Below are 144,179 nucleotides of genomic sequence, written 5' to 3' on the forward strand. Positions count from 1 at the left end.
TATCTGATTTCCCGCCTCTGTTTCCCCGCCTCTGATTCCCCGCCTCTGTTTCCACATATCTGATTCCTGCCTCTGATTCCCAACTATGAATCCCCGCCTCTGATTCCCCAGCTCTGATTCCCTGCCTCTGATTCCCCGCGTTCTATTCCCTGCCTCTGATTCCCCGCCTGTGATTCCCCATCACTGATTCACCACCTCTGATTCCCTACCTCTGATTCCCCATATCTAATTCCCCGCCTCTGTTTGCCCGCCTCTGATTCCCCGCCTCTGTTTCCCCATATCTGATTCCCCGCCTCTGAATCCCCAACTCTGATTCCCTGCCTCAGATTACCCAGCTCTGATTCCCCGCCTTTGATTCCCCCCGTCTGATTCCCAGCCTCTGAATCCCCGTGTCTGAATTCCTGCCTCTGATTCCCCGCCTCTGGTTCCCCATCTCTGATTCACCGCCTCTGATTCCCCACCTCTGATTCCCCATCTCTGATTCCGCACATCCAATTCCCTGCCTCTGATTCCCCAACGCTGATTCCCCACCTCTGATTCCCCAGCTCTGATTCCCCGCCTCAGATTCCCCGCGTCTGATTCCCTGCCTCTGATTCCCGGCCTCTGATTCCCGGCCTCTGATTCCCCGCTTCTGATTCTGATTCCCTGCCTCTGATTCCCCATCTCTGATTCCGCACATCTGATTCCCTGCCTCTGATTCCCCACCTCTGATTCCCCATATCTGATTCCCCGCCTCTGTTTCCCCGCCTCTGATTCCCCGCCTCTGTTTCCCTATATCTAATTCCCCACCTCTGATGCCCCAACTCTGATTCCCCGCCTCTGATTCCCCAGCTCTGATTCCCCGCCTCTGATTCCCTGCATCCGATTCCCCATATCTGATTCCCCGCCTCTGTTTCCCCGCCTCTGATTCCCCGCCTCTGTTTCCCCATATCTGATTCCTGCCTCTGATTCCCAACTATGATTCCCCGCCTCTGATTCCCCAGCTCTGATTCCCTGCCTCTGATTCCCCGCGTTCTATTCCCTGCCTCTGATTCCCCGCCTGTGATTCCCCATCACTGATTCACCACCTCTGATTCCCTACCTCTGATTCCCCATATCTAATTCCCCACCTCTGTTTGCCCGCCTCTGATTCCCCGCCTCTGTTTCCCCATATCTGATTCCCCGCCTCTGAATCCCCAACTCTGATTCCCTGCCTCAGATTACCCAGCTCTGATTCCCCGCCTTTGATTCCCCCCGTCTGATTCCCAGCCTCTGAATCCCCGTGTCTGATTTCCTGCCTCTGATTCCCCGCCTCTGATTCCCCATCTCTGATTCACCGCCTCTGATTCCCCACCTCTGATTCCCCATCTCTGATTCCGCACATCCAATTCCCTGCCTCTGATTCCCCAACGCTGATTCCCCACCTCTGATTCCCCAGCTCTGATTCCCCGCCTCAGATTCCCCGCGTCTGATTCCCTGCCTCTGATTCCCCGCCTCTGATTCCCTGCCTCTGATTCCCCATATCTGATTCCCCGCCTCTGATTCCCCAACTCTGATTCCCCGCTTCTGATTCCCCAGCTCTGAATCCCCGCCTCTGATTCCCCGCATCTGATTCCCTGCCTCTGATTCCCCGCCTCTGATTCCCCATCTGTGATTCACAACCTCTGATGCCCCACCTCTGATTCCCCATATCTGATTCCCCGCCTCTGTTTCCCCGCCTCTGATTCCCCGCCTCTGATTCCCCATATCTGATTCCCCGCCTCTGATTGCCCACCTCTGATTCCCCGCGTCTGATACCCTGCCTCTGATTCCCCGCCTCTGATTCCCCATCTCTGATTCACCACCTCTGATTCCCGGCCTCTGATTCCCCATCTCTGATTCCGCACATCCGATTCCCTGCCTATGATTCCCCACCTCTGATTCCCCGCCTCTGATTCCCCATATCTGATTCCCTGCCTCTGTTTCCCCGCCTCTGATTCCCCGCCTCTGTTTCCCAATATCTAAGTCCCCACCTCTGATTCCCCAAATCTGATTCCCCACCTCTGATTCCCCAGCTCTGATTCCCCGCCTCTGATTCCCCGCATCTGATTCCCTGCATCTGATTCCAAGCCTCTGATTCCCTGCCTCTGATTTCGAACCTCTGATTCCCCACCTCTGATTCCCCATATCTGATTCCCCGACTCTGTTTCCCCGCCTCGGATTCCCCGCCTCAGTTTCCCCATATCTGATTCCCGGCCTCTGATTCCCCGCCTCTGATTCCCCGCCTCTGATTCCCTGCCTCTGATTCCCCATCTCCGATTCCGCACATCTGATTCCCTTCCTCTGATTCCCCGCCTCTGATTCCCCGCCTCTGATTCCCTGCCTCTGATTCCCAACCTCTGATTCCCCACCTCTGATTCCCCATATCTGATTCCCCGCCTCTGTTTCCCCGCCTCTGATTCCCCGCCTCTGATTCCCAACTCTGATTCCCCGCCTCTGATTCCCCAGCTCTGATTCCCCGTGTTTGATTCCCTGCCTCTGATTCCCTGCCCTGATTCCCCATCTCTGTTTCACCGCCTTTGATTCGCCACCTCTGATTCCACATATCTGATTCCCCGCCTCTGTTTCCCCGACTCTGATTCCCTTCCTCTGATTCCCAACCTCTGATTCCACACCTCTGATTCCCCATATCTGATTCCCCGCCTCTATTTCCCCATATCTGATTCCCCGCCTCTGATTCCCCAACTCTGATTCCCCTCCTCTGATTCCCCAGCTCTGATTCCCCGACTCTGATTCCCGGCGCCCGATTCCCTGCCTCTGATTCCCCGCCTCTGATTCCCCATCTCTGATTCCCCGCCTCTGATTCCCCGTGTCTGATTCCCTGCCTCTGATTCCCCGCCTCTGATTCCCCGCCTCTGATTCCCTGCCACTGATTCCCTGCCCCTGATTCCCCACCTCTGATTCCCCATATCTGATTCCCCGCCTCTGTTTCCCCTCCTCTGATTCCCCGCCTCTGATTCCCCATATCTGATTCCCTGCCTCTGATTCCCCAACTCTGATTCCCCGCCTCTGCTTCCCCAGCTCTGAATCCCCGCCTCTGATTCCCCGTGTCTGATTCCCTGCCTCTGATTCCCCGCCTTGATTCCCCATCTCTGATTCACAACCTCTGATTCCCCACCTCTGATTCCCTATATTTGATTCCCCGCCTCTGTTTCCCCGCCTCTGATTCCCCGCCTCTGATTCCCCATATCTGATTCCCCATCTCTGATTCCGCACATCCGATTCCCTGCCTATGTTTCCCCACCTCTGATTCCCCGCCTCTGATTCCCCATATCTGATTCCCTGCCTCTGTTTCCCCGCCTCTGATTCCCTACCTCTGTTTCCCCATATCTGATTCCCCGCCTCTGATTCCCAACTCTAATACCCCGCCTCTGATTCCCCAGCTCTGATTCCCCGCCTCTGATTCCCAGCATCTGATTCCCTGCCTCTGATTCCCCGCCTCTGATTCCAGGCCTCTGATTCCCATCATCTGATTCCGGCCTCTGATTCCCGGCCTCTGATTCCCTGCTTCTGATTCTGATTCCCTGCCTCTGATTCCCCATCTCTGATTCCGCACATCTGATTCCCTGCCTCTGATTCCCCATCTCTGATTCCGCACATCTGATTCCCTGCCTCTGATTCCCCACCTCTGATTCCCCATATCTGATTCCCCGCCTCTGTTTCCCCGCCTCTGATTCCCCGCCTCTGTTTCCCAATATCTAAGTCCCCACCTCTGATTCCCCAAATCTGATTCTCCACCTCTGATTCCCCAGCTCTGATTCCCCGCCTCTGATGCCCCGCATCTGATTCCCTGCATCTGATTCCAAGCCTCTGATTCCCTGCCTCTGATTCCCAACCTCTGATTCCCCACCTCTGATTCCCCATATCTGATTCCCCGCCTCTGTTTCCCCGCCTCGGATTCCCCGCCTCTGTTTCCCCATATCTGATTCCCGGCCTCTGATTCCCCGCCTCTGATTCCCCGCCTCTGATTCCCTGCCTCTGATTCCCCTTCTCCGATTCCGCACATCTGATTCCCTTCCTCTGATTCCCCGCCTCTGATTCCCCGCCTCTGTTACCCTGCCTCTGATTCCCGGCCTCTGTTTCCCCATATCTGATTCCCCTCCTCTGATTCCCCAACTCTGATTCCCCGCCTCTGATTCCCCAGCTCTGATTCCCCGCCTTTTATTCCCGGCCTCCGATTCCCTGCCACTGATTCCCCGCCCCTGATTCTCCACCTCTGATTCCCCATATCTGATTCCCCGCCTCTGTTTCCCCAGCTCTGATTCCCCACCTCTGATTCCCCAGCTCTGATTCCCTGCCACTGATTCCCCGCCCCTGATTCCCCACCTCTGATTTCCCATATCTGATTCCCCGCCTCTGTTTCCCCAGCTCTGATTCCCTGCCTCTGATTCCCTGCCCTGATTCCCCATCTCTGTTTCACCGCCTTTGATTCGCCACCTCTGATTCCCCATATCTGATTCCCCGCCTCTGTTTCCCCGCCTCTGATTCCCTGCCTCTGATTCCCAACCTCTGATTCCACACCTCTGATTCCCCATATCTGATTCCCCGCCTCTATTTCCCCATATCTGATTCCCCGCCTCTGATTCCCCAACTCTGATTCCCCGCCTCTGATTCCCCAGCTCTGATTCCCCGCCTCTGATTCCCGGCGTCCGATTCCCTGCCTCTGATTCCCCGCCTCTGATTCCCCATCTCTGATTCTCCATATCTGATTCCCCGCCTCTGAATCCCCATCTCTGATTCCCGGACTCTGATTCCCCTCCTCTGATTCCCGGCCTCTTATTCCCAGCATCTGATTCCCGGCCTCTGATTCCCGGCCTCTGATTCCCCGCTTCTGATTCTGATTCCCTGCCTCTGATTCCCCATCTCTGATTCCGCACATCTGATTCCCTGCCTCTGATTCCCCACCTCTGATTCCCCATATCTGATTCCCCGCCTCTGTTTCCCCGCCTCTGATTCCCCGCCTCTGTTTCCCTATATCTAATTCCCCACCTCTGATGCCCCAACTCTGATTCCCCGCCTCTGATTCCCCAGCTCTGATTCCCCGCCTCTGATTCCATGCATCCGATTCCCCATATCTGATTCCCCGCCTCTGTTTCCCCGCCTCTGATTCCCCGCCTCTGTTTCCCCATATCTGATTCCTGCCTCTGATTCCCAACTATGATTCCCCGCCTCTGATTCCCCAGCTCTGATTCCCTGCCTCTGATTCCCCGCGTTCTATTCCCTGCCTCTGATTCCCCGCCTGTGATTCCCCATCACTGATTCACCACCTCTGATTCCCTACCTCTGATTCCCCATATCTAATTCCCCGCCTCTGTTTGCCCGCCTCTGATTCCCCGCCTCTGTTTCCCCATATCTGATTCCCCGCCTCTGAATCCCCAACTCTGATTCCCTGCCTCAGATTCCCCAGCTCTGATTCCCCGCCTTTGATTCCCCCCGTCTGATTCCCAGCCTCTGAATCCCCGTGTCTGATTTCCTGCCTCTGATTCCCCGCCTCTGATTCCCCATCTCTGATTCACCGCCTCTGATTCCCCACCTCTGATTCCCCCTCTCTGATTCCGCACATCCAATTCCCTGCCTCTGATTCCCCAACTCTGATTCCCCACCTCTGATTCCCCAGCTCTGATTCCCCGCCTCAGATTCCCCGCGTCTGATTCCCTGCCTCTGATTCCCCGCCTCTGATTCCCTGCCTCTGATTCCCCATATCTGATTCCCCGCCTCTGATTCCCCAACTCTGATTCCCCGCTTCTGATTCCCCAGCTCTGAATCCCCGCCTCTGATTCCCCGCGTCTGATTCCCTGCCTCTGATTCCCCGCCTCTGATTCCCCATCTGTGATTCACAACCTCTGATGCCCCACCTCTGATTCCCCATATCTGATTCCCTGCCTCTGTTTCCCCGCCTCTGATTCCCCACCTCTGTTTCCCCATATCTGATTCCCCGCCTCTGATTCCCCAACTCTAATACCCCGCCTCTGATTCCCCAGCTCTGATTCCCCACCTCTGATTCCCCGCATCTGATTCCCTGCCTCTGATTCCCCGCCTCTGATTCCAGGCCTCTGATTCCCAGCATCTGATTCCGGCCTCTGATTCCCGGCCTCTGATTCCCTTCTTCTGATTCTGATTCCCTGCCTCTGATTCCCCATCTCTGATTCCGCACATCTGATTCCCTGCCTCTGATTCCCCACCTCTGATTCCCCATATCTGATTCCCCGCCTCGGTTTCCCCGCCTCTGATTCCCCGCCTCTGTTTCCCAATATCTAAGTCCCCACCTCTGATTCCCCAAATCTGATTCCCCACCTCTGATTCCCCAGTTCTGATTCCCCGCCTCTGATTCCCCGCATCTGATACCCTGCATCTGATTCCAAGCCTCTGATTCCCTGCCTCTGATTCCCAACCTCTGATTCCCCACCTCTGATTCCCCATATCTGATTCCCCGCCTCTGTTTCCCCGCCTCGGATTCCCCGCCTCTGTTTCCCCATATCTGATTCCCGGCCTCTGATTCCCCGCCTCTGATTCCCCATATCTGATTCCCTGCCTCTGATTCCCCAACTCTGATTCCCCGCCTCTGATTCCCTAGCTCTGAATCCCCGCCTCTGTTTCCCCGCGTCTGATTCCCTGCCTCTGATTCCCCGCCTTGATTCCCCATCTCTGATTCACAACCTCTGATTCCCCACCTCTGATTCCCTATATTTGATTCCCCGCCTCTGTTTCCCCGCCTCTGATTCCCCGCCTCTGATTCCCCATATCTGATTCCCCGCCTCTGATTGCCCACCTCTGATTCCCAGCCTCTGATTCGCCAGCTCTGATTCCCCGCCTCTGATTCCCAGCATCTGATTCCCTGCCTCTGATTCACCGCCTCTGATTCCCCATCTCTGATTCACCGCCTTTGATTCGCCACCTCTGATTCCCCATATCTGATTCCCAACCTCTGTTTCCCCGCCTCTGATTCCCCGCCTCTGATTCTCCATATCTCATTCCCCGCCTCTGAATCCCCATCTCTGATTCCCGGACTCTGATTCCCCTCCTCTGATTCCCGACCTCTTATTCCCAGCATCTGATTCCCGGCCTCTGATTCCCGGCCTCTGATTCCCCGCTTCTGATTCCCTGCCTCTGATTCCCCATCTCTGATTCCGCACATCTGATTCCCTGCCTCTGATTCCCCACCTCTGATTCCCCATATCTGATTCCCCGCCTCTGATTCCCCGCCTCTGATTCCCCGCCTCTGTTTCCCTATATCTAATTCCCCACCTCTGATGCCCCAACTCTGATTCCCCGCCTCTGATTCCCCAGCTCTGATTCCCTGCCTCTGATTCCCTGCATCCGATTCCCCATATCTGATTCCCCGCCTCTGTTTCCCCGCCTCTGATTCCCCGCCTCTGTTTCCCCATATCTGATTCCCGCCTCTGATTCCCAACTATGATTCCCCGCCTCTGATTCCCCAGCTCTGATTCCCTGCCTCTGATTCCCCGCGTTCTATTCCCTGCCTCTGTTTCCCCGCCTGTGATTCCCCATCACTGATTCACCACCTCTGATTCCCTACCTCTGATTCCCCATATCTAATTCCCCGCCTCTGTTTGCCCGCCTCTGATTCCCCGCCTCTGTTTCCCCATATCTGATTCCCCGCCTCTGAATCCCCAACTCTGATTCCCTGCCTCAGATTCCCCAGCTCTGATTCCCCGCCTCAGATTCCCCGCGTCTGATTCCCTGCCTCTGATTCCCAGCCTCTGAATCCCCGTGTCTGATTTCCTGCCTCTGATTCCCCGCCTCTGATTCCCCATCTCTGATTCACCGCCTCTGATTCCCCACCTCTGATTCCCCATCTCTGATTCCGCACATCCAATTCCCTGCCTCTGATTCACCAACTCTGATTCCCCACCTCTGATTCCCCAGCTCTGATTCCCCGCCTCAGATTCCCCGCGTCTGATTCCCTGCCTCTGATTCCCCGCCTCTGATTCCCTGCCTCTGATTCCCCATATCTGATTCCCCGCCTCTGATTCCCCAACTCTGATTCCCCGCTTCTGATTCCCCAGCTCTGAATCCCCGCCTCTGATTCCCCGCGTCTGATTCCCTGCCTCTGATTCCCCGCCTCTGATTCCCCATCTGTGATTCACAACCTCTGATGCCCCACCTCTGATTCCCCATATCTGATTCCCCGCCTCTGTTTCCCCGCCTCTGATTCCCCGCCTCTGATTCCCCATATCTGATTCCCCGCCTCTGATTGCCCACCTCTGATTCCCCGCGTCTGATACCCTGCCTCTGATTCCCCGCCTCTGATTCCCCATCTCTGATTCACCACCTCTGATTCCCGGCCTCTGATTCCCCATCTCTGATTCCGCACATCCGATTCCCTGCCTATGTTTCCCCACCTCTGATTCCCCGCCTCTGATTCCCCATATCTGATTCCCTGCCTCTGTTTCCCCGCCTCTGATTCCCTACCTCTGTTTCCCCATATCTGATTCCCCGCCTCTGATTCCCCAACTCTAATACCCCGCCTCTGATTCCCCAGCTCTGATTCCCCGCCTCTGATTCCCCGCATCTGATTCCCTGCCTCTGATTCCCCGCCTCTGATTCCAGGCCTCTGATTCCCATCATCTGATTCCGGCCTCTGATTCCCGGCCTCTGATTCCCTGCTTCTGATTCTGATTCCCTGCCTCTGATTCCCCATCTCTGATTCCGCACATCTGATTCCCTGCCTCTGATTCCCCACCTCTGATTCCCCATATCTGATTCCCCGCCTCCGTTTCCCCGCCTCTGATTCCCCGCCTCTGTTTCCCAATATCTAAGTCCCCACCTCTGATTCCCCAAATCTGATTCCCCACCTCTGATTCCCCAGCTCTGATTCCCCGCCTCTGATGCCCCGCATCTGATTCCCTGCATCTGATTCCAAGCCTCTGATTCCCTGCCTCTGATTCCCAACCTCTGATTCCCCACCTCTGATTCCCCATATCTGATTCCCCGCCTCTGTTTCCCCGCCTCGGATTCCCCGCCTCAGTTTCCCCATATCTGATTCCCGGCCTCTGATTCCCCGCCTCTGATTCCCCACCTCTGATTCCCTGCCTCTGATTCCCCTTCTCCGATTCCGCACATCTGATTCCCTTCCTCTGATTCCCCGCCTCTGATTCCCCACCTCTGATTCCCTGCCTCTGATTCCCAACCTCTGATTCCCCACCTCTGATTCCCCATATCTGATTCCCCGCCTCTGTTTCCCCGCCTCTGATTCCCCGCCTCTGATTCCCAACTCTGATTCCCCGCCTCTGATTCCCCAGCTCTGATTCTCCGTGTTTGATTCCCTGCCTCTGATTCCCTGCCCTGATTCCCCATCTCTGTTTCACCACCTTTGATTCGCCACCTCTGATTCCACATATCTGATTCCCCGCCTCTGTTTCCCCGACTCTGATTCCCTTCCTCTGATTCCCAACCTCTGATTCCACACCTCTGATTCCCCATATCTGATTCCCCGCCTCTATTTCCCCATATCTGAATCCCCGCCTCTGATTCCCCAACTCTGATTCCCCGCCTCTGATTCCCCAGCTCCGATTCCCCGACTCTGATTCCCGGCGTCCGATTCCCTGCCTCTGATTCCCCGCCTCTGATTCCCCATCTCTGATTCCCCGCCTCTGATTCCCCGTGTCTGATTCCCTGCCTCTGATTCCCCGCCTCTGATTCCCCGCCTCTGATTCCCTGCCACTGATTCCCTGCCCCTGATTCCCCACCTCTGATTCCCCATATCTGATTCCCCGCCTCTGTTTCCCCGCCTCTGATTCCCCGCCTCTGATTCCCCATATCTGATTCCCTGCCTCTGACTCCCCAACTCTGATTCCCCGCCTCTGATTCCCCAGCTCTGAATCCCCGCCTCTGATTCCCCGTGTCTGATTCCCTGCCTCTGATTCCCCGCCTTGATTCCCCATCTCTGATTCACAACCTCTGATTCCCCACCTCTGATTCCCTATATTTGATTCCCCGCCTCTGTTTCCCCGCCTCTGATTCCCCGCCTCTGATTCCCCATATCTGATTCCCCGCCTCTGATTGCCCACCTCTGATTCCCCGCCTCTGATTCGCCAGCTCTGATTCCCCGCCTCTGATTCCCCGCATCTGATTCCCTGCCTCTGATTCCCCTCCTCTGATTCCCCATCTCTGATTCACCGCCTTTGATTCGCCACCTCTGATTCCCCATATCTGATTCCCCACCTCTGTTTCCCGGCTTCTGATTCCCCGCCTCTGATTCTCCATATCTCATTCCCCGCCTCTGAATCCCCATCTCTGATTCCCGGACTCTGATTCCCCACCTCTGATTCCCCACCTCTGTTTCCCCATATCTGATTCCCCGCCTCTGATTCCCCAACTCTAATACCCCACCTCTGATTCCCCATATCTGATTCCCTGCCTCTGTTTCCCCGCCTCTGATTCCCCACCTCTGTTTCCCCATATCTGATTCCCCGCCTCTGATTCCCCAACTCTAATACCCCACCTCTGATTCCCCAGCTCTGATTCCCCGCCTCTGATTCCCCGCATCTGATTCCCTGCCTCTGATTCCCCGCCTCTGATTCCAGGCCTCTGATTCCCAGCATCTGATTCCGGCCTCTGATTCCCGGCCTCTGATTCCCTGCTTCTGATTCTGATTCCCTGCCTCTGATTCCCCATCTCTGATTCCGCACATCTGATTCCTTGCCTCTGATTCCCCACCTCTGATTCCCCATATCTGATTCCCCGCCTCTGTTTCCCAATATCTAAGTCCCCGCCTCTGATTCCCCAAATCTGATTCCCCACCTCTGATTCCCCAGCTCTGATTCCCCGCCTCTGATTCCCCGCATCTGATTCCCTGCATCTGATTCCAAGCCTCTGATTCCCTGCCTCTGATTCCCAACCTCTGATTCCCCACCTCTGATTCCCCATATCTGATTCCCCGCCTCTGTTTCCCCGCCTCGGATTCCCCGCCTCTGTTTCCCCATATCTGATTCCCGGCCTCTGATTCCCCGCCTCTGATTCCCCGCCTCTGATTCCCTGCCTCTGATTCCCCATCTCCGATTCCGCACATCTGATTCCCTTCCCCTGATTCCCCGCCTCTGATTCCCCGCCTCTGATTCCCTGCCTCTGATTCCCAACCTCGGATTCCCCACCTCTGATTCCCCATATCTGATTCCCCGCCTCTGTTTCCCCGACTCTGATTCCCCGCCTCTGATTCCCAACTCTGATTCCCCGCCTCTGATTCCCCAGCTCTGATTCCCCGTGTTTGATTCCCTGCCTCTGATTCCCTGCCCTGATTCCCCATCTCTGTTTCACCGCCTTTGATTCGCCACCTCTGATTCCCCATATCTGATTCCCCGCCTCTGTTTCCCCGACTCTGATTCCCTGCCTCTGATTCCCAACCTCTGATTCCACACCTCTGATTCCCCATATCTGATTCCCCGCCTCTATTTCCCCATATCTGATTCCCCACCTCTGATTCCCCAACTCTGATTCCCCGCCTCTGATTCCCCAGCTCTGATTCCCCGACTCTGATTCCCGGAGTACGATTACCAGCCTCTGATTCCCCGCCTCTGATTCCCCATCTCTGATTCCCCGCCTCCGATTCCCCGTGTCTGATTCCCTGCCTCTGATTCCCCGCCTCTGATTCCCCGCCTCTGATTCCCTGCCACTGATTCCCTGCCCCTGATTCCCCAATTCTGATTCCCCATATCTGATTCCCCGCCTCTGTTTCCCCGCCTCTGATTCCCCCCGTCTGATTCCCAGCCTCTGAATCCCCGTGTCTGATTTCCTGCCTCTGATTCCCCGCCTCTGATTCCCCATCTCTGATTCACCGCCTCTGATTCCCCACCTCTGATTCCCCCTCTCTGATTCCGCACATCCAATTCCCTGCCTCTGATTCCCCAACTCTGATTCCCCACCTCTGATTCCCCAGCTCTGATTCCCCGCCTCTGATTCCCTGCCTCTGATTCCCCATATCTGATTCCCCGCCTCTGATTCCCCAACTCTGATTCCCCGCTTCTGATTCCCCAGCTCTGAATCCCCGCCTCTGATTCCCCGCGTCTGATTCCCTGCCTCTGATTCCACGCCTCTGATTCCCCATCTGTGATTCACAACCTCTGATGCCCCACCTCTGATTCCCCATATGTGATTCCCTGCCTCTGTTTCCCCGCCTCTGATTCCCCACCTCTGTTTCCCCATATCTGATTCCCCGCCTCTGATTCCCCAACTCTAATACCCCGCCTCTGATTCCCCAGCTCTGATTCCCCGCCTCTGATTCCCCGCATCTGATTCCCTGCCTCTGATTCCCCGCCTCTGATTCCAGGCCTCTGATTCCCAGCATCTGATTCCGGCCTCTGATTCCCGGCCTCTGATTCCCTTCTTCTGATTCTGATTCCCTGCCTCTGATTCCCCATCTCTGATTCCGCACATCTGATTCCCTGCCTCTGATTCCCCACCTCTGATTCCCCATATCTGATTCCCCGCCTCTGTTTCCCCGCCTCTGATTCCCCGCCTCTGTTTCCCAATATCTAAGTCCCCACCTCTGATTCCCCAAATCTGATTCCCCACCTCTGATTCCCCAGCTCTGATTCCCCGCCTCTGATTCCCCGCATCTGATACCCTGCATCTGATTCCAAGCCTCTGATTCCCTGCCTCTGATTCCCAACCTCTGATTCCCCACCTCTGATTCCCCATATCTGATTCCCCGCCTCTGTTTCCCCGCCTCGGATTCCCCGCCTCTGTTTCCCCATATCTGATTCCCGGCCTCTGATTCCCCGCCTCTGATTCCCCATATCTGATTCCCTGCCTCTGATTCCCCAACTCTGATTCCCCGCCTCTGATTCCCTAGCTCTGAATCCCCGCCTCTGTTTCCCCGCGTCTGATTCCCTGCCTCTGATTCCCCGCCTTGATTCCCCATCTCTGATTCACAACCTCTGATTCCCCACCTCTGATTCCCTATATTTGATTCCCCGCCTCTGTTTCCCCGCCTCTGATTCCCCGCCTCTGATTCCCCATATCTGATTCCCCGCCTCTGATTGCCCACCTCTGATTCCCAGCCTCTGATTCGCCAGCTCTGATTCCCCGCCTCTGATTCCCCGCATCTGATTCCCTGCCTCTGATTCACCGCCTCTGATTCCCCATCTCTGATTCACCGCCTTTGATTCGCCACCTCTGATTCCCCATATCTGATTCCCAACCTCTGTTTCCCCGCCTCTGATTCCCCGCCTCTGATTCTCCATATCTCATTCCCCGCCTCTGAATCCCCATCTCTGATTCCCGGACTCTGATTCCCCTCCTCTGATTCCCGACCTCTTATTCCCAGCATCTGATTCCCGGCCTCTGATTCCCGGCCTCTGATTCCCCGCTTCTGATTCCCTGCCTCTGATTCCCCATCTCTGATTCCGCACATCTGATTCCCTGCCTCTGATTCCCCACCTCTGATTCCCCATATCTGATTCCCCGCCTCTGATTCCCCGCCTCTGATTCCACGCCTCTGTTTCCCTATATCTAATTCCCCACCTCTGATGCCCCAACTCTGATTCCCCGCCTCTGATTCCCCAGCTCTGATTCCCCGCCTCTGATTCCCTGCATCCGATTCCCCATATCTGATTCCCCGCCTCTGTTTCCCCGCCTCTGATTCCCCGCCTCTGTTTCCCCATATCTGATTCCCGCCTCTGATTCCCAACTATGATTCCCCGCCTCTGATTCCCCAGCTCTGATTCCCTGCCTCTGATTCCCCGCGTTCTATTCCCTGCCTCTGTTTCCCCGCCTGTGATTCCCCATCACTGATTCACCACCTCTGATTCCCTACCTCTGATTCCCCATATCTAATTCCCCGCCTCTGTTTGCCCGCCTCTGATTCCCCGCCTCTGTTTCCCCATATCTGATTCCCCGCCTCTGAATCCCCAACTCTGATTCCCTGCCTCAGATTCCCCAGCTCTGATTCCCCGCCTCAGATTCCCCGCGTCTGATTCCCTGCCTCTGATTCCCAGCCTCTGAATCCCCGTGTCTGATTTCCTGCCTCTGATTCCCCGCCTCTGATTCCCCATCTCTGATTTACCGCCTCTGATTCCCCACCTCTGATTCCCCATCTCTGATTCCGCACATCCAATTCCCTGCCTCTGATTCACCAACTCTGATTCCCCACCTCTGATTCCCCAGCTCTGATTCCCCGCCTCAGATTCCCCGCGTCTGATTCCCTGCCTCTGATTCCCCGCCTCTGATTCCCTGCCTCTGATTCCCCATATCTGATTCCCCGCCTCTGATTCCCCAACTCTGATTCCCCGCTTCTGATTCCCCAGCTCTGAATCCCCGCCTCTGATTCCCCGCGTCTGATTCCCTGCCTCTGATTCCCCGCCTCTGATTCCCCATCTGTGATTCACAACCTCTGATGCCCCACCTCTGATTCCCCATATCTGATTCCCCGCCTCTGTTTCCCGGCCTCTGATTCCCCGCCTCTGATTCCCCATATCTGATTCCCCGCCTCTGATTGCCCACCTCTGATTCCCCGCGTCTGATACCCTGCCTCTGATTCCCCGCCTCTGATTCCCCATCTCTGATTCACCACCTCTGATTCCCGGCCTCTGATTCCCCATCTCTGATTCCGCACATCCGATTCCCTGCCTATGTTTCCCCACCTCTGATTCCCCGCCTCTGATTCCCCATATCTGATTCCCTGCCTCTGTTTCCCCGCCTCTGATTCCCTACCTCTGTTTCCCCATATCTGATTCCCCACCTCTGATTCCCCAACTCTAATACCCCGCCTCTGATTCCCCAGCTCTGATTCCCCGCCTCTGATTCCCCGCATCTGATTCCCTGCCTCTGATTCCCCGCCTCTGATTCCAGGCCTCTGATTCCCATCATCTGATTCCGGCCTCTGATTCCCGGCCTCTGATTCCCTGCTTCTGATTCTGATTCCCTGCCTCTGATTCCCCATCTCTGATTCCGCACATCTGATTCCCTGCCTCTGATTCCCCACCTCTGATTCCCCATATCTGATTCCCCGCCTCCGTTTCCCCGCCTCTGATTCCCCGCCTCTGTTTCCCAATATCTAAGTCCCCACCTCTGATTCCCCAAATCTGATTCCCCACCTCTGATTCCCCAGCTCTGATTCCCCGCCTCTGATGCCCCGCATCTGATTCCCTGCATCTGATTCCAAGCCTCTGATTCCCTGCCTCTGATTCCCAACCTCTGATTCCCCACCTCTGATTCCCCATATCTGATTCCCCGCCTCTGTTTCCCCGCCTCGGATTCCCCGCCTCAGTTTCCCCATATCTGATTCCCGGCCTCTGATTCCCCGCCTCTGATTCCCCGCCTCTGATTCCCTGCCTCTGATTCCCCTTCTCCGATTCCGCACATCTGATTCCCTTCCTCTGATTCCCCGCCTCTGATTCCCCACCTCTGATTCCCTGCCTCTGATTCCCAACCTCTGATTCCCCACCTCTGATTCCCCATATCTGATTCCCCGCCTCTGTTTCCCCGCCTCTGATTCCCCGCCTCTGATTCCCAACTCTGATTCCCCGCCTCTGATTCCCCAGCTCTGATTCTCCGTGTTTGATTCCCTGCCTCTGATTCCCTGCCCTGATTCCCCATCTCTGTTTCACCACCTTTGATTCGCCACCTCTGATTCCACATATCTGATTCCCCGCCTCTGTTTCCCCGACTCTGATTCCCTTCCTCTGATTCCCAACCTCTGATTCCACACCTCTGATTCCCCATATCTGATTCCCCGCCTCTATTTCCCCATATCTGAATCCCCGCCTCTGATTCCCCAACTCTGATTCCCCGCCTCTGATTCCCCAGCTCTGATTCCCCGACTCTGATTCCCGGCGTCCGATTCCCTGCCTCTGATTCCCCGCCTCTGATTCCCCATCTCTGATTCCCCGCCTCTGATTCCCCGTGTCTGATTCCCTGCCTCTGATTCCCCGCCTCTGATTCCCCGCCTCTGATTCCCTGCCACTGATTCCCTGCCCCTGATTCCCCACCTCTGATTCCCCATATCTGATTCCCCGCCTCTGTTTCCCCGCCTCTGATTCCCCGCCTCTGATTCCCCATATCTGATTCCCTGCCTCTGACTCCCCAACTCTGATTCCCCGCCTCTGATTCCCCAGCTCTGAATCCCCTCCTCTGATTCCCCGTGTCTGATTCCCTGCCTCTGATTCCCCGCCTTGATTCCCCATCTCTGATTCACAACCTCTGATTCCCCACCTCTGATTCCCTATATTTGATTCCCCGCCTCTGTTTCCCCGCCTCTGATTCCCCGCCTCTGATTCCCCATATCTGATTCCCCGCCTCTGATTGCCCACCTCTGATTCCCCGCCTCTGGTTCGCCAGCTCTGATTCCCCGCCTCTGATTCCCCGCATCTGATTCCCTGCCTCTGATTCCCCGCCTCTGATTCCCCATCTCTGATTCACCGCCTTTGATTCGCCACCTCTGATTCCCCATATCTGATTCCCCACCTCTGTTTCCCGGCTTCTGATTCCCCGCCTCTGATTCTCCATATCTCATTCCCCGCCTCTGAATCCCCATCTCTGATTCCCGGACTCTGATTCCCCACCTCTGATTCCCCACCTCTGTTTCCCCATATCTGATTCCCCGCCTCTGATTCCCCAACTCTAATACCCCACCTCTGATTCCCCATATCTGATTCCCTGCCTCTGTTTCCCCGCCTCTGATTCCCCACCTCTGTTTCCCCATATCTGATTCCCCGCCTCTGATTCCCCAACTCTAATACCCCACCTCTGATTCCCCAGCTCTGATTCCCCGCCTCTGATTCCCCGCATCTGATTCCCTGCCTCTGATTCCCCGCCTCTGATTCCAGGCCTCTGATTCCCAGCATCTGATTCCGGCCTCTGATTCCCGGCCTCTGATTCCCTGCTTCTGATTCTGATTCCCTGCCTCTGATTCCCCATCTCTGATTCCGCACATCTGATTCCTTGCCTCTGATTCCCCACCTCTGATTCCCCATATCTGATTCCCCGCCTGGGTTTCCCCGCCTCTGATTCCCCGCCTCTGTTTCCCAATATCTAAGTCCCCGCCTCTGATTCCCCAAATCTGATTCCCCACCTCTGATTCCCCAGCTCTGATTCCCCGCCTCTGATTCCCCGCATCTGATTCCCTGCATCTGATTCCAAGCCTCTGATTCCCTGCCTCTGATTCCCAACCTCTGATTCCCCACCTCTGATTCCCCATATCTGATTCCCCGCCTCTGTTTCCCCGCCTCGGATTCCCCGCCTCTGTTTCCCCATATCTGATTCCCCGTGTTTGATTCCCTGCCTCTGATTCCCTGCCCTGATTCCCCATCTCTGTTTCACCGCCTTTGATTCGCCACCTCTGATTCCCCATATCTGATTCCCCGCCTCTGTTTGCCCGACTCTGATTCCCTGCCTCTGATTCCCAACCTCTGATTCCACACCTCTGATTCCCCATATCTGATTCCCCGCCTCTATTTCCCCATATCTGATTCCCCACCTCTGATTCCCCAACTCTGATTCCCCGCCTCTGATTCCCCAGCTCTGATTCCCCGACTCTGATTCCCGGAGTACGATTACCTGCCTCTGATTCCCCGCCTCTGATTCCCCATCTCTGATTCCCCGCCTCCGATTCCCCGTGTCTGATTCCCTGCCTCTGATTCCCCGCCTCTGATTCCCCGCCTCTGATTCCCTGCCACTGATTCCCTGCCCCTGATTCCCCAATTCTGATTCCCCATATCTGATTCCCCGCCTCTGTTTCCCCGCCTCTGATTCCCCGCCTCTGATTCCCCATATCTGATTCCCTGCCTCTGATTCCCCAACTCTGATTCACCGCCTCCGATTCCCCAGCTCTGAATCCCCGCCTCTGATTCCCCGCGTCTGATTCCCTGCCTCTGATTCCCCGCCTTGATTCCCCATCTCTGATTCACAACCTCTGATTCCCCACCTCTGATTCCCTATATTTGATTCCCCGCCTCTGTTTCCCCGCCTCTGATTCGCAACCTCTAATTCCCCACCTCTGATTCCCCATATCTGATTCCCCGCCTCTGTTACCCTGCCTCTGATTCCCGGCCTCTGTTTCCCCATATCTGATTCCCCTCCTCTGATTCCCCAACTCTGATTCCCCGCCTCTGATTCCCCAGCTCTGATTCCCCGCCTTTTATTCCCGGCCTCTGATTCCCTGCCACTGATTCCCCGCCCCTGATTCTCCACCTCTGATTCCCCATATCTGATTCCCCGCCTCTGTTTCCCCAGCTCTGATTCCCCACCTCTGATTCCCCAGCTCTGATTCCCTGCCACTGATTCCCCGCCCCTGATTCCCCACCTTTGATTTCCCATATCTGATTCCCCGCCTCTGTTTCCCCAGCTCTGATTCCCTGCCTCTGATTCCCTGCCCTGATTCCCCATCTCTGTTTCACCGCCTTTGATTCGCCACCTCTGATTCCCCATATCTGATTCCCCGCCTCTGTTTCCCCGCCTCTGATTCCCTGCCTCTGATTCCCAACCTCTGATTCCACACCTCTGATTCCCCATATCTGATTCCCCGCCTCTATTTCCCCATATCTGATTCCCCGCCTCTGATTCCCCAACTCTGATTCCCCGCCTCTGATTCCCCAGCTCTGATTCCCTGCCTCTGATTCCCGGCGTCCGATTCCCTGCCTCTGATTCCCCGCCTCTGATTCCCCATCTCTGATTCTCCATATCTGATTCCCCGCCTCTGAATCCCCATCTCTGATTCCCGGACTCTGATTCCCCTCCTCTGATTCCCGGCCTCTGATTCCCGGCCTCTGATTCCCCGCTTCTGATTCTGATTCCCTGCCTCTGATTCCCCATCTCTGATTCCGCACATCTGATTCCCTGCCTCTGATTCCCCACCTCTGATTCCCCATATCTGATTCCCCGCCTCTGTTTCCCCGCCTCTGATTCCCCGCCTCTGTTTCCCTATATCTAATTCCCCACCTCTGATGCCCCAACTCTGATTCCCCGCCTCTGATTCCCCAGCTCTGATTCCCCGCCTCTGATTCCCTGCATCCGATTCCCCATATCTGATTCCCCGCCTCTGTTTCCCCGCCTCTGATTCCCCGCCTCTGTTTCCCCATATCTGATTCCTGCCTCTGATTCCCAACTATGATTCCCCGCCTCTGATTCCCCAGCTCTGATTCCCTGCCTCTGATTCCCCGCGTTCTATTCCCTGCCTCTGATTCCCCGCCTGTGATTCCCCATCACTGATTCACCACCTCTGATTCCCTACCTCTGATTCCCCATATCTAATTCCCCGCCTCTGTTTGCCCGCCTCTGATTCCCCGCCTCTGTTTCCCCATATCTGATTCCCCGCCTCTGAATCCCCAACTCTGATTCCCTGCCTCAGATTACCCAGCTCTGATTCCCCGCCTTTGATTCCCCCCGTCTGATTCCCAGCCTCTGAATCCCCGTGTCTGATTTCCTGCCTCTGATTCCCCGCCTCTGATTCCCCATCTCTGATTCACCGCCTCTGATTCCCCACCTCTGATTCCCCATCTCTGATTCCGCACATCCAATTCCCTGCCTCTGATTCCCCAATGCTGATTCCCCACCTCTGATTCCCCAGCTCTGATTCCCCGCCTCAGATTCCCCGCGTCTGATTCCCTGCCTCTGATTCCCGGCCTCTGATTCCCGGCCTCTGATTCCCCGCTTCTGATTCTGATTCCCTGCCTCTGATTCCCCATCTCTGATTCCGCACATCTGATTCCCTGCCTCTGATTCCCCACCTCTGATTCCCCATATCTGATTCCCCGCCTCTGTTTCCCCGCCTCTGATTCCCCGCCTCTGTTTCCCTATATCTAATTCCCCACCTCTGATGCCCCAACTCTGATTCCCCGCCTCTGATTCCCCAGCTCTGATTCCCCGCCTCTGATTCCCTGCATCCGATTCCCCATATCTGATTCCCCGCCTCTGTTTCCCCGCCTCTGATTCCCCGCCTCTGTTTCCCCATATCTGATTCCTGCCTCTGATTCCCAACTATGATTCCCCGCCTCTGATTCCCCAGCTCTGATTCCCTGCCACTGATTCCCCGCGTTCTATTCCCTGCCTCTGATTCCCCGCCTGTGATTCCCCATCACTGATTCACGACCTCTGATTCCCTACCTCTGATTCCCCATATCTAATTCCCCGCCTCTGTTTGCCCGCCTCTGATTCCCCGCCTCTGTTTCCCCATATCTGATTCCCCGCCTCTGAATCCCCAACTCTGATTCCCTGCCTCAGATTACCCAGCTCTGATTCCCCGCCTTTGATTCCCCCCGTCTGATTCCCAGCCTCTGAATCCCCGTGTCTGATTTCCTGCCTCTGATTCCCCGCCTCTGATTCCCCATCTCTGATTCACCGCCTCTGATTCCCCACCTCTGATTCCCCATCTCTGATTCCGCACATCCAATTCCCTGCCTCTGATTCCCCAACGCTGATTCCCCACCTCTGATTCCCCAGCTCTGATTCCCCGCCTCAGATTCCCCGCGTCTGATTCCCTGCCTCTGATTCCCCGCCTCTGATTCCCTGCCTCTGATTCCCCATATCTGATTCCCCGCCTCTGATTCCCCAACTCTGATTCCCCGCTTCTGATTCCCCAGCTCTGAATCCCCGCCTCTGATTCCCCGCATCTGATTCCCTGCCTCTGATTCCCCGCCTCTGATTCCCCATCTGTGATTCACAACCTCTGATGCCCCACCTCTGATTCCCCATATCTGATTCCCCGCCTCTGTTTCCCCGCCTCTGATTCCCCGCCTCTGATTCCCCATATCTGATTCCCCGCCTCTGATTGCCCACCTCTGATTCCCCGCGTCTGATACCCTGCCTCTGATTCCCCGCCTCTGATTCCCCATCTCTGATTCACCACCTCTGATTCCCGGCCTCTGATTCCCCATCTCTGATTCCGCACATCCGATTCCCTGCCTATGATTCCCCACCTCTGATTCCCCGCCTCTGATTCCCCATATCTGATTACCTGCCTCTGTTTCCCCGCCTCTGATTCCCCGCCTCTGTTTCCCAATATCTAAGTCCCCACCTCTGATTCCCCAAATCTGATTCCCCACCTCTGATTCCCCAGCTCTGATTCCCCGCCTCTGATTCCCCGCATCTGATTCCCTGCATCTGATTCCAAGCCTCTGATTCCCTGCCTCTGATTCCGAACCTCTGATTCCCCACCTCTGATTCCCCATATCTGATTCCCCGACTCTGTTTCCCCGCCTCGGATTCCCCGCCTCAGTTTCCCCATATCTGATTCCCGGCCTCTGATTCCCCGCCTCTGATTCCCCGCCTCTGATTCCCTGCCTCTGATTCCCCATCTCCGATTCCGCACATCTGATTCCCTTCCTCTGATTCCCCGCCTCTGATTCCCCGCCTCTGATTCCCTGCCTCTGATTCCCAACCTCTGATTCCCCACCTTTGATTCCCCATATCTGATTCCCCGCCTCTGTTTCCCCGCCTCTGATTCCCCGCCTCTGATTCCCAACTCTGATTCCCCGCCTCTGATTCCCCAGCTCTGATTCCCCGTGTTTGATTCCCTGCCTCTGATTCCCTGCCCTGATTCCCCATCTCTGTTTCACCGCCTTTGATTCGCCACCTCTGATTCCACATATCTGATTCCCCGCCTCTGTTTCCCCGACTCTGATTCCCTTCCTCTGATTCCCAACCTCTGATTCCACACCTCTGATTCCCCATATCTGATTCCCCGCCTCTATTTCCCCATATCTGATTCCCCGCCTCTGATTCCCCAACTCTGATTCCCCGCCTCTGATTCCCCAGCTCTGATTCCCCGACTCTGATTCCCGGCGTCCGATTCCCTGCCTCTGATTCCCCGCCTCTGATTCCCCATCTCTGATTCACCACCTCTGATTCCCTGCCCCTGATTCCCCACCTCTGATTCCCCGCCTCTGATTCCCCGTGTCTGATTCCCTGCCTCTGATTCCCCGCCTCTGATTCCCCGCCTCTGATTCCCTGCCACTGATTCCCTGCCCCTGATTCCCCACCTCTGATTCCCCATATCTGATTCCCCGCCTCTGTTTCCCCTCCTCTGATTCCCCGCCTCTGATTCCCCATATCTGATTCCCTGCCTCTGATTCCCCAACTCTGATTCCCCGCATCTGCTTCCCCAGCTCTGAATCCCCGCCTCTGATTCCCCGTGTCTGATTCCCTGCCTCTGATTCCCCATCTCTGATTCCCCGCCTCTGATTCCCCGTGTCTGATTCCCTGCCTCTGATTCCCCGCCTCTGATTCCCCGCCTCTGATTCCCTGCCACTGATTCCCTGCCCCTGATTCCCCACCTCTGATTCCCCATATCTGATTCCCCGCCTCTGTTTCCCCTCCTCTGATTCCCCGCCTCTGATTCCCCATATCTGATTCCCTGCCTCTGATTCCCCAACTCTGATTCCCCGCCTCTGCTTCCCCAGCTCTGAATCCCCGCCTCTGATTCCCCGTGTCTGATTCCCTGCCTCTGATTCCCCGCCTTGATTCCCCATCTCTGATTCACAACCTCTGATTCCCCACCTCTGATTCCCTATATTTGATTCCCCGCCTCTGTTTCCCCGCCTCTGATTCCCCGCCTCTGATTCCCCATATCTGATTCCCCATCTCTGATTCCGCACATCCGATTCCCTGCCTATGTTTCCCCACCTCTGATTCCCCGCCTCTGATTCCCCATATCTGATTCCCTGCCTCTGTTTCCCCGCCTCTGATTCCCTACCTCTGTTTCCCCATATCTGATTCCCCGCCTCTGATTCCCCAACTCTAATACCCCGCCTCTGATTCCCCAGCTCTGATTCCCCGCCTCTGATTCCCCGCATCTGATTCCCTGCCTCTGATTCCCCGCCTCTGATTCCAGGCCTCTGATTCCCATCATCTGATTCCGGCCTCTGATTCCCGGCCTCTGATTCCCTGCTTCTGATTCTGATTCCCTGCCTCTGATTCCCCATCTCTGATTCCGCACATCTGATTCCCTGCCTCTGATTCCCCATCTCTGATTCCCCATATCTGATTCCCCGCCTCTGTTTCCCCGCCTCTGATTCCCCGCCTCTGTTTCCCAATATCTAAGTCCCCACCTCTGATTCCCCAAATCTGATTCCCCACCTCTGATTCCCCAGCTCTGATTCCCCGCCTCTGATGCCCCGCATCTGATTCCCTGCATCTGATTCCAAGCCTCTGATTCCCTGCCTCTGATTCCCCATATCTGATTCCCCGCCTCTGTTTCCCCGCCTCGGATTCCCCGCCTCTGTTTCCCCATATCTGATTCCCGGCCTCTGATTCCCCGCCTCTGATTCCCCGCCTCTGATTCCCTGCCTCTGATTCCCCGCCTCTGATTCCAGGCCTCTGATTCCCATCATCTGATTCCGGCCTCTGATTCCCGGCCTCTGATTCCCTGCTTCTGATTCTGATTCCCTGCCTCTGATTCCCCATCTCTGATTCCGCACATCTGATTCCCTGCCTCTGATTCCCCACCTCTGATTCCCCATATCTGATTCCCCGCCTCCGTTTCCCCGCCTCTGATTCCCCGCCTCTGTTTCCCAATATCTAAGTCCCCACCTCTGATTCCCCAAATCTGATTCCCCACCTCTGATTCCCCAGCTCTGATTCCCCGCCTCTGATGCCCCGCATCTGATTCCCTGCATCTGATTCCAAGCCTCTGATTCCCTGCCTCTGATTCCCAACCTCTGATTCCCCACATCTGATTCCCCATATCTGATTCCCCGCCTCTGTTTCCCCGCCTCGGATTCCCCGCCTCAGTTTCCCCATATCTGATTCCCGGCCTCTGATTCCCCGCCTCTGATTCCCCGCCTCTGATTCCCTGCCTCTGATTCCCCTTCTCCGATTCCGCACATCTGATTCCCTTCCTCTGATTCCCCGCCTCTGATTCCCCACCTCTGATTCCCTGCCTCTGATTCCCAACCTCTGATTCCCCACCTCTGATTCCCCATATCTGATTCCCCGCCTCTGTTTCCCCGCCTCTGATTCCCCGCCTCTGATTCCCAACTCTGATTCCCCGCCTCTGATTCCCCAGCTCTGATTCTCCGTGTTTGATTCCCTGCCTCTGATTCCCTGCCCTGATTCCCCATCTCTGTTTCACCACCTTTGATTCGCCACCTCTGATTCCACATATCTGATTCCCCGCCTCTGTTTCCCCGACTCTGATTCCCTTCCTCTGATTCCCAACCTCTGATTCCACACCTCTGATTCCCCATATCTGATTCCCCGCCTCTATTTCCCCATATCTGAATCCCCGCCTCTGATTCCCCAACTCTGATTCCCCGCCTCTGATTCCCCAGCTCTGATTCCCCGACTCTGATTCCCGGCGTCCGATTCCCTGCCTCTGATTCCCCGCCTCTGATTCCCCATCTCTGATTCCCCGCCTCTGATTCCCCGTGTCTGATTCCCTGCCTCTGATTCCCCGCCTCTGATTCCCCGCCTCTGATTCCCTGCCACTGATTCCCTGCCCCTGATTCCCCACCTCTGATTCCCCATATCTGATTCCCCGCCTCTGTTTCCCCGCCTCTGATTCCCCGCCTCTGATTCCCCATATCTGATTCCCTGCCTCTGACTCCCCAACTCTGATTCCCCGCCTCTGATTCCCCAGCTCTGAATCCCCTCCTCTGATTCCCCGTGTCTGATTCCCTGCCTCTGATTCCCCGCCTTGATTCCCCATCTCTGATTCACAACCTCTGATTCCCCACCTCTGATTCCCTATATTTGATTCCCCGCCTCTGTTTCCCCGCCTCTGATTCCCCGCCTCTGATTCCCCATATCTGATTCCCCGCCTCTGATTGCCCACCTCTGATTCCCCGCCTCTGGTTCGCCAGCTCTGATTCCCCGCCTCTGATTCCCCGCATCTGATTCCCTGCCTCTGATTCCCCGCCTCTGATTCCCCATCTCTGATTCACCGCCTTTGATTCGCCACCTCTGATTCCCCATATCTGATTCCCCACCTCTGTTTCCCGGCTTCTGATTCCCCGCCTCTGATTCTCCATATCTCATTCCCCGCCTCTGAATCCCCATCTCTGATTCCCGGACTCTGATTCCCCACCTCTGATTCCCCACCTCTGTTTCCCCATATCTGATTCCCCGCCTCTGATTCCCCAACTCTAATACCCCACCTCTGATTCCCCATATCTGATTCCCTGCCTCTGTTTCCCCGCCTCTGATTCCCCACCTCTGTTTCCCCATATCTGATTCCCCGCCTCTGATTCCCCAACTCTAATACCCCACCTCTGATTCCCCAGCTCTGATTCCCCGCCTCTGATTCCCCGCATCTGATTCCCTGCCTCTGATTCCCCGCCTCTGATTCCAGGCCTCTGATTCCCAGCATCTGATTCCGGCCTCTGATTCCCGGCCTCTGATTCCCTGCTTCTGATTCTGATTCCCTGCCTCTGATTCCCCATCTCTGATTCCGCACATCTGATTCCTTGCCTCTGATTCCCCACCTCTGATTCCCCATATCTGATTCCCCGCCTGGGTTTCCCCGCCTCTGATTCCCCGCCTCTGTTTCCCAATATCTAAGTCCCCGCCTCTGATTCCCCAAATCTGATTCCCCACCTCTGATTCCCCAGCTCTGATTCCCCGCCTCTGATTCCCCGCATCTGATTCCCTGCATCTGATTCCAAGCCTCTGATTCCCTGCCTCTGATTCCCAACCTCTGATTCCCCACCTCTGATTCCCCATATCTGATTCCCCGCCTCTGTTTCCCCGCCTCGGATTCCCCGCCTCTGTTTCCCCATATCTGATTCCCCGTGTTTGATTCCCTGCCTCTGATTCCCTGCCCTGATTCCCCATCTCTGTTTCACCGCCTTTGATTCGCCACCTCTGATTCCCCATATCTGATTCCCCGCCTCTGTTTGCCCGACTCTGATTCCCTGCCTCTGATTCCCAACCTCTGATTCCACACCTCTGATTCCCCATATCTGATTCCCCGCCTCTATTTCCCCATATCTGATTCCCCACCTCTGATTCCCCAACTCTGATTCCCCGCCTCTGATTCCCCAGCTCTGATTCCCCGACTCTGATTCCCGGAGTACGATTACCTGCCTCTGATTCCCCGCCTCTGATTCCCCATCTCTGATTCCCCGCCTCCGATTCCCCGTGTCTGATTCCCTGCCTCTGATTCCCCGCCTCTGATTCCCCGCCTCTGATTCCCTGCCACTGATTCCCTGCCCCTGATTCCCCAATTCTGATTCCCCATATCTGATTCCCCGCCTCTGTTTCCCCGCCTCTGATTCCCCGCCTCTGATTCCCCATATCTGATTCCCTGCCTCTGATTCCCCAACTCTGATTCACCGCCTCCGATTCCCCAGCTCTGAATCCCCGCCTCTGATTCCCCGCGTCTGATTCCCTGCCTCTGATTCCCCGCCTTGATTCCCCATCTCTGATTCACAACCTCTGATTCCCCACCTCTGATTCCCTATATTTGATTCCCCGCCTCTGTTTCCCCGCCTCTGATTCGCAACCTCTAATTCCCCACCTCTGATTCCCCATATCTGATTCCCCGCCTCTGTTACCCTGCCTCTGATTCCCGGCCTCTGTTTCCCCATATCTGATTCCCCTCCTCTGATTCCCCAACTCTGATTCCCCGCCTCTGATTCCCCAGCTCTGATTCCCCGCCTTTTATTCCCGGCCTCTGATTCCCTGCCACTGATTCCCCGCCCCTGATTCTCCACCTCTGATTCCCCATATCTGATTCCCCGCCTCTGTTTCCCCAGCTCTGATTCCCCACCTCTGATTCCCCAGCTCTGATTCCCTGCCACTGATTCCCCGCCCCTGATTCCCCACCTTTGATTTCCCATATCTGATTCCCCGCCTCTGTTTCCCCAGCTCTGATTCCCTGCCTCTGATTCCCTGCCCTGATTCCCCATCTCTGTTTCACCGCCTTTGATTCGCCACCTCTGATTCCCCATATCTGATTCCCCGCCTCTGTTTCCCCGCCTCTGATTCCCTGCCTCTGATTCCCAACCTCTGATTCCACACCTCTGATTCCCCATATCTGATTCCCCGCCTCTATTTCCCCATATCTGATTCCCCGCCTCTGATTCCCCAACTCTGATTCCCCGCCTCTGATTCCCCAGCTCTGATTCCCTGCCTCTGATTCCCGGCGTCCGATTCCCTGCCTCTGATTCCCCGCCTCTGATTCCCCATCTCTGATTCTCCATATCTGATTCCCCGCCTCTGAATCCCCATCTCTGATTCCCGGACTCTGATTCCCCTCCTCTGATTCCCGGCCTCTGATTCCCGGCCTCTGATTCCCCGCTTCTGATTCTGATTCCCTGCCTCTGATTCCCCATCTCTGATTCCGCACATCTGATTCCCTGCCTCTGATTCCCCACCTCTGATTCCCCATATCTGATTCCCCGCCTCTGTTTCCCCGCCTCTGATTCCCCGCCTCTGTTTCCCTATATCTAATTCCCCACCTCTGATGCCCCAACTCTGATTCCCCGCCTCTGATTCCCCAGCTCTGATTCCCCGCCTCTGATTCCCTGCATCCGATTCCCCATATCTGATTCCCCGCCTCTGTTTCCCCGCCTCTGATTCCCCGCCTCTGTTTCCCCATATCTGATTCCTGCCTCTGATTCCCAACTATGATTCCCCGCCTCTGATTCCCCAGCTCTGATTCCCTGCCTCTGATTCCCCGCGTTCTATTCCCTGCCTCTGATTCCCCGCCTGTGATTCCCCATCACTGATTCACCACCTCTGATTCCCTACCTCTGATTCCCCATATCTAATTCCCCGCCTCTGTTTGCCCGCCTCTGATTCCCCGCCTCTGTTTCCCCATATCTGATTCCCCGCCTCTGAATCCCCAACTCTGATTCCCTGCCTCAGATTACCCAGCTCTGATTCCCCGCCTTTGATTCCCCCCGTCTGATTCCCAGCCTCTGAATCCCCGTGTCTGATTTCCTGCCTCTGATTCCCCGCCTCTGATTCCCCATCTCTGATTCACCGCCTCTGATTCCCCACCTCTGATTCCCCATCTCTGATTCCGCACATCCAATTCCCTGCCTCTGATTCCCCAATGCTGATTCCCCACCTCTGATTCCCCAGCTCTGATTCCCCGCCTCAGATTCCCCGCGTCTGATTCCCTGCCTCTGATTCCCGGCCTCTGATTCCCGGCCTCTGATTCCCCGCTTCTGATTCTGATTCCCTGCCTCTGATTCCCCATCTCTGATTCCGCACATCTGATTCCCTGCCTCTGATTCCCCACCTCTGATTCCCCATATCTGATTCCCCGCCTCTGTTTCCCCGCCTCTGATTCCCCGCCTCTGTTTCCCTATATCTAATTCCCCACCTCTGATGCCCCAACTCTGATTCCCCGCCTCTGATTCCCCAGCTCTGATTCCCCGCCTCTGATTCCCTGCATCCGATTCCCCATATCTGATTCCCCGCCTCTGTTTCCCCGCCTCTGATTCCCCGCCTCTGTTTCCCCATATCTGATTCCTGCCTCTGATTCCCAACTATGATTCCCCGCCTCTGATTCCCCAGCTCTGATTCCCTGCCTCTGATTCCCCGCGTTCTATTCCCTGCCTCTGATTCCCCGCCTGTGATTCCCCATCACTGATTCACGACCTCTGATTCCCTACCTCTGATTCCCCATATCTAATTCCCCGCCTCTGTTTGCCCGCCTCTGATTCCCCGCCTCTGTTTCCCCATATCTGATTCCCCGCCTCTGAATCCCCAACTCTGATTCCCTGCCTCAGATTACCCAGCTCTGATTCCCCGCCTTTGATTCCCCCCGTCTGATTCCCAGCCTCTGAATCCCCGTGTCTGATTTCCTGCCTCTGATTCCCCGCCTCTGATTCCCCATCTCTGATTCACCGCCTCTGATTCCCCACCTCTGATTCCCCATCTCTGATTCCGCACATCCAATTCCCTGCCTCTGATTCCCCAACGCTGATTCCCCACCTCTGATTCCCCAGCTCTGATTCCCCGCCTCAGATTCCCCGCGTCTGATTCCCTGCCTCTGATTCCCCGCCTCTGATTCCCTGCCTCTGATTCCCCATATCTGATTCCCCGCCTCTGATTCCCCAACTCTGATTCCCCGCTTCTGATTCCCCAGCTCTGAATCCCCGCCTCTGATTCCCCGCATCTGATTCCCTGCCTCTGATTCCCCGCCTCTGATTCCCCATCTGTGATTCACAACCTCTGATGCCCCACCTCTGATTCCCCATATCTGATTCCCCGCCTCTGTTTCCCCGCCTCTGATTCCCCGCCTCTGATTCCCCATATCTGATTCCCCGCCTCTGATTGCCCACCTCTGATTCCCCGCGTCTGATACCCTGCCTCTGATTCCCCGCCTCTGATTCCCCATCTCTGATTCACCACCTCTGATTCCCGGCCTCTGATTCCCCATCTCTGATTCCGCACATCCGATTCCCTGCCTATGATTCCCCACCTCTGATTCCCCGCCTCTGATTCCCCATATCTGATTACCTGCCTCTGTTTCCCCGCCTCTGATTCCCCGCCTCTGTTTCCCAATATCTAAGTCCCCACCTCTGATTCCCCAAATCTGATTCCCCACCTCTGATTCCCCAGCTCTGATTCCCCGCCTCTGATTCCCCGCATCTGATTCCCTGCATCTGATTCCAAGCCTCTGATTCCCTGCCTCTGATTCCGAACCTCTGATTCCCCACCTCTGATTCCCCATATCTGATTCCCCGACTCTGTTTCCCCGCCTCGGATTCCCCGCCTCAGTTTCCCCATATCTGATTCCCGGCCTCTGATTCCCCGCCTCTGATTCCCCGCCTCTGATTCCCTGCCTCTGATTCCCCATCTCCGATTCCGCACATCTGATTCCCTTCCTCTGATTCCCCGCCTCTGATTCCCCGCCTCTGATTCCCTGCCTCTGATTCCCAACCTCTGATTCCCCACCTTTGATTCCCCATATCTGATTCCCCGCCTCTGTTTCCCCGCCTCTGATTCCCCGCCTCTGATTCCCAACTCTGATTCCCCGCCTCTGATTCCCCAGCTCTGATTCCCCGTGTTTGATTCCCTGCCTCTGATTCCCTGCCCTGATTCCCCATCTCTGTTTCACCGCCTTTGATTCGCCACCTCTGATTCCACATATCTGATTCCCCGCCTCTGTTTCCCCGACTCTGATTCCCTTCCTCTGATTCCCAACCTCTGATTCCACACCTCTGATTCCCCATATCTGATTCCCCGCCTCTATTTCCCCATATCTGATTCCCCGCCTCTGATTCCCCAACTCTGATTCCCCGCCTCTGATTCCCCAGCTCTGATTCCCCGACTCTGATTCCCGGCGTCCGATTCCCTGCCTCTGATTCCCCGCCTCTGATTCCCCATCTCTGATTCACCACCTCTGATTCCCTGCCCCTGATTCCCCACCTCTGATTCCCCGCCTCTGATTCCCCGTGTCTGATTCCCTGCCTCTGATTCCCCGCCTCTGATTCCCCGCCTCTGATTCCCTGCCACTGATTCCCTGCCCCTGATTCCCCACCTCTGATTCCCCATATCTGATTCCCCGCCTCTGTTTCCCCTCCTCTGATTCCCCGCCTCTGATTCCCCATATCTGATTCCCTGCCTCTGATTCCCCAACTCTGATTCCCCGCATCTGCTTCCCCAGCTCTGAATCCCCGCCTCTGATTCCCCGTGTCTGATTCCCTGCCTCTGATTCCCCATCTCTGATTCCCCGCCTCTGATTCCCCGTGTCTGATTCCCTGCCTCTGATTCCCCGCCTCTGATTCCCCGCCTCTGATTCCCTGCCACTGATTCCCTGCCCCTGATTCCCCACCTCTGATTCCCCATATCTGATTCCCCGCCTCTGTTTCCCCTCCTCTGATTCCCCGCCTCTGATTCCCCATATCTGATTCCCTGCCTCTGATTCCCCAACTCTGATTCACCGCCTCTGCTTCCCCAGCTCTGAATCCCCGCCTCTGATTCCCCGTGTCTGATTCCCTGCCTCTGATTCCCCGCCTTGATTCCCCATCTCTGATTCACAACCTCTGATTCCCCACCTCTGATTCCCTATATTTGATTCCCCGCCTCTGTTTCCCCGCCTCTGATTCCCCGCCTCTGATTCCCCATATCTGATTCCCCATCTCTGATTCCGCACATCCGATTCCCTGCCTATGTTTCCCCACCTCTGATTCCCCGCCTCTGATTCCCCATATCTGATTCCCTGCCTCTGTTTCCCCGCCTCTGATTCCCTACCTCTGTTTCCCCATATCTGATTCCCCGCCTCTGATTCCCCAACTCTAATACCCCGCCTCTGATTCCCCAGCTCTGATTCCCCGCCTCTGATTCCCCGCATCTGATTCCCTGCCTCTGATTCCCCGCCTCTGATTCCAGGCCTCTGATTCCCATCATCTGATTCCGGCCTCTGATTCCCGGCCTCTGATTCCCTGCTTCTGATTCTGATTCCCTGCCTCTGATTCCCCATCTCTGATTCCGCACATCTGATTCCCTGCCTCTGATTCCCCATCTCTGATTCCCCATATCTGATTCCCCGCCTCTGTTTCCCCGCCTCTGATTCCCCGCCTCTGTTTCCCAATATCTAAGTCCCCACCTCTGATTCCCCAAATCTGATTCCCCACCTCTGATTCCCCAGCTCTGATTCCCCGCCTCTGATGCCCCGCATCTGATTCCCTGCATCTGATTCCAAGCCTCTGATTCCCTGCCTCTGATTCCCCATATCTGATTCCCCGCCTCTGTTTCCCCGCCTCGGATTCCCCGCCTCTGTTTCCCCATATCTGATTCCCGGCCTCTGATTCCCCGCCTCTGATTCCCCGCCTCTGATTCCCTGCCTCTGATTCCCCGCCTCTGATTCCAGGCCTCTGATTCCCATCATCTGATTCCGGCCTCTGATTCCCGGCCTCTGATTCCCTGCTTCTGATTCTGATTCCCTGCCTCTGATTCCCCATCTCTGATTCCGCACATCTGATTCCCTGCCTCTGATTCCCCACCTCTGATTCCCCATATCTGATTCCCCGCCTCCGTTTCCCCGCCTCTGATTCCCCGCCTCTGTTTCCCAATATCTAAGTCCCCACCTCTGATTCCCCAAATCTGATTCCCCACCTCTGATTCCCCAGCTCTGATTCCCCGCCTCTGATGCCCCGCATCTGATTCCCTGCATCTGATTCCAAGCCTCTGATTCCCTGCCTCTGATTCCCAACCTCTGATTCCCCACATCTGATTCCCCATATCTGATTCCCCGCCTCTGTTTCCCCGCCTCGGATTCCCCGCCTCAGTTTCCCCATATCTGATTCCCGGCCTCTGATTCCCCGCCTCTGATTCCCCGCCTCTGATTCCCTGCCTCTGATTCCCCTTCTCCGATTCCGCACATCTGATTCCCTTCCTCTGATTCCCCGCCTCTGATTCCCCACCTCTGATTCCCTGCCTCTGATTCCCAACCTCTGATTCCCCACCTCTGATTCCCCATATCTGATTCCCCGCCTCTGTTTCCCCGCCTCTGATTCCCCGCCTCTGATTCCCAACTCTGATTCCCCGCCTCTGATTCCCCAGCTCTGATTCTCCGTGTTTGATTCCCTGCCTCTGATTCCCTGCCCTGATTCCCCATCTCTGTTTCACCACCTTTGATTCGCCACCTCTGATTCCACATATCTGATTCCCCGCCTCTGTTTCCCCGACTCTGATTCCCTTCCTCTGATTCCCAACCTCTGATTCCACACCTCTGATTCCCCATATCTGATTCCCCGCCTCTATTTCCCCATATCTGAATCCCCGCCTCTGATTCCCCAACTCTGATTCCCCGCCTCTGATTCCCCAGCTCTGATTCCCCGACTCTGATTCCCGGCGTCCGATTCCCTGCCTCTGATTCCCCGCCTCTGATTCCCCATCTCTGATTCCCCGCCTCTGATTCCCCGTGTCTGATTCCCTGCCTCTGATTCCCCGCCTCTGATTCCCCGCCTCTGATTCCCTGCCACTGATTCCCTGCCCCTGATTCCCCACCTCTGATTCCCCATATCTGATTCCCCGCCTCTGTTTCCCCGCCTCTGATTCCCCGCCTCTGATTCCCCATATCTGATTCCCTGCCTCTGACTCCCCAACTCTGATTCCCCGCCTCTGATTCCCCAGCTCTGAATCCCCTCCTCTGATTCCCCGTGTCTGATTCCCTGCCTCTGATTCCCCGCCTTGATTCCCCATCTCTGATTCACAACCTCTGATTCCCCACCTCTGATTCCCTATATTTGATTCCCCGCCTCTGTTTCCCCGCCTCTGATTCCCCGCCTCTGATTCCCCATATCTGATTCCCCGCCTCTGATTGCCCACCTCTGATTCCCCGCCTCTGGTTCGCCAGCTCTGATTCCCCGCCTCTGATTCCCCGCATCTGATTCCCTGCCTCTGATTCCCCGCCTCTGATTCCCCATCTCTGATTCACCGCCTTTGATTCGCCACCTCTGATTCCCCATATCTGATTCCCCACCTCTGTTTCCCGGCTTCTGATTCCCCGCCTCTGATTCTCCATATCTCATTCCCCGCCTCTGAATCCCCATCTCTGATTCCCGGACTCTGATTCCCCACCTCTGATTCCCCACCTCTGTTTCCCCATATCTGATTCCCCGCCTCTCATTCCCCAACTCTAATACCCCACCTCTGATTCCCCATATCTGATTCCCTGCCTCTGTTTCCCCGCCTCTGATTCCCCACCTCTGTTTCCCCATATCTGATTCCCCGCCTCTGATTCCCCAACTCTAATACCCCACCTCTGATTCCCCAGCTCTGATTCCCCGCCTCTGATTCCCCGCATCTGATTCCCTGCCTCTGATTCCCCGCCTCTGATTCCAGGCCTCTGATTCCCAGCATCTGATTCCGGCCTCTGATTCCCGGCCTCTGATTCCCTGCTTCTGATTCTGATTCCCTGCCTCTGATTCCCCATCTCTGATTCCGCACATCTGATTCCTTGCCTCTGATTCCCCACCTCTGATTCCCCATATCTGATTCCCCGCCTGGGTTTCCCCGCCTCTGATTCCCCGCCTCTGTTTCCCAATATCTAAGTCCCCGCCTCTGATTCCCCAAATCTGATTCCCCACCTCTGATTCCCCAGCTCTGATTCCCCGCCTCTGATTCCCCGCATCTGATTCCCTGCATCTGATTCCAAGCCTCTGATTCCCTGCCTCTGATTCCCAACCTCTGATTCCCCACCTCTGATTCCCCATATCTGATTCCCCGCCTCTGTTTCCCCGCCTCGGATTCCCCGCCTCTGTTTCCCCATATCTGATTCCCCGTGTTTGATTCCCTGCCTCTGATTCCCTGCCCTGATTCCCCATCTCTGTTTCACCGCCTTTGATTCGCCACCTCTGATTCCCCATATCTGATTCCCCGCCTCTGTTTGCCCGACTCTGATTCCCTGCCTCTGATTCCCAACCTCTGATTCCACACCTCTGATTCCCCATATCTGATTCCCCGCCTCTATTTCCCCATATCTGATTCCCCACCTCTGATTCCCCAACTCTGATTCCCCGCCTCTGATTCCCCAGCTCTGATTCCCCGACTCTGATTCCCGGAGTACGATTACCTGCCTCTGATTCCCCGCCTCTGATTCCCCATCTCTGATTCCCCGCCTCCGATTCCCCGTGTCTGATTCCCTGCCTCTGATTCCCCGCCTCTGATTCCCCGCCTCTGATTCCCTGCCACTGATTCCCTGCCCCTGATTCCCCAATTCTGATTCCCCATATCTGATTCCCCGCCTCTGTTTCCCCGCCTCTGATTCCCCGCCTCTGATTCCCCATATCTGATTCCCTGCCTCTGATTCCCCAACTCTGATTCACCGCCTCCGATTCCCCAGCTCTGAATCCCCGCCTCTGATTCCCCGCGTCTGATTCCCTGCCTCTGATTCCCCGCCTTGATTCCCCATCTCTGATTCACAACCTCTGATTCCCCACCTCTGATTCCCTATATTTGATTCCCCGCCTCTGTTTCCCCGCCTCTGATTCGCAACCTCTAATTCCCCACCTCTGATTCCCCATATCTGATTCCCCGCCTCTGTTACCCTGCCTCTGATTCCCGGCCTCTGTTTCCCCATATCTGATTCCCCTCCTCTGATTCCCCAACTCTGATTCCCCGCCTCTGATTCCCCAGCTCTGATTCCCCGCCTTTTATTCCCGGCCTCTGATTCCCTGCCACTGATTCCCCGCCCCTGATTCTCCACCTCTGATTCCCCATATCTGATTCCCCGCCTCTGTTTCCCCAGCTCTGATTCCCCACCTCTGATTCCCCAGCTCTGATTCCCTGCCACTGATTCCCCGCCCCTGATTCCCCACCTTTGATTTCCCATATCTGATTCCCCGCCTCTGTTTCCCCAGCTCTGATTCCCTGCCTCTGATTCCCTGCCCTGATTCCCCATCTCTGTTTCACCGCCTTTGATTCGCCACCTCTGATTCCCCATATCTGATTCCCCGCCTCTGTTTCCCCGCCTCTGATTCCCTGCCTCTGATTCCCAACCTCTGATTCCACACCTCTGATTCCCCATATCTGATTCCCCGCCTCTATTTCCCCATATCTGATTCCCCGCCTCTGATTCCCCAACTCTGATTCCCCGCCTCTGATTCCCCAGCTCTGATTCCCCGCCTCTGATTCCCGGCGTCCGATTCCCTGCCTCTGATTCCCCGCCTCTGATTCCCCATCTCTGATTCTCCATATCTGATTCCCCGCCTCTGAATCCCCATCTCTGATTCCCGGACTCTGATTCCCCTCCTCTGATTCCCGGCCTCTGATTCCCGGCCTCTGATTCCCCGCTTCTGATTCTGATTCCCTGCCTCTGATTCCCCATCTCTGATTCCGCACATCTGATTCCCTGCCTCTGATTCCCCACCTCTGATTCCCCATATCTGATTCCCCGCCTCTGTTTCCCCGCCTCTGATTCCCCGCCTCTGTTTCCCTATATCTAATTCCCCACCTCTGATGCCCCAACTCTGATTCCCCGCCTCTGATTCCCCAGCTCTGATTCCCCGCCTCTGATTCCCTGCATCCGATTCCCCATATCTGATTCCCCGCCTCTGTTTCCCCGCCTCTGATTCCCCGCCTCTGTTTCCCCATATCTGATTCCTGCCTCTGATTCCCAACTATGATTCCCCGCCTCTGATTCCCCAGCTCTGATTCCCTGCCTCTGATTCCCCGCGTTCTATTCCCTGCCTCTGATTCCCCGCCTGTGATTCCCCATCACTGATTCACCACCTCTGATTCCCTACCTCTGATTCCCCATATCTAATTCCCCGCCTCTGTTTGCCCGCCTCTGATTCCCCGCCTCTGTTTCCCCATATCTGATTCCCCGCCTCTGAATCCCCAACTCTGATTCCCTGCCTCAGATTACCCAGCTCTGATTCCCCGCCTTTGATTCCCCCCGTCTGATTCCCAGCCTCTGAATCCCCGTGTCTGATTTCCTGCCTCTGATTCCCCGCCTCTGATTCCCCATCTCTGATTCACCGCCTCTGATTCCCCACCTCTGATTCCCCATCTCTGATTCCGCACATCCAATTCCCTGCCTCTGATTCCCCAATGCTGATTCCCCACCTCTGATTCCCCAGCTCTGATTCCCCGCCTCAGATTCCCCGCGTCTGATTCCCTGCCTCTGATTCCCGGCCTCTGATTCCCGGCCTCTGATTCCCCGCTTCTGATTCTGATTCCCTGCCTCTGATTCCCCATCTCTGATTCTGCACATCTGATTCCCTGCCTCTGATTCCCCACCTCTGATTCCCCATATCTGATTCCCCGCCTCTGTTTCCCCGCCTCTGATTCCCCGCCTCTGTTTCCCTATATCTAATTCCCCACCTCTGATGCCCCAACTCTGATTCCCCGCCTCTGATTCCCCAGCTCTGATTCCCCGCCTCTGATTCCCTGCATCCGATTCCCCATATCTGATTCCCCGCCTCTGTTTCCCCGCCTCTGATTCCCCGCCTCTGTTTCCCCATATCTGATTCCTGCCTCTGATTCCCAACTATGATTCCCCGCCTCTGATTCCCCAGCTCTGATTCCCTGCCTCTGATTCCCCGCGTTCTATTCCCTGCCTCTGATTCCCCGCCTGTGATTCCCCATCACTGATTCACGACCTCTGATTCCCTACCTCTGATTCCCCATATCTAATTCCCCGCCTCTGTTTGCCCGCCTCTGATTCCCCGCCTCTGTTTCCCCATATCTGATTCCCCGCCTCTGAATCCCCAACTCTGATTCCCTGCCTCAGATTACCCAGCTCTGATTCCCCGCCTTTGATTCCCCCCGTCTGATTCCCAGCCTCTGAATCCCCGTGTCTGATTTCCTGCCTCTGATTCCCCGCCTCTGATTCCCCATCTCTGATTCACCGCCTCTGATTCCCCACCTCTGATTCCCCATCTCTGATTCCGCACATCCAATTCCCTGCCTCTGATTCCCCAACGCTGATTCCCCACCTCTGATTCCCCAGCTCTGATTCCCCGCCTCAGATTCCCCGCGTCTGATTCCCTGCCTCTGATTCCCCGCCTCTGATTCCCTGCCTCTGATTCCCCATATCTGATTCCCCGCCTCTGATTCCCCAACTCTGATTCCCCGCTTCTGATTCCCCAGCTCTGAATCCCCGCCTCTGATTCCCCGCATCTGATTCCCTGCCTCTGATTCCCCGCCTCTGATTCCCCATCTGTGATTCACAACCTCTGATGCCCCACCTCTGATTCCCCATATCTGATTCCCCGCCTCTGTTTCCCCGCCTCTGATTCCCCGCCTCTGATTCCCCATATCTGATTCCCCGCCTCTGATTGCCCACCTCTGATTCCCCGCGTCTGATACCCTGCCTCTGATTCCCCGCCTCTGATTCCCCATCTCTGATTCACCACCTCTGATTCCCGGCCTCTGATTCCCCATCTCTGATTCCGCACATCCGATTCCCTGCCTATGATTCCCCACCTCTGATTCCCCGCCTCTGATTCCCCATATCTGATTACCTGCCTCTGTTTCCCCGCCTCTGATTCCCCGCCTCTGTTTCCCAATATCTAAGTCCCCACCTCTGATTCCCCAAATCTGATTCCCCACCTCTGATTCCCCAGCTCTGATTCCCCGCCTCTGATTCCCCGCATCTGATTCCCTGCATCTGATTCCAAGCCTCTGATTCCCTGCCTCTGATTCCGAACCTCTGATTCCCCACCTCTGATTCCCCATATCTGATTCCCCGACTCTGTTTCCCCGCCTCGGATTCCCCGCCTCAGTTTCCCCATATCTGATTCCCGGCCTCTGATTCCCCGCCTCTGATTCCCCGCCTCTGATTCCCTGCCTCTGATTCCCCATCTCCGATTCCGCACATCTGATTCCCTTCCTCTGATTCCCCGCCTCTGATTCCCCGCCTCTGATTCCCTGCCTCTGATTCCCAACCTCTGATTCCCCACCTTTGATTCCCCATATCTGATTCCCCGCCTCTGTTTCCCCGCCTCTGATTCCCCGCCTCTGATTCCCAACTCTGATTCCCCGCCTCTGATTCCCCAGCTCTGATTCCCCGTGTTTGATTCCCTGCCTCTGATTCCCTGCCCTGATTCCCCATCTCTGTTTCACCGCCTTTGATTCGCCACCTCTGATTCCACATATCTGATTCCCCGCCTCTGTTTCCCCGACTCTGATTCCCTTCCTCTGATTCCCAACCTCTGATTCCACACCTCTGATTCCCCATATCTGATTCCCCGCCTCTATTTCCCCATATCTGATTCCCCGCCTCTGATTCCCCAACTCTGATTCCCCGCCTCTGATTCCCCAGCTCTGATTCCCCGACTCTGATTCCCGGCGTCCGATTCCCTGCCTCTGATTCCCCGCCTCTGATTCCCCATCTCTGATTCACCACCTCTGATTCCCTGCCCCTGATTCCCCACCTCTGATTCCCCGCCTCTGATTCCCCGTGTCTGATTCCCTGCCTCTGATTCCCCGCCTCTGATTCCCCGCCTCTGATTCCCTGCCACTGATTCCCTGCCCCTGATTCCCCACCTCTGATTCCCCATATCTGATTCCCCGCCTCTGTTTCCCCTCCTCTGATTCCCCGCCTCTGATTCCCCATATCTGATTCCCTGCCTCTGATTCCCCAACTCTGATTCCCCGCATCTGCTTCCCCAGCTCTGAATCCCCGCCTCTGATTCCCCGTGTCTGATTCCCTGCCTCTGATTCCCCATCTCTGATTCCCCGCCTCTGATTCCCCGTGTCTGATTCCCTGCCTCTGATTCCCCGCCTCTGATTCCCCGCCTCTGATTCCCTGCCACTGATTCCCTGCCCCTGATTCCCCACCTCTGATTCCCCATATCTGATTCCCCGCCTCTGTTTCCCCTCCTCTGATTCCCCGCCTCTGATTCCCCATATCTGATTCCCTGCCTCTGATTCCCCAACTCTGATTCCCCGCCTCTGCTTCCCCAGCTCTGAATCCCCGCCTCTGATTCCCCGTGTCTGATTCCCTGCCTCTGATTCCCCGCCTTGATTCCCCATCTCTGATTCACAACCTCTGATTCCCCACCTCTGATTCCCTATATTTGATTCCCCGCCTCTGTTTCCCCGCCTCTGATTCCCCGCCTCTGATTCCCCATATCTGATTCCCCATCTCTGATTCCGCACATCCGATTCCCTGCCTATGTTTCCCCACCTCTGATTCCCCGCCTCTGATTCCCCATATCTGATTCCCTGCCTCTGTTTCCCCGCCTCTGATTCCCTACCTCTGTTTCCCCATATCTGATTCCCCGCCTCTGATTCCCCAACTCTAATACCCCGCCTCTGATTCCCCAGCTCTGATTCCCCGCCTCTGATTCCCCGCATCTGATTCCCTGCCTCTGATTCCCCGCCTCTGATTCCAGGCCTCTGATTCCCATCATCTGATTCCGGCCTCTGATTCCCGGCCTCTGATTCCCTGCTTCTGATTCTGATTCCCTGCCTCTGATTCCCCATCTCTGATTCCGCACATCTGATTCCCTGCCTCTGATTCCCCATCTCTGATTCCCCATATCTGATTCCCCGCCTCTGTTTCCCCGCCTCTGATTCCCCGCCTCTGTTTCCCAATATCTAAGTCCCCACCTCTGATTCCCCAAATCTGATTCCCCACCTCTGATTCCCCAGCTCTGATTCCCCGCCTCTGATGCCCCGCATCTGATTCCCTGCATCTGATTCCAAGCCTCTGATTCCCTGCCTCTGATTCCCCATATCTGATTCCCCGCCTCTGTTTCCCCGCCTCGGATTCCCCGCCTCTGTTTCCCCATATCTGATTCCCGGCCTCTGATTCCCCGCCTCTGATTCCCCGCCTCTGATTCCCTGCCTCTGATTCCCCGCCTCTGATTCCAGGCCTCTGATTCCCATCATCTGATTCCGGCCTCTGATTCCCGGCCTCTGATTCCCTGCTTCTGATTCTGATTCCCTGCCTCTGATTCCCCATCTCTGATTCCGCACATCTGATTCCCTGCCTCTGATTCCCCACCTCTGATTCCCCATATCTGATTCCCCGCCTCCGTTTCCCCGCCTCTGATTCCCCGCCTCTGTTTCCCAATATCTAAGTCCCCACCTCTGATTCCCCAAATCTGATTCCCCACCTCTGATTCCCCAGCTCTGATTCCCCGCCTCTGATGCCCCGCATCTGATTCCCTGCATCTGATTCCAAGCCTCTGATTCCCTGCCTCTGATTCCCAACCTCTGATTCCCCACATCTGATTCCCCATATCTGATTCCCCGCCTCTGTTTCCCCGCCTCGGATTCCCCGCCTCAGTTTCCCCATATCTGATTCCCGGCCTCTGATTCCCCGCCTCTGATTCCCCGCCTCTGATTCCCTGCCTCTGATTCCCCTTCTCCGATTCCGCACATCTGATTCCCTTCCTCTGATTCCCCGCCTCTGATTCCCCACCTCTGATTCCCTGCCTCTGATTCCCAACCTCTGATTCCCCACCTCTGATTCCCCATATCTGATTCCCCGCCTCTGTTTCCCCGCCTCTGATTCCCCGCCTCTGATTCCCAACTCTGATTCCCCGCCTCTGATTCCCCAGCTCTGATTCTCCGTGTTTGATTCCCTGCCTCTGATTCCCTGCCCTGATTCCCCATCTCTGTTTCACCACCTTTGATTCGCCACCTCTGATTCCACATATCTGATTCCCCGCCTCTGTTTCCCCGACTCTGATTCCCTTCCTCTGATTCCCAACCTCTGATTCCACACCTCTGATTCCCCATATCTGATTCCCCGCCTCTATTTCCCCATATCTGAATCCCCGCCTCTGATTCCCCAACTCTGATTCCCCGCCTCTGATTCCCCAGCTCTGATTCCCCGACTCTGATTCCCGGCGTCCGATTCCCTGCCTCTGATTCCCCGCCTCTGATTCCCCATCTCTGATTCCCCGCCTCTGATTCCCCGTGTCTGATTCCCTGCCTCTGATTCCCCGCCTCTGATTCCCCGCCTCTGATTCCCTGCCACTGATTCCCTGCCCCTGATTCCCCACCTCTGATTCCCCATATCTGATTCCCCGCCTCTGTTTCCCCGCCTCTGATTCCCCGCCTCTGATTCCCCATATCTGATTCCCTGCCTCTGACTCCCCAACTCTGATTCCCCGCCTCTGATTCCCCAGCTCTGAATCCCCTCCTCTGATTCCCCGTGTCTGATTCCCTGCCTCTGATTCCCCGCCTTGATTCCCCATCTCTGATTCACAACCTCTGATTCCCCACCTCTGATTCCCTATATTTGATTCCCCGCCTCTGTTTCCCCGCCTCTGATTCCCCGCCTCTGATTCCCCATATCTGATTCCCCGCCTCTGATTGCCCACCTCTGATTCCCCGCCTCTGGTTCGCCAGCTCTGATTCCCCGCCTCTGATTCCCCGCATCTGATTCCCTGCCTCTGATTCCCCGCCTCTGATTCCCCATCTCTGATTCACCGCCTTTGATTCGCCACCTCTGATTCCCCATATCTGATTCCCCACCTCTGTTTCCCGGCTTCTGATTCCCCGCCTCTGATTCTCCATATCTCATTCCCCGCCTCTGAATCCCCATCTCTGATTCCCGGACTCTGATTCCCCACCTCTGATTCCCCACCTCTGTTTCCCCATATCTGATTCCCCGCCTCTCATTCCCCAACTCTAATACCCCACCTCTGATTCCCCATATCTGATTCCCTGCCTCTGTTTCCCCGCCTCTGATTCCCCACCTCTGTTTCCCCATATCTGATTCCCCGCCTCTGATTCCCCAACTCTAATACCCCACCTCTGATTCCCCAGCTCTGATTCCCCACCTCTGATTCCCCGCATCTGATTCCCTGCCTCTGATTCCCCGCCTCTGATTCCAGGCCTCTGATTCCCAGCATCTGATTCCGGCCTCTGATTCCCGGCCTCTGATTCCCTGCTTCTGATTCTGATTCCCTGCCTCTGATTCCCCATCTCTGATTCCGCACATCTGATTCCTTGCCTCTGATTCCCCACCTCTGATTCCCCATATCTGATTCCCCGCCTGGGTTTCCCCGCCTCTGATTCCCCGCCTCTGTTTCCCAATATCTAAGTCCCCGCCTCTGATTCCCCAAATCTGATTCCCCACCTCTGATTCCCCAGCTCTGATTCCCCGCCTCTGATTCCCCGCATCTGATTCCCTGCATCTGATTCCAAGCCTCTGATTCCCTGCCTCTGATTCCCAACCTCTGATTCCCCACCTCTGATTCCCCATATCTGATTCCCCGCCTCTGTTTCCCCGCCTCGGATTCCCCGCCTCTGTTTCCCCATATCTGATTCCCCGTGTTTGATTCCCTGCCTCTGATTCCCTGCCCTGATTCCCCATCTCTGTTTCACCGCCTTTGATTCGCCACCTCTGATTCCCCATATCTGATTCCCCGCCTCTGTTTGCCCGACTCTGATTCCCTGCCTCTGATTCCCAACCTCTGATTCCACACCTCTGATTCCCCATATCTGATTCCCCGCCTCTATTTCCCCATATCTGATTCCCCACCTCTGATTCCCCAACTCTGATTCCCCGCCTCTGATTCCCCAGCTCTGATTCCCCGACTCTGATTCCCGGAGTACGATTACCTGCCTCTGATTCCCCGCCTCTGATTCCCCATCTCTGATTCCCCGCCTCCGATTCCCCGTGTCTGATTCCCTGCCTCTGATTCCCCGCCTCTGATTCCCCGCCTCTGATTCCCTGCCACTGATTCCCTGCCCCTGATTCCCCAATTCTGATTCCCCATATCTGATTCCCCGCCTCTGTTTCCCCGCCTCTGATTCCCCGCCTCTGATTCCCCATATCTGATTCCCTGCCTCTGATTCCCCAACTCTGATTCACCGCCTCCGATTCCCCAGCTCTGAATCCCCGCCTCTGATTCCACGCGTCTGATTCCCTGCCTCTGATTCCCCGCCTTGATTCCCCATCTCTGATTCACAACCTCTGATTCCCCACCTCTGATTCCCTATATTTGATTCCCCGCCTCTGTTTCCCCGCCTCTGATTCGCAACCTCTAATTCCCCACCTCTGATTCCCCATATCTGATTCCCCGCCTCTGTTACCCTGCCTCTGATTCCCGGCCTCTGTTTCCCCATATCTGATTCCCCTCCTCTGATTCCCCAACTCTGATTCCCCGCCTCTGATTCCCCAGCTCTGATTCCCCGCCTTTTATTCCCGGCCTCTGATTCCCTGCCACTGATTCCCCGCCCCTGATTCTCCACCTCTGATTCCCCATATCTGATTCCCCGCCTCTGTTTCCCCAGCTCTGATTCCCCACCTCTGATTCCCCAGCTCTGATTCCCTGCCACTGATTCCCCGCCCCTGATTCCCCACCTTTGAATTCCCATATCTGATTCCCCGCCTCTGTTTCCCCAGCTCTGATTCCCTGCCTCTGATTCCCTGCCCTGATTCCCCATCTCTGTTTCACCGCCTTTGATTCGCCACCTCTGATTCCCCATATCTGATTCCCCGCCTCTGTTTCCCCGCCTCTGATTCCCTGCCTCTGATTCCCAACCTCTGATTCCACACCTCTGATTCCCCATATCTGATTCCCCTCCTCTATTTCCCCATATCTGATTCCCCGCCTCTGATTCCCCAACTCTGATTCCCCGCCTCTGATTCCCCAGCTCTGATTCCCCGCCTCTGATTCCCGGCGTCCGATTCCCTGCCTCTGATTCCCCGCCTCTGATTCCCCATCTCTGATTCTCCATATCTGATTCCCCGCCTCTGAATCCCCATCTCTGATTCCCGGACTCTGATTCCCCTCCTCTGATTCCCGGCCTCTTATTCCCAGCATCTGATTCCCGGCCTCTGATTCCCGGCATCTGATTCCCCGCTTCTGATTCTGATTCCCTGCCTCTGATTCCCCATCTCTGATTCCGCACATCTGATTCCCTGCCTCTGATTCCCCACCTCTGATTCCCCATATCTGATTCCCCGCCTCTGTTTCCCCGCCTCTGATTCCCCGCCTCTGTTTCCCTATATCTAATTCCCCACCTCTGATGCCCCAACTCTGATTCCCCGCCTCTGATTCCCCAGCTCTGATTCCCCGCCTCTGATTCCCTGCATCCGATTCCCCATATCTGATTCCCCGCCTCTGTTTCCCCGCCTCTGATTCCCCGCCTCTGTTTCCCCATATCTGATTCCAGCCTCTGATTCCCAACTATGATTCCCCGCCTCTGATTCCCCAGCTCTGATTCCCTGCCTCTGATTCCCCGCGTTCTATTCCCTGCCTCTGATTCCCCGCCTGTGATTCCCCATCACTGATTCACCACCTCTGATTCCCTACCTCTGATTCCCCATATCTAATTCCCCGCCTCTGTTTGCCCGCCTCTGATTCCCCGCCTCTGTTTCCCCATATCTGATTCCCCGCCTCTGAATCCCCAACTCTGATTCCCTGCCTCAGATTACCCAGCTCTGATTCCCCGCCTTTGATTCCCCCCGTCTGATTCCCAGCCTCTGAATCCCCGTGTCTGATTTCCTGCCTCTGATTCCCCGCCTCTGATTCCCCATCTCTGATTCACCGCCTCTGATTCCCCACCTCTGATTCCCCATCTCTGATTCCGCACATCCAATTCCCTGCCTCTGATTCCCCAATGCTGATTCCCCACCTCTGATTCCCCAGCTCTGATTCCCCGCCTCAGATTCCCCGCGTCTGATTCCCTGCCTCTGATTCCCGGCCTCTGATTCCCGGCCTCTGGTTCCCCGCTTCTGATTCTGATTCCCTGCCTCTGATTCCCCATCTCTGATTCCGCACATCTGATTCCCTGCCTCTGATTCCCCACCTCTGATTCCCCATATCTGATTCCCTGCCTCTGTTTCCCCGCCTCTGATTCCCCGCCTCTGTTTCCCTATATCTAATTCCCCACCTCTGATGCCCCAACTCTGATTCCCCGCCTCTGATTCCCCAGCTCTGATTCCCCGCCTCTGATTCCCTGCATCCGATTCCCCATATCTGATTCCCCGCCTCTGTTTCCCCGCCTCTGATTCCCCGCCTCTGTTTCCCCATATCTGATTCCTGCCTCTGATTCCCAACTATGATTCCCCGCCTCTGATTCCCCAGCTCTGATTCCCTGCCTCTGATTCCCCGCGTTCTATTCCCTGCCTCTGATTCCCCGCCTGTGATTCCCCATCACTGATTCACCACCTCTGATTCCCTACCTCTGATTCCCCATATCTAATTCCCCGCCTCTGTTTGCCCGCCTCTGATTCCCCGCCTCTGTTTCCCCATATCTGATTCCCCGCCTCTGAATCCCCAACTCTGATTCCCTGCCTCAGATTACCCAGCTCTGATTCCCCGCCTTTGATTCCCCCCGTCTGATTCCCAGCCTCTGAATCCCCGTGTCTGATTTCCTGCCTCTGATTCCCCGCCTCTGATTCCCCATCTCTGATTCACCGCCTCTGATTCCCCACCTCTGATTCCCCATCTCTGATTCCGCACATCCAATTCCCTGCCTCTGATTCCCCAACGCTGATTCCCCACCTCTGATTCCCCAGCTCTGATTCCCCGCCTCAGATTCCCCGCGTCTGATTCCCTGCCTCTGATTCCCCGCCTCTGATTCCCCACCTCTGATTCCCCATCTCTGATTCCGCACATCCAATTCCCTGCCTCTGATTCCCCAACGCTGATTCCCCACCTCTGATTCCCCAGCTCTGATTCCCCGCCTCAGATTCCCCGCGTCTGATTCCCTGCCTCTGATTCCCCGCCTCTGATTCCCTGCCTCTGATTCCCCATATCTGATTCCCTGCCTCTGATTCCCCAACTCTGATTCCCCGCTTCTGATTCCCCAGCTCTGAATCCCCGCCTCTGATTCCCCGCATCTGATTCCCTGCCTCTGATTCCCCGCCTCTGAATCCCCATCTGTGATTCACAACCTCTGATGCCCCACCTCTGATTCCCCATATCTGATTCCCCGCCTCTGTTTCCCCGCCTCTGATTCCCCGCCTCTGATTCCCCATATCTGATTCCCCGCCTCTGATTGCCCACCTCTGATTCCCCGCGTCTGATACCCTGCCTCTGATTCCCCGCCTCTGATTCCCCATCTCTGATTCACCACCTCTGATTCCCGGCCTCTGATTCCCCATCTCTGATTCCGCACATCCGATTCCCTGCCTATGATTCCCCACCTCTGATTCCCCGCCTCTGATTCCCCATATCTGATTACCTGCCTCTGTTTCCCCGCCTCTGATTCCCCGCCTCTGTTTCCCAATATCTAAGTCCCCACCTCTGATTCCCCAAATCTGATTCCCCACCTCTGATTCCCCAGCTCTGATTCCCCGCCTCTGATTCCCCGCATCTGATTCCGTGCATCTGATTCCAAGCCTCTGATTCCCTGCCTCTGATTCCGAACCTCTGATTCCCCACCTCTGATTCCCCATATCTGAATCCCCGACTCTGTTTCCCCGCCTCGGATTCCCCGCCTCAGTTTCCCCATATCTGATTCCCGACCTCTGATTCCCCGCCTCTGATTCCCCGCCTCTGATTCCCTGCCTCTGATTCCCCATCTCCGATTCCGCACATCTGATTCCCTTCCTCTGATTCCCCGCCTCTGATTCCCCGCCTCTGATTCCCTGCCTCTGATTCCCAACCTCTGATTCCCCACCTCTGATTCCCCATATCTGATTCCCCGCCTCTGTTTCCCCGCCTCTGATTCCCCGCCTCTGATTCCCAACTCTGATTCCCCGCCTCTGATTCCCCAGCTCTGATTCCCCGTGTTTGATTCCCTGCCTCTGATTCCCTGCCCTGATTCCCCATCTCTGTTTCACCGCCTTTGATTCGCCACCTCTGATTCCACATATCTGATTCCCCGCCTCTGTTTCCCCGACTCTGATTCCCTTCCTCTGATTCCCAACCTCTGATTCCACACCTCTGATTCCCCATATCTGATTCCCCGCCTCTATTTCCCCATATCTGATTCCCCGCCTCTGATTCCCCAACTCTGATTCCCCGCCTCTGATTCCCCAGCTCTGATTCCCCGACTCTGATTCCCGGCGTCCGATTCCCTGCCTCTGATTCCCCGCCTCTGATTCCCCATCTCTGATTCACCACCTCTGATTCCCTGCCCCTGATTCCCCACCTCTGATTCCCCGCCTCTGATTCCCCGTGTCTGATTCCCTGCCTCTGATTCCCCGCCTCTGATTCCCCGCCTCTGATTCCCTGCCACTGATTCCCTGCCCCTGATTCCCCACCTCTGATTCCCCATATCTGATTCCCCGCCTCTGTTTCCCCTCCTCTGATTCCCCGCCTCTGATTCCCCATATCTGATTCCCTGCCTCTGATTCCCCAACTCTGATTCCCCGCCTCTGCTTCCCCAGCTCTGAATCCCCGCCTCTGATTCCCCGTGTCTGATTCCCTGCCTCTGATTCCCCATCTCTGATTCCCCGCCTCTGATTCCCCGTGTCTGATTCCCTGCCTCTGATTCCCCGCCTCTGATTCCCCGCCTCTGATTCCCTGCCACTGATTCCCTGCCCCTGATTCCCCACCTCTGATTCCCCATATCTGATTCCCCGCCTCTGTTTCCCCTCCTCTGATTCCCCGCCTCTGATTCCCCATATCTGATTCCCTGCCTCTGATTCCCCAACTCTGATTCCCCGCCTCTGCTTCCCCAGCTCTGAATCCCCGCCTCTGATTCCCCGTGTCTGATTCCCTGCCTCTGATTCCCCGCCTTGATTCCCCATCTCTGATTCACAACCTCTGATTCCCCACCTCTGATTCCCTATATTTGATTCCCCGCCTCTGTTTCCCCGCCTCTGATTCCCCGCCTCTGATTCCCCATATCTGATTCCCCATCTCTGATTCCGCACATCCGATTCCCTGCCTATGTTTCCCCACCTCTGATTCCCCGCCTCTGATTCCCCATATCTGATTCCCTGCCTCTGTTTCCCCGCCTCTGATTCCCTACCTTTGTTTCCCCATATCTGATTCCCCGCCTCTGATTCCCCAACTCTAATACCCCGCCTCTGATTCCCCAGCTCTGATTCCCCGCCTCTGATTCCCCGCATCTGATTCCCTGCCTCTGATTCCCCGCCTCTGATTCCAGGCCTCTGATTCCCATCATCTGATTCCGGCCTCTGATTCCCGGCCTCTGATTCCCTGCTTCTGATTCTGATTCCCTGCCTCTGATTCCCCATCTCTGATTCCGCACATCTGATTCCCTGCCTCTGATTCCCCATCTCTGATTCCCCATATCTGATTCCCCGCCTCTGTTTCCCCGCCTCTGATTCCCCGCCTCTGTTTCCCAATATCTAAGTCCCCACCTCTGATTCCCCAAATCTGATTCCCCACCTCTGATTCCCCAGCTCTGATTCCCCGCCTCTGATGCCCCGCATCTGATTCCCTGCATCTGATTCCAAGCCTCTGATTCCCTGCCTCTGATTCCCCATATCTGATTCCCCGCCTCTGTTTCCCCGCCTCGGATTCCCCGCCTCTGTTTCCCCATATCTGATTCCCGGCCTCTGATTCCCCGCCTCTGATTCCCCGCCTCTGATTCCCTGCCTCTGATTCCCCTTCTCCGATTCCGCACATCTGATTCCCTTCCTCTGATTCCCCGCCTCTGATTCCCCGCCTCTGTTACCCTGCCTCTGATTCCCGGCCTCTGTTTCCCCATATCTGATTCCCCTCCTCTGATTCCCCAACTCTGATTCCCCGCCTCTGATTCACCAGCTCTGATTCCCCGCCTTTTATTCCCGGCCTCCGATTCCCTGCCACTGATTCCCCGCCCCTGATTCTCCACCTCTGATTCCCCATATCTGATTCCCCGCCTCTGTTTCCCCAGCTCTGATTCCCCACCTCTGATTCCCCAGCTCTGATTCCCTGCCACTGATTCCCCGCCCCTGATTCCCCACCTCTGATTTCCCATATCTGATTCCCCGCCTCTGTTTCCCCAGCTCTGATTCCCTGCCTCTGGTTCCCTGCCCTGATTCCCCATCTCTGTTTCACCGCCTTTGATTGGCCACCTCTGATTCCCCATATCTGATTCCCCGCCTCTGTTTCCCCGCCTCTGATTCCCTGCCTCTGATTCCCAACCTCTGATTCCACACCTCTGATTCCCCATATCTGATTCCCCGCCTCTATTTCCCCATATCTGATTCCCCGCCTCTGATTCCCCAACTCTGATTCCCCGCCTCTGATTCCCCAGCTCTGATTCCCCGCCTCTGATTCCCGGCGTCCGATTCCCTGCCTCTGATTCCCCGCCTCTGATTCCCCATCTCTGATTCTCCATATCTGATTCCCCGCCTCTGAATCCCCATCTCTGATTCCCGGACTCTGATTCCCCTCCTCTGATTCCCGGCCTCTTATTCCCAGCATCTGATTCCCGGCCTCTGATTCCCGGCCTCTGATTCCCCGCTTCTGATTCTGATTCCCTGCCTCTGATTCCCCATCTCTGATTCCGCACATCTGATTCCCTGCCTCTGATTCCCCACCTCTGATTCCCCATATCTATTTCCCCGCCTCTGTTTCCCCGCCTCTGATTCCCCGCCTCTGTTTCCCTATATCTAATTCCCCACCTCTGATGCCCCAACTCTGATTCCCCTCCTCTGATTCCCCAGCTCTGATTCCCCGCCTCTGATTCCCTGCATCCGATTCCCCATATCTGATTCCCCGCCTCTGTTTCCCCGCCTCTGATTCCCCGCCTCTGTTTCCCCATATCTGATTCCTGCCTCTGATTCCCAACTATGATTCCCCGCCTCTGATTCCCCAGCTCTGATTCCCTGCCTCTGATTCCCCGCGTTCTATTCCCTGCCTCTGATTCCCCGCCTGTGATTCCCCATCACTGATTCACCACCTCTGATTCCCTACCTCTGATTCCCCATATCTAATTCCCCGCCTCTGTTTGCCCGCCTCTGATTCCCCGCCTCTGTTTCCCCATATCTGATTCCCCGCCTCTGAATCCCCAACTCTGATTCCCTGCCTCAGATTCCCCAGCTCTGATTCCCCGCCTTTGATTCCCCCCGTCTGATTCCCAGCCTCTGAATCCCCGTGTCTGATTTCCTGCCTCTGATTCCCCGCCTCTGATTCCCCATCTCTGATTCACCGCCTCTGATTCCCCACCTCTGATTCCCCCTCTCTGATTCCGCACATCCAATTCCCTGCCTCTGATTCCCCAACTCTGATTCCCCACCTCTGATTCCCCAGCTCTGATTCCCCGCCTCAGATTCCCCGCGTCTGATTCCCTGCCTCTGATTCCCCGCCTCTGATTCCCTGCCTCTGATTCCCCATATCTGATTCCCCGCCTCTGATTCCCCAACTCTGATTCCCCGCTTCTGATTCCCCAGCTCTGAATCCCCGCCTCTGATTCCCCGCGTCTGATTCCCTGCCTCTGATTCCCCGCCTCTGATTCCCCATCTGTGATTCACAACCTCTGATGCCCCACCTCTGATTCCCCATATCTGATTCCCTGCCTCTGTTTCCCCGCCTCTGATTCCCCACCTCTGTTTCCCCATATCTGATTCCCCGCCTCTGATTCCCCAACTCTAATACCCCGCCTCTGATTCCCCAGCTCTGATTCCCCGCCTCTGATTCCCCGCATCTGATTCCCTGCCTCTGATTCCCCGCCTCTGATTCCAGGCCTCTGATTCCCAGCATCTGATTCCGGCCTCTGATTCCCGGCCTCTGATTCCCTTCTTCTGATTCTGATTCCCTGCCTCTGATTCCCCATCTCTGATTCCGCACATCTGATTCCCTGCCTCTGATTCCCCACCTCTGATTCCCCATATCTGATTCCCCGCCTCTGTTTCCCCGCCTCTGATTCCCCGCCTCTGTTTCCCAATATCTAAGTCCCCACCTCTGATTCCCCAAATCTGATTCCCCACCTCTGATTCCCCAGCTCTGATTCCCCGCCTCTGATTCCCCGCATCTGATACCCTGCATCTGATTCCAAGCCTCTGATTCCCTGCCTCTGATTCCCAACCTCTGATTCCCCACCTCTGATTCCCCATATCTGATTCCCCGCCTCTGTTTCCCCGCCTCGGATTCCCCGCCTCTGTTTCCCCATATCTGATTTCCGGCCTCTGATTCCCCGCCTCTGATTCCCCATATCTGATTCCCTGCCTCTGATTCCCCAACTCTGATTCCCCGCCTCTGATTCCCTAGCTCTGAATCCCCGCCTCTGTTTCCCCGCGTCTGATTCCCTGCCTCTGATTCCCCGCCTTGATTCCCCATCTCTGATTCACAACCTCTGATTCCCCACCTCTGATTCCCTATATTTGATTCCCCGCCTCTGTTTCCCCGCCTCTGATTCCCCGCCTCTGATTCCCCATATCTGATTCCCCGCCTCTGATTGCCCACCTCTGATTCCCAGCCTCTGATTCGCCAGCTCTGATTCCCCGCCTCTGATTCCCCGCATCTGATTCCCTGCCTCTGATTCACCGCCTCTGATTCCCCATCTCTGATTCACCGCCTTTGATTCGCCACCTCTGATTCCCCATATCTGATTCCCAACCTCTGTTTCCCCGCCTCTGATTCCCCGCCTCTGATTCTCCATATCTCATTCCCCGCCTCTGAATCCCCATCTCTGATTCCCGGACTCTGATTCCCCTCCTCTGATTCCCGACCTCTTATTCCCAGCATCTGATTCCCGGCCTCTGATTCCCGGCCTCTGATTCCCCGCTTCTGATTCCCTGCCTCTGATTCCCCATCTCTGATTCCGCACATCTGATTCCCTGCCTCTGATTCCCCACCTCTGATTCCCCATATCTGATTCCCCGCCTCTGATTCCCCGCCTCTGATTCCCCGCCTCTGTTTCCCTATATCTAATTCCCCACCTCTGATGCCCCAACTCTGATTCCCCGCCTCTGATTCCCCAGCTCTGATTCCCCGCCTCTGATTCCCTGCATCCGATTCCCCATATCTGATTCCCCGCCTCTGTTTCCCCGCCTCTGATTCCCCGCCTCTGTTTCCCCATATCTGATTCCCGCCTCTGATTCCCAACTATGATTCCCCGCCTCTGATTCCCCAGCTCTGATTCCCTGCCTCTGATTCCCCGCGTTCTATTCCCTGCCTCTGTTTCCCCGCCTGTGATTCCCCATCACTGATTCACCACCTCTGATTCCCTACCTCTGATTCCCCATATCTAATTCCCCGCCTCTGTTTGCCCGCCTCTGATTCCCCGCCTCTGTTTCCCCATATCTGATTCCCCGCCTCTGAATGCCCAACTCTGATTCCCTGCCTCAGATTCCCCAGCTCTGATTCCCCGCCTCAGATTCCCCGCGTCTGATTCCCTGCCTCTGATTCCCAGCCTCTGAATCCCCGTGTCTGATTTCCTGCCTCTGATTCCCCGCCTCTGATTCCCCATCTCTGATTCACCGCCGCTGATTCCCCACCTCTGATTCCCCATCTCTGATTCCGCACATCCAATTCCCTGCCTCTGATTCACCAACTCTGATTCCCCACCTCTGATTCCCCAGCTCTGATTCCCCGCCTCAGATTCCCCGCGTCTGATTCCCTGCCTCTGATTCCCCGCCTCTGATTCCATGCCTCTGATTCCCCATATCTGATACCCCGCCTCTGATTCCCCAACTCTGATTCCCCGCTTCTGATTCCCCAGCTCTGAATCCCCGCCTCTGATTCCCCGCGTCTGATTCCCTGCCTCTGATTCCCCGCCTCTGATTCCCCATCTGTGATTCACAACCTCTGATGCCCCACCTCTGATTCCCCATATCTGATTCCCCGCCTCTGTTTCCCCGCCTCTGATTCCCCGCCTCTGATTCCCCATATCTGATTCCCCGCCTCTGATTGCCCACCTCTGATTCCCCGCGTCTGATACCCTGCCTCTGATTCCCCGCCTCTGATTCCCAATCTCTGATTCACCACCTCTGATTCCCGGCCTCTGATTCCCCATCTCTGATTCCGCACATCCGATTCCCTGCCTATGTTTCCCCACCTCTGATTCCCCGCCTCTGATTCCCCATATCTGATTCCCTGCCTCTGTTTCCCCGCCTCTGATTCCCTACCTCTGTTTCCCCATATCTGATTCCCCGCCTCTGATTCCCCAACTCTAATACCCCGCCTCTGATTCCCCAGCTCTGATTCCCCGCCTCTGATTCCCCGCATCTGATTCCCTGCCTCTGATTCCCCGCCTCTGATTCCAGGCCTCTGATTCCCATCATCTGATTCCGGCCTCTGATTCCCGGCCTCTGATTCCCTGCTTCTGATTCTGATTCCCTGCCTCTGATTCCCCATCTCTGATTCCGCACATCTGATTCCCTGCCTCTGATTCCCCACCTCTGATTCCCCATATCTGATTCCCCGCCTCTGTTTCCCCGCCTCTGATTCCCCGCCTCTGTTTCCCAATATCTAAGTCCCCACCTCTGATTCCCCAAATCTGATTCCCCACCTCTGATTCCCCAGCTCTGATTCCCCGCCTCTGATGCCCCGCATCTGATTCCCTGCATCTGATTCCAAGCCTCTGATTCCCTGCCTCTGATTCCCAACCTCTGATTCCCCACCTCTGATTCCCCATATCTGATTCCCCGCCTCTGTTTCCCCGCCTCGGATTCCCCGCCTCAGTTTCCCCATATCTGATTCCCGGCCTCTGATTCCCCGCCTCTGATTCCCCGCCTCTGATTCCCTGCCTCTGATTCCCCTTCTCCGATTCCGCACATCTGATTCCCTTCCTCTGATTCCCCGCCTCTGATTCCCCACCTCTGATTCCATGCCTCTGATTCCCAACCTCTGATTCCCCACCTCTGATTCCCCATATCTGATTCCCCGCCTCTGTTTCCCCGCCTCTGATTCCCCGCCTCTGATTCCCAACTCCGATTCCCCGCCTCTGATTCCCCAGCTCTGATTCTCCGTGTTTGATTCCCTGCCTCTGATTCCCTGCCCTGATTCCCCATCTCTGTTTCACCACCTTTGATTCGCCACCTCTGATTCCACATATCTGATTCCCCGCCTCTGTTTCCCCGACTCTGATTCCCTTCCTCTGATTCCCAACCTCTGATTCCACACCTCTGATTCCCCATATCTGATTCCCCGCCTCTATTTCCCCATATCTGAATCCCAGCCTCTGATTCCCCAACTCTGATTCCCCGCCTCTGATTCCCCAGCTCTGATTCCCCGACTGATTCCCGGCGTCCGATTCCCTGCCTCTGATTCCCCTCCTCTGATTCCCCATCCCTGATTCCCCGCCTCTGATTCCCCGTGTCTGATTCCCTGCCTCTGATTCCCCGCCTCTGATTCCCCGCCTCTGATTCCCTGCCACTGATTCCCTGCCCCTGATTCCCCACCTCTGATTCCCCATATCTGATTCCCCGCCTCTGTTTCCCCGCCTCTGATTCCCCGCCTCTGATTCCCCATATCTGATTCCCTGCCTCTGACTCCCCAACTCTGATTCCCCGCCTCTGATTCCCCAGCTCTGAATCCCCGCCTCTGATTCCCCGTGTCTGATTCCCTGCCTCTGATTCCCCGCCTTGATTCCCCATCTCTGATTCACAACCTCTGATTCCCCACCTCTGATTCCCTATATTTGATTCCCCGCCTCTGTTTCCCCGCCTCTGATTCCCCGCCTCTGATTCCCCATATCTGATTCCCCGCCTCTGATTGCCCACCTCTGATTCCCCGCCTCTGATTCGCCAGCTCTGATTCCCCGCCTCTGATTCCCCGCATCTGATTCCCTGCCTCTGATTCCCCGCCTCTGATTCCCCATCTCTGATTCACCGCCTTTGATTCGCCACCTCTGATTCCCCATATCTGATTCCCCACCTCTGTTTCCCGGCTTCTGATTCCCCGCCTCTGATTCTCCATATCTCATTCCCCGCCTCTGAATCCCCATCTCTGATTCCCGGACTCTGATTCCCCACCTCTGATTCCCGGCCTCTTATTCCCAGCATCTGATTCCCGGCCTCTGATTCCCGGCCTCTGATTCCCCGCTTCTGATTCTGATTCCCTGCCTCTGATTCCCCATCTCTGATTCCGCACATCTGATTCCCTGCCTCTGATTCCCCACCTCTGATTCCCCATATCTGATTCCCCGCCTCTGTTTCCCCGCCTCTGATTTCCCGCCTCTGTTTCCCTATATATAATTCCCCACCTCTGATGCCCCAACTCTGATTCCCCGCCTCTGATTCCCCAGCTCTGATTCCCCGCCTCTGATTCCCCGCATCCGATTCCCCATATCTGATTCCCCGCCTCTGTTTCCCCGCCTCTGATTCCCCGCCTCAGTTTCCCCATATCTGATTCCCCGCCTCTGATTCCCAACTATGATTCCCCGCCTCTGATTCCCCAGCTCTGATTCCCTGCGTCTGATTCCCTGCGTTCTATTCCCTGCCTCTGATTCCCCGCCTGTGATTCCCCATCACTGATTCACCACCTCTGATTCCCCACCTCTGATTCCCCATATCTAAGTCCCCGCCTCTGTTTGCCCTCCTCTGATTCCCCGCCTCTGTATCCCCATATCTGATTCCCCGTCTCTGAATCCCCAACTCTGATTCCCTGCCTCTGATTCCCCAGCTCTGATTCCCCGCCTTTGATTCCCCCCGTCTGATTCCCAGCCTCTGAATCCCCGTGTCTGATTTCCTGCCTCTGATTCCCCGACTCTGATTCCCCATCTCTGATTCCTCTGATTCCCCACATCTGATTCCCCATCTCTGAATCCGCACATCCGATTCCCTGCCTCTGATTCCCCAACTCTGATTCCCCACCTCTGATTCCCCAGCTCTGATTCCCCGCCTCAGATTCATCGCGTCTGATTCCCTGACTCTGATTCCCCGCCTCTGATTCCCCATCTCTGATTCCCCACCTCTGATTCCCCGTGTCTGATTCCCTGCCTCTGATTCCCCGCCTCTGAATCCCAGCCTCTGATTCCCCATATCTGATTCCCCGCCTCTGATTCCCTGCCTCTGATTCCCCAGCTCTGATTCCCCGCCTTTGATTCCCCCCGTCTGATTCCCAGCCTCTGAATCCCCGTGTCTGATTTCCTGCCTCTGATTCCCCGCCTCTGATTCCCCATCTCTGATTCACCGCCTCTGATTCCCCATCTCTGATTCCCCACCTCTGATTCCCCATATCTGATTCCCTGCCTCTGTTTCCCCGCCTCTGATTCCCCACCTCTGTTTCCCCATATCTGATTCCCCGCCTCTGATTCCCCAACTCTAATACCCCACCTCTGATTCCCCAGCTCTGATTCCCCGCCTCTGATTCCCCGCATCTGATTCCCTGCCTCTGATTCCCCGCCTCTGATTCCAGGCCTCTGATTCCCAGCATCTGATTCCGGCCTCTGATTCCCGGCCTCTGATTCCCTGCTTCTGATTCTGATTCCCTGCCTCTGATTCCCCATCTCTGATTCCGCACATCTGATTCCTTGCCTCTGATTCCCCACCTCTGATTCCCCATATCTGATTCCCCGCCTGGGTTTCCCCGCCTCTGATTCCCCGCCTCTGTTTCCCAATATCTAAGTCCCCGCCTCTGATTCCCCAAATCTGATTCCCCACCTCTGATTCCCCAGCTCTGATTCCCCGCCTCTGATTCCCCGCATCTGATTCCCTGCATCTGATTCCAAGCCTCTGATTCCCTGCCTCTGATTCCCAACCTCTGATTCCCCACCTCTGATTCCCCATATCTGATTCCCCGCCTCTGTTTCCCCGCCTCGGATTCCCCGCCTCTGTTTCCCCATATCTGATTCCCGGCCTCTGATTCCCCGCCTCTGATTCCCCGCCTCTGATTCCCTGCCTCTGATTCCCCATCTCCGATTCCGCACATCTGATTCCCTTCCTCTGATTCCCCGCCTCTGATTCCCCGCCTCTGATTCCCTGCCTCTGATTCCCAACCTCGGATTCCCCACCTCTGATTCCCCATATCTGATTCCCCGACTCTGTTTCCCCGACTCTGATTCCCCGCCTCTGATTCCCAACTCTGATTCCCCGCCTCTGATTCCCCAGCTCTGATTCCCCGTGTTTGATTCCGTGCCTCTGATTCCCTGCCCTGATTCCCCATCTCTGTTTCACCGCCTTTGATTCGCCACCTCTGATTCCCCATATCTGATTCCCCGCCTCTGTTTCCCCGACTCTGATTCCCTGCCTCTGATTCCCAACCTCTGATTCCACACCTCTGATTCCCCATATCTGATTCCCCGCCTCTATTTCCCCATATCTGATTCCCCACCTCTGATTCCCCAACTCTGATTCCCCGCCTCTGATTCCCCAGCTCTGATTCCCCGACTCTGATTCCCGGAGTACGATTACCTGCCTCTGATTCCCCGCCTCTGATTCCCCATCTCTGATTCCCCGCCTCCGATTCCCCGTGTCTGATTCCCTGCCTCTGATTCCCCGCCTCTGATTCCCCGCCTCTGATTCCCTGCCACTGATTCCCTGCCCCTGATTCCCCAATTCTGATTCCCCATATCTGATTCTCCGCCTCTGTTTCCCCGCCTCTGATTCCCCGCCTCTCATTCCCCATATCTGATTCCCTGCCTCTGATTCCCCAACTCTGATTCACCGCCTCCGATTCCCCAGCTCTGAATCCCCGCCTCTGATTCCCCGCGTCTGATTCCCTGCCTCTGATTCCCCGCCTTGATTCCCCATCTCTGATTCACAACCTCTGATTCGCCACCTCTGATTCCCTATATTTGATTCCCCGCCTCTGTTTCCCCGCCTCTGATTCGCAACCTCTAATTCCCCACCTCTGATTCCCCATATCTGATTCCCCGCCTCTGTTACCCTGCCTCTGATTCCCGGCCTCTGTTTCCCCATATCTGATTCCCCTCCTCTGATTCCCCAACTCTGATTCCCCGCCTCTGATTCCCCAGCTCTGATTCCCCGCCTTTTATTCCCGGCCTCCGATTCCCTGCCACTGATTCCCCGCCCCTGATTCTCCACATCTGATTCCCCATATCTGATTCCCCGCCTCTGTTTCCCCAGCTCTGATTCCCCACCTCTGATTCCCCAGCTCTGATTCCCTGCCACTGATTCCCCGCCCCTGATTCCCCACCACTGATTTCCCATATCTGATTCCCCGCCTCTGTTTCCCCAGCTCTGATTCCCTGCCTCTGATTCCCTGCCCTGATTCCCCATCTCTGTTTCACCGCCTTTGATTCGCCACCTCTGATTCCCCATATCTGATTCCCCGCCTCTGTTTCCCCGCCTCTGATTCCCTGCCTCTGATTCCCAACCTCTGATTCCACACCTCTGATTCCCCATATCTGATTCCCCGCCTCTATTTCCCCATATCTGATTCCCCGCCTCTGATTCCCCAACTCTGATTCCCCGCCTCTGATTCCCCAGCTCTGATTCCCCGCCTCTGATTCCCGGCGTCCGATTCCCTGCCTCTGATTCCCCGCCTCTGATTCCCCATCTCTGATTCTCCATATCTGATTCCCCGCCTCTGAATCCCCATCTCTGATTCCCGGACTCTGATTCCCCTCCTCTGATTCCCGGCCTCTTATTCCCAGCATCTGATTCCCGGCCTCTGATTCCCGGCCTCTGATTCCCCGCTTCTGATTCTGATTCCCTGCCTCTGATTCCCCATCTCTGATTCCGCACATCTGATTCCCTGCCTCTGATTCCCCACCTCTGATTCCCCATATCTGATTCCCCGCCTCTGTTTCCCCGCCTCTGATTCCCCGCCTCTGTTTCCCTATATCTAATTCCCCACCTCTGATGCCCCAACTCTGATTCCCCGCCTCTGATTCCCCCGCTCTGATTCCCCGCCTCTGATTCCCTGCATCCGATTCCCCATATCTGATTCCCCACCTCTGTTTCCCCGCCTCTGATTCCCCGCCTCTGTTTCCCCATATCTGATTCCTGCCTCTGATTCCCAACTATGATTCCCCGCCTCTGATTCCCCAGCTCTGATTCCCTGCCTCTGATTCCCCGCGTTCTATTCCCTGCCTCTGATTCCCCGCCTGTGATTCCCCATCACTGATTCACCACCTCTGATTCCCTACCTCTGATTCCCCATATCTAATTCCCCGCCTCTGTTTGCCCGCCTCTGATTCCCCGCCTCTGTTTCCCCATATCTGATTCCCCGCCTCTGAATCCCCAACTCTGATTCCCTGCCTCAGATTCCCCAGCTCTGATTCCCCGCCTTTGATTCCCCCCGTCTGATTCCCAGCCTCTGAATCCCCGTGTCTGATTTCCTGCCTCTGATTCCCCGCCTCTGATTCCCCATCTCTGATTCACCGCCTCTGATTCCCCACCTCTGATTCCCCCTCTCTGATTCCGCACATCCAATTCCCTGCCTCTGATTCCCCAACTCTGATTCCCCACCTCTGATTCCCCAGCTCTGATTCCCCGCCTCAGATTCCCCGCGTCTGATTCCCTGCCTCTGATTCCCCGCCTCTGATTCCCTGCCTCTGATTCCCCATATCTGATTCCCCGCCTCTGATTCCCCAACTCTGATTCCCCGCTTCTGATTCCCCAGCTCTGAATCCCCGCCTCTGATTCCCCGCGTCTGATTCCCTGCCTCTGATTCCCCGCCTCTGATTCCCCATCTGTGATTCACAACCTCTGATGCCCCACCTCTGATTCCCCATATCTGATTCCCTGCCTCTGTTTCCCCGCCTCTGATTCCCCACCTCTGTTTCCCCATATCTGATTCCCCGCCTCTGATTCCCCAACTCTAATACCCCGCCTCTGATTCCCCAGCTCTGATTCCCCACCTCTGATTCCCCGCATCTGATTCCCTGCCTCTGATTCCCCGCCTCTGATTCCAGGCCTCTGATTCCCAGCATCTGATTCCGGCCTCTGATTCCCGGCCTCTGATTCCCTTCTTCTGATTCTGATTCCCTGCCTCTGATTCCCCATCTCTGATTCCGCACATCTGATTCCCTGCCTCTGATTCCCCACCTCTGATTCCCCATATCTGATTCCCCGCCTCTGTTTCCCCGCCTCTGATTCCCCACCTCTGTTTCCCAATATCTAAGTCCCCACCTCTGATTCCCCAAATCTGATTCCCCACCTCTGATTCCCCAGCTCTGATTCCCCGCCTCTGATTCCCCGCATCTGATACCCTGCATCTGATTCCAAGCCTCTGATTCCCTGCCTCTGATTCCCAACCTCTGATTCCCCACCTCTGATTCCCCATATCTGATTCCCCGCCTCTGTTTCCCCGCCTCGGATTCCCCGCCTCTGTTTCCCCATATCTGATTCCCGGCCTCTGATTCCCCGCCTCTGATTCCCCATATCTGATTCCCTGCCTCTGATTCCCCAACTCTGATTCCCCGCCTCTGATTCCCTAGCTCTGAATCCCCGCCTCTGTTTCCCCGCGTCTGATTCCCTGCCTCTGATTCCCCGCCTTGATTCCCCATCTCTGATTCACAACCTCTGATTCCCCACCTCTGATTCCCTATATTTGATTCCCCGCCTCTGTTTCCCCGCCTCTGATTCCCCGCCTCTGATTCCCCATATCTGATTCCCCGCCTCTGATTGCCCACCTCTGATTCCCAGCCTCTGATTCGCCAGCTCAGATTCCCCACCTCTGATTCCCCGCATCTGATTCCCTGCCTCTGATTCACCGCCTCTGATTCCCCATCTCTGATTCACCGCCTTTGATTCGCCACCTCTGATTCCCCATATCTGATTCCCAACCTCTGTTTCCCCGCCTCTGATTCCCCGCCTCTGATTCTCCATATCTCATTCCCCGCCTCTGAATCCCCATCTCTGATTCCCGGACTCTGATTCCCCTCCTCTGATTCCCGACCTCTTATTCCCAGCATCTGATTCCCGGCCTCTGATTCCCGGCCTCTGATTCCCCGCTTCTGATTCCCTGCCTCTGATTCCCCATCTCTGATTCCGCACATCTGATTCCCTGCCTCTGATTCCCCACCTCTGATTCCCCATATCTGATTCCCCGCCTCTGATTCCCCGCCTCTGATTCCCCGCCTCTGTTTCCCTATATCTAATTCCCCACCTCTGATGCCCCAACTCTGATTCCCCGCCTCTGATTCCCCAGCTCTGATTCCCCGCCTCTGATTCCCTGCATCCGATTCCCCATATCTGATTCCCCGCCTCTGTTTCCCCGCCTCTGATTCCCCGCCTCTGTTTCCCCATATCTGATTCCCGCCTCTGATTCCCAACTATGATTCCCCGCCTCTGATTCCCCAGCTCTGATTCCCTGCCTCTGATTCCCCGCGTTCTATTCCCTGCCTCTGTTTCCCCGCCTGTGATTCCCCATCACTGATTCACCACCTCTGATTCCCTACCTCTGATTCCCCATATCTAATTCCCCGCCTCTGTTTGCCCGCCTCTGATTCCCCGCCTCTGTTTCCCCATATCTGATTCCCCGCCTCTGAATCCACAACTCTGATTCCCTGCCTCAGATTCCCCAGCTCTGATTCCCCGCCTCAGATTCCCCGCATCTGATTCCCTGCCTCTGATTCCCAGCCTCTGAATCCCCGTGTCTGATTTCCTGCCTCTGATTCCCCGCCTCTGATTCCCCATCTCTGATTCACCGCCTCTGATTCCCCACCTCTGATTCCCCATCTCTGATTCCGCACATCCAATTCCCTGCCTCTGATTCACCAACTCTGATTCCCCACCTCTGATTCCCCAGCTCTGATTCCCCGCCTCAGATTCCCCGCGTCTGATTCCCTGCCTCTGATTCCCCGCCTCTGATTCCCTGCCTCTGATTCCCCATATCTGATTCCCCGCCTCTGATTCCCCAACTCTGATTCCCCGCTTCTGATTCCCCAGCTCTGAATCCCCGCCTCTGATTCCCCGCGTCTGATTCCCTGCCTCTGATTCCCCGCCTCTGATTCCCCATCTGTGATTCACAACCTCTGATGCCCCACCTCTGATTCCCCATATCTGATTCCCTGCCTCTGTTTCCCCGCCTCTGATTCCCCGCCTCTGATTCCCCATATCTGATTCCCCGCCTCTGATTGCCCACCTCTGATTCCCCGCGTCTGATACCCTGCCTCTGATTCCCCGCCTCTGATTCCCCATCTCTGATTCACCACCTCTGATTCCCGGCCTCTGAATCCCCATCTCTGATTCCGCACATCCGATTCCCTGCCTATGTTTCCCCACCTCTGATTCCCCGCCTCTGATTCCCCATATCTGATTCCCTGCCTCTGTTTCCCCGCCTCTGATTCCCTACCTCTGTTTCCCCATATCTGATTCCCCGCCTCTGATTCCCCAACTCTAATACCCCGCCTCTGATTCCCCAGCTCTGATTCCCCGCCTCTGATTCCCCGCATCTGATTCCCTGCCTCTGATTCCCCGCCTCTGATTCCAGGCCTCTGATTCCCATCATCTGATTCCGGCCTCTGATTCCCGGCCTCTGATTCCCTGCTTCTGATTCTGATTCCCTGCCTCTGATTCCCCATCTCTGATTCCGCACATCTGATTCCCTGCCTCTGATTCCCCACCTCTGATTCCCCATATCTGATTCCCCGCCTCTGTTTCCCCGCCTCTGATTCCCCGCCTCTGTTTCCCAATATCTAAGTCCCCACCTCTGATTCCCCAAATCTGTTTCCCCACCTCTGATTCCCCAGCTCTGATTCCCCGCCTCTGATGCCCCGCATCTGATTCCCTGCATCTGATTCCAAGCCTCTGATTCCCTGCCTCTGATTCCCAACCTCTGATTCCCCACCTCTGATTCCCCATATCTGATTCCCCGCCTCTGTTTCCCCGCCTCGGATTCCCCGCCTCAGTTTCCCCATATCTGATTCCCGGCCTCTGATACCCCGCCTCTGATTCCCCGCCTCTGATTCCCTGCCTCTGATTCCCCTTCTCCGATTCCGCACATCTGATTCCCTTCCTCTGATTCCCCGCCTCTGATTCCCCACCTCTGATTCCCTGCCTCTGATTCCCAACCTCTGATTCCCCACCTCTGATTCCCCATATCTGATTCCCCGCCTCTGTTTCCCCGCCTCTGATTCCCCGCCTCTGATTCCCAACTCTGATTCCCCGCCTCTGATTCCCCAGCTCTGATTCTCCGTGTTTGATTCCCTGCCTCTGATTCCCTGCCCTGATTCCCCATCTCTGTTTCACCACCTTTGATTCGCCACCTCTGATTCCACATATCTGATTCCCCGCCTCTGTTTCCCCGACTCTGATTCCCTTCCTCTGATTCCCAACCTCTGATTCCACACCTCTGATTCCCCATATCTGATTCCCCGCCTCTATTTCCCCATATCTGAATTCCCGCCTCTGATTCCCCAACTCTGATTCCCCGCCTCTGATTCCCCAGCTCTGATTCCCCGACTCTGATTCCCGGCGTCCGATTCCCTGCCTCTGATTCCCCGCCTCTGATTCCCCATCTCTGATTCCCCGCCTCTGATTCCCCGTGTCTTATTCCCTGCCTCTGATTCCCCGCCTCTGATTCCGCGCCTCTGATTCCCTGCCACTGATTCCCTGCCCCTGATTCCCCACCTCTGATTCCCCATATCTGATTCCCCGCCTCTGTTTCCCCGCCTCTGATTCCCCGCCTCTGATTCCCCATATCTGATTCCCTGCCTCTGACTCCCCAACTCTGATTCCCCGCCTCTGATTCCCCAGCTCTGAATCCCCGCCTCTGATTCCCCGTGTCTGATTCCCTGCCTCTGATTCCCCGCCTTGATTCCCCGCCTCTGATTCCCCGCCTCTGATTCCCCATATCTGATTCCCCGCCTCTGATTGCCCACCTCTGATTCCCCGCCTCTGATTCGCCAGCTCTGATTCCCCGCCTCTGATTCCCCGCATCTGATTCCCTGCCTCTGATTCCCCGCCTCTGATACCCCATCTCTGATTCACCGCCTTTGATTCGCCACCTCTGATTCCCCATATCTGATTCCCCACCTCTGTTTCCCGGCTTCTGATTCCCCGCCTCTGATTCTCCATATCTCATTCCCCGCCTCTGAATCCCCATCTCTGATTCCCGGACTCTGATTCCCCACCTCTGATTCCCGGCCTCTTATTCCCAGCATCTGATTCCCGGCCTCTGATTCCCGGCCTCTGATTCCCCGCTTCTGATTCTGATTCCCTGCCTCTGATTCCCCATCTCTGATTCCGCACATCTGATTCCCTGCCTCTGATTCCCCACCTCTGATTCCCCATATCTGATTCCCCGCCTCTGTTTCCCCGCCTCTGATTTCCCGCCTCTGTTTCCCTATATCTAATTCCCCACATCTGATGCCCCAACTCTGATTCCCCGCCTCTGATTCCCCAGCTCTGATTCCCCGCCTCTGATTCCCCGCATCCGATTCCCCATATCTGATTCCCCGCCTCTGTTTCCCCGCCTCTGATTCCCCGCCTCAGTTTCCCCATATCTGATTCCCCACCTCTGATTCCCAACTATGATTCCCCGCCTCTGATTCCCCAGCTCTGATTCCCTGCGTCTGATTCCCTGCGTTCTATTCCCTGCCTCTGATTCCCCGCCTGTGATTCCCCATCACTGATTCACCACCTCTGATTCCCCACCTCTGATTCCCCATATCTAATTCCCCGCCTCTGTTTGCCCGCCTCTGATTCCCCGCCTCTGTTTCCCCATATCTGATTCCCCGTCTCTGAATCCCCAACTCTGATTCCCTGCCTCTGATTCCCCAGCTCTGATTCCCCGCCTTTGATTCCCCCCGTCTGATTCCCAGCCTCTGAATCCCCGTGTCTGATTTCCTGCCTCTGATTCCCCGACTCTGATTCCCCATCTCTGATTCCTCTGATTCCCCACATCTGATTCCCCATCTCTGAATCCGCACATCCGATTCCCTGCCTCTGATTCCCCAACTCTGATTCCCCACCTCTGATTCCCCAGCTCTGATTCCCCGCCTCAGATTCATCGCGTCTGATTCCCTGACTCTGATTCCCCGCCTCTGATTCCCCATCTCTGATTCCCCACCTCTGATTCCCCGTGTCTGATTCCCTGCCTCTGATTCCCCGCCTCTGAATCCCAGCCTCTGATTCCCCATATCTGATTCCCCGCCTCTGATTCCCTGCCTCTGATTCCCCAGCTCTGATTCCCCGCCTTTGATTCCCCCCGTCTGATTCCCAGCCTCTGAATCCCCGTGTCTGATTTCCTGCCTCTGATTCCCCGCCTCTGATTCCCCATCTCTGATTCACCGCCTCTGATTCCCCATCTCTGATTCCCCACCCCTGATTCCCCATATCTGATTCCCTGCCTCTGTTTCCCCGCCTCTGATTCCCCACCTCTGTTTCCCCATATCTGATTCCCCGCCTCTGATTCCCCAACTCTAATAACCCACCTCTGATTCCCCAGCTCTGATTCCCCGCCTCTGATTCCCCGCATCTGATTCCCTGCCTCTGATTCCCCGCCTCTGATTCCAGGCCTCTGATTCCCAGCATCTGATTCCGGCCTCTGATTCCCGGCCTCTGATTCCCTGCTTCTGATTCTGATTCCCTGCCTCTGATTCCCCATCTCTGATTCCGCACATCTGTTTCCCAATATCTAAGTCCCCGCCTCTGATTCCCCAAATCTGATTCCCCACCTCTGATTCCCCAGCTCTGATTCCCCGCCTCTGATTCCCCGCATCTGATTCCCTGCATCTGATTCCAAGCCTCTGATTCCCTGCCTCTGATTCCCAACCTCTGATTCCCCACCTCTGATTCCCCATATCTGATTCCCCGCCTCTGATTCCCCGCCTCTGATTCTCCATATCTCATTCCCCGCCTCTGAATCCCCATCTCTGATTCCCGGACTCTGATTCCCCTCCTCTGATTCCCGACCTCTTATTCCCAGCATCTGATTCCCGGCCTCTGATTCCCGGCCTCTGATTCCCCGCTTCTGATTCCCTGCCTCTGATTCCCCATCTCTGATTCCGCACATCTGATTCCCTGCCTCTGATTCCCCACCTCTGATTCCCCATATCTGATTCCCCGCCTCTGATTCCCCGCCTCTGATTCCCCGCCTCTGTTTCCCTATATCTAATTCCCCACCTCTGATGCCCCAACTCTGATTCCCCGCCTCTGATTCCCCAGCTCTGATTCCCCGCCTCTGATTCCCTGCATCCGATTCCCCATATCTGATTCCCCGCCTCTGTTTCCCCGCCTCTGATTCCCCGCCTCTGTTTCCCCATATCTGATTCCCGCCTCTGATTCCCAACTATGATTCCCCGCCTCTGATTCCCCAGCTCTGATTCCCTGCCTCTGATTCCCCGCGTTCTATTCCCTGCCTCTGTTTCCCCGCCTGTGATTCCCCATCACTGATTCACCACCTCTGATTCCCTACCTCTGATTCCCCATATCTAATTCCCCGCCTCTGTTTGCCCGCCTCTGATTCCCCGCCTCTGTTTCCCCATATCTGATTCCCCGCCTCTGAATCCACAACTCTGATTCCCTGCCTCAGATTCCCCAGCTCTGATTCCCCGCCTCAGATTCCCCGCGTCTGATTCCCTGCCTCTGATTCCCAGCCTCTGAATCCCCGTGTCTGATTTCCTGCCTCTGATTCCCCGCCTCTGATTCCCCATCTCTGATTCACCGCCTCTGATTCCCCACCTCTGATTCCCCATCTCTGATTCCGCACATCCAATTCCCTGCCTCTGATTCACCAACTCTGATTCCCCACCTCTGATTCCCCAGCTCTGATTCCCCGCCTCAGATTCCCCGCGTCTGATTCCCTGCCTCTGATTCCCCGCCTCTGATTCCCTGCCTCTGATTCCCCATATCTGATTCCCCGCCTCTGATTCCCCAACTCTGATTCCCCGCTTCTGATTCCCCAGCTCTGAATCCCCGCCTCTGATTCCCCGCGTCTGATTCCCTGCCTCTGATTCCCCGCCTCTGATTCCCCATCTGTGATTCACAACCTCTGATGCCCCACCTCTGATTCCCCATATCTGATTCCCCGCCTCTGTTTCCCCGCCTCTGATTCCCCGCCTCTGATTCCCCATATCTGATTCCCCGCCTCTGATTGCCCACCTCTGATTCCCCGCGTCTGATACCCTGCCTCTGATTCCCCGCCTCTGATTCCCCATCTCTGATTCACCACCTCTGATTCCCGGCCTCTGAATCCCCATCTCTGATTCCGCACATCCGATTCCCTGCCTATGTTTCCCCACCTCTGATTCCCCGCCTCTGATTCCCCATATCTGATTCCCTGCCTCTGTTTCCCCGCCTCTGATTCCCTACCTCTGTTTCCCCATATCTGATTCCCCGCCTCTGATTCCCCAACTCTAATACCCCGCCTCTGATTCCCCAGCTCTGATTCCCCGCCTCTGATTCCCCGCATCTGATTCCCTGCCTCTGATTCCCCGCCTCTGATTCCAGGCCTCTGATTCCCATCATCTGATTCCGGCCTCTGATTCCCGGCCTCTGATTCCCTGCTTCTGATTCTGATTCCCTGCCTCTGATTCCCCATCTCTGATTCCGCACATCTGATTCCCTGCCTCTGATTCCCCACCTCTGATTCCCCATATCTGATTCCCCGCCTCTGTTTCCCCGCCTCTGATTCCCCGCCTCTGTTTCCCAATATCTAAGTCCCCACCTCTGATTCCCCAAATCTGTTTCCCCACCTCTGATTCCCCAGCTCTGATTCCCCGCCTCTGATGCCCCGCATCTGATTCCCTGCATCTGATTCCAAGCCTCTGACTCCCTGCCTCTGATTCCCAACCTCTGATTCCCCACCTCTGATTCCCCATATCTGATTCCCCGCCTCTGTTTCCCCGCCTCGGATTCCCCGCCTCAGTTTCCCCATATCTGATTCCCGGCCTCTGATACCCCGCCTCTGATTCCCCGCCTCTGATTCCCTGCCTCTGATTCCCCTTCTCCGATTCCGCACATCTGATTCCCTTCCTCTGATTCCCCGCCTCTGATTCCCCACCTCTGATTCCCTGCCTCTGATTCCCAACCTCTGATTCCCCACCTCTGATTCCCCATATCTGATTCCCCGCCTCTGTTTCCCCGCCTCTGATTCCCCGCCTCTGATTCCCAACTCTGATTCCCCGCCTCTGATTCCCCAGCTCTGATTCTCCGTGTTTGATTCCCTGCCTCTGATTCCCTGCCCTGATTCCCCATCTCTGTTTCACCACCTTTGATTCGCCACCTCTGATTCCACATATCTGATTCCCCGCCTCTGTTTCCCCGACTCTGATTCCCTTCCTCTGATTCCCAACCTCTGATTCCACACCTCTGATTCCCCATATCTGATTCCCCGCCTCTATTTCCCTTTATCTGAATTCCCGCCTCTGATTCCCCAACTCTGATTCCCCGCCTCTGATTCCCCAGCTCTGATTCCCCGACTCTGATTCCCGGCGTCCGATTCCCTGCCTCTGATTCCCCGCCTCTGATTCCCCATCTCTGATTCCCCGCCTCTGATTCCCCGTGTCTTATTCCCTGCCTCTGATTCCCCGCCTCTGATTCCGCGCCTCTGATTCCCTGCCACTGATTCCCTGCCCCTGATTCCCCACCTCTGATTCCCCATATCTGATTCCCCGCCTCTGTTTCCCCGCCTCTGATTCCCCGCCTCTGATTCCCCATATCTGATTCCCTGCCTCTGACTCCCCAACTCTGATTCCCCGCCTCTGATTCCCCAGCTCTGAATCCCCGCCTCTGATTCCCCGTGTCTGATTCCCTGCCTCTGATTCCCCGCCTTGATTCCCCGCCTCTGATTCCCCGCCTCTGATTCCCCATATCTGATTCCCCGCCTCTGATTGCCCACCTCTGATTCCCCGCCTCTGATTCGCCAGCTCTGATTCCCCGCCTCTGATTCCCCGCATCTGATTCCCTGCCTCTGATTCCCCGCCTCTGATACCCCATCTCTGATTCACCGCCTTTGATTCGCCACCTCTGATTCCCCATATCTGATTCCCCACCTCTGTTTCCCGGCTTCTGATTCCCCGCCTCTGATTCTCCATATCTCATTCCCCGCCTCTGAATCCCCATCTCTGATTCCCGGACTCTGATTCCCCACCTCTGATTCCCGGCCTCTTATTCCCAGCATCTGATTCCCGGCCTCTGATTCCCGGCCTCTGATTCCCCGCTTCTGATTCTGATTCCCTGCCTCTGATTCCCCATCTCTGATTCCGCACATCTGATTCCCTGCCTCTGATTCCCCACCTCTGATTCCCCATATCTGATTCCCCGCCTCTGTTTCCCCGCCTCTGATTTCCCGCCTCTGTTTCCCTATATCTAATTCCCCACATCTGATGCCCCAACTCTGATTCCCCGCCTCTGATTCCCCAGCTCTGATTCCCCGCCTCTGATTCCCCGCATCCGTTTCCCCATATCTGATTCCCCGCCTCTGTTTCCCCGCCTCTGATTCCCCGCCTCAGTTTCCCCATATCTGATTCCCCACCTCTGATTCCCAACTATGATTCCCCGCCTCTGATTCCCCAGCTCTGATTCCCTGCGTCTGATTCCCTGCGTTCTATTCCCTGCCTCTGATTCCCCGCCTGTGATTCCCCATCACTGATTCACCACCTCTGATTCCCCACCTCTGATTCCCCATATCTAATTCCCCGCCTCTGTTTGCCCGCCTCTGATTCCCCGCCTCTGTTTCCCCATATCTGATTCCCCGTCTCTGAATCCCCAACTCTGATTCCCTGCCTCTGATTCCCCAGCTCTGATTCCCCGCCTTTGATTCCCCCCGTCTGATTCCCAGCCTCTGAATCCCCGTGTCTGATTTCCTGCCTCTGATTCCCCGACTCTGATTCCCCATCTCTGATTCCTCTGATTCCCCACATCTGATTCCCCATCTCTGAATCCGCACATCCGATTCCCTGCCTCTGATTCCCCAACTCTGATTCCCCACCTCTGATTCCCCAGCTCTGATTCCCCGCCTCAGATTCATCGCGTCTGATTCCCTGACTCTGATTCCCCGCCTCTGATTCCCCATCTCTGATTCCCCACCTCTGATTCCCCGTGTCTGATTCCCTGCCTCTGATTCCCCGCCTCTGAATCCCAGCCTCTGATTCCCCATATCTGATTCCCCGCCTCTGATTCCCTGCCTCTGATTCCCCAGCTCTGATTCCCCGCCTTTGATTCCCCCCGTCTGATTCCCAGCCTCTGAATCCCCGTGTCTGATTTCCTGCCTCTGATTCCCCGCCTCTGATTCCCCATCTCTGATTCACCGCCTCTGATTCCCCATCTCTGATTCCCCACCCCTGATTCCCCATATCTGATTCCCTGCCTCTGTTTCCCCGCCTCTGATTCCCCACCTCTGTTTCCCCATATCTGATTCCCCGCCTCTGATTCCCCAACTCTAATAACCCACCTCTGATTCCCCAGCTCTGATTCCCCGCCTCTGATTCCCCGCATCTGATTCCCTGCCTCTGATTCCCCGCCTCTGATTCCAGGCCTCTGATTCCCAGCATCTGATTCCGGCCTCTGATTCCCGGCCTCTGATTCCCTGCTTCTGATTCTGATTCCCTGCCTCTGATTCCCCATCTCTGATTCCGCACATCTGTTTCCCAATATCTAAGTCCCCGCCTCTGATTCCCCAAATCTGATTCCCCACCTCTGATTCCCCAGCTCTGATTCCCCGCCTCTGATTCCCCGCATCTGATTCCCTGCATCTGATTCCAAGCCTCTGATTCCCTGCCTCTGATTCCCAACCTCTGATTCCCCACCTCTGATTCCCCATATCTGATTCCCCGCCTCTGTTTCCCCGCCTCGGATTCCCCGCCTCTGTTTCCCCATATCTGATTCCCGGCCTCTGATTCCCCGCCTCTGATTCCCCGCCTCTGATTCCCTGCCTCTGATTCCCCATCTCCGATTCCGCACATCTGATTCCCTTCCTCTGATTCCCCGCCTCTGATTCCCCGCCTCTGATTCCCTGCCTCTGATTCCCAACCTCGGATTCCCCACCTCTGATTCCCCATATCTGATTCCCCGCCTCTGTTTCCCCGACTCTGATTCCCTGCCTCTGATTCCCAACCTCTGATTCCACACCTCTGATTCCCCATATCTGATTCCCCGCCTCTATTTCCCCATATCTGATTCCCCACCTCTGATTCCCCAACTCTGATTCCCCGCCTCTGATTCCCCAGCTCTGATTCCCCGACTCTGATTCCCGGAGTACGATTACCTGCCTCTGATTCCCCGCCTCTGATTCCCCATCTCTGATTCCCCGCCTCCGATTCCCCGTGTCTGATTCCCTGCCTCTGATTCCCCGCCTCTGATTCCCCGCCTCTGATTCCCTGCCACTGATTCCCTGCCCCTGATTCCCCAATTCTGATTCCCCATATCTGATTCCCCGCCTCTGTTTCCCCGCCTCTGATTCCCCGCCTCTGATTCCCCATATCTGATTCCCTGCCTCTGATTCCCCAACTCTGATTCACCGCCTCCGATTCCCCAGCTCTGAATCCCCGCCTCTGATTCCCCGCGTCTGATTCCCTGCCTCTGATTCCCCGCCTTGATTCCCCATCTCTGATTCACAACCTCTGATTCCCCACCTCTGATTCCCTATATTTGATTCCCCGCCTCTGTTTCCCCGCCTCTGATTCGCAACCTCTAATTCCCCACCTCTGATTCCCCATATCTGATTCCCCGCCTCTGTTACCCTGCCTCTGATTCCCGGCCTCTGTGTCCCCATATCTGATTCCCCTCCTCTGATTCCCCAACTCTGATTCCCCGCCTCTGATTCCCCAGCTCTGATTCCCCGCCTTTTATTCCCGGCCTCTGATTCCCTGCCACTGATTCCCCGCCCCTGATTCTCCACCTCTGATTCCCCATATCTGATTCCCCGCCTCTGTTTCCCCAGCTCTGATTCCCCACCTCTGATTCCCCAGCTCTGATTCCCTGCCACTGATTCCCCGCCCCTGATTCCCCACCTTTGATTTCCCATATCTGATTCCCCGCCTCTGTTTCCCCAGCTCTGATTCCCTGCCTCTGATTCCCTGCCCTGATTCCCCATCTCTGTTTCACCGCCTTTGATTCGCCACCTCTGATTCCCCATATCTGATTCCCCGCCTCTGTTTCCCCGCCTCTGATTCCCTGCCTCTGATTCCCAACCTCTGATTCCACACCTCTGATTCCCCATATCTGATTCCCCGCCTCTATTTCCCCATATCTGATTCCCCGCCTCTGATTCCCCAACTCTGATTCCCCGCCTCTGATTCCCCAGCTCTGATTCCCCGCCTCTGATTCCCGGCGTCCGATTCCCTGCCTCTGATACCCCGCCTCTGATTCCCCATCTCTGATTCTCCATATCTGATTCCCCGCCTCTGAATCCCCATCTCTGATTCCCGGACTCTGATTCCCCTCCTCTGATTCCCGGCCTCTTATTCCCAGCATCTGATTCCCGGCCTCTGATTCCCGGCCTCTGATTCCCCGCTTCTGATTCTGATTCCCTGCCTCTGATTCCCCATCTCTGATTCCGCACATCTGATTCCCTGCCTCTGATTCCCCACCTCTGATTCCCCATATCTGATTCCCCGCCTCTGTTTCCCCGCCTCTGATTCCCCGCCTCTGTTTCCCTACATCTAATTCCCCACCTCTGATGCCCCAACTCTGATTCCCCGCCTCTGATTCCCCAGCTCTGATTCCCCGCCTCTGATTCCCTGCATCCGATTCCCCATATCTGATTCCCCGCCTCTGTTTCCCCGCCTCTGATTCCCCGCCTCTGTTTCCCCATACCTGATTCCTGCCTCTGATTCCCAACTATGATTCCCCGCCTCTGATTCCCCAGCTCTGATTCCCTGCCTCTGATTCCCCGCGTTCTATTCCCTGCCTCTGATTCCCCGCCTGTGATTCCCCATCACTGATTCACCACCTCTGATTCCCTACCTCTGATTCCCCATATCTAATTCCCCGCCTCTGTTTGCCCGCCTCTGATTCCCCGCCTCTGTTTCCCCATATCTGATTCCCCGCCTCTGAATCCCCAACTCTGATTCCCTGCCTCAGATTACCCAGCTCTGATTCCCCGCCTTTGATTCCCCATATCTGATTCCCCGCCTCTGATTCCCCAACTCTGATTCCCCGCTTCTGATTCCCCAGCTCTGAATCCCCGCCTCTGATTCCCCGCATCTGATTCCATGCCTCTGATTCCCCGCCTCTGATTCCCCATCTGTGATTCACAACCTCTGATGCCCCACCTCTGATTCCCCATATCTGATTCCCCGCCTCTGTTTCCCCGCCTCTGATTCCCCGCCTCTGATTCCCCATATCTGATTCCCCGCCTCTGATTGCCCACCTCTGATTCCCCGCGTCTGATACCCTGCCTCTGATTCCCCGCCTCTGATTCCCCATCTCTGATTCACCACCTCTGATTCCCGGCCTCTGATTCCCCATCTCTGATTCCGCACATCCGATTCCCTGCCTATGATTCCCCACCTCTGATTCCCCGCCTCTGATTCCCCATATCTGATTCCCTGCCTCTGTTTCCCCGCCTCTGATTCCCCGCCTCTGTTTCCCAATATCTAAGTCCCCACCTCTGATTCCCCAAATCTGATTCCCCACCTCTGATTCCCCAGCTCTGATTCCCCGCCTCTGATTCCCCGCATCTGATTCCCTGCATCTGATTCCAAGCCTCTGATTCCCTGCCTCTGATTCCCAACCTCTGATTCCCCACCTCTGATTCCCCATATCTGATTCCCCGACTCTGTTTCCCCGCCTCGGATTCCCCGCCTCAGTTTCCCCATATCTGATTCCCGGCCTCTGATTCCCCGCCTCTGATTCCCCGCCTCTGATTCCCTGCCTCTGATTCCCCATCTCCGATTCCGCACATCTGATTCCCTTCCTCTGATTCCCCGCCTCTGATTCCCCGCCTCTGATTCCCTGCCTCTGATTCCCAACCTCTGATTCCCCACCTCTGATTCCCCATATCTGATTCCCCGCCTCTGTTTCCCCGCCTCTCATTCCCCGCCTCTGATTCCCAACTCTGATTCCCCGCCTCTGATTCCCCAGCTCTGATTCCCCGTGTTTGATTCCCTGCCTCTGATTCCCTGCCCTGATTCCCCATCTCTGTTTCACCGCCTTTGATTCGCCACCTCTGATTCCACATATCTGATTCCCCGCCTCTGTTTCCCCGATTCTGATTCCCTTCCTCTGATTCCCAACCTCTGATTCCACACCTCTGATTCCCCATATCTGATTCCCCGCCTCTATTTCCCCATATCTGATTCCCCGCCTCTGATTCCCCAACTCTGATTCCCCGCCTCTGATTCCCCAGCTCTGATTCCCCGACTCTGATTCCCGGCGTCCGATTCCCTGCCTCTGATTCCCCGCCTCTGATTCCCCATCTCTGATTCCCCGCCTCTGATTCCCCGTGTCTGATTCCCTGCCTCTGATTCCCCGCCTCTGATTCCCCGCCTCTGATTCCCTGCCACTGATTCCCTGCCCCTGATTCCCCACCTCTGATTCCCCATATCTGATTCCCCGCCTCTGTTTCCCCTCCTCTGATTCCCCGCCTCTGATTCCCCATATCTGATTCCCTGCCTCTGATTCCCCAACTCTGATTCCCCGCCTCTGATTCCCCAGCTCTGAATCCCCGCCTCTGATTCCCCGTGTCTGATTCCCTGCCTCTGATTCCCCGCCTTGATTCCCCATCTCTGATTCACAACCTCTGATTCCCCACCTCTGATTCCCTATATTTGATTCCCCGCCTCTGTTTCCCCGCCTCTGATTCCCCGCCTCTGATTCCCCATATCTGATTCCCCGCATCTGATTGCCCACCTCTGATTCCCCGCCTCTGATTCGCCAGCTCTGATTCCCCGCCTCTGATTCCCCGCATCTGATTCCCTGCCTCTGATTCCCCGCCTCTGATTCCCCATCTCAGATTCACCGCCTTTGATTCGCCATCACTGATTCCCCATATCTGATTCCCCACCTCTGTTTCCCGGCCTCTGATTCCCCGCCTCTGATTCTCCATATCTCATTCCCCGCCTCTGAATCCCCATCTCGGATTCCCGGACTCTGATTCCCCACCTCTGATTCCCGGCCTCTTATTCCCAGCATCTGATTCCCGGCCTCTGATTCCCGGCCTCTGATTCCCCGCTTCTGATTCTGATTCCCTGCCTCTGATTCCCCATCTCTGATTCCGCACATCTGATTCCCTGCCTCAGATTCCCCACCTCTGATTCTCCATATCTGATTCCCCGCCTCTGTTTCCCGAGCCTCTGATTTCCCACCTCTGTTTCCCTATATCTAATTCCCCACCTCTGATGCCCCAACTCTGATTCCCCGCCTCTGATTCCCCAGCTCTGATTCCCCGCCTCTGATTCCCCGCATCCGATTCCCCATATCTGATTCCCCGCATCTGTTTCTCCGCCTCTGATTCCCCGCCTCTGTTTCCCCATATCTGAATCCCCGCCTCTGATTCCCAACTATGATTCCCCGCCTCTGATTCCCCAGCTCTGATTCCCTGCGTCTGATTCCCTGCGTTCTATTCCCTGCCTCTGATTCCCCACCTCTGATTCACCACCTCTGATTCCCCACCTCTGATTCCCCATATCTAATTCCCCGCCTCTGTTTGCCCGCCTCTGATTCCCCGCCTCTGTTTCCCCATATCTGATTCCCCGTCTCTGAATCCCCAACTCTGATTCCCTGCCTCTGATTCCCCAGCTCTGATTCCCCGCCTTTGATTCCCCCCGTCTGATTCCCAGCCTCTGAATCCCCGTGTCTGATTTCCTGCCTCTGATTCCCCGCCTCTGATTCCCCATCTCTGATTCCTCTGATTCCCCACATCTGATTCCCCATCTCTGATTCCGCACATCCGATTCCCTGCCTCTGATTCCCCAACTCTGATTCCCCACCTCTGATTCCCCAGCTCTGATTCCCCGCCTCAGATTCCCCGCGTCTGATTCCCTGCCTCTGATTCCCCACCTCTGATTCCCCATCTCTGATTCCCCACCTCTGATTCCCCGTGTCTGATTCCCTGCCTCTGATTCCCCGCCTCTGAATCCCAGCCTCTGATTCCCCATATCTGATTCCCCGCCTCTGATTCCCTGCCTCTGATTCCCCAGCTCTGATTCCCCGCCTTTGATTCCCCCCGTCTAATTCCCAGCCTCTGAATCCCCGTGTCTGATTTCCTGCCTCTGAATCCCCGCCTCTGATTCCCCATCTCTGATTCACCGCCTCTGATTCCCCATCTCTGATTCCCCACCTCTGATTCCCCGTGTCTGATTCCCCGTGTCTGATTCCCCGCCTCTGATTCCCCGCCTCTGATTCCCTGCCTCTGATTCCCCTTCTCCGATTCCGCACATCTGATTCCCTTCCTCTGATTCCCCGCCTCTGATTCCCCACCTCTGATTCCCTGCCTCTGATTCCCAACCTCTGATTCCCCACCTCTGATTCCCCATATCTGATTCCCCGCCTCTGTTTCCCCGCCTCTGATTCCCCGCCTCTGATTCCCAACTCTGATTCCCCGCCTCTGATTCCCCAGCTCTGATTCTCCGTGTTTGATTCCCTGCCTCTGATTCCCTGCCCTGATTCCCCATCTCTGTTTCACCACCTTTGATTCGCCACCTCTGATTCCACATATCTGATTCCCCGCCTCTGTTTCCCCGACTCTGATTCCCTTCCTCTGATTCCCAACCTCTGATTCCACACCTCTGATTCCCCATATCTGATTCCCCGCCTCTATTTCCCCATATCTGAATCCCCGCCTCTGATTCCCCAACTCTGATTCCCCGCCTCTGATTCCCCAGCTCTGATTCCCCGACTCTGATTCCCGGCGTCCGATTCCCTGCCTCTGATTCCCCGCCTCTGATTCCCCATCTCTGATTCCCCGCCTCTGATTCCCCGTGTCTGATTCCCTGCCTCTGATTCCCCGCCTCTGATTCCCCGCCTCTGATTCCCTGCCACTGATTCCCTGCCCCTGATTCCCCACCTCTGATTCCCCATATCTGATTCCCCGCCTCTGTTTCCCCGCCTCTGATTCCCCGCCTCTGATTCCCCATATCTGATTCCCTGCCTCTGACTCCCCAACTCTGATTCCCCGCCTCTGATTCCCCAGCTCTGAATCCCCGCCTCTGATTCCCCGTGTCTGATTCCCTGCCTCTGATTCCCCGCCTTGATTCCCCATCTCTGATTCACAACCTCTGATTCCCCACCTCTGATTCCCTATATTTGATTCCCCGCCTCTGTTTCCCCGCCTCTGATTCCCCGCCTCTGATTCCCCATATCTGATTCCCCGCCTCTGATTGCCCACCTCTGATTCCCCGCCTCTGATTCGCCAGCTCTGATTCCCCGCCTCTGATTCCCCGCATCTGATTCCCTGCCTCTGATTCCCCGCCTCTGATTCCCCATCTCTGATTCACCGCCTTTGATTCGCCACCTCTGATTCCCCATATCTGATTCCCCACCTCTGTTTCCCGGCTTCTGATTCCCCGCCTCTGATTCTCCATATCTCATTCCCCGCCTCTGAATCCCCATCTCTGATTCCCGGACTCTGATTCCCCACCTCTGATTCCCGGCCTCTTATTCCCAGCATCTGATTCCCGGCCTCTGATTCCCGGCCTCTGATTCCCCGCTTCTGATTCTGATTCCCTGCCTCTGATTCCCCATCTCTGATTCCGCACATCTGATTCCCTGCCTCTGATTCCCCACCTCTGATTCCCCATATCTGATTCCCCGCCTCTGTTTCCCCGCCTCTGATTTCCCGCCTCTGTTTCCCTATATCTAATTCCCCACCTCTGATGCCCCAACTCTGATTCCCCGCCTCTGATTCCCCAGCTCTGATTCCCCGCCTCTGATTCCCCGCATCCGATTCCCCATATCTGATTCCCCGCCTCTGTTTCCCCGCCTCTGATTCCCCGCCTCAGTTTCCCGATATCTGATTTCCCGCCTCTGATTCCCAACTATGATTCCCCGCCTCTGATTCCCCAGCTCTGATTCCCTGCGTCTGATTCCCTGCGTTCTATTCCCTGCCTCTGATTCCCCGCCTGTGATTCCCCATCACTGATTCACCACCTCTGATTCCCCACCTCTGATTCCCCATATCTAATTCCCCGCCTCTGTTTGCCCGCCTCTGATTCCCCGCCTCTGTTTCCCCATATCTGATTCCCCGTCTCTGAATCCCCAACTCTGATTCCCTGCCTCTGATTCCCCAGCTCTGATTCCCCGCCTTTGATTCCCCCCGTCTGATTCCCTGCCTCTGAAGCCCCGTGTCTGATTTCCTGCCTCTGATTCCCCGACTCTGATTCCCCATCTCTGATTCCTCTGATTCCACACATCTGATTCCCCATCTCTGAATCCGCACATCCGATTCCCTGCCTCTGATTCCCCAACTCTGATTCCCCACCTCTGATTCCCCAGCTCTGATTCCCCGCCTCAGATTCATCGCGTCTGATTCCCTGACTCTGATTCCCCGCCTCTGATTCCCCATCTCTGATTCCCCACCTCTGATTCCCCGTGTCTGATTCCCTGCCTCTGATTCCCCGCCTCTGAATCCCAGCCTCTGATTCCCCATATCTGATTCCCCGCCTCTGATTCCCTGCCTCTGATTCCCCAGCTCTGATTCCCCGCCTTTGATTCCCCCCGTCTGATTCCCAGCCTCTGAATCCCCGTGTCTGATTTCCTGCCTCTGATTCCCCGCCTCTGATTCCCCATCTCTGATTCACCGCCTCTGATTCCCCATCTCTGATTCCCCACCCCTGATTCCCCATATCTGATTCCCTGCCTCTGTTTCCCCGCCTCTGATTCCCCACCTCTGTTTCCCCATATCTGATTCCCCGCCTCTGATTCCCCAACTCTAATACCCCACCTCTGATTCCCCAGCTCTGATTCCCCGCCTCTGATTCCCCGCATCTGATTCCCTGCCTCTGATTCCCCGCCTCTGATTCCAGGCCTCTGATTCCCAGCATCTGATTCCGGCCTCTGATTCCCGGCCTCTGATTCCCGGCTTCTGATTCTGATTCCCTGCCTCTGATTCCCCATCTCTGATTCCGCACATCTGATTCCTTGCCTCTGATTCACCAGCTCTGATTCCCCGCCTCTGATTCCCCGCCTGGGTTTCCCCGCCTCTGATTCCCCGCCTCTGTTTCCCAATATCTAAGTCCCCGCCTCTGATTCCCCAAATCTGATTCCCCACCTCTGATTCCCCAGCTCTGATTCCCCGCCTCTGATTCCCCGCATCTGATTCCCTGCATCTGATTCCAAGCCTCTGATTCCCTGCCTCTGATTCCCAACCTCTGATTCCCCACCTCTGATTCCCCATATCTGATTCCCCGCCTCTGTTTCCCCGCCTCGGATTCCCCGCCTCTGTTTCCCCATATCTGATTCCCGGCCTCTGATTCCCCGCCTCTGATTCCCCGCCTCTGATTCCCTGCCTCTGATTCCCCATCTCCGATTCCACACATCTGATTCCCTTCCTCTGATTCCCCGCCTCTGATTCCCCGCCTCTGATTCCCTGCCTCTGATTCCCAACCTCGGTTTCCCCACCTCTGATTCCCCATATCTGATTCCCCGCCTCTGTTTCCCCGACTCTGATTCCCTGCCTCTGATTCCCAACCTCTGATTCCACACCTCTGATTCCCCATATCTGATTCCCCGCCTCTATTTCCCCATATCTGATTCCCCACCTCTGATTCCCCAACTCTGATTCCCCGCCTCTGATTCCCCAGCTCTGATTCCCCGACTCTGATTCCCGGAGTACGATTACCTGCCTCTGATTCCCCGCCTCTGATTCCCCATCTCTGATTCCCCGCCTCCGATTCCCCGTGTCTGATTCCCTGCCTCTGATTCCCCGCCTCTGATTCCCCGCCTCTGATTCCCTGCCACTGATTCCCTGCCCCTGATTCCCCAATTCTGATTCCCCATATCTGATTCCCCGCCTCTGTTTCCCCGCCTCTGATTCCCCGCCTCTGATTCCCCATATCTGATTCCCTGCCTCTGATTCCCCAACTCTGATTCACCGCCTCCGATTCCCCAGCTCTGAATCCCCGCCTCTGATTCCCCGCGTCTGATTCCCTGCCTCTGATTCCCCGCCTTGATTCCCCATCTCTGATTCACAACCTCTGATTCCCCACCTCTGATTCCCTATATTTGATTCCCCGCCTCTGTTTCCCCGCCTCTGATTCGCAACCTCTAATTCCCCACCTCTGATTCCCCATATCTGATTCCCCGCCTCTGTTACCCTGCCTCTGATTCCCGGCCTCTGTGTCCCCATATCTGATTCCCCTCCTCTGATTCCCCAACTCTGATTCCCCGCCTCTGATTCCCCAGCTCTGATTCCCCGCCTTTTATTCCCGGCCTCTGATTCCCTGCCACTGATTCCCCGCCCCTGATTCTCCACCTCTGATTCCCCATATCTGATTCCCCGCCTCTGTTTCCCCAGCTCTGATTCCCCACCTCTGATTCCCCAGCTCTGATTCCCTGCCACTGATTCCCCGCCCCTGATTCCCCACCTTTGATTTCCCATATCTGATTCCCCGCCTCTGTTTCCCCAGCTCTGATTCCCTGCCTCTGATTCCCTGCCCTGATTCCCCATCTCTGTTTCACCGCCTTTGATTCGCCACCTCTGATTCCCCATATCTGATTCCCCGCCTCTGTTTTCCCGCCTCTGATTCCCTGCCTCTGATTCCCAACCTCTGATTCCACACCTCTGATTCCCCATATCTGATTCCCCGCCTCTATTTCCCCATATCTGATTCCCCGCCTCTGATTCCCCAACTCTGATTCCCCGCCTCTGATTCCCCAGCTCTGATTCCCCGCCTCTGATTCCCGGCGTCCGATTCCCTGCCTCTGATTCCCCGCCTCTGATTCCCCATCTCTGATTCTCCATATCTGATTCCCCGCCTCTGAATCCCCATCTCTGATTCCCGGACTCTGATTCCCCTCCTCTGATTCCCGGCCTCTTATTCCCAGCATCTGATTCCCGGCCTCTGATTCCCGGCCTCTGATTCCCCGCTTCTGATTCTGATTCCCTGCCTCTGATTCCCCATCTCTGATTCCGCACATCTGATTCCCTGCCTCTGATTCCCCACCTCTGATTCCCCATATCTGATTCCCCGCCTCTGTTTCCCCGCCTCTGATTCCCCGCCTCTGTTTCCCTATATCTAATTCCCTACCTCTGATGCCCCAACTCTGATTCCCCGCCTCTGATTCCCCAGCTCTGATTCCCCGCCTCTGATTCCCTGCATCCGATTCCCCATATCTGATTCCCCGCCTCTGTTTCCCCGCCTCTGATTCCCCACCTCTGTTTCCCCATATCTGATTCCTGCCTCTGATTCCCAACTATGATTCCCCGCCTCTGATTCCCCAGCTCTGATTCCCTGCCTCTGATTCCCCGCGTTCTATTCCCTGCCTCTGATTCCCCGCCTGTGATTCCCCATCACTGATTCACCACCTCTGATTCCCTACCTCTGATTCCCCATATCTAATTCCCCGCCTCTGTTTGCCCGCCTCTGATTCCCCGCCTCTGTTTCCCCATATCTGATTCCCCGCCTCTGAATCCCCAACTCTGATTCCCTGCCTCAGATTACCCAGCTCTGATTCCCCGCCTTTGATTCCCCATATCTGATTCCCCGCCTCTGATTCCCCAACTCTGATTCCCCGCTTCTGATTCCCCAGCTCTGAATCCCCGCCTCTGATTCCCCGCATCTGATTCCATGCCTCTGATTCCCCGCCTCTGATTCCCCATCTGTGATTCACAACCTCTGATGCCCCACCTCTGATTCCCCATATCTGATTCCCCGCCTCTGTTTCCCCGCCTCTTATTCCCCGCCTCTGATTCCCCATATCTGATTCCTCGCCTCTGATTGCCCACCTCTGATTCCCCGCGTCTGATACCCTGCCTCTGATTCCCCGCCTCTGATTCCCCATCTCTGATTCACCACCTCTGATTCCCGGCCTCTGATTCCCCATCTCTGATTCCGCACATCCGATTCCCTGCCTATGATTCCCCACCTCTGATTCCCCGCCTCTGATTCCCCATATCTGATTCCCTGCCTCTGTTTCCCCGCCTCTGATTCCCCGCCTCTGTTTCCCAATATCTAAGTCCCCACCTCTGATTCCCCAAATCTGATTCCCCACCTCTGATTCCCCAGCTCTGATACCCCGCCTCTGATTCCCCGCATCTGATTCCCTGCATCTGATTCCAAGCCTCTGATTCCCTGCCTCTGATTCCCAACCTCTGATTCCCCACCTCTGATTCCCCATATCTGATTCCACGACTCTGTTTCCCCGCCTCGGATTCCCCGCCTCAGTTTCCCCATATCTGATTCCCGGCCTCTGATTCCCCGCCTCTGATTCCCCGCCTCTGATTCCCTGCCTCTGATTCCCCATCTCCGATTCCGCACATCTGATTCCCTTCCTCTGATTCCCCGCCTCTGATTCCCCGCCTCTGATTCCCTGCCTCTGATTCCCAACCTCTGATTCCCCACCTCTGATTCCCCATATCTGATTCCCCGCCTCTGTTTCCCCGCCTCTGATTCCCGGCCTCTGATTCCCAACTCTGATTCCCCGCCTCTGATTCCCCAGCTCTGATTCCCCGTGTTTGATTCCCTGCCTCTGATTCCCTGCCCTGATTCCCCATCTCTGTTTCACCGCCTTTGATTCGCCACCTCTGATTCCACATATCTGATTCCCCGCCTCTGTTTCCCCGACTCTGATTCCCTTCCTCTGATTCCCAACCTCTGATTCCACACCTCTGATTCCCCATATCTGATTCCCCGCCTCTATTTCCCCATATCTGATTCCCCGCCTCTGATTCCCCAACTCTGATTCCCCGCCTCTGATTCCCCAGCTCTGATTCCCCGACTCTGATTCCCGGCGTCCGATTCCCTGCCTCTGATTCCCCGCCTCTGATTCCCCATCTCTGATTCCCCGCCTCTGATTCCCCGTGTCTGATTCCCTGCCTCTGATTCCCCGCCTCTGATTCCCCGCCTCTGATTCCCTGCCACTGATTCCCTGCCCCTGATTCCCCACCTCTGATTCCCCATATCTGATTCCCCGCCTCTGTTTCCCCTCCTCTGATTCCCCGCCTCTGATTCCCCATATCTGATTCCCTGCCTCTGATTCCCCAACTCTGATTCCCCGCCTCTGATTCCCCAGCTCTGAATCCCCGCCTCTGATTCCCCGTGTCTGATTCCCTGCCTCTGATTCCCCGCCTTGATTCCCCATCTCTGATTCACAACCTCTGATTCCCCACCTCTGATTCCCTATATTTGATTACCCGCCTATGTTTCCCCGCCTCTGATTCCCCGCCTCTGATTCCCCATATCTGATTCCCCGCCTCTGATTGCCCACCTCTGATTCCCCGCCTCTGATTCGCCAGCTCTGATTCCCCGCCTCTGATTCCCCGCATCTGATTCCCTGCCTCTGATTCCCCGCCTCTGATTCCCCATCTCAGATTCACCGCCTTTGATTCGCCATCACTGATTCCCCATATCTGATTCCCCACCTCTGTTTCCCGGCCTCTGATTCCCCGCCTCTGATTCTCCATATCTCATTCCCCGCCTCTGAATCCCCATCTCGGATTCCCGGACTCTGATTCCCCACCTCTGATTCCCGGCCTCTTATTCCCAGCATCTGATTCCCGGCCTCTGATTCCCGGCCTCTGATTCCCCGCTTCTGATTCTGATTCCCTGCCTCTGATTCCCCATCTCTGATTCCGCACATCTGATTCCCTGCCTCTGATTCCCCACCTCTGATTCCCCATATCTGATTCCCCGCCTCTGTTTCCCCGCCTCTGATTTCCCACCTCTGTTTCCCTATATCTAATTCCCCACCTCTGATGCCCCAACTCTGATTCCCCGCCTCTGATTCCCCAGCTCTGATTCCCTGCCTCTGATTCCCCGCATCCGATTCCCCATATCTGATTCCCCGCCTCTGTTTCCCCGCCTCTGATTCCCCGCCTCTGTTTCCCCATATCTGAATCCCCGCCTCTGATTCCCAACTATGATTCCCCGCCTCTGATTCCCCAGCTCTGATTCCCTGCGTCTGATTCCCTGCGTTCTATTCCCTGCCTCTGATTCCCCACCTCTGATTCACCACCTCTGATTCCCCACCTCTGATTCCCCATATCTAATTCCCCGCCTCTGTTTGCCCGCCTCTGATTCCCCGCCTCTGTTTCCCCATATCTGATTCCCCGTCTCTGAATCCCCAACTCTGATTCCCTGCCTCTGATTCCCCAGCTCTGATTCCCCGCCTTTGATTCCCCCCGTCTGATTCCCAGCCTCTGAATCCCCGTGTCTGATTTCCTGCCTCTGATTCCCCGCCTCTGATTCCCCATCTCTGATTCCTCTGATTCCCCACATCTGATTCCCCATCTCTGATTCCGCACATCCGATTCCCTGCCTCTGATTCCCCAACTCTGATTCCCCACCTCTGATTCCCCAGCTCTGATTCCCCGCCTCAGATTCCCCGCGTCTGATTCCCTGCCTCTGATTCCCCGCCTCTGATTCCCCATCTCTGATTCCCCACCTCTGATTCCCCGTGTCTGATTCCCTGCCTCTGATTCCCCGCCTCTGAATCCCAGCCTCTGATTCCCCATATCTGATTCCCCGCCTCTGATTCCCTGCCTCTGATTCCCCAGCTCTGATTCCCCGCCTTTGATTCCCCCCGTCTAATTCCCAGCCTCAGAATCCCCGTGTCTGATTTCCTGCCTCTGAATCCCCGCCTCTGATTCCCCATCTCTGATTCACCGCCTCTGATTCCCCATCTCTGATTCCCCACCTCTGATTCCCCGTGTCTGATTCCCCGTGTCTGATTCCCTGCCTCTGATTCCACGCCTCTGATTCCCCATATCTGATTCCCTGCCACTGATTCCCCGCCTCTGATTCCCCATCTCTGATTCACCACCTCTGATTCCCGGCCTCTGATTGCCCACCTCTGATTCCCCGCCTCTGATTCGCCAGCTATGATTCCCCCCCTCTGATTCCCCGTGTCTGATTCCCCGCCTCTGATTCCCCAACTCTAATACCCCGCCTCTGATTCCCCAGCTCTGATTCCCCTCCTCTGATTCCCCACATCTGATTCCCTGCCTCTGATTCCCCGCCTCTGATTCCAGGCCTCTGATTCCCAACCTCTGATTCCCCACCTCTGATTCACCATATCTGATTCCCCGCCTCTGTTTCACCGCCTCTGATTCCCCGACTCTGTTTCCCCATATCTGATTCCCCGCCTCTGATTCCCCAACTCTGATTCCCCGCCTGTGATTCCCCAGCTCTAATTCCCCGCCTCTGATTCCCCATATCTGATTCCCATCCTCTGATTGCCCACCTCTGATTCCCCGCCTCTGATTCGCCAGCTCTGATTCCCCGCCTCTGATTCCCCGCATCTGATTCCCTGCCTCTGATTCCCCGCCTCTGATTCCCCATCTCTGATTCCCCGCCTGTGATTCCCCAGCTCTGATTCCCAGCCTCTGATTCCCCGTGTTTGATCCCCTGCCTCTGATTACCTTCCTCTGATTCCCGGCCTCTGATACCCCGCTTCTGATTCTGATTCCCTGCCTCTGATTCCCCATCTCTGATTCACCACATCTAATTCCCTGCCTCTGATTCCACGCCCCTGATTCCCCACCTCTGATTCCCCATATCAGAATCCCCGCCTCTGTTTCCACGCCTCTGATTCCCTGCCTCTGATTCCCAACCTCTGATTCCCCACCCCTGATTCCCCATATCTGATTCCCCGCCTCTGTTTCCCTGCCTCTGATTCTCCGCCCCTGTTTCCCCATATCTGATTCCCCGCCTCTGATTCCCCAACTCTGATTCCCCACCTCTGATTCCCCAGCTCTGATTCCCCGCCTCTGATTCCCCGTGTTTGATTCCCTGCCTCTGATTCCCCGCCTCTGATTCCCCATCTCTTATTCACCGCCTTTGATTCGACACCTCTGATTCCTCATATCTGATTCCCCACCTCTGTTACCCCGCCTCTGATTCCCCGCCTCTGAATCCCCATCTCTGATTCCCGGACTCTGATTCCCCACCTCTGATTCCCGGCCTCTTATTCCCGGCATCTGAATCCCGGCCTCTGATTCCCGGCCTCTGATTCCCCGCTTCTGATTCTGATTCCCTGCCTCTGATTCCCCATCTCTGATTCCGCACATCTGATTCCCTGCCTCTGATTCCCCACCTCTGATTCCCCATATCTGATTCCCCACTTCTGTTTCCCCGCCTCTGATTCCCCGCCTCTGTTTCCCCATATCTAATTCCCCACCTCTGATGCCCCAACTCTGATACCCCACCTCTGATTCCCCAGCTCTGATTCCCCGCCTCTGACTCCCCGCATCCGATTCCCCATATCTGATTCCCCGCCTCTGTTTCCCCGCCTTTGATTCCCCGCCTCTGTTTCCCCATATCTGATTCCCCGCCTCTGATTCCCAACTATGATTCCCCGCCTCTGATTCTCCAGCTCTGATTCTCCGCCTCTGATTCCCCGCGTTCTATTCCCTGCCTCTGATTCCCCGCCTGTGATTCCCCATCTCTGATTCACCACCTCTGATTCCCCACCTCTGATTCCCCTTATCTAATTCCCCGCCTCTGTTTGCCCTCCTCTGATTCCCCGCCTCTGTTTCCCCATATCTGATTCCCCGTGTCTGATTCCCTGCCTCTGATTCCCCGCCTCTGATTCCCCGCCTCTGATTCCCTGCCACTGATTCCCTGCCCCTGATACCCCACCTCAGATTCCCCATATCTGATTCCCTGCCTCTGTTTCCCCGCCTCTGATTCCCCGCCTCTGATTCCCCGCCTCTGATTCCCCAACTCTGATTCCCCGCCTCTGATTCCCTAGCTCTGAATCCCCGCCTCTGTTTCCCCGCGTCTGATTCCCTGCCTCTGATTCCCCGCCTTGATTCCCCATCTCTGATTCAAAACCTCTGATTCCCCACCTCTGATTCCCTATATTTGATTCCCCGCCTCTGTTTCCCCGCCTCTGATTCCCCGCCTCTGATTCCCCATATCTGATTCCCCGCCTCTGATTGCCCACCTCTGATTCCCGGACTCTGATTCCCCACCTCTGATTCCCGGCCTCTTATTCCCAGCATCTGATTCCCGGCCTCTGATTCCCGGCCTCTGATTCCCCGCTTCTGATTCTGATTCCCTGCCTCTGATTCCCCATCTCTGATTCCGCACATCTGATTCCCTGCCTCTGATTCCCCACCTCTGAAATCCCCATATCTGATTCCCCGCCTCTGTTTCCCCGCCTCTGATTTCCCGCCTCTGTTTCCCTATATCTAATTCCCCACCTCTGATGCCCCAACTCTGATTCCCCGCCTCTGATTCCCCAGCTCTGATTCCCCGCCTCTGATTCCCCGCATCCGATTCCCCATATCTGATTCCCCGCCTCTGTTTCCCCGCCTCTGATTCCCCGCCTCAGTTTCCCCATATCTGATTCCCCGCCTCTGATTCCCAACTATGATTCCCCGCCTCTGATTCCCCAGCTCTGATTCCCTGCGTCTGATTCCCTGCGTTCTATTCCCTGCCTCTGATTCCCCGCCTGTGATTCCCCATCACTGATTCACCACCTCTGATTCCCCACCTCTGATTCCCCATATCTAATTCCCCGCCTCTGTTTGCCCGCCTCTGATTCCCCGCCTCTGTTTCCCCATATCTGATTCCCCGTCTCTGAATCCCCAACTCTGATTCCCTGCCTCTGATTCCCCAGCTCTGATTCCCCGCCTTTGATTCCCCCCGTCTGATTCCCTGCCTCTGAATCCCCGTGTCTGATTTCCTGCCTCTGATTCCCCGACTCTGATTCCCCATCTCTGATTCCTCTGATTCCCCACATCTGATTCACCATCTCTGAATCCGCACATCCGATTCCATGCCTCTGATTCCCCAACTCTGATTCCCCACCTCTGATTCCCCAGCTCTGATTCCCCGCCTCAGATTCATCGCGTCTGATTCCCTGACTCTGATTCCCCGCCTCTGATTCCCCATCTCTGATTCCCCACCTCTGATTCCCCGTGTCTGATTCCCTGCCTCTGATTCCCCGCCTCTGAATCCCAGCCTCTGATTCCCCATATCTGATTCCCCGCCTCTGATTCCCTGCCTCTGATTCCCCAGCTCTGATTCCCCGCCTTTGATTCCCCCCGTCTGATTCCCAGCCTCTGAATCCCCGTGTCTGATTTCCTGCCTCTGATTCCCCGCCTCTGATTCCCCATCTCTGATTCACCGCCTCTGATTCCCCATCTCTGATTCCCCACCCCTGATTCCCCATATCTGATTCCCTGCCTCTGTTTCCCCGCCTCTGATTCCCCACCTCTGTTTCCCCATATCTGATTCCCCGCCTCTGATTCCCCAACTCTAATACCCCACCTCTGATTCCCCAGCTCTGATTCCCCGCCTCTGATTCCCCGCATCTGATTCCCTGCCTCTGATTCCCCGCCTCTGATTCCAGGCCTCTGATTCCCAGCATCTGATTCCGGCCTCTGATTCCCGGCCTCTGATTCCCTGCTTCTGATTCTGATTCCCTGCCTCTGATTCCCCATCTCTGATTCCGCACATCTGATTCCTTGCCTCTGATTCCCCAGCTCTGATTCCCCGCCTCTGATTCCCCGCCTGGGTTTCCCCGCCTCTGATTCCCCGCCTCTGTTTCCCAATATCTAAGTCCCCGCCTCTGATTCCCCAAATCTGATTCCCCACCTCTGATTCCCCAGCTCTGATTCCCCGCCTCTGATTCCCCGCATCTGATTCCCTGCATCTGATTCCAAGCCTCTGATTCCCTGCCTCTGATTCCCAACCTCTGATTCCCCACCTCTGATTCCCCATATCTGATTCCCCGCCTCTGTTTCCCCGCCTCGGATTCCCCGCCTCTGTTTCCCCATATCTGATTCCCGGCCTCTGATTCCCCGCCTCTGATTCCCCGCCTCTGATTCCCTGCCTCTGATTCCCCATCTCCGATTCCGCACATCTGATTCCCTTCCTCTGATTCCCCGCCTCTGATTCCCCGCCTCTGATTCCCTGCCTCTGATTCCCAACCTCGGTTTCCCCACCTCTGATTCCCCATATCTGATTCCCCGCCTCTGTTTCCCCGACTCTGATTCCCTGCCTCTGATTCCCAACCTCTGATTCCACACCTCTGATTCCCCATATCTGATTCCCCGCCTCTATTTCCCCATATCTGATTCCCCACCTCTGATTCCCCAACTCTGATTCCCCGCCTCTGATTCCCCAGCTCTGATTCCCCGACTCTGATTCCCGGAGTACGATTACCTGCCTCTGATTCCCCGCCTCTGATTCCCCATCTCTGATTCCCCGCCTCCGATTCCCCGTGTCTGATTCCCTGCCTCTGATTCCCCGCCTCTGATTCCCCGCCTCTGATTCCCTGCCACTGATTCCCTGCCCCTGATTCCCCAATTCTGATTCCCCATATCTGATTCCCCGCCTCTGTTTCCCCGCCTCTGATTCCCCGCCTCTGATTCCCCATATCTGATTCCCTGCCTCTGATTCCCCAACTCTGATTCACCGCCTCCGATTCCCCAGCTCTGAATCCCCGCCTCTGATTCCCCGCGTCTGATTCCCTGCCTCTGATTCCCCGCCTTGATTCCCCATCTCTGATTCACAACCTCTGATTCCCCACCTCTGATTCCCTATATTTGATTCCCCGCCTCTGTTTCCCCGCCTCTGATTCGCAACCTCTAATTCCCCACCTCTGATTCCCCATATCTGATTCCCCGCCTCTGTTACCCTGCCTCTGATTCCCGGCCTCTGTGTCCCCATATCTGATTCCCCTCCTCTGATTCCCCAACTCTGATTCCCCGCCTCTGATTCCCCAGCTCTGATTCCCCGCCTTTTATTCCCGGCCTCTGATTCCCTGCCACTGATTCCCCGCCCCTGATTCTCCACCTCTGATTCCCCATATCTGATTCCCCGCCTCTGTTTCCCCAGCTCTGATTCCCCACCTCTGATTCCCCAGCTCTGATTCCCTGCCACTGATTCCCCGCCCCTGATTCCCCACCTTTGATTTCCCATATCTGATTCCCCGCCTCTGTTTCCCCAGCTCTGATTCCCTGCCTCTGATTCCCTGCCCTGATTCCCCATCTCTGTTTCACCGCCTTTGATTCGCCACCTCTGATTCCCCATATCTGATTCCCCGCCTCTGTTATCCCGCCTCTGATTCCCTGCCTCTGATTCCCAACCTCTGATTCCACACCTCTGATTCCCCATATCTGATTCCCCGCCTCTATTTCCCCATATCTGATTCCCCGCCTCTGATTCCCCAACTCTGATTCCCCGCCTCTGATTCCCCAGCTCTGATTCCCCGCCTCTGATTCCCGGCGTCCGATTCCCTGCCTCTGATTCCCCGCCTCTGATTCCCCATCTCTGATTCTCCATATCTGATTCCCCGCCTCTGAATCCCCATCTCTGATTCCCGGACTCTGATTCCCCTCCTCTGATTCCCGGCCTCTTATTCCCAGCATCTGATTCCCGGCCTCTGATTCCCGGCCTCTGATTCCCCGCTTCTGATTCTGATTCCCTGCCTCTGATTCCCCATCTCTGATTCCGCACATCTGATTCCCTGCCTCTGATTCCCCACCTCTGATTCCCCATATCTGATTCCCCGCCTCTGTTTCCCCGCCTCTGATTCCCCGCCTCTGTTTCCCTATATCTAATTCCCCACCTCTGATGCCCCAACTCTGATTCCCCGCCTCTGATTCCCCAGCTCTGATTCCCCGCCTCTGATTCCCTGCATCCGATTCCCCATATCTGATTCCCCGCCTCTGTTTCCCCGCCTCTGATTCCCCGCCTCTGTTTCCCCATATCTGATTCCTGCCTCTGATTCCCAACTATGATTCCCCGCCTCTGATTCCCCAGCTCTGATTCCCTGCCTCTGATTCCCCGCGTTCTATTCCCTGCCTCTGATTCCCCGCCTGTGATTCCCCATCACTGATTCACCACCTCTGATTCCCTACCTCTGATTCCCCATATCTAATTCCCCGCCTCTGTTTGCCCGCCTCTGATTCCCCGCCTCTGTTTCCCCATATCTGATTCCCCGCCTCTGAATCCCCAACTCTGATTCCCTGCCTCAGATTACCCAGCTCTGATTCCCCGCCTTTGATTCCCCATATCTGATTCCCCGCCTCTGATTCCCCAACTCTGATTCCCCGCTTCTGATTCCCCAGCTCTGAATCCCCGCCTCTGATTCCCCGCATCTGATTCCATGCCTCTGATTCCCCGCCTCTGATTCCCCATCTGTGATTCACAACCTCTGATGCCCCACCTCTGATTCCCCATATCTGATTCCCCGCCTCTGTTTCCCCGCCTCTTATTCCCCGCCTCTGATTCCCCATATCTGATTCCCCGCCTCTGATTGCCCACCTCTGATTCCCCGCGTCTGATACCCTGCCTCTGATTCCCCGCCTCTGATTCCCCATCTCTGATTCACCACCTCTGATTCCCGGCCTCTGATTCCCCATCTCTGATTCCGCACATCCGATTCCCTGCCTATGATTCCCCACCTCTGATTCCCCGCCTCTGATTCCCCATATCTGATTCCCTGCCTCTGTTTCCCCGCCTCTGATTCCCCGCCTCTGTTTCCCAATATCTAAGTCCCCACCTCTGATTCCCCAAATCTGATTCCCCACCTCTGATTCCCCAGCTCTGATTCCCCGCCTCTGATTCCCCGCATCTGATTCCCTGCATCTGATTCCAAGCCTCTGATTCCCTGCCTCTGATTCCCAACCTCTGATTCCCCACCTCTGATTCCCCATATCTGATTCCCCGACTCTGTTTCCCCGCCTCGGATTCCCCGCCTCAGTTTCCCCATATCTGATTCCCGGCCTCTGATTCCCCGCCTCTGATTCCCCGCCTCTGATTCCCTGCCTCTGATTCCCCATCTCCGATTCCGCACATCTGATTCCCTTCCTCTGATTCCCCGCCTCTGATTCCCCGCCTCTGATTCCCTGCCTCTGATTCCCAACCTCTGATTCCCCACCTCTGATTCCCCATATCTGATTCCCCGCCTCTGTTTCCCCGCCTCTGATTCCCGTCCTCTGATTCCCAACTCTGATTCCCCGCCTCTGATTCCCCAGCTCTGATTCCCCGTGTTTGATTCCCTGCCTCTGATTCCCTGCCCTGATTCCCCATCTCTGTTTCACCGCCTTTGATTCGCCACCTCTGATTCCACATATCTGATTCCCCGCCTCTGTTTCCCCGACTCTGATTCCCTTCCTCTGATTCCCAACCTCTGATTCCACACCTCTGATTCCCCATATCTGATTCCCCGCCTCTATTTCCCCATATCTGATTCCCCGCCTCTGATTCCCCAACTCTGATTCCCCGCCTCTGATTCCCCAGCTCTGATTCCCCGACTCTGATTCCCGGCGTCCGATTCCCTGCCTCTGATTCCCCGCCTCTGATTCCCCATCTCTGATTCCCCGCCTCTGATTCCCCGTGTCTGATTCCCTGCCTCTGATTCCCCGCCTCTGATTCCCCGCCTCTGATTCCCTGCCACTGATTCCCTGCCCCTGATTCCCCACCTCTGATTCCCCATATCTGATTCCCCGCCTCTGTTTCCCCTCCTCTGATTCCCCGCCTCTGATTCCCCATATCTGATTCCCTGCCTCTGATTCCCCAACTCTGATTCCCCGCCTCTGATTCCCCAGCTCTGAATCCCCGCCTCTGATTCCCCGTGTCTGATTCCCTGCCTCTGATTCCCCGCCTTGATTCCCCATCTCTGATTCACAACCTCTGATTCCCCACCTCTGATTCCCTATATTTGATTACCCGCCTATGTTTCCCCGCCTCTGATTCCCCGCCTCTGATTCCCCATATCTGATTCCCCGCCTCTGATTGCCCACCTCTGATTCCCCGCCTCTGATTCGCCAGCTCTGATTCCCCGCCTCTGATTCCCCGCATCTGATTCCCTGCCTCTGATTCCCCGCCTCTGATTCCCCATCTCAGATTCACCGCCTTTGATTCGCCATCACTGATTCCCCATATCTGATTCCCCACCTCTGTTTCCCGGCCTCTGATTCCCCGCCTCTGATTCTCCATATCTCATTCCCCGCCTCTGAATCCCCATCTCGGATTCCCGGACTCTGATTCCCCACGTCTGATTCCCGGCCTCTTATTCCCAGCATCTGATTCCCGGCCTCTGATTCCCGGCCTCTGATTCCCCGCTTCTGATTCTGATTCCCTGCCTCTGATTCCCCATCTCTGATTCCGCACATCTGATTCCCTGCCTCTGATTCCCCACCTCTGATTCCCCATATCTGATTCCCCGCCTCTGTTTCCCCGCCTCTGATTTCCCACCTCTGTTTCCCTATATCTAATTCCCCACCACTGATGCCCCAACTCTGATTCCCCGCCTCTGATTCCCCAGCTCTGATTCCCCGCCTCTGATTCCCCGCATCCGATTCCCCATATCTGATTCCCCGCCTCTGTTTCCCCGCCTCTGATTCCCCGCCTCTGTTTCCCCATATCTGAATCCCCGCCTCTGATTCCCAACTATGATTCCCCGCCTCTGATTCCCCAGCTCTGATTCCCTGCGTCTGATTCCCTGCGTTCTATTCCCTGCCTCTGATTCCCCACCTCTGATTCACCACCTCTGATTCCCCACCTCTGATTCCCCATATCTAATTCCCCGCCTCTGTTTGCCCGCCTCTGATTCCCCGCCTCTGTTTCCCCATATCTGATTCCCCGTCTCTGAATCCCCAACTCTGATTCCCTGCCTCTGATTCCCCAGCTCTGATTCCCCGCCTTTGATTCCCCCCGTCTGATTCCCAGCCTCTGAATCCCCGTGTCTGATTTCCTGCCTCTGATTCCCCGCCTCTGATTCCCCATCTCTGATTCCTCTGATTCCCCACATCTGATTCCCCATCTCTGATTCCGCACATCCGATTCCCTGCCTCTGATTCCCCAACTCTGATTCCCCACCTCTGATTCCCCAGCTCTGATTCCCCGCCTCAGATTCCCCGCGTCTGATTCCCTGCCTCTGATTCCCCGCCTCTGATTCCCCATCTCTGATTCCCCACCTCTGATTCCCCGTGTCTGATTCCCTGCCTCTGATTCCCCGCCTCTGAATCCCAGCCTCTGATTCCCCATATCTGATTCCCCGCCTCTGATTCCCTGCCTCTGATTCCCCAGCTCTGATTCCCCGCCTTTGATTCCCCCCGTCTAATTCCCAGCCTCTGAATCCCCGTGTCTGATTTCCTGCCTCTGAATCCCCGCCTCTGATTCCCCATCTCTGATTCACCGCCTCTGATTCCCCATCTCTGATTCCCCACCTCTGATTCCCCGTGTCTGATTCCCCGTGTCTGATTCCCTGCCTCTGATTCCACGCCTCTGATTCCCCATATCTGATTCCCTGCCACTGATTCCCCGCCTCTGATTCCCCATCTCTGATTCACCACCTCTGATTCCCGGCCTCTGATTGCCCACCTCTGATTCCCCGCCTCTGATTCGCCAGCTATGATTCCCCCCCTCTGATTCCCCGTGTCTGATTCCCCGCCTCTGATTCCCCAACTCTAATACCCCGCCTCTGATTCCCCAGCTCTGATTCCCCTCCTCTGATTCCCCACATCTGATTCCCTGCCTCTGATTCCCCGCCTCTGATTCCAGGCCTCTGATTCCCAACCTCTGATTCCCCACCTCTGATTCACCATATCTGATTCCCCGCCTCTGTTTCACCGCCTCTGATTCCCCGACTCTGTTTCCCCATATCTGATTCCCCGCCTCTGATTCCCCAACTCTGATTCCCCGCCTGTGATTCCCCAGCTCTAATTCCCCGCCTCTGATTCCCCATATCTGATTCCCATCCTCTGATTGCCCACCTCTGATTCCCCGCCTCTGATTCGCCAGCTCTGATTCCCCGCCTCTGATTCCCCGCATCTGATTCCCTGCCTCTGATTCCCCGCCTCTGATTCCCCATCTCTGATTCCCCGCCTGTGATTCCCCAGCTCTGATTCCCAGCCTCTGATTCCCCGTTTTGATCCCCTGCCTCTGATTACCTTCCTCTGATTCCCGGCCTCTGATACCCCGCTTCTGATTCTGATTCCCTGCCTCTGATTCCCCATCTCTGATTCACCACATCTAATTCCCTGCCTCTGATTCCACGCCCCTGATTCCCCACCTCTGATTCCCCATATCAGAATCCCCGCCTCTGTTTCCACGCCTCTGATTCCCTGCCTCTGATTCCCAACCTCTGATTCCCCACCCCTGATTCCCCATATCTGATTCCCCGCCTCTGTTTCCCTGCCTCTGATTCTCCGCCCCTGTTTCCCCATATCTGATTCCCCGCCTCTGATTCCCCAACTCTGATTCCCCACCTCTGATTCCCCAGCTCTGATTCCCCGCCTCTGATTCCCCGTGTTTGATTCCCTGCCTCTGATTCCCCGCCTCTGATTCCCCATCTCTTATTCACCGCCTTTGATTCGACACCTCTGATTCCCCATATCTGATTCCCCACCTCTGTTACCCCGCCTCTGATTCCCCGCCTCTGAATCCCCATCTCTGATTCCCGGACTCTGATTCCCCACCTCTGATTCCCGGCCTCTTATTCCCGGCATCTGAATCCCGGCCTCTCATTCCCGGCCTCTGATTCCCCGCTTCTGATTCTGATTCCCTGCCTCTGATTCCCCATCTCTGATTCCGCACATCTGATTCCCTGCCTCTGATTCCCCACCTCTGATTCCCCATATCTGATTCCCCACTTCTGTTTCCCCGCCTCTGATTCCCCGCCTCTGTTTCCCCATATCTAATTCCCCACCTCTGATGCCCCAACTCTGATACCCCACCTCTGATTCCCCAGCTCTGATTCCCCGCCTCTGACTCCCCGCATCCGATTCCCCATATCTGATTCCCCGCCTCTGTTTCCCCGCCTTTGATTCCCCGCCTCTGTTTCCCCATATCTGATTCCCCGCCTCTGATTCCCAACTATGATTCCCCGCCTCTGATTCTCCAGCTCTGATTCTCCGCCTCTGATTCCCCGCGTTCTATTCCCTGCCTCTGATTCCCCGCCTGTGATTCCCCATCTCTGATTCACCACCTCTGATTCCCCACCTCTGATTCCCCTTATCTAATTCCCCGCCTCTGTTTGCCCGCCTCTGATTCCCCGCCTCTGTTTCCCCATATCTGATTCCCCGTGTCTGATTCCCTGCCTCTGATTCCCCGCCTCTGATTCCCCGCCTCTGATTCCCTGCCACTGATTCCCTGCCCCTGATACCCCACCTCAGATTCCCCATATCTGATTCCCTGCCTCTGTTTCCCCGCCTCTGATTCCCCGCCTCTGATTCCCCGCCTCTGATTCCCCAACTCTGATTCCCCGCCTCTGATTCCCTAGCTCTGAATCCCCGCCTCTGTTTCCCCGCGTCTGATTCCCTGCCTCTGATTCCCCGCCTTGATTCCCCATCTCTGATTCAAAACCTCTGATTCCCCACCTCTGATTCCCTATATTTGATTCCCCGCCTCTGTTTCCCCGCCTCTGATTCCCCGCCTCTGATTCCCCATATCTGATTCCCCGCCTCTGATTGCCCACATCTGATTCCCAGCCTCTGATTCGCCAGCTCTGATTCCCCGCCTCTGATTCCCCGCATCTGATTCCCTTCCTCTGATTCCCCGCCTCTGATTCCCCATCTCTGATTCACCGCCTTTGATTCGCCACCTCTGATTCCCCATATCTGATTCCCAACCTCTGTTTCCCCGCCTCTGATTCCCCGCCTCTGATTCTCCATATCTCATTCCCCGCCTCTGAATCCCCATCTCTGATTCCCGGACTCTGATTCCCCTCCTCTGATTCCCGACCTCTTATTCCCAGCATCTGATTCCCGGCCTCTGATTCCCGGCCTCTGATTCCCCGCTTCTGATTCCCTGCCTCTGATTCCCCATCTCTGAGTCCGCACATCTGATTCCCTGCCTCTGATTCCCCACCTCTGATTCCCCATATCTGATTCCCCGCCTCTGTTTCCCCGCCTCTGATTCCCCGCCTCTGTTTCCCTATATCTAATTCCCCACCTCTGATGCCCCAACTCTGATTCCCCGCCTCTGATTCCCCAGCTCTGATTCCCCGCCTCTGATTCCCTGCATCCGATTCCCCATATCTGATTCCCCGCCTCTGTTTCCCCGCCTCTGATTCCCCGCCTCTGTTTCCCCATATCTGATTCCCGCCTCTGATTCCCAACTATGATTCCCTGCCTCTGATTCCCCAGCTCTGATTCCCTGCCTCTGATTCCCCGCGTTCTATTCCCTGCCTCTGTTTCCCCGCCTGTGATTCCCCATCACTGATTCACCACCTCTGATTCCCTACCTCTGATTCCCCATATCTAATTCCCCGCCTCTGTTTGCCCGCCTCTGATTCCCCGCCTCTGTTTCCCCATATCTGATTCCCCGCCTCTGAATCCCCAACTCTGATTCCCTGCCTCAGATTCCCCAGCTCTGATTCCCCGCCTCAGATTCCCCGCGTCTGATTCCCTGCCTCTGATTCCCAGCCTCTGAATCCCCGTGTCTGATTTCCTGCCTCTGATTCCCCACCTCTGATTCCCCATCTCTGATTCCGCACATCCAATTCCCTGCCACTGATTCCCCAACTCTGATTCCCCACCTCTGATTCCCCAGCTCTGATTCCCCGCCTCAGATTCCCCGCGTCTGATTCACTGCCTCTGATTCCCCGCCTCTGATTCCCTGCCTCTGATTCCCCATATCTGATTCCCCGCCTCTGATTCCCCAACTCTGATTCCCCGCTTCTGATTCCCCAGCTCTGAATCCCCGCCTCTGATTCCCCGCGTCTGATTCCCTGCCTCTGATTCCCCGCCTCTGATTCCCCATCTGTGATTCACAACCTCTGATGCCCCACCTCTGATTCCCCATATCTGATTCCCCGCCTCTGTTTCCCCGCCTCTGATTCCCCGCCTCTGATTCCCCATATCTGATTCCCCGCCTCTGATTGCCAACCTCTGATTCCCCGCGTCTGATACCCTGCCTCTGATTCCCCGCCTCTGATTCCCCATCTCTGATTCACCACCTCTGATTCCCGGCCTCTGATTCCCCATCTCTGATTCCGCACATCCGATTCCCTGCCTATGTTTCCCCACCTCTGATTCCCCGCCTCTGATTCCCCATATCTGATTCCCTGCCTCTGTTTCCCCGCCTCTGATTCCCTACCTCTGTTTCCCCATATCTGATTCCCCGCCTCTGATTCCCCAACTCTAATACCCCGCCTCTGATTCCCCAGCTCTGATTCCCCGCCTCTGATTCCCCGCATCTGATTCCCTGCCTCTGATTCACCGCCTCTGATTCCAGGCCTCTGATTCCCATCATCTGATTCCGGCCTCTGATTCCCGGCCTCTGATTCCCTGCTTCTGATTCTGATTCCCTGCCTCTGATTCCCCATCTCTGATTCCGCACATCTGATTCCCTGCCTCTGATTCCCCACCTCTGATTCCCCATATCTGATTCCCCGCCTCTGTTTCCCCGCCTCTGATTCCCCGCCTCTGTTTCCCAATATCTAAGTCCCCACCTCTGATTCCCCAAATCTGATTCCCCACCTCTGATTCCCCAGCTCTGATTCCCCGCCTCTGATGCCCCGCATCTGATTCCCTGCATCTGATTCCAAGCCTCTGATTCCCTGCCTCTGATTCCCAACCTCTGATTCCCCACCTCTGATTCCCCATATCTGATTCCCCGCCTCTGTTTCCCCGCCTCGGATTCCCCGCCTCAGTTTCCCCATATCTGATTCCCGGCCTCTGATTCCCCGCCTCTGATTCCCCGCCTCTGATTCCCTGCCTCTGATTCCCCTTCTCCGATTCCGCACATCTGATTCCCTTCCTCTGATTCCCCGCCTCTGATTCCCCACCTCTGATTCCCTGCCTCTGATTCCCAACCTCTGATTCCCCACCTCTGATTCCCCATATCTGATTCCCCACCTCTGTTTCCCCGCCTCTGATTCCCCGCCTCTGATTCCCAACTCTGATTCCCCGCCTCTGATTCCCCAGCTCTGATTCTCCGTGTTTGATTCCCTGCCTCTGATTCCCTGCCCTGATTCCCCATCTCTGTTTCACCGCCTTTGATTCGCCACCTCTGATTCCACATATCTGATTCCCCGCCTCTGTTTCCCCGACTCTGATTCCCTTCCTCTGATTCCCAACCTCTGATTCCACACCTCTGATTCCCCATATCTGATTCCCCGCCTCTATTTCCCCATATCTGAATCCCCGCCTCTGATTCCCCAACTCTGATTCCCCGCCTCTGATTCCCCAGCTCTGATTCCCCGACTCTGATTCCCGGCGTCCGATTCCCTGCCTCTGATTCCCCGCCTCTGATTCCCCATCTCTGATTCCCCGCCTCTGATTCCCCGTGTCTGATTCCCTGCCTCTGATTCCCCGCCTCTGATTCCCCGCCTCTGAATCCCTGCCACTGATTCCCTGCCCCTGATTCCCCACCTCTGATTCCCCATATCTGATTCCCCGCCTCTGTTTCCCCGCCTCTGATTCCCCGCCTCTGATTCCCCATATCTGATTCCCTGCCTCTGACTCCCCAACTCTGATTCCCCGCCTCTGATTCCCCAGCTCTGAATCCCCGCCTCTGATTCCCCGTGTCTGATTCCCTGCCTCTGATTCCCCGCCTTGATTCCCCATCTCTGATTCACAACTTCTGATTCCCCACCTCTGATTCCCTATATTTGATTCCCCGCCTCTGTTTCCCCGCCTCTGATTCCCCGCCTCTGATTCCCCATATCTGATTCCCCGCCTCTGATTGCCCACCTCTGATTCCCCGCCTCTGATTCGCCAGCTCTGATTCCCCGCCTCTGATTCCCCGCATCTGATTCCCTGCCTCTGATTCCCCGCCTCTGATTCCCCATCTCTGATTCACCGCCTTTGATTCGCCACCTCTGATTCCCCATATCTGATTCCCCACCTCTGTTTCCCGGCTTCTGATTCCCCGCCTCTGATTCTCCATATCTCATTCCCCGCCTCTGAATCCCCATCTCTGATTCCCGGACTCTGATTCCCCACCTCTGATTCCCGGCCTCTTATTCCCAGCATCTGATTCCCGGCCTCTGATTCCCGGCCTCTGATTCCCCGCTTCTGATTCTGATTCCCTGCCTCTGATTCCCCATCTCTGATTCCGCACATCTGATTCCCTGCCTCTGATTCCCCACCTCTGATTCCCCATATCTGATGCCCCACCTCTGATTCCCCATATCTGATTCCCCGCCTCTGTTTCCCCGCCTCTGATTCCCCGCCTCTGATTCCCCATATCTGATTCCCCGCCTCTGATTGCCAACCTCTGATTCCCCGCGTCTGATACCCTGCCTCTGATTCCCCGCCTCTGATTCCCCATCTCTGATTCACCACCTCTGATTCCCGGCCTCTGATTCCCCATCTCTGATTCCGCACATCCGATTCCCTGCCTATGTTTCCCCACCTCTGATTCCCCGCCTCTGATTCCCCATATCTGATTCCCTGCCTCTGTTTCCCCGCCTCTGATTCCCTACCTCTGTTTCCCCATATCTGATTCCCCGCCTCTGATTCCCCAACTCTAATACCCCGCCTCTGATTCCCCAGCTCTGATTCCCCGCCTCTGATTCCCCGCATCTGATTCCCTGCCTCTGATTCACCGCCTCTGATTCCAGGCCTCTGATTCCCATCATCTGATTCCGGCCTCTGATTCCCGGCCTCTGATTCCCTGCTTCTGATTCTGATTCCCTGCCTCTGATTCCCCATCTCTGATTCCGCACATCTGATTCCCTGCCTCTGATTCCCCACCTCTGATTCCCCATATCTGATTCCCCGCCTCTGTTTCCCCGCCTCTGATTCCCCGCCTCTGTTTCCCAATATCTAAGTCCCCACCTCTGATTCCCCAAATCTGATTCCCCACCTCTGATTCCCCAGCTCTGATTCCCCGCCTCTGATGCCCCGCATCTGATTCCCTGCATCTGATTCCAAGCCTCTGATTCCCTGCCTCTGATTCCCAACCTCTGATTCCCCACCTCTGATTCCCCATATCTGATTCCCCGCCTCTGTTTCCCCGCCTCGGATTCCCCGCCTCAGTTTCCCCATATCTGATTCCCGGCCTCTGATTCCCCGCCTCTGATTCCCCGCCTCTGATTCCCTGCCTCTGATTCCCCTTCTCCGATTCCGCACATCTGATTCCCTTCCTCTGATTCCCCGCCTCTGATTCCCCACCTCTGATTCCCTGCCTCTGATTCCCTGCCTCTGACTCCCCAACTCTGATTCCCCGCCTCTGATTCCCCAGCTCTGAATCCCCGCCTCTGATTCCCCGTGTCTGATTCCCTGCCTCTGATTCCCCGCCTTGATTCCCCATCTCTGATTCACAACTTCTGATTCCCCACCTCTGATTCCCTATATTTGATTCCCCGCCTCTGTTTCCCCGCCTCTGATTCCCCGCCTCTGATTCCCCATATCTGATTCCCCGCCTCTGATTGCCCACCTCTGATTCCCCGCCTCTGATTCGCCAGCTCTGATTCCCCGCCTCTGATTCCCCGCATCTGATTCCCTGCCTCTGATTCCCCGCCTCTGATTCCCCATCTCTGATTCACCGCCTTTGATTCGCCACCTCTGATTCCCCATATCTGATTCCCCACCTCTGTTTCCCGGCTTCTGATTCCCCGCCTCTGATTCTCCATATCTCATTCCCCGCCTCTGAATCCCCATCTCTGATTCCCGGACTCTGATTCCCCACCTCTGATTCCCGGCCTCTTATTCCCAGCATCTGATTCCCGGCCTCTGATTCCCGGCCTCTGATTCCCCGCTTCTGATTCTGATTCCCTGCCTCTGATTCCCCATCTCTGATTCCGCACATCTGATTCCCTGCCTCTGATTCCCCACCTCTGATTCCCCATATCTGATGCCCCACCTCTGATTCCCCATATCTGATTCCCCGCCTCTGTTTCCCCGCCTCTGATTCCCCGCCTCTGATTCCCCATATCTGATTCCCCGCCTCTGATTGCCAACCTCTGATTCCCCGCGTCTGATACCCTGCCTCTGATTCCCCGCCTCTGATTCCCCATCTCTGATTCACCACCTCTGATTCCCGGCCTCTGATTCCCCATCTCTGATTCCGCACATCCGATTCCCTGCCTATGTTTCCCCACCTCTGATTCCCCGCCTCTGATTCCCCATATCTGATTCCCTGCCTCTGTTTCCCCGCCTCTGATTCCCTACCTCTGTTTCCCCATATCTGATTCCCCGCCTCTGATTCCCCAACTCTAATACCCCGCCTCTGATTCCCCAGCTCTGATTCCCCGCCTCTGATTCCCCGCATCTGATTCCCTGCCTCTGATTCACCGCCTCTGATTCCAGGCCTCTGATTCCCATCATCTGATTCCGGCCTCTGATTCCCGGCCTCTGATTCCCTGCTTCTGATTCTGATTCCCTGCCTCTGATTCCCCATCTCTGATTCCGCACATCTGATTCCCTGCCTCTGATTCCCCACCTCTGATTCCCCATATCTGATTCCCCGCCTCTGTTTCCCCGCCTCTGATTCCCCGCCTCTGTTTCCCAATATCTAAGTCCCCACCTCTGATTCCCCAAATCTGATTCCCCACCTCTGATTCCCCAGCTCTGATTCCCCGCCTCTGATGCCCCGCATCTGATTCCCTGCATCTGATTCCAAGCCTCTGATTCCCTGCCTCTGATTCCCAACCTCTGATTCCCCACCTCTGATTCCCCATATCTGATTCCCCGCCTCTGTTTCCCCGCCTCGGATTCCCCGCCTCAGTTTCCCCATATCTGATTCCCGGCCTCTGATTCCCCGCCTCTGATTCCCCGCCTCTGATTCCCTGCCTCTGATTCCCCTTCTCCGATTCCGCACATCTGATTCCCTTCCTCTGATTCCCCGCCTCTGATTCCCCACCTCTGATTCCCTGCCTCTGATTCCCAACCTCTGATTCCCCACCTCTGATTCCCCATATCTGATTCCCCACCTCTGTTTCCCCGCCTCTGATTCCCCGCCTCTGATTCCCAACTCTGATTCCCCGCCTCTGATTCCCCAGCTCTGATTCTCCGTGTTTGATTCCCTGCCTCTGATTCCCTGCCCTGATTCCCCATCTCTGTTTCACCGCCTTTGATTCGCCACCTCTGATTCCACATATCTGATTCCCCGCCTCTGTTTCCCCGACTCTGATTCCCTTCCTCTGATTCCCAACCTCTGATTCCACACCTCTGATTCCCCATATCTGATTCCCCGCCTCTATTTCCCCATATCTGAATCCCCGCCTCTGATTCCCCAACTCTGATTCCCCGCCTCTGATTCCCCAGCTCTGATTCCCCGACTCTGATTCCCGGCGTCCGATTCCCTGCCTCTGATTCCCCGCCTCTGATTCCCCATCTCTGATTCCCCGCCTCTGATTCCCCGTGTCTGATTCCCTGCCTCTGATTCCCCGCCTCTGATTCCCCGCCTCTGAATCCCTGCCACTGATTCCCTGCCCCTGATTCCCCACCTCTGATTCCCCATATCTGATTCCCCGCCTCTGTTTCCCCGCCTCTGATTCCCCGCCTCTGATTCCCCATATCTGATTCCCTGCCTCTGACTCCCCAACTCTGATTCCCCGCCTCTGATTCCCCAGCTCTGAATCCCCGCCTCTGATTCCCCGTGTCTGATTCCCTGCCTCTGATTCCCCGCCTTGATTCCCCATCTCTGATTCACAACTTCTGATTCCCCACCTCTGATTCCCTATATTTGATTCCCCGCCTCTGTTTCCCCGCCTCTGATTCCCCGCCTCTGATTCCCCATATCTGATTCCCCGCCTCTGATTGCCCACCTCTGATTCCCCGCCTCTGATTCGCCAGCTCTGATTCCCCGCCTCTGATTCCCCGCATCTGATTCCCTGCCTCTGATTCCCCGCCTCTGATTCCCCATCTCTGATTCACCGCCTTTGATTCGCCACCTCTGATTCCCCATATCTGATTCCCCACCTCTGTTTCCCGGCTTCTGATTCCCCGCCTCTGATTCTCCATATCTCATTCCCCGCCTCTGAATCCCCATCTCTGATTCCCGGACTCTGATTCCCCACCTCTGATTCCCGGCCTCTTATTCCCAGCATCTGATTCCCGGCCTCTGATTCCCGGCCTCTGATTCCCCGCTTCTGATTCTGATTCCCTGCCTCTGATTCCCCATCTCTGATTCCGCACATCTGATTCCCTGCCTCTGATTCCCCTCCTCTGATTCCCCATATCTGATTCCCCGCCTCTGTTTCCCCGCCTCTGATTTCCCGCCTCTGTTTCCCTATATCTAATTCCCCACCTCTGATGCCCCAACTCTGATTCCCCGCCTCTGATTCCCCAGCTCTGATTCCCCGCCTCTGATTCCCCGCATCCGATTCCCCATATCTGATTCCCCGCCTCTGTTTCCCCGCCTCTGATTCCCCGCCTCAGTTTCCCCATATCTGATTCCCGGAGTACGATTACCTGCCTCTGATTCCCCGCCTCTGATTCCCCATCTCTGATTCCCCGCCTCCGATTCCCCGTGTCTGATTCCCTGCGTCTGATTCCCCGCCTCTGATTCCCCGCCTCTGATTCCCTGCCACTGATTCCCTGCCCCTGATTCCCCAATTCTGATTCCCCATATCTGATTCCCCGCCTCTGTTTCCCCGCCTCTGATTCCCCGCCTCTGATTCCCCATATCTGATTCCCTGCCTCTGATTCCCCAACTCTGATTCACCGCCTCTGATTCCCCAGCTCTGAATCCCCGCCTCTGATTCCCCGCGTCTGATTCCCTGCCTCTGATTCCCCGCCTTGATTCCCCATCTCTGATTCACAACCTCTGATTCCCCACCTCTGATTCCCTATATTTGATTCCCCGCCTCTGTTTCCCCGCCTCTGATTCGCAACCTCTAATTCCCCACCTCTGATTCCCCATATCTGATTCCCCGCCTCTGTTACCCTGCCTCTGATTCCCGGCCTCTGTTTCCCCATATCTGATTCCCCTCCTCTGATTCCCCAACTCTGATTCCCCGCCTCTGATTCCCCAGCTCTGATTCCACGCCTTTTATTCCCGGCCTCTGATTCCCTGCCACTGATTCCCCGCCCCTGATTCTCCACCTCTGATTCCCCATATCTGATTCCCCGCCTCTGTTTCCCCAGCTCTGAATCCCCACCTCTGATTCCCCAGCTCTGATTCCCCATCTCTGTTTCACCGCCTTTGATTCGCCACCTCTGATTCCCCATATCTGATTCCCCGCCTCTGTTTCCCCGCCTCTGATTCCCTGCCTCTGATTCCCAACCTCTGATTCCACACCTCTGATTCCCCATATCTGATTCCCCGCCTCTATTTCCCCATATCTGATTCCCCGCCTCTGATTCCCCAACTCTGATTCCCCGCCTCTGATTCCCCAGCTCTGATTCCCCGCCTCTGATTCCCGGCGTCCGATTCCCTGCCTCTGATTCCCCGCCTCTGATTCCCCATCTCTGATTCTCCATATCTGATTCCCCGCCTCTGAATCCCCATCTCTGATTCCCGGACTCTGATTCCCCTCCTCTGATTCCCGGCCTCTTATTCCCAGCATCTGATTCCCGGCCTCTGATTCCCGGCCTCTGATTCCCCGCTTCTGATTCTGATTCCCTGCCTCTGATTCCCCATCTCTGATTCCGCACATCTGATTCCCTGCCTCTGATTCCCCACCTCTGATTCCCCATATCTGATTCCCCGCCTCTGTTTCCCCGCCTCTGATTCCCCGCCTCTGTTTCCCTATATCTAATTCCCCACCTCTGATGCCCCAACTCTGATTCCCCGCCTCTGATTCCCCAGCTCTGATTCCCCGCCTCTGATTCCCTGCATCCGATTCCCCATATCTGATTCCCCGCCTCTGTTTCCCCGCCTCTGATTCCCCGCCTCTGTTTCCCCATATCTGATTCCTGCCTCTGATTCCCAACTATGATTCCCCGCCTCTGATTCCCCAGCTCTGATTCCCTGCCTCTGATTCCCCGCGTTCTATTCCCTGCCTCTGATTCCCCGCCTGTGATTCCCCATCACTGATTCACCACCTCTGATTCCCTACCTCTGATTCCCCATATCTAATTCCCCGCCTCTGTTTGCCCGCCTCTGATTCCCCGCCTCTGTTTCCCCAAATCTGATTCCCCGCCTCTGAATCCCCAACTCTGATTCCCTGCCTCAGATTACCCAGCTCTGATTCCCCGCCTTTGATTCCCCCCGTCTGATTCCCAGCCTCTGAATCCCCGTGTCTGATTTCCTGCCTCTGATTCCCCGCCTCTGATTCCCCATCTCTGATTCACCGCCTCTGATTCCCCACCTCTGATTCCCCATCTATGATTCCGCACATCCAATTCCCTGCCTCTGATTCCCCAACGCTGATTCCCCACCTCTGATTCCCCAGCTCTGATTCCCCGCCTCAGATTCCCCGTGTCTGATTCCCTGCCTCTGATTCCCCGCCTCTGATTCCCCGCCTCTGATTCCCTGCCACTGATTCCCTGCCCCTGATTCCCCACCTCTGATTCCCCATATCTGATTCCCCGCCTCTGTTTCCCCTCCTCTGATTCCCCGCCTCTGATTCCCCATATCTGATTCCCTGCCTCTGATTCCCCAACTCTGATTCCCCGCCTCTGATTCCCCAGCTCTGAATCCCCGCCTCTGATTCCCCGTGTCTGATTCCCTGCCTCTGATTCCCCGCCTTGATTCCCCATCTCTGATTCACAACCTCTGATTCCCCACCTCTGATTCCCTATATTTGATTCCCCGCCTCTGTTTCCCCGCCTCTGATTCCCCGCCTCTGATTCCCCATATCTGATTCCCCGCCTCTGATTGCCCACCTCTGATTCCCCGCCTCTGATTCGCCAGCTCTGATTCCCCGCCTCTGATTCCCCGCATCTGATTCTCTGCCTCTGATTCCCCGCCTCTGATTCCCCATCTCTGATTCACCGCCTTTGATTCGCCACCTCTGATTCCCCATATCTGATTCCCCACCTCTGTTTCCCGGCCTCTGATTCCCCGCCTCTGATTCTCCATATCTCATTCCCCGCCTCTGAATCCCCATCTCTGATTCCCGGACTCTGATTCCCCACCTCTGATTCCCGGCCTCTTATTCCCAGCATCTGATTCCCGGCCTCTGATTCCCGGCCTCTGATTCCCCGCTTCTGATTCTGATTCCCTGCCTCTGATTCCCCATCTCTGATTCCGCACATCTGATTCCCTGCCTCTGATTCCCCACCTCTGATTCCCCATATCTGATTCCCCGCCTCTGTTTCCCCGCCTCTGATTACCCACCTCTGTTTCCCTATATCTAATTCCCCACCTCTGATGCCCCAACTCTGATTCCCCGCCTCTGATTCCCCAGCTCTGATTCCCCGCCTCTGATTCCCCGCATCCGATTCCACATATCTGATTCCCCGCCTCTGTTTCCCCGCCTCTGATTCCCCGCCTCTGTTTCCCCATATCTGAATCCCCGCCTCTGATTCCCAACTATGATTCCCCGCCTCTGATTCCCCAGCTCTGATTCCCTGCGTCTGATTCCCTGCGTTCTATTCCCTGCCTCTGATTCCACACCTCTGATTCACCACCTCTGATTCCCCAACTCTGATTCCCCGCCTCTGATTCCCCAGCTCTGATTCCCCGACTCTGATTCCCGGCGTCCGATTCCCTGCCTCTGATTCCCCGCCTCTGATTCCCCATCTCTGATTCCCCGCCTCTGATTCCCCGTGTCTGATTCCCTGCCTCTGATTCCCCGCCTCTGATTCCCCGCCTCTGATTCCCTGCCACTGATTCCCTGCCCCTGATTCCCCACCTCTGATTCCCCATATCTGATTCCCCGCCTCTGTTTCCCCTCCTCTGATTCCCCGCCTCTGATTCCCCATATCTGATTCCCTGCCTCTGATTCCCCAACTCTGATTCCCCGCCTCTGATTCCCCAGCTCTGAATCCCCGCCTCTGATTCCCCGTGTCTGATTCCCTGCCTCTGATTCCCCGCCTTGATTCCCCATCTCTGATTCACAACCTCTGATTCCCCACCTCTGATTCCCTATATTTGATTCCCCGCCTCTGTTTCCCCGCCTCTGATTCCCCGCCTCTGATTCCCCATATCTGATTCCCCGCCTCTGATTGCCCACCTCTGATTCCCCGCCTCTGATTCGCCAGCTCTGATTCCCCGCCTCTGATTCCCCGCATCTGATTCCCTGCCTCTGATTCCCCGCCTCTGATTCCCCATCTCTGATTCACCGCCTTTGATTCGCCACCTCTGATTCCCCATATCTGATTCCCCACCTCTGTTTCCCGGCCTCTGATTCCCCGCCTCTGATTCTCCATATCACATTCCCCGCCTCTGAATCCCCATCTCTGATTCCCGGACTCTGATTCCCCACCTCTGATTCCCGGCCTCTTATTCCCAGCATCTGATTCCCTGCCTCTGATTCCCGGCCTCTGATTCCCCGCTTCTGATTCTGATTCCCTGCCTCTGATTCCCCATCTCTGATTCCGCACATCTGATTCCCTGCCTCTGATTCCCCACCTCTGATTCCCCATATCTGATTCCCCGCCTCTGTTTCCCCGCCTCTGATTACCCACCTCTGTTTCCCTATATCTAATTCCCCACCTCTGATGCCCCAACTCTGATTCCCCGCCTCTGATTCCCCAGCTCTGATTCCCCGCCTCTGATTCCCCGCATCCGATTCCCCATATCTGATTCCCCGCCTCTGTTTCCCCGCCTCTGATTCCCCGCCTCTGTTTCCCCATATCTGAATCCCCGCCTCTGATTCCCAACTATGATTTCCCGCCTCTGATTCCCCAGCTCTGATTCCCTGCGTCTGATTCCCTGCGTTCTATTCCCTGCCTCTGATTCCCCACCTCTGATTCACCACCTCTGATTCCCCAGCTCTGATTCCCTGCCTCTGATTCCCAACTATGATTCCCCGCCTCTGATTCCCCAGCTCTGATTCACTGCCTCTGATTCCCCGCGTTCTATTCCCTGCCTCTGATTCCCCGCCTGTGATTCCCCATCACTGATTCACCACCTCTGATTCCCTACCTCTGATTCCCCATATCTAATTCCCCGCCTCTGTTTGCCCGCCTCTGATTCCCCGCCTCTGTTTCCCCAAATCTGATTCCCCGCCTCTGAATCCCCAACTCTGATTCCCTGCCTCAGATTACCCAGCTCTGATTCCCCGCCTTTGATTCCCCCCGTCTGATTCCCAGCCTCTGAATCCCCGTGTCTGATTTCCTGCCTCGGATTCCCCGCCTCTGATTCCCCATCTCTGATTCACCGCCTCTGATTCCCCACCTCTGATTCCCCATCTATGATTCCGCACATCCAATTCCCTGCCTCTGATTCCCCAACGCTGATTCCCCACCTCTGATTCCCCAGCTCTGATTCCCCGCCTCAGATTCCCCGCGTCTGATTCCCTGCCTCTGATTCCCCGCCTCTGATTCCCTGCCTCTGATTCCCCACATCTGATTCCCCGCCTCTGATTCCCCAACTCTGATTCCCCGCTTCTGATTCCCCAGCTCTGAATCCCCGCCTCTGATTCCCCGCATCTGATTCCCTGCCTCTGATTCCCCGCCTCTGATTCCCCATCTGTGATTCACAACCTCTGATGCCCCACCTCTGATTCCCCATATCTGATTCCCCGCCTCTGTTTCCCCGCCTCTGATTCCCCGCCTCTGATTCCCCATATCTGATTCCCCGCCTCTGATTGCCCACCTCTGATTCCCCGCGTCTGATACCCTGCCTCTGATTCCCCGCCTCTGATTCCCCATCTCTGATTCACCACCTCTGATTCCCGGCCTCTGATTCCCCATCTCTGATTCCGCACATCCGATTCCCTGCCTATGATTCCCCACCTCTGATTCCCCGCCTCTGATTGCCCATATCTGATTCCCTGCCTCTGTTTCCCCGCCTCTGATTCCCCGCCTCTGTTTCCCAATATCTAAGTCCCCACCTCTGATTCCCCAAATCTGAATCCCCACCTCTGATTCCCCAGCTCTGATTCCCCATCTCTGATTCACCGCCTTTGATTCGCCACCTCTGATTCCCCATATCTGATTCCCCACCTCTGTTTCCCGGCTTCTGATTCCCCGCCTCTGATTCTCCATATCTCATTCCCCGCCTCTGAATCCCCATCTCTGATTCCCGGACTCTGATTCCCCACCTCTGATTCCCGGCCTCTTATTCCCAGCATCTGATTCCCGGCCTCTGATTCCCGGCCTCTGATTCCCCGCTTCTGATTCTGATTCCCTGCCTCTGATTCCCCATCTCTGATTCCGCACATCTGATTCCCTGCCTCTGATTCCCCTCCTCTGATTCCCCATATCTGATTCCCCGCCTCTGTTTCCCCGCCTCTGATTTCCCGCCTCTGTTTCCCTATATCTAATTCCCCACCTCTGATGCCCCAACTCTGATTCCCCGCCTCTGATTCCCCAGCTCTGATTCCCCGCCTCTGATTCCCCGCATCCGATTCCCCATATCTGATTCCCCGCCTCTGTTTCCCCGCCTCTGATTCCCCGCCTCAGTTTCCCCATATCTGATTCCCGGAGTACGATTACCTGCCTCTGATTCCCCGCCTCTGATTCCCCATCTCTGATTCCCCGCCTCCGATTCCCCGTGTCTGATTCCCTGCGTCTGATTCCCCGCCTCTGATTCCCCGCCTCTGATTCCCTGCCACTGATTCCCTGCCCCTGATTCCCCAATTCTGATTCCCCATATCTGATTCCCCGCCTCTGTTTCCCCGCCTCTGATTCCCCGCCTCTGATTCCCCATATCTGATTCCCTGCCTCTGATTCCCCAACTCTGATTCACCGCCTCTGATTCCCCAGCTCTGAATCCCCGCCTCTGATTCCCCGCGTCTGATTCCCTGCCTCTGATTCCCCGCCTTGATTCCCCATCTCTGATTCACAACCTCTGATTCACCACCTCTGATTCCCTATATTTGATTCCCCGCCTCTGTTTCCCCGCCTCTGATTCGCAACCTCTAATTCCCCACCTCTGATTCCCCATATCTGATTCCCCGCCTCTGTTACCCTGCCTCTGATTCCCGGCCTCTGTTTCCCCATATCTGATTCCCCTCCTCTGATTCCCCAACTCTGATTCCCCGCCTCTGATTCCCCAGCTCTGATTCCACGCCTTTTATTCCCGGCCTCTGATTCCCTGCCACTGATTCCCCGCCCCTGATTCTCCACCTCTGATTCCCCATATCTGATTCCCCGCCTCTGTTTCCCCAGCTCTGAATCCCCACCTCTGATTCCCCAGCTCTGATTCCCCATCTCTGTTTCACCGCCTTTGATTCGCCACCTCTGATTCCCCATATCTGATTCCCCGCCTCTGTTTCCCCGCCTCTGATTCCCTGCCTCTGATTCCCAACCTCTGATTCCACACCTCTGATTCCCCATATCTGATTCCCCGCCTCTATTTCCCCATATCTGATTCCCCGCCTCTGATTCCCCAACTCTGATTCCCCGCCTCTGATTCCCCAGCTCTGATTCCCCGCCTCTGATTCCCGGCGTCCGATTCCCTGCCTCTGATTCCCCGCCTCTGATTCCCCATCTCTGATTCTCCATATCTGATTCCCCGCCTCTGAATCCCCATCTCTGATTCCCGGACTCTGATTCCCCTCCTCTGATTCCCGGCCTCTTATTCCCAGCATCTGATTCCCGGCCTCTGATTCCCGGCCTCTGATTCCCCGCTTCTGATTCTGATTCCCTGCCTCTGATTCCCCATCTCTGATTCCGCACATCTGATTCCCTGCCTCTGATTCCCCACCTCTGATTCCCCATATCTGATTCCCCGCCTCTGTTTCCCCGCCTCTGATTCCCCGCCTCTGTTTCCCTATATCTAATTCCCCACCTCTGATGCCCCAACTCTGATTCCCCGCCTCTGATTCCCCAGCTCTGATTCCCCGCCTCTGATTCCCTGCATCCGATTCCCCATATCTGATTCCCCGCCTCTGTTTCCCCGCCTCTGATTCCCCGCCTCTGTTTCCCCATATCTGATTCCTGCCTCTGATTCCCAACTATGATTCCCCGCCTCTGATTCCCCAGCTCTGATTCCCTGCCTCTGATTCCCCGCGTTCTATTCCCTGCCTCTGATTCCCCGCCTGTGATTCCCCATCACTGATTCACCACCTCTGATTCCCTACCTCTGATTCCCCATATCTAATTCCCCGCCTCTGTTTGCCCGCCTCTGATTCCCCGCCTCTGTTTCCCCAAATCTGATTCCCCGCCTCTGAATCCCCAACTCTGATTCCCTGCCTCAGATTACCCAGCTCTGATTCCCCGCCTTTGATTCCCCCCGTCTGATTCCCAGCCTCTGAATCCCCGTGTCTGATTTCCTGCCTCTGATTCCCCGCCTCTGATTCCCCATCTCTGATTCACCGCCTCTGATTCCCCACCTCTGATTCCCCATCTATGATTCCGCACATCCAATTCCCTGCCTCTGATTCCCCAACGCTGATTCCCCACCTCTGATTCCCCAGCTCTGATTCCCCGCCTCAGATTCCCCGTGTCTGATTCCCTGCCTCTGATTCCCCGCCTCTGATTCCCCGCCTCTGATTCCCTGCCACTGATTCCCTGCCCCTGATTCCCCACCTCTGATTCCCCATATCTGATTCCCCGCCTCTGTTTCCCCTCCTCTGATTCCCCGCCTCTGATTCCCCATATCTGATTCCCTGCCTCTGATTCCCCAACTCTGATTCCCCGCCTCTGATTCCCCAGCTCTGAATCCCCGCCTCTGATTCCCCGTGTCTGATTCCCTGCCTCTGATTCCCCGCCTTGATTCCCCATCTCTGATTCACAACCTCTGATTCCCCACCTCTGATTCCCTATATTTGATTCCCCGCCTCTGTTTCCCCGCCTCTGATTCCCCGCCTCTGATTCCCCATATCTGATTCCCCGCCTCTGATTGCCCACCTCTGATTCCCCGCCTCTGATTCGCCAGCTCTGATTCCCCGCCTCTGATTCCCCGCATCTGATTCTCTGCCTCTGATTCCCCGCCTCTGATTCCCCATCTCTGATTCACCGCCTTTGATTCGCCACCTCTGATTCCCCATATCTGATTCCCCACCTCTGTTTCCCGGCCTCTGATTCCCCGCCTCTGATTCTCCATATCTCATTCCCCGCCTCTGAATCCCCATCTCTGATTCCCGGACTCTGATTCCCCACCTCTGATTCCCGGCCTCTTATTCCCAGCATCTGATTCCCGGCCTCTGATTCCCGGCCTCTGATTCCCCGCTTCTGATTCTGATTCCCTGCCTCTGATTCCCCATCTCTGATTCCGCACATCTGATTCCCTGCCTCTGATTCCCCACCTCTGATTCCCCATATCTGATTCCCCGCCTCTGTTTCCCCGCCTCTGATTACCCACCTCTGTTTCCCTATATCTAATTCCCCACCTCTGATGCCCCAACTCTGATTCCCCGCCTCTGATTCCCCAGCTCTGATTCCCCGCCTCTGATTCCCCGCATCCGATTCCACATATCTGATTCCCCGCCTCTGTTTCCCCGCCTCTGATTCCCCGCCTCTGTTTCCCCATATCTGAATCCCCGCCTCTGATTCCCAACTATGATTCCCCGCCTCTGATTCCCCAGCTCTGATTCCCTGCGTCTGATTCCCTGCGTTCTATTCCCTGCCTCTGATTCCACACCTCTGATTCACCACCTCTGATTCCCCAACTCTGATTCCCCGCCTCTGATTCCCCAGCTCTGATTCCCCGACTCTGATTCCCGGCGTCCGATTCCCTGCCTCTGATTCCCCGCCTCTGATTCCCCATCTCTGATTCCCCGCCTCTGATTCCCCGTGTCTGATTCCCTGCCTCTGATTCCCCGCCTCTGATTCCCCGCCTCTGATTCCCTGCCACTGATTCCCTGCCCCTGATTCCCCACCTCTGATTCCCCATATCTGATTCCCCGCCTCTGTTTCCCCTCCTCTGATTCCCCGCCTCTGATTCCCCATATCTGATTCCCTGCCTCTGATTCCCCAACTCTGATTCCCCGCCTCTGATTCCCCAGCTCTGAATCCCCGCCTCTGATTCCCCGTGTCTGATTCCCTGCCTCTGATTCCCCGCCTTGATTCCCCATCTCTGATTCACAACCTCTGATTCCCCACCTCTGATTCCCTATATTTGATTCCCCGCCTCTGTTTCCCCGCCTCTGATTCCCCGCCTCTGATTCCCCATATCTGATTCCCCGCCTCTGATTGCCCACCTCTGATTCCCCGCCTCTGATTCGCCAGCTCTGATTCCCCGCCTCTGATTCCCCGCATCTGATTCCCTGCCTCTGATTCCCCGCCTCTGATTCCCCATCTCTGATTCACCGCCTTTGATTCGCCACCTCTGATTCCCCATATCTGATTCCCCACCTCTGTTTCCCGGCCTCTGATTCCCCGCCTCTGATTCTCCATATCTCATTCCCCGCCTCTGAATCCCCATCTCTGATTCCCGGACTCTGATTCCCCACCTCTGATTCCCGGCCTCTTATTCCCAGCATCTGATTCCCTGCCTCTGATTCCCGGCCTCTGATTCCCCGCTTCTGATTCTGATTCCCTGCCTCTGATTCCCCATCTCTGATTCCGCACATCTGATTCCCTGCCTCTGATTCCCCACCTCTGATTCCCCATATCTGATTCCCCGCCTCTGTTTCCCCGCCTCTGATTACCCACCTCTGTTTCCCTATATCTAATTCCCCACCTCTGATGCCCCAACTCTGATTCCCCGCCTCTGATTCCCCAGCTCTGATTCCCCGCCTCTGATTCCCCGCATCCGATTCCCCATATCTGATTCCCCGCCTCTGTTTCCCCGCCTCTGATTCCCCGCCTCTGTTTCCCCATATCTGAATCCCCGCCTCTGATTCCCAACTATGATTTCCCGCCTCTGATTCCCCAGCTCTGATTCCCTGCGTCTGATTCCCTGCGTTCTATTCCCTGCCTCTGATTCCCCACCTCTGATTCACCACCTCTGATTCCCCAGCTCTGATTCCCTGCCTCTGATTCCCAACTATGATTCCCCGCCTCTGATTCCCCAGCTCTGATTCACTGCCTCTGATTCCCCGCGTTCTATTCCCTGCCTCTGATTCCCCGCCTGTGATTCCCCATCACTGATTCACCACCTCTGATTCCCTACCTCTGATTCCCCATATCTAATTCCCCGCCTCTGTTTGCCCGCCTCTGATTCCCCGCCTCTGTTTCCCCAAATCTGATTCCCCGCCTCTGAATCCCCAACTCTGATTCCCTGCCTCAGATTACCCAGCTCTGATTCCCCGCCTTTGATTCCCCCCGTCTGATTCCCAGCCTCTGAATCCCCGTGTCTGATTTCCTGCCTCGGATTCCCCGCCTCTGATTCCCCATCTCTGATTCACCGCCTCTGATTCCCCACCTCTGATTCCCCATCTATGATTCCGCACATCCAATTCCCTGCCTCTGATTCCCCAACGCTGATTCCCCACCTCTGATTCCCCAGCTCTGATTCCCCGCCTCAGATTCCCCGCGTCTGATTCCCTGCCTCTGATTCCCCGCCTCTGATTCCCTGCCTCTGATTCCCCACATCTGATTCCCCGCCTCTGATTCCCCAACTCTGATTCCCCGCTTCTGATTCCCCAGCTCTGAATCCCCGCCTCTGATTCCCCGCATCTGATTCCCTGCCTCTGATTCCCCGCCTCTGATTCCCCATCTGTGATTCACAACCTCTGATGCCCCACCTCTGATTCCCCATATCTGATTCCCCGCCTCTGTTTCCCCGCCTCTGATTCCCCGCCTCTGATTCCCCATATCTGATTCCCCGCCTCTGATTGCCCACCTCTGATTCCCCGCGTCTGATACCCTGCCTCTGATTCCCCGCCTCTGATTCCCCATCTCTGATTCACCACCTCTGATTCCCGGCCTCTGATTCCCCATCTCTGATTCCGCACATCCGATTCCCTGCCTATGATTCCCCACCTCTGATTCCCCGCCTCTGATTGCCCATATCTGATTCCCTGCCTCTGTTTCCCCGCCTCTGATTCCCCGCCTCTGTTTCCCAATATCTAAGTCCCCACCTCTGATTCCCCAAATCTGAATCCCCACCTCTGATTCCCCAGCTCTGATTCCCCGCCTCTGATTCCCCGCATCTGATTCCCTGCATCTGATTCCAAGCCTCTGATTCCCTGCCTCTGATTCCCAACCTCTGATTCCCCACCTCTGATTCCCCATATCTGATTCCCCGACTCTGTTTCCCCGCCTCGGATTCCCCGCCTCAGTTTCCCCATATCTGATTCCCGGCCTCTGATTCCCCGCCTCTGATTCCCTGCCTCTGATTCCCCATCTCCGATTCCGCACATCTGATTCCCTTCCTCTGATTCCCCGCCTCTGATTCCCCGCCTCTGATTCCCTGCCTCTGATTCCCAACCTCTGATTCCCCACCTCTGATTCCCCATATCTGATTCCCCGCCTCTGTTTCCCCACCTCTGATTCCCCGCCTCTGATTCCCAACTCTGATTCCCCGCCTCTGATTCCCCAGCTCTGATTCCCCGTGTTTGATTCCCTGCCTCTGATTCCCTGCCCTGATTCCCCATCTCTGTTTCACCGCCTTTGATTCGCCACCTCTGATTCCCCGCCTCTGATTCCCCAGCTCTGAATCCCCGCCTCTGATTCCCCGTGTCTGATTCCCTGCCTCTGATTCCCCGCCTTGATTCCCCATCTCTGATTCACAACCTCTGATTCCCCACCTCTGATTCCCTATATTTGATTCCCCGCCTCTGTTTCCCCGCCTCTGATTCCCCGCCTCTGATTCCCCATATCTGATTCCCCGCCTCTGATTGCCCACCTCTGATTCCCCGCCTCTGATTCGCCAGCTCTGATTCCCCGCCTCTGATTCCCCGCATCTGATTCCCTGCCTCTGATTCCCCGCCTCTGATTCCCCATCTCTGATTCACCGCCTTTGATTCGCCACCTCTGATTCCCCATATCTGATTCCCCACCTCTGTTTCCCGGCCTCTGATTCCCCGCCTCTGATTCTCCATATCTCATTCCCCGCCTCTGAATCCCCATCTCTGATTCCCGGACTCTGATTCCCCACCTCTGATTCCCGGCCTCTTATTCCCAGCATCTGATTCCCGGCCTCTGATTCCCGGCCTCTGATTCCCCGCTTCTGATTCTGATTCCCTGCCTCTGATTCCCCATCTCTGATTCCGCACATCTGATTCCCTGCCTCTGATTCCCCACCTCTGATTCCCCATATCTGATTCCCCGCCTCTGTTTCCCCGCCTCTGATTACCCACCTCTGTTTCCCTATATCTAATTCCCCACCTCTGATGCCCCAACTCTGATTCCCCGCCTCTGATTCCCCGCCTCTGATTCCCCAGCTCTGATTCCCCGCCTCTGATTCCCCGCATCCGATTCCCCATATCTGATTCCCCGCCTCTGTTTCCCCGCCTCTGATTCCCCGCCTCTGTTTCCCCATATCTGAATCCCCGCCTCTGATTCCCAACTATGATTCCCCGCCTCTGATTCCCCAGCTCTGATTCCCTGCGTCTGATTCCCTGCGTTCTATTCCCTGCCTCTGATTCCACACCTCTGATTCACCACCTCTGATTCCCCAACTCTGATTCCCCGCCTCTGATTCCCCAGCTCTGATTCCCCGACTCTGATTCCCGGCGTCCGATTCCCTGCCTCTGATTCGCCGCCTCTGATTCCCCATCTCTGATTCCCCGCCTCTGATTCCCCGTGTCTGATTCCCTGCCTCTGATTCCCCGCCTCTGATTCCCCGCCTCTGATTCCCTGCCACTGATTCCCTGCCCCTGATTCCCCACCTCTGATTCCCCATATCTGATTCCCCGCCTCTGTTTCCCCTCCTCTGATTCCCCGCCTCTGATTCCCCATATCTGATTCCCTGCCTCTGATTCCCCAACTCTGATTCCCCGCCTCTGATTCCCCAGCTCTGAATCCCCGCCTCTGATTCCCCGTGTCTGATTCCCTGCCTCTGATTCCCCGCCTTGATTCCCCATCTCTGATTCACAACCTCTGATTCCCCACCTCTGATTCCCTATATTTGATTCCCCGCCTCTGTTTCCCCGCCTCTGATTCCCCGCCTCTGATTCCCCATATCTGATTCCCCGCCTCTGATTGCCCACCTCTGATTCCCCGCCTCTGATTCGCCAGCTCTGATTCCCCGCCTCTGATTCCCCGCATCTGATTCCCTGCCTCTGATTCCCCGCCTCTGATTCCCCATCTCTGATTCACCGCCTTTGATTCGCCACCTCTGATTCCCCATATCTGATTCCCCACCTCTGTTTCCCGGCCTCTGATTCCCCGCCTCTGATTCTCCATATCTCATTCCCCGCCTCTGAATCCCCATCTCTGATTCCCGGACTCTGATTCCCCACCTCTGATTCCCGGCCTCTTATTCCCAGCATCTGATTCCCGGCCTCTGATTCCCGGCCTCTGATTCCCCGCTTCTGATTCGGATTCCCTGCCTCTGATTCCCCATCTCTGATTCCGCACATCTGATTCCCTGCCTCTGATTCCCCACCTCTGATTCCCCATATCTGATTCCCCGCCTCTGTTTCCCCGCCTCTGATTACCCACCTCTGTTTCCCTATATCTAATTCCCCACCTCTGATGCCCCAACTCTGATTCCCCGCCTCTGATTCCCCAGCTCTGATTCCCCGCCTCTGATTCCCCGCATCCGATTCCCCATATCTGATTCCCCGCCTCTGTTTCCCCGCCTCTGATTCCCCGACTCTGTTTCCCCATATCTGAATCCCCGCCTCTGATTCCCAACTATGATTCCCCGCCTCTGATTCCCCAGCTCTGATTCCCTGCGTCTGATTCCCTGCGTTCTATTCCCTGCCTCTGATTCCCCACCTCTGATTCACCACCTCTGATTCCCCACCTCTGATTCCCCATATCTAATTCCCCGCCTCTGTTTGCCCGCCTCTGATTCCCCGCCTCTGTTTCCCCATATCTGATTCCCCGCCTCTGTTTCCCCGCCTCTGATTCCCCGACTCTGATTCCCAACCTCTGATTCCCCACCTCTGATGCCCCATATCTGATTCCCCGCCTCTGTTTCCCCACCTCTGATTCCCCGCCTCTGATTCCCAACTCTGATTCCCCGCCTCTGATTCCCCAGCTCTGATTCCCCGTGTTTGATTCCCTGCCTCTGATTCCCTGCCCTGATTCCCCATCTCTGTTTCACCGCCTTTGATTCGCCACCTCTGATTCCACATATCTGATATCCCGCCTCTGTTTCCCCGACTCTGATTCCCTTCCTCTGATTCCCAACCTCTGATTCCACACCTCTGATTCCCCATATCTGATTCCCTTCCTCTATTTCCCCATATCTGATTCCCCGCCTCTGATTCCCCAACTCTGATTCCCCGCCTCTGATTCCCCAGCTCTGATTCCCCGACTCTGATTCCCGGCGTCCGATTCCCTGCCTCTGATTCCCCGCCTCTGATTCCCCATCTCTGATTCCCCGCCTCTGATTCCCCGTGTCTGATTCCCTGCCTCTGATTCCCCGCCTCTGATTCCCCGCCTCTGATTCCCTGCCACTGATTCCCTGCCCCTGATTCCCCACCTCTGATTCCCCATATCTGATTCCCCGCCTCTGTTTCCCCTCCTCTGATTCCCCGCCTCTGATTCCCCATATCTGATTCCCTGCCTCTGTTTCCCCAACTCTGATTCCCCGCCTCTGATTCCCCAGCTCTGAATCCCCGCCTCTGATTCTCCGTGTCTGATTCCCTGCCTCTGATTCCCCGCCTTGATTCCCCATCTCTGATTCACAACCTCTGATTCCCCACCTCTGATTCCCTATATTTGATTCCCCGCCTCTGTTTCCCCGCCTCTGATTCCCCGCCTCTGATTCCCCATATCTGATTCCCCGCCTCTGATTGCCCACCTCTGATTCCCCGCCTCTGATTCGCCAGCTCTGATTCCCCGCCTCTGATTCCCCGCATCTGATTCCCTGCCTCTGATTCCCCGCCTCTGATTCCCCATCTCTGATTCACCGCCTTTGATTCGCCACCTCTGATTCCCCATATCTGATTCCCCACCTCTGTTTCCCGGCCTCTGATTCCCCGCCTCTGATTCTCCATATCTCATTCCCCGCCTCTGAATCCCCATCTCTGATTCCCGGACTCTGATTCCCCACCTCTGATTCCCGGCCTCTTATTCCCAGCATCTGATTCCCGGCCTCTGATTCCCGGCCTCTGATTCCCCGCTTCTGATTCTGATTCCCTGCCTCTGATTCCCCATCTCTGATTCCGCACATCTGATTCCCTGCCTCTGATTCCCCACCTCTGATTCCCCATATCTGATTCCCCGCCTCTGTTTCCCCGCCTCTGATTACCCACCTCTGTTTCCCTATATCTAATTCCCCACCTCTGATGCCCCAACTCTGATTCCCCGCCTCTGATTCCCCAGCTCTGATTCCCCGCCTCTGATTCCCCGCATCCGATTCCCCATATCTGATTCCCCGCCTCTGATTCCCCGCCTCTGATTCCCCGACTCTGTTTCCCCATATCTGAATCCCCGCCTCTGATTCCCAACTATGATTCCCCGCCTCTGATTCCCCAGCTCTGATTCCCTGCGTCTGATTCCCTGCGTTCTATTCCCTGCCTCTGATTCCCCACCTCTGATTCACCACCTCTGATTCCGCACCTCTGATTCCCCATATCTAATTCCCCGCCTCTGTTTGCCCGCCTCTGATTCCCCGCCTCTGTTTCCCCATATCTGATTCCCCGTCTCTGAATCCCCAACTCTGATTCCCTGCCTCTGATTCCCCAGCTCTGATTCCCCGCCTTTGATTCCCCCCGTCTGATTCCCAGCCTCTGAATCCCCGTGTCTGATTTCCTGCCCCTGATTCCCTGCCTCTGATTCCCCATCTCTGATTCCTCTGATTCCCCACATCTGATTCCCCATCTCTGATTCCGCACATCCGATTCCCTGCCTCTGATTCCCCAACTCTGATTCCCCACCTCTGATTCCCCAGCTCTGATTCCCCGCCTCAGATTCCCCGCGTCTGATTCCCTGCCTCTGATTCCCCGCCTCTGATTCCCCATCTCTGATTCCCCACCTCTGATTCCCCGTGTCTGATTCCCCGTGTCTGATTCCCTGCCTCTGATTCCACGCCTCTGATTCCCCATATCTGATTCCCTGCCACTGATTCCCCGCCTCTGATTCCCCATCTCTGATTCACCACCTCTGATTCCCGGCCTCTGATTGCCCACCTCTGATTCCCCGCCTCTGATTCGCCAGCTATGATTCCCCCCCTCTGATTCCCCGTGTCTGATTCCCCGCCTCTGATTCCCCAACTCTAATACCCCGCCTCTGATTCCCCAGCTCTGATTCCCCTCCTCTGATTCCCCGCATCTGATTCCCTGCCTCTGATTCCCCGCCTCTGATTCCAGGCCTCTGATTCCCAACCTCTGATTCCCCACCTCTGATTCACCATATCTGATTCCCCGCCTCTGTTTCACCGCCTCTGATTCCCCGACTCTGTTTCCCCATATCTGATTCCCCGCCTCTGATTCCCCAACTCTGATTCCCCGCCTGTGATTCCCCAGCTCTAATTCCCCGCCTCTGATTCCCCATATCTGATTCCCATCCTCTGATTGCCCACCTCTGATTCCCCGCCTCTGATTCGCCAGCTCTGATTCCCCGCCTCTGATTCCCTGCATCTGATTCCCTGCCTCTGATTCCCCGCCTCTGATTCCCCATCTCTGATTCCCCGCCTGTGATTCCCCAGCTCTGATTCCCAGCCTCTGATTCCCCGTGTTTGATCCCCTGCCTCTGATTACCTTCCTCTGATTCCCGGCCTCTGATACCCCGCTTCTGATTCTGATTCCCTGCCTCTGATTCCCCATCTCTGATTCACCACATCTAATTCCCTGCCTCTGATTCCACGCCCCTGATTCCCCACCTCTGATTCCCCATATCAGAATCCCCGCCTCTGTTTCCACGCCTCTGATTCCCTGCCTCTGATTCCCAACCTCTGATTCCCCACCCCTGATTCCCCATATCTGATTCCCCGCCTCTGTTTCCCTGCCTCTGATTCTCCGCCCCTGTTTCCCCATATCTGATTCCCCGCCTCTGATTCCCCAACTCTGATTCCCCACCTCTGATTCCCCAGCTCTGATTCCCCGCCTCTGATTCCCCGTGTTTGATTCCCTGCCTCTGATTCCCCGCCTCTGATTCCCCATCTCTTATTCACCGCCTTTGATTCGACACCTCTGATTCCCCATATCTGATTCCCCACCTCTGTTACCCCGCCTCTGATTCCCCGCCTCTGAATCCCCATCTCTGATTCCCGGACTCTGATTCCCCACCTCTGATTCCCGGCCTCTTATTCCCGGCATCTGAATCCCGGCCTCTGATTCCCGGCCTCTGATTCCCCGCTTCTGATTCTGATTCCCTGCCTCTGATTCCCCATCTCTGATTCCGCACATCTGATTCCCTGCCTCTGATTCCCCACCTCTGATTCCCCATATCTGATTCCCCACTTCTGTTTCCCCGCCTCTGATTCCCCGCCTCTGTTTCCCCATATCTAATTCCCCACCTCTGATGCCCCAACTCTGATACCCCGCCTCTGATTCCCCAGCTGTGATTCCCCGCCTCTGACTCCCCGCATCCGATTCCCCATATCTGATTCCCCGCCTCTGTTTCCCCTCCTTTGATTCCCCGCCTCTGTTTCCCCATATCTGATTCCCCGCCTCTGATTCCCAACTATGATTCCCCGCCTCTGATTCTCCAGCTCTGATTCTCCGCCTCTGATTCCCCGCGTTCTATTCCCTGCCTCTGATTCCCCGCCTGTGATTCCCCATCTCTGATTCACCACCTCTGATTCCCCACCTCTGATTCCCCTTATCTAATTCCCCGCCTCTGTTTGCCCGCCTCTGATTCCCCGCCTCTGTTTCCCCATATCTGATTCCCCGTGTCTGATTCCCTGCCTCTGATTCCCCGCCTCTGATTCCCCGCCTCTGTTTCCCCGCCTCTGATTCCCCGCCTCTGATTCCCCATATCTGATTCCCTGCCTCTGATTCCCCAACTCTGATTCACCGCCTCTGATTCCCCAGCTCTGAATCCCCGCCTCTGATTCCCCGCGTCTGATTCCCTGCCTCTGATTCCCCGCCTTGATTCCCCATCTCTGATTCACAACCTCTGATTCCCCACCTCTGATTCCCTATATTTGATTCCCCGCCTCTGTTTCCCCGCCTCTGATTCGCAACCTCTAATTCCCCACCTCTGATTCCCCATATCTGATTCCCCGCCTCTGTTACCCTGCCTCTGATTCCCGGCCTCTGTTTCCCCATATCTGATTCCCCTCCTCTGATTCCCCAACTCTGATTCCCCGCCTCTGATTCCCCAGCTCTGATTCCCCGCCTTTTATTCCCGGCCTCTGATTCCCTGCCACTGATTCCCCGCCCCTGATTCTCCACCTCTGATTCCCCATATCTGATTCCCTGCCTCTGATTCCCCAACTCTGATTCCCCGCCTCTGATTCCCCAGCTCTGAATCCCCGCCTCTGATTCCCCGTGTCTGATTCCCTGCCTCTGATTCCCCGCCTTGATTCCCCATCTCTGATTCACAACCTCTGATTCCCCACCTCTGATTCCCTATATTTGATTCCCCGCCTCTGTTTCCCCGCCTCTGATTCCCCGCCTCTGATTCCCCATATCTGATTCCCCGCCTCTGATTGCCCACCTCTGATTCCCCGCCTCCGATTCGCCAGCTCTGATTCCCCGCCTCTGATTCCCCGCATCTGATTCCCTGCCTCTGATTCCCCGCCTCTGATTCCCCATCTCTGATTCACCGCCTTTGATTCGCCACCTCTGATTCCCCATATCTGATTCCCCACCTCTGTTTCCCGGCCTCTGATTCCCCGCCTCTGATTCTCCATATCTCATTCCCCGCCTCTGAATCCCCATCTCTGATTCCCGGACTCTGATTCCCCACCTCTGATTCCCGGCCTCTTATTCCCAGCATCTGATTCCCGGCCTCTGATTCCCGGCCTCTGATTCCCCGCTTCTGATTCTGATTCCCTGCCTCTGATTCCCCATCTCTGATTCCGCACATCTGATTCCCTGCCTCTGATTCCCCACCTCTGATTCCCCATATCTGATTCCCAGCCTCTGTTTCCCCGCCTCTGATTACCCACCTCTGTTTCCCTATATCTAATTCCCCACCTCTGATGCCCCAACTCTGATTCCCCGCCTCTGATTCCCCAGCTCTGATTCCCCGCCTCTGATTCCCCGCATCCGATTCCCCATATCTGATTCCCCGCCTCTGTTTCCCCGCCTCTGATTCCCCGACTCTGTTTCCCCATATCTGAATCCCCGCCTCTGATTCCCAACTATGATTCCCCGCCTCTGATTCCCCAGCTCTGATTCCCTGCGTCTGATTCCCTGCGTTCTATTCCCTGCCTCTGATTCCCCACCTCTGATTCACCACCTCTGATTCCCCACCTCTGATTCCCCATATCTAATTCCCCGCCTCTGTTTGCCCGCCTCTGATTCCCCGCCTCTGTTTCCCCATATCTGATTCCCCATCTCTGAATCCCCAACTCTGATTCCCTGCCTCTGATTCCCCAGCTCTGATTCCCCGCCTTTGATTCCCCCCGTCTGATTCCCAGCCTCTGAATCCCCGTGTCTGATTTCCTGCCTCTGATTCCCCGCCTCTGATTCCCCATCTCTGATTCCTCTGATTCCCCACATCTGATTCCCCATCTCAGATTCCGCACATCCGATTCCCTGCCTCTGATTCCCCAACTCTGATTCCCCACCTCTGATTCCCCAGCTCTGATTCCCCGCCTCAGATTCCCCGCGTCTGATTCCCTGCCTCTGATTCCCCGCCCCTGATTCCCCATCTCTGATTCCCCACCTCTGATTCCCCGTGTCTGATTCCCTGCCTCTGATTCCCCGCCTCTGAATCCCAGCCTCTGATTCCCCATATCTGATTCCCCGCCTCTGATTCCCTGCCTCTGATTCCCCAGCTCTGATTCCCCGCCTTTGATTCCCCCCGTCTAATTCCCAGCCTCTGAATCCCCGTGTCTGATTTCCTGCCTCTGAATCCCCGCGTCTGATTCCCCATCTCTGATTCACCGCCTCTGATTCCCCATCTCTGATTCCCCACCTCTGATTCCCCGTGTCTGATTCCCCGTGTCTGATTCCCTGCCTCTGATTCCACGCCTCTGATTCCCCATATCTGATTCCCTGCCACTGATTCCCCGCCTCTGATTCCCCATCTCTGATTCACCACCTCTGATTCCCGGCCTCTGATTGCCCACCTCTGATTCCCCGCCTCTGATTCGCCAGCTATGATTCCCCCCCTCTGATTCCCCGTGTCTGATTCCCCGCCTCTGATTCCCCAACTCTAATACCCCGCCTCTGATTCCCCAGCTCTGATTCCCCTCCTCTGATTCCCCGCATCTGATTCCCTGCCTCTGATTCCCCGCCTCTGATTCCAGGCCTCTGATTCCCAACCTCTGATTCCCCACCTCTGATTCACCATATCTGATTCCCCGCCTCTGTTTCACCGCCTCTGATTCCCCGACTCTGTTTCCCCATATCTGATTCCCCGCCTCTGATTCCCCAACTCTGATTCCCCGCCTGTGATTCCCCAGCTCTAATTCCCCGCCTATGATTCCCCATATCTGATTCCCATCCTCTGATTGCCCACCTCTGATTCCCCGCCTCTGATTCGCCAGCTCTGATTCCCCGCCTCTGATTCCCTGCATCTGATTCCCTGCCTCTGATTCCCCGCCTCTGATTCCCCATCTCTGATTCCCCGCCTGTGATTCCCCAGCTCTGATTCCCAGCCTCTGATTCCCCGTGTTTGATCCCCTGCCTCTGATTACCTTCCTCTGATTCCCGGCCTCTGATACCCCGCTTCTGATTCTGATTCCCTGCCTCTGATTCCCCATCTCTGATTCACCACATCTAATTCCCTGCCTCTGATTCCACGCCCCTGATTCCCCACCTCTGATTCCCCATATCAGAATCCCCGCCTCTGTTTCCACGCCTCTGATTCCCTGCCTCTGATTCCCAACCTCTGATTCCCCACCCCTGATTCCCCATATCTGATTCCCCGCCTCTGTTTCCCTGCCTCTGATTCTCCGCCCCTGTTTCCCCATATCTGATTCCCCGCCTCTGATTCCCCAACTCTGATTCCCCACCTCTGATTCCCCAGCTCTGATTCCCCGCCTCTGATTCCCCGTTTTTGATTCCCTGCCTCTGATTCCCCGCCTCTGATTCCCCATCTCTTATTCACCGCCTTTGATTCGACACCTCTGATTCCCCATATCTGATTCCCCACCTCTGTTACCCCGCCTCTGATTCCCCGCCTCTGAATCCCCATCTCTGATTCCCGGACTCTGATTCCCCACCTCTGATTCCCGGCCTCTTATTCCCGGCATCTGAATCCCGGCCTCTGATTCCCGGCCTCTGATTCCCCGCTTCTGATTCTGATTCCCTGCCTCTGATTCCCCATCTCTGATTCCGCACATCTGATTCCCTGCCTCTGATTCCCCACCTCTGATTCCCCATATCTGATTCCCCACTTCTGTTTCCCCGCCTCTGATTCCCCACCTCTGTTTCCCCATATCTAATTCCCCACCTCTGATGCCCCAACTCTGATACCCCGCCTCTGATTCCCCAGCTCTGATTCCCCGCCTCTGACTCCCCGCATCCGATTCCCCATATCTGATTCCCCGCCTCTGTTTCCCCGCCTTTGATTCCCCGCCTCTGTTTCCCCATATCTGATTCCCCGCCTCTGATTCCCAACTATGATTCCCCGCCTCTGATTCTCCAGCTCTGATTCTCCGCCTCTGATTCCCCGCGTTCTATTCCCTGCCTCTGATTCCCCGCCTGTGATTCCCCATCTCTGATTCACCACCTCTGATTCCCCACCTCTGATTCCCCTTATCTAATTCCCCGCCTCTGTTTGCCCGCCTCTGATTCCCCGCCTCTGTTTCCCCATATCTGATTCCCCGTGTCTGATTCCCTGCCTCTGATTCCCCGCCTCTGATTCCCCGCCTCTGATTCCCTGCCACTGATTCCCTGCCCCTGATTCCCCAATTCTTATTCCCCTATCTGATTCCCCGCCTCTGTTTCCCCGCCTCTGATTCCCCGCCTCTGATTCCCCATATCTGATTCCCTGCCTCTGATTCCCCAACTCTGATTCACCGCCTCTGATTCCCCAGCTCTGAATCCCCGCCTCTGATTCCCCGCGTCTGATTCCCTGCCTCTGATTCCCGCCTTGATTCCCCATCTCTGATTCACAACCTCTGATTCCCCACCTGTGATTCCCTATATTTGATTCCCCGCCTCTGTTTCCCCGCCTCTGATTCGCAACCTCTAATTCCCCACCTCTGATTCCCCATATCTGATTCCCCGCCTCTGTTACCCTGCCTCTGATTCCCGGCCTCTGTTTCCCCATATCTGATTCCCCTCCTCTGATTCCCCAACTCTGATTCCCCGCCTCTGATTCCCCAGCTCTGATTCCCCGCCTTTTATTCCCGGCCTCTGATTCCCTGCCACTGATTCCCCGCCCCTGATTCTCCACCTCTGATTCCCCATATCTGATTCCCCGCCTCTGTTTCCCCACCTCTGATTCCCCATATCTGATTCCCCGCCTCTGTTTCCCCTCCTCTGATTCCCCGCCTCTGATTCCCCATATCTGATTCCCTGCCTCTGATTCCCCAACTCTGATTCCCCGCCTCTGATTCCCCAGCTCTGAATCCCCGCCTCTGATTCCCCGTGTCTGATTCCCTGCCTCTGATTCCCCGCCTTGATTCCCCATCTCTGATTCACAACCTCTGATTCCCCACCTCTGATTCCCTATATTTGATTCCCCGCCTCTGTTTCCCCGCCTCTGATTCCCCGCCTCTGATTCCCCATATCTGATTCCCCGCCTCTGATTGCCCACCTCTGATTCCCCGCCTCTGATTCGCCAGCTCTGATTCCCCGCCTCTGATTCCCCGCATCTGATTCCCTGCCTCTGATTCCCCGCCTCTGATTCCCCATCTCTGATTCACCGCCTTTGATTCGCCACCTCTGATTCCCCATATCTGATTCCCCACCTCTGTTTCCCGGCCTCTGATTCCCCGCCTCTGATTCTCCATATCTCATTCCCCGCCTCTGAATCCCCATCTCTGATTCCCGGACTCTGATTCCCCACCTCTGATTCCCGGCCTCTTATTCCCAGCATCTGATTCCCGGCCTCTGATTCCCGGCCTCTGATTCCCCGCTTCTGATTCTGATTCCCTGCCTCTGATTCCCCATCTCTGATTCCGCACATCTGATTCCCTGCCTCTGATTCCCCACCTCTGATTCCCCATATCTGATTCCCCGCCTCTGTTTCCCCGCCTCTGATTACCCACCTCTGTTTCCCTATATCTAATTCCCCACCTCTGATGCCCCAACTCTGATTCCCCGCCTCTGATTCCCCGCCTCTGATTCCCCAGCTCTGATTCCCCGCCTCTGATTCCCCGCATCCGATTCCCCATATCTGATTCCCCGCCTCTGTTTCCCCGCCTCTGATTCCCCGCCTCTGTTTCCCCATATCTGAATCCCCGCCTCTGATTCCCAACTATGATTCCCCGCCTCTGATTCCCCAGCTCTGATTCCCTGCGTCTGATTCCCTGCGTTCTATTCCCTGACTCTGATTCCACACCTCTGATTCACCACCTCTGATTCCCCAACTCTGATTCCCCGCCTCTGATTCCCCAGCTCTGATTCCCCGACTCTGATTCCCGGCGTCCGATTCCCTGCCTCTGATTCCCCGCCTCTGATTCCCCATCTCTGATTCCCCGCCTCTGATTCCCCGTGTCTGATTCCCTGCCTCTGATTCCCCGCCTCTGATTCCCCGCCTCTGATTCCCTGCCACTGATTCCCTGCCCCTGATTCCCCACCTCTGATTCCCCATATCTGATTCCCCGCCTCTGTTTCCCCTCCTCTGATTCCCCGCCTCTGATTCCCCATATCTGATTCCCTGCCTCTGATTCCCCAACTCTGATTCCCCGCCTCTGATTCCCCAGCTCTGAATCCCCGCCTCTGATTCCCCGTGTCTGATTCCCTGCCTCTGATTCCCCGCCTTGATTCCCCATCTCTGATTCACAACCTCTGATTCCCCACCTCTGATTCCCTATATTTGATTCCCCGCCTCTGTTTCCCCGCCTCTGATTCCCCGCCTCTGATTCCCCATATCTGATTCCCCGCCTCTGATTGCCCACCTCTGATTCCCCGCCTCTGATTCGCCAGCTCTGATTCCCCGCCTCTGATTCCCCGCATCTGATTCCCTGCCTCTGATTCCCCGCCTCTGATTCCCCATCTCTGATTCACCGCCTTTGATTCGCCACCTCTGATTCCCCATATCTGATTCCCCACCTCTGTTTCCCGGCCTCTGATTCCCCGCCTCTGATTCTCCATATCTCATTCCCCGCCTCTGAATCCCCATCTCTGATTCCCGGACTCTGATTCCCCACCTCTGATTCCCGGCCTCTTATTCCCAGCATCTGATTCCCGGCCTCTGATTCCCGGCCTCTGATTCCCCGCTTCTGATTCGGATTCCCTGCCTCTGATTCCCCATCTCTGATTCCGCACATCTGATTCCCTGCCTCTGATTCCCCACCTCTGATTCCCCATATCTGATTCCCCGCCTCTGTTTCCCCGCCTCTGATTACCCTACTCTGTTTCCCTATATCTAATTCCCCACCTCTGATGCCCCAACTCTGATTCCCCGCCTCTGATTCCCCAGCTCTGATTCCCCGCCTCTGATTCCCCGCATCCGATTCCCCATATCTGATTCCCCGCCTCTGTTTCCCCGCCTCTGATTCCCCGACTCTGTTTCCCCATATCTGAATCCCCGCCTCTGATTCCCAACTATGATTCCCCGCCTCTGATTCCCCAGCTCTGATTCCCTGCGTCTGATTCCCTGCGTTCTATTCCCTGCCTCTGATTCCCCACCTCTGATTCACCACCTCTGATTCCCCACCTCTGATTCCCCATATCTAATTCCCCGCCTCTGTTTGCCCGCCTCTGATTCCCCGCCTCTGTTTCCCCATATCTGATTCCCCACCTCTGTTTCCCCGCCTCTGATTCCCCGACTCTGATTCCCAACCTCTGATTCCCCACCTCTGATTCCCCATATCTGATTCCCCGCCTCTGTTTCCCCACCTCTGATTCCCCGCCTCTGATTCCCAACTCTGATTCCCCGCCTCTGATTCCCCAGCTCTGATTCCCCGTGTTTGATTCCCTGCCTCTGATTCCCTGCCCTGATTCCCCATCTCTGTTTCACCGCCTTTGATTCGCCACCTCTGATTCCACATATCTGATATCCCGCCTCTGTTTCCCCGACTCTGATTCCCTTCCTCTGATTCCCAACCTCTGATTCCACACCTCTGATTCCCCATATCTGATTCCCTTCCTCTATTTCCCCATATCTGATTCCCCGCCTCTGATTCCCCAACTCTGATTCCCCGCCTCTGATTCCCCAGCTCTGATTCCCCGACTCTGATTCCCGGCGTCCGATTCCCTGCCTCTGATTCCCCGCCTCTGATTCCCCATCTCTGATTCCCCGCCTCTGATTCCCCGTGTCTGATTCCCTGCCTCTGATTCCCCGCCTCTGATTCCCTGCCTCTGATTCCCTGCCACTGATTCCCTGCCCCTGATTCCCCACCTCTGATTCCCCATATCTGATTCCCCGCCTCTGTTTCCCCTCCTCTGATTCCCCGCCTCTGATTCCCCATATCTGATTCCCTGCCTCTGATTCCCCAACTCTGATTCCCCGCCTCTGATTCCCCAGCTCTGAATCCCCGCCTCTGATTCCCCGTGTCTGATTCCCTGCCTCTGATTCCCCGCCTTGATTCCCCATCTCTGATTCACAACCTCTGATTCCCCACCTCTGATTCCCTATATTTGATTCCCCGCCTCTGTTTCCCCGCCTCTGATTCCCCGCCTCTGATTCCCCATATCTGATTCCCCGCCTCTGATTGCCCACCTCTGATTCCCCGCCTCTGATTCGCCAGCTCTGATTCCCCGCCTCTGATTCCCCGCATCTGATTCCCTGCCTCTGATTCCCCGCCTCTGATTCCCCATCTCTGATTCACCGCCTTTGATTCGCCACCTCTGATTCCCCATATCTGATTCCCCACCTCTGTTTCCCGGCCTCTGATTCCCCGCCTCTGATTCTCCATATCTCATTCCCCGCCTCTGAATCCCCATCTCTGATTCCCGGACTCTGATTCCCCACCTCTGATTCCCGGCCTCTTATTCCCAGCATCTGATTCCCGGCCTCTGATTCCCGGCCTCTGATTCCCCGCTTCTGATTCTGATTCCCTGCCTCTGATTCCCCATCTCTGATTCCGCACATCTGATTCCCTGCCTCTGATTCCCCACCTCTGATTCCCCATATCTGATTCCCCGCCTCTGTTTCCCCGCCTCTGATTACCCACCTCTGTTTCCCTATATCTAATTCCCCACCTCTGATGCCCCAACTCTGATTCCCCGCCTCTGATTCCCCGCCTCTGATTCCCCAGCTCTGATTCCCCGCCTCTGATTCCCCGCATCCGATTCCCCATATCTGATTCCCCGCCTCTGTTTCCCCGCCTCTGATTCCCCGCCTCTGTTTCCCCATATCTGAATCCCCGCCTCTGATTCCCAACTATGATTCCCCGCCTCTGATTCCCCAGCTCTGATTCCCTGCGTCTGATTCCCTGCGTTCTATTCCCTGCCTCTGATTCCACACCTCTGATTCACCACCTCTGATTCCCCAACTCTGATTCCCCGCCTCTGATTCCCCAGCTCTGATTCCCCGACTCTGATTCCCGGCGTCCGATTCCCTGCCTCTGATTCCCCGCCTCTGATTCCCCATCTCTGATTCCCCGCCTCTGATTCCCCGTGTCTGATTCCCTGCCTCTGATTCCCCGCCTCTGATTCCCCGCCTCTGATTCCCTGCCACTGATTCCCTGCCCCTGATTCCCCACCTCTGATTCCCCATATCTGATTCCCCGCCTCTGTTTCCCCTCCTCTGATTCCCCGCCTCTGATTCCCCATATCTGATTCCCTGCCTCTGATTCCCCAACTCTGATTCCCCGCCTCTGATTCCCCAGCTCTGAATCCCCGCCTCTGATTCCCCGTGTCTGATTCCCTGCCTCTGATTCCCCGCCTTGATTCCCCATCTCTGATTCACAACCTCTGATTCCCCACCTCTGATTCCCTATATTTGATTCCCCGCCTCTGTTTCCCCGCCTCTGATTCCCCGCCTCTGATTCCCCATATCTGATTCCCCGCCTCTGATTGCCCACCTCTGATTCCACGCCTCTGATTCGCCAGCTCTGATTCCCCGCCTCTGATTCCCCGCATCTGATTCCCTGCCTCTGATTCCCCGCCTCTGATTCCCCATCTCTGATTCACCGCCTTTGATTCGCCACCTCTGATTCCCCATATCTGATTCCCCACCTCTGTTTCCCGGCCTCTGATTCCCCGCCTCTGATTCTCCATATCTCATTCCCCGCCTCTGAATCCCCATCTCTGATTCCCGGACTCTGATTCCCCACCTCTGATTCCCGGCCTCTTATTCCCAGCATCTGATTCCCGGCCTCTGATTCCCGGCCTCTGATTCCCCGCTTCTGATTCTGATTCCCTGCCTCTGATTCCCCATCTCTGATTCCGCACATCTGATTCCCTGCCTCTGATTCCCCACCTCTGATTCCCCATATCTGATTCCCCGCCTCTGTTTCCCCGCCTCTGATTACCCACCTCTGTTTCCCTATATCTAATTCCCCACCTCTGATGCCCCAACTCTGATTCCCCGCCTCTGATTCCCCAGCTCTGATTCCCCGCCTCTGATTCCCCGCATCCGATTCCCCATATCTGATTCCCCGCCTCTGTTTCCCCGCCTCTGATTCCCCGACTCTGTTTCCCCATATCTGAATCCCCGCCTCTGATTCCCAACTATGATTCCCCGCCTCTGATTCCCCAGCTCTGATTCCCTGCGTCTGATTCCCTGCGTTCTATTCCCTGCCTCTGATTCCCCACCTCTGATTCACCACCTCTGATTCCCCACCTCTGATTCCCCATATCTAATTCCCCGCCTCTGTTTGCCCGCCTCTGATTCCCCGCCTCTGTTTCCCCATATCTGATTCCCCGTCTCTGAATCCCCAACTCTGATTCCCTGCCTCTGATTCCCCAGCTCTGATTCCCCGCCTTTGATTCCCCCCGTCTGATCCCCAGCCTCTGAATCCCCGTGTCTGATTTCCTGCCTCTGATTCCCTGCCTCTGATTCCCCATCTCTGATTCCTCTGATTCCCCACATCTGATTCCCCATCTCTGATTCCGCACATCCGATTCCCTGCCTCTGATTCCCCAACTCTGATTCCCCACCTCTGATTCCCCAGCTCTGATTCCCCGCCTCAGATTCCCCGCGTCTGATTCCCTGCCTCTGATTCCCCGCCTCTGATTCCCCATCTCTGATTCCCCACCTCTGATTCCCCGTGTCTGATTCCCTGCCTCTGATTCCCCGCCTCTGAATCCCAGCCTCTGATTCCCCATATCTGATTCCCCGCCTCTGATTCCCTGCCTCTGATTCCCCAGCTCTGATTCCCCGCCTTTGATTCCCCCCGTCTAATTCCCAGCCTCTGAATCCCCGTGTCTGATTTCCTGCCTCTGAATCCCCGCGTCTGATTCCCCATCTCTGATTCACCGCCTCTGATTCCCCATCTCTGATTCCCCACCTCTGATTCCCCGTGTCTGATTCCCCGTGTCTGATTCCCTGCCTCTGATTCCACGCCTCTGATTCCCCATATCTGATTCCCTGCCACTGATTCCCCGCCTCTGATTCCCCATCTCTGATTCACCACCTCTGATTCCCGGCCTCTGATTGCCCACCTCTGATTCCCCGCCTCTGATTCGCCAGCTATGATTCCCCCCATCTGATTCCCCGTGTCTGATTCCCCGCCTCTGATTCCCCAACTCTAATACCCCGCCTCTGATTCCCCAGCTCTGATTCCCCTCCTCTGATTCCCCGCATCTGATTCCCTGCCTCTGATTCCCCGCCTCTGATTCCAGGCCTCTGATTCCCAACCTCTGATTCCCCACCTCTGATTCACCATATCTGATTCCCCGCCTCTGTTTCACCGCCTCTGATTCCCCGACTCTGTTTCCCCATATCTGATTCCCCGCCTCTGATTCCCCAACTCTGATTCCCCGCCTGTGATTCCCCAGCTCTAATTCCCCGCCTCTGATTCCCCATATCTGATTCCCATCCTCTGATTGCCCACCTCTGATTCCCCGCCTCTGATTCGCCAGCTCTGATTCCCCGCCTCTGATTCCCTGCATCTGATTCCCTGCCTCTGATTCCCCGCCTCTGATTCCCCATCTCTGATTCCCCGCCTGTGATTCCCCAGCTCTGATTCCCAGCCTCTGATTCCCCGTGTTTGATCCCCTGCCTCTGATTACCTTCCTCTGATTCCCGGCCTCTGATACCCCGCTTCTGATTCTGATACCCTGCCTCTGATTCCCCATCTCTGATTCACCACATCTAATTCCCTGCCTCTGATTCCACGCCCCTGATTCCCCACCTCTGATTCCCCATATCAGAATCCCCGCCTCTGTTTCCACGCCTCTGATTCCCTGCCTCTGATTCCCAACCTCTGATTCCCCACCCCTGATTCCCCATATCTGATTCCCCGCCTCTGTTTCCCTGCCTCTGATTCTCCGCCCCTGTTTCCCCATATCTGATTCCCCGCCTCTGATTCCCCAACTCTGATTCCCCACCTCTGATTCCCCAGCTCTGATTCCCCGCCTCTGATTCCCCGTGTTTGATTCCCTGCCTCTGATTCCCCGCCTCTGATTCCCCATCTCTTATTCACCGCCTTTGATTCGACACCTCTGATTCCCCATATCTGATTCCCCACCTCTGTTACCCCGCCTCTGATTCCCCGCCTCTGAATCCCCATCTCTGATTCCCGGACTCTGATTCCCCACCTCTGATTCCCGGCCTCTTATTCCCGGCATCTGAATCCCGGCCTCTGATTCCCGGCCTCTGATTCCCCGCTTCTGATTCTGATTCCCTGCCTCTGATTCCCCATCTCTGATTCCGCACATCTGATTCCCTGCCTCTGATTCCCCACCTCTGATTCCCCATATCTGATTCCCCACTTCTGTTTCCCCGCCTCTGATTCCCCGCCTCTGTTTCCCCATATCTAATTCCCCACCTCTGATGCCCCAACTCTGATACCCCGCCTCTGATTCCCCAGCTGTGATTCCCCGCCTCTGACTCCCCGCATCCGATTCCCCATATCTGATTCCCCGCCTCTGTTTCCCCGCCTTTGATTCCCCGCCTCTGTTTCCCCATATCTGATTCCCCGCCTCTGATTCCCAACTATGATTCCCCGCCTCTGATTCTCCAGCTCTGATTCTCCGCCTCTGATTCCCCGCATTCTATTCCCTGCCTCTGATTCCCCGCCTGTGATTCCCCATCTCTGATTCACCACCTCTGATTCCCCACCTCTGATTCCCCTTATCTAATTCCCCGCCTCTGTTTGCCCGCCTCTGATTCCCCGCCTCTGTTTCCCCATATCTGATTCCCCGTGTCTGATTCCCTGCCTCTGATTCCCCGCCTCTGATTCCCCGCCTCTGATTCCCTGCCACTGATTCCCTGCCCCTGATTCCCCAATTCTTATTCCCCTATCTGATTCCCCGCCTCTGTTTCCCCGCCTCTGATTCCCCGCCTCTGATTCCCCATATCTGATTCCCTGCCTCTGATTCCCCAACTCTGATTCACCGCCTCTGATTCCCCAGCTCTGAATCCCCGCCTCTGATTCCCCGCGTCTGATTCCCTGCCTCTGATTCCCCGCCTTGATTCCCCATCTCTGATTCACAACCTCTGATTCCCCACCTCTGATTCCCTATATTTGATTCCCCGCCTCTGTTTCCCCGCCTCTGATTCGCAACCTCTAATTCCCCACCTCTGATTCCCCATATCTGATTCCCCGCCTCTGTTACCCTGCCTCTGATTCCCGGCCTCTGTTTCCCCATATCTGATTCCCCTCCTCTGATTCCCCAACTCTGATTCCCCGCCTCTGATTCCCCAGCTCTGATTCCCCGCCTTTTATTCCCGGCCTCTGATTCCCTGCCACTGATTCCCCGCCCCTGATTCTCCACCTCTGATTCCCCATATCTGATTCCCTGCCTCTGATTCCCCAACTCTGATTCCCCGCCTCTGATTCCCCAGCTCTGAATCCCCGCCTCTGATTCCCCGTGTCTGATTCCCTGCCTCTGATTCCCCGCCTTGATTCCCCATCTCTGATTCACAACCTCTGATTCCCCACCTCTGATTCCCTATATTTGATTCCCCGCCTCTGTTTCCCCGCCTCTGATTCCCCGCCTCTGATTCCCCATATCTGATTCCCCGCCTCTGATTGCCCACCTCTGATTCCCCGCCTCTGATTCGCCAGCTCTGATTCCCCGCCTCTGATTCCCCGCATCTGATTCCCTGCCTCTGATTCCCCGCCTCTGATTCCCCATCTCTGATTCACCGCCTTTGATTCGCCACCTCTGATTCCCCATATCTGATTCCCCACCTCTGTTTCCCGGCCTCTGATTCCCCGCCTCTGATTCTCCATATCTCATTCCCCGCCTCTGAATCCCCATCTCTGATTCCCGGACTCTGATTCCCCACCTCTGATTCCCGGCCTCTTATTCCCAGCATCTGATTCCCGGCCTCTGATTCCCGGCCTCTGATTCCCCGCTTCTGATTCTGATTCCCTGCCTCTGATTCCCCATCTCTGATTCCGCACATCTGATTCCCTGCCTCTGATTCCCCACCTCTGATTCCCCATATCTGATTCCCAGCCTCTGTTTCCCCGCCTCTGATTACTCACCTCTGTTTCCCTATATCTAATTCCCCACCTCTGATGCCCCAACTCTGATTCCCCGCCTCTGATTCCCCAGCTCTGATTCCCCGCCTCTGATTCCCCGCATCCGATTCCCCATATCTGATTCCCCGCCTCTGTTTCCCCGCCTCTGATTCCCCGACTCTGTTTCCCCATATCTGAATCCCCGCCTCTGATTCCCAACTATGATTCCCCGCCTCTGATTCCCCAGCTCTGATTCCCTGCGTCTGATTCCCTGCGTTCTATTCCCTGCCTCTGATTCCCCACCTCTGATTCACCACCTCTGATTCCCCACCTCTGATTCCCCATATCTAATTCCCCGCCTCTGTTTGCCCGCCTCTGATTCCCCGCCTCTGTTTCCCCATATCTGATTCCCCGTCTCTGAATCCCCAACTCTGATTCCCTGCCTCTGATTCCCCAGCTCTGATTCCCCGCCTTTGATTCCCCCCGTCTGATCCCCAGCCTCTGAATCCCCGTGTCTGATTTCCTGCCTCTGATTCCCCGCCTCTGATTCCCCATCTCTGATTCCTCTGATTCCCCACATCTGATTCCCCATCTCTGATTCCGCACATCCGATTCCCTGCCTCTGATTCCCCAACTCTGATTCCCCACCTCTGATTCCCCAGCTCTGATTCCCCGCCTCAGATTCCCCGCGTCTGATTCCCTGCCTCTGATTCCCCGCCTCTGATTCCCCATCTCTGATTCCCCACCTCTGATTCCCCGTGTCTGATTCCCTGCCTCTGATTCCCCGCCTCTGAATCCCAGCCTCTGATTCCCCATATCTGATTCCCCGCCTCTGATTCCCTGCCTCTGATTCCCCAGCTCTGATTCCCCGCCTTTGATTCCCCCCGTCTAATTCCCAGCCTCTGAATCCCCGTGTCTGATTTCCTGCCTCTGAATCCCCGCGTCTGATTCCCCATCTCTGATTCACCGCCTCTGATTCCCCATCTCTGATTCCCCACCTCTGATTCCCCGTGTCTGATTCCCCGTGTCTGATTCCCTGCCTCTGATTCCACGCCTCTGATTCCCCATATCTGATTCCCTGCCACTGATTCCCCGCCTCTGATTCCCCATCTCTGATTCACCACCTCTGATTCCCGGCCTCTGATTGCCCACCTCTGATTCCCCGCCTCTGATTCGCCAGCTATGATTCCCCCCCTCTGATTCCCCGTGTCTGATTCCCCGCCTCTGATTCCCCAACTCTAATACCCCGCCTCTGATTCCCCAGCTCTGATTCCCCTCCTCTGATTCCCCGCATCTGATTCCCTGCCTCTGATTCCCCGCCTCTGATTCCAGGCCTCTGATTCCCAACCTCTGATTCCCCACCTCTGATTCACCATATCTGATTCCCCGCCTCTGTTTCACCGCCTCTGATTCCCCGACTCTGTTTCCCCATATCTGATTCCCCGCCTCTGATTCCCCAACTCTGATTCCCCGCCTGTGATTCCCCAGCTCTAATTCCCCGCCTCTGATTCCCCATATCTGATTCCCATCCTCTGATTGCCCACCTCTGATTCCCCGCCTCTGATTCGCCAGCTCTGATTCCCCGCCTCTGATTCCCTGCATCTGATTCCCTGCCTCTGATTCCCCGCCTCTGATTCCCCATCTCTGATTCCCCGCCTGTGATTCCCCAGCTCTGATTCCCAGCCTCTGATTCCCCGTGTTTGATCCCCTGCCTCTGATTACCTTCCTCTGATTCCCGGCCTCTGATACCCCGCTTCTGATTCTGATTCCCTGCCTCTGATTCCCCATCTCTGATTCACCACATCTAATTCCCTGCCTCTGATTCCACGCCCCTGATTCCCCACCTCTGATTCCCCATATCAGAATCCCCGCCTCTGTTTCCACGCCTCTGATTCCCTGCCTCTGATTCCCAACCTCTGATTCCCCACCCCTGATTCCCCATATCTGATTCCCCGCCTCTGTTTCCCTGCCTCTGATTCTCCGCCCCTGTTTCCCCATATCTGATTCCCCGCCTCTGATTCCCCAACTCTGATTCCCCACCTATGATTCCCCAGCTCTGATTCCCCGCCTCTGATTCCCCGTTTTTGATTCCCTGCCTCTGATTCCCCGCCTCTGATTCCCCATCTCTTATTCACCGCCTTTGATTCGACACCTCTGATTCCCCATATCTGATTCCCCACCTCTGTTACCCCGCCTCTGATTCCCCGCCTCTGAATCCCCATCTCTGATTCCCGGACTCTGATTCCCCACCTCTGATTCCCGGCCTCTTATTCCCGGCATCTGAATCCCGGCCTCTGATTCCCGGCCTCTGATTCCCCGCTTCTGATTCTGATTCCCTGCCTCTGATTCCCCATCTCTGATTCCGCACATCTGATTCCCTGCCTCTGATTCCCCACCTCTGATTCCCCATATCTGATTCCCCACTTCTGTTTCCCCGCCTCTGATTCCCCACCTCTGTTTCCCCATATCTAATTCCCCACCTCTGATGCCCCAACTCTGATACCCCGCCTCTGAATCCCCAGCTGTGATTCCCCGCCTCTGACTCCCCGCATCCGATTCCCCATATCTGATTCCCCGCCTCTGTTTCCCCGCCTTTGATTCCCCGCCTCTGTTTCCCCATATCTGATTACCCGCCTCTGATTCCCAACTATGATTCCCCGCCTCTGATTCTCCAGCTCTGATTCTCCGCCTCTGATTCCCCGCGTTCTATTCCCTGCCTCTGATTCCCCGCCTGTGATTCCCCATCTCTGATTCACCACCTCTGATTCCCCACCTCTGATTCCCCTTATCTAATTCCCCGCCTCTGTTTGCCCGCCTCTGATTCCCCGCCTCTGTTTCCCCATATCTGATTCCCCGTGTCTGATTCCCTGCCTCTGATTCCCCGCCTCTGATTCCCCGCCTCTGATTCCCTGCCACTGATTCCCTGCCCCTGATTCCCCAATTCTTATTCCCCTATCTGATTCCCCGCCTCTGTTTCCCCGCCTCTGATTCCCCGCCTCTGATTCCCCATATCTGATTCCCTGCCTCTGATTCCCCAACTCTGATTCACCGCCTCTGATTCCCCAGCTCTGAATCCCCGCCTCTGATTCCCCGCGTCTGATTCCCTGCCTCTGATTCCCCGCCTTGATTCCCCATCTCTGATTCACAACCTCTGATTCCCCACCTCTGATTCCCTATATTTGATTCCCCGCCTCTGTTTCCCCGCCTCTGATTCGCAACCTCTAATTCCCCACCTCTGATTCCCCATATCTGATTCCCCGCCTCTGTTACCCTGCCTCTGATTCCCGGCCTCTGTTTCCCCATATCTGATTCCCCTCCTCTGATTCCCCAACTCTGATTCCCCGCCTCTGATTCCCCAGCTCTGATTCCCCGACTTTTATTCCCGGCCTCTGATTCCCTGCCACTGATTCCCCGCCCCTGATTCTCCACCTCTGATTCCCCATATCTGATTCCCCGCCTCTGTTTCCCCAGCTCTGATTCCCCACCTCTGATTCCCCAGCTCTGATTCCCTGCCACTGATTCCCCGCCCCTGATTCCCCACCTCTGATTTCCCATATCTGATTCCCCGCCTCTGTTTCCCCAGCTCTGATTCCCTGCCTCTGATTCCCTGCCCTGATTCCCCATCTCTGTTTCACCGCCTTTGATTCGCCACCTCTGATTCCCCATATCTGATTCCCCGCCTCTGTTTCCCCGCCTCTGATTCCCTGCCTCTGATTCCCAACCTCTGATTCCACACCTCTGATTCCCCATATCTGATTCCCCGCCTCTATTTCCCCATATCTGATTCCCCGCCTCTGATTCCCCAACTCTGATTCCCCGCCTCTGATTCCCCAGCTCTGATTCCCCGCCTCTGATTCCCGGCGTCTGATTCCCTGCCTCTGATTCCCCGCCTCTGATTCCCCGCCTCTGATTCCCCAGCTCTGATTCCCGGCCTCTTATTCCCAGCATCTGATTCCCGGCCTCTGATTCCCGGCCTCTGATTCCCCGCTTCTGATTCTGATTCCCTGCCTCTGATTCCCCATCTCTGATTCCGCACATCTGATTCCCTGCCTCTGATTCCCCACCTCTGATTCCCCATATCTGATTCCCCGCCTCTGTTTCCCCGCCTCTGATTCCCCGCCTCTGTTTCCCTATATCTAATTCCCCACCTCTGATGCCCCAACTCTGATTCCCCGCCTCTGATTCCCCAGCTCTGATTCCCCGCCTCTGTTTCCCCGCCTCTGATTACCCGCCTCTGTTTCCCCATATCTGATTCCTGCCTCTGATTCCCAACTATGATTCCTCGCCTCTGATTCCCCAGCTCTGATTCCCTGCCTCTGATTCCCCGCGTTCTATTCCCTGCCTCTGATTCCCCGCCTGTGATTCCCCATCACTGATTCACCACCTCTGATTCCCTACCTCTGATTCCCCATATCTAATTCCCCGCCTCTGTTTGCCCGCCTCTGATTCCCCGCCTCTGTTTCCCCAAATCTGATTCCCCGCCTCTGAATCCCCAACTCTGATTCCCTGCCTCAGATTACCCAGCTCTGATTCCCCGCCTTTGATTCCCCATCTCTGATTCACCGCCTCTGATTCCCCACCTCTGATTCCCCATCTATGATTCCGCACATCCAATTCACTGCCTCTGATTCCCCAACGCTGATTCCCCACCTCTGATTCCCCAGCTCTGATTCCCCGCCTCAGATTCCCCGCGTCTGATTCCCTGCCTCTGATTCCCCGCCTCTGATTCCCTGCCTCTGATTCCCCACATCTGATTCCCCGCCTCTGATTCCCCAACTCTGATTCCCCGCTTCTGATTCCCCAGCTCTGAATCCCCGCCTCTGATTCCCCGCATCTGATTCCCTGCCTCTGATTCCCTGCCTCTGATTCCCCATCTGTGATTCACAACCTCTGATGCCCCACCTCTGATTCCCCATATCTGATTCCCCGCCTCTGTTTCCCCGCCTCTGATTCCCCGCCTCTGATTCCCCATATCTGATTCCCCGCCTCTGATTGCCCACCTCTGATTCCCCGCGTCTGATACCCTGCCTCTGATTCCCCGCCTCTGATTCCCCATCTCTGATTCACCACCTCTGATTCCCGGCCTCTGATTCCCCATCTCTGATTCCGCACATCCGATTCCCTGCCTATGATTCCCCACCTCTGATTCCCCGCCTCTGATTCCCCATATCTGATTCCCTGCCTCTGTTTCCCCGCCTCTGATTCCCCGCCTCTGTTTCCCAATATCTAAGTCCCCACCTCTGATTCCCCAAATCTGATTCCCCACCTCTGATTCCCCAGCTCTGATTCCCCGCCTCTGATTCCCCGCATCTGATTCCCTGCATCTGATTCCAAGCCTCTGATTCCCTGCCTCTGATTCCCAACCTCTGATTCCCCACCTCTGATTCCCCATATCTGATTCCCCGACTCTGTTTCCCCGCCTCGGATTCCCCGCCTCAGTTTCCCCATATCTGATTCCCGGCCTCTGATTCCCCGCCTCTGATTCCCCGCCTCTGATTCCCTGCCTCTGATTCCCCATCTCCGATTCCGCACATCTGATTCCCTTCCTCTGATTCCCCGCCTCTGATTCCCCGCCTCTGATTCCCTGCCTCTGATTCCCAACCTCTGATTCCCCACCTCTGATTCCCCATATCTGATTCCCCGCCTCTGTTTCCCCGCCTCTGATTCCCCGCCTCTGATTCCCAACTCTGATTCCCCGCCTCTGATTCCCCAGCTCTGATTCCCCGTGTTTGATTCCCTGCCTCTGATTCCCTGCCCTGATTCCCCATCTCTGTTTCACCGCCTTTGATTCGCCACCTCTGATTCCACATATCTGATTCCCCGCCTCTGTTTCCCCGACTCTGATTCCCTTCCTCTGATTCCCAACCTCTGATTCCACACCTCTGATTCCCCATATCTGATTCCCTTCCTCTATTTCCCCATATCTGATTCCCCGCCTCTGATTCCCCAACTCTGATTCCCCGCCTCTGATTCCCCAGCTCTGATTCCCCGACTCTGATTCCCGGCGTCCGATTCCCTGCCTCTGATTCCCTGCCTCTGATTCCCCATCTCTGATTCCCCGCCTCTGATTCCCCGTGTCTGATTCCCTGCCTCTGATTCCCCGCCTCTGATTCCCCGCCTCTGATTCCCTGCCACTGATTCCCTGCCCCTGATTCCCCACCTCTGATTCCCCATATCTGATTCCCCGCCTCTGTTTCCCCTCCTCTGATTCCCCGCCTCTGATTCCCCATATCTGATTCCCTGCCTCTGATTCCCCAACTCTGATTCCCCGCCTCTGATTCCCCAGCTCTGAATCCCCGCCTCTGATTCCCCGTGTCTGATTCCCTGCCTCTGATTCCCCGCCTTGATTCCCCATCTCTGATTCACAACCTCTGATTCCCCACCTCTGATTCCCTATATTTGATTCCCCGCCTCTGTTTCCCCGCCTCTGATTCTCCGCCTCTGATTCCTCATATCTGATTCCCCGCCTCTGATTGCCCACCTCTGATTCCCCGCCTCTGATTCGCCAGCTCTGATTCCCCGCCTCTGATTCCCCGCATCTGATTCCCTGCCACTGATTCCCCGCCTCTGATTCCCCATCTCTGATTCACCGCCTTTAATTCGCCACCTCTGATTCCCCATATCTGATTCCCCACCTCTGTTTCCCGGCCTCTGATTCCCCGCCTCTGATTCTCCATATCTCATTCCCCGCCTCTGAATCCCCATCTCTGATTCCCGGACTCTGATTCCCCACCTCTGATTCCCGGCCTCTTATTCCCAGCATCTGATTCCCGGCCTCTGATTCCCGGCCTCTGATTCCCCGCTTCTGATTCTGATTCCCTGCCTCTGATTCCCCATCTCTGATTCCGCACATCTGATTCCCTGCCTCTGATTCCCCACCTCTGATTCCCCATATCTGATTCCCCGCCTCTGTTTCCCCGCCTCTGATTACCCACCTCTGTTTCCCTATATCTAATTCCCCACCTCTGATGCCCCAACTCTGATTCCCCGCCTCTGATTCCCCAGCTCTGATTCCCCGCCTCTGATTCCCCGCATCCGATTCCCCATATCTGATTCCCCGCCTCTGTTTCCCCGCCTCTGATTCCCCGCCTCTGTTTCCACATATCTGAATCCCCGCCTCTGATTCCCAACTATGATTCCCGCCTCTGATTCCCCAGCTCTGATTCCCTGCGTCTGATTCCCTGCATTCTATTCCCTGCCTCTGATTCCCCACCTCTGATTCACCACCTCTGATTCCCCACCTCTGATTCCCCATATCTAATTCCCCGCCTATGTTTGCCCGCCTCTGATTCCCCGCCTCTGTTTCCCCATATCTGATTCCCCGTCTCTGAATCCCCAACTCTGATTCCCTTCCTCTGATTCCCCAGCTCTGATTCCCCGCCTTTGATTCCCCCCGTCTGATTCCCAGCCTCTGAATCCCCGTGTCTGATTTCCTGCCTCTGATTCCCCGCCTCTGATTCCACATCTCTGATTCC

This window comes from Narcine bancroftii, chromosome 8, assembly GCF_036971445.1.
Source record: "Narcine bancroftii isolate sNarBan1 chromosome 8, sNarBan1.hap1, whole genome shotgun sequence".
NCBI lineage: Eukaryota > Metazoa > Chordata > Chondrichthyes > Torpediniformes > Narcinidae > Narcine > Narcine bancroftii.